The sequence below is a fragment of the Aquarana catesbeiana genome, linkage group LG08 (genome assembly GCF_042186555.1).
Source record: "Aquarana catesbeiana isolate 2022-GZ linkage group LG08, ASM4218655v1, whole genome shotgun sequence".
Lineage (NCBI taxonomy): Eukaryota > Metazoa > Chordata > Amphibia > Anura > Ranidae > Aquarana > Aquarana catesbeiana.
Window position 1 is genome coordinate 270,453,147 of NC_133331.1, and position 116,902 is coordinate 270,570,048.

The following is a 116,902-nucleotide window of genomic DNA, read 5'->3' on the forward strand; positions in this document are numbered from 1 at the left end:
ATATAGGGTTCCCTGATAGGGCCTGGGGTGGGGCCATGCTTAGAGGAGAGGTTACAAAAGCAGTCAGGTGAGGGTCAGCTGGTCTCTAGAGATGAACACATGGAGACAGGTATGCTGATCGACAAACTCTATTGCATAACCATGACATGTAGTTAATCCAATCTACATTCTTGTTGACAGTTGTTATGGGGATCAAAGACTCAAAACCAGCTTTTACCTGATCCCTGGCTTTAAACTCATCAGGGACCCCCCTTGTAACCCTTATGACATCTATGTATACATGAGGGTCAAAGCTTCTGGAGAGAGCTGCTCGCTTCCTCCTTAGCGAACGCTAAGTTTACCAGAATGAGCTGTCCCGTCTCGGAATTTCTTCTGAGCATGCGTGGCACTTTGTGCGTCGGAACAGGCCACACACACGGTCGGACTTGACGCGATCGGATTTTGTTGTCCAACTTTGTGTGTCAGAAAATCCGATGGAAAATGTCCGATGGAGCCCACACACGGTCAGAATTTACGACAACATGCTCCGATCGGACATTTTCCATCGGAAAATCCGACCGTGTGTACGGGGCATTACTCTTTATACTTTTACTTCATTCTGACTAACACTAATAAAAAAAATAAAATTTTCCATCCACCAAACCGCCATCAGTAACGCTCACTGGAATTTACATATAGTTACATAGTAGGTGAGGTTGAAAAAAGACACACGTCCATCAAGTCCAACCTATGTGTGTGATTATGTAAATTCATTGCAGCAATACCGATATTGCTATTCCCGTATAACATTAGTTGTATAGGAGTAAACAGTTTCTCTATTTTCAAAGTGCTATCATCCTCTGTCCATTAACCACCTCAATACTGAGCACTTTTACCCCTGACTCAGTTAAATTGATGATAGGCAACTCCTATCCTCATATTGATTAGTGGTTCCAAATTAATAATAACTACTGCAGTAGGGAACAGACACAAAAGATACGCTCAGCATCTTTCCAAATAACTGTTCTGCTTTATTATGACGCAATTGAAGGTTTTTATGCACATGATTACGTAGGTATCACATTTATATTACAATTGTACGTTTATGGCAACAAGGGGCGTTACATAGGCAGGCTAATTCTAATCAGGACTCGAAAGAATGTAAACATTTACTGAAAACATTATTAGTGCTGTGTGCACAGTGAGGGCAATGTGCAATACATACAAAATACAATACAATTATATACAGAACTTACAAATTTCCATTACAGTCTCCCCTCTTTTGATCAATATTTTGATCACTAACCATACCTGCTATAACCTTTAACCTGGAACCTCCATACGCTTAGTTGAAGGTAGTCCTGGCCAAAGAGGCAAAAAAAAACTCCATTGTGGAGAAAATAATAGCTGAGCAACTTTTTTCATTACCAAATGACTTTTCATTGTGAAAAACAAATGATTGATAAGACATATTTACAGAGTACTGGCTGTACACTCCTGTGGCCAGAATGGCCTTCTAGCTGAATTGTGGGCATGCTGACTTATCAGCATATATAAACACAGACAATTCTACATAAAATGGAAAACGTACAAAAGACAAAATATGACTTCAACATGGCTAAACTACTTTTCAAATATAAATATCCCTTACAATTAAAGTAATTGAATCAAAAAGTACCCTAGACTGTGATCACAAGAGGGAAACAAATCAAACACAGAGATTTCTTTAATTTTGTCATTTTTGCAGTGTCTGGTGTGGATCCAGGTGACTTTTCCTTCAAGTTTTGCAAAAACTGTACATGAAATAGATGCTGTATTGAGTCTCCAAACATTTCTTTATATATAAATGTCTCTTAACAATCCACAAGTCACCTGGCTTTAGTTTTAGATCCTTCCAAACTTTTAGGATCTGGAATTGGGGAGAAAACACATAACTGAGTTTGTCAAAAAACCTTAAAAGATCAGCAACGTTCTCTGTGAGATCCGAATGGAAGACTTCAGCTGCTGAGACAAAATATAAGCAAGTGAGTAACACACTCCCAAACCAAATCCCATAGGGAGAGAGTCCAACATCCCCCTTAGGGGCTTCATAAAATATAAGAAAACATTCAGGCAAAAGTTTTCTAGTTTCTTACTCTACTTTGTCCGCTACATTGTAGACAGTAAGGGGTGTAAAAATAAAACCTCAAAACTTCTATTAAGGACTCTCCTATAAAAAATGATTTCCTCTGTTACTCTCTGTACTTTCTGGCACTCTGTACTTACAAACTACTTCTGATAACACTTTTTACTGTGGCCTTTGCAGTAGCATTTGCCACTGGATATCCAAAAAACATGTCCATACAGACAAAATGCATACTTGTAAGATCCTGACTTGGGCATCTGGATATATCTTTTTTGTAATCTCTGGAAGGGATGTTCAGCTTTTGGTAACACCTTTGGTAACAGGTAAAACAAGAAGTGGTATGTTATAAAAACAACTGTGGAGAACCCTGGCTCTATCCCATGCTCATTTACTAAGGCAGCCATAACTTCTTGTGACTGATGACACGGTCCATGTGTCAAGCTGGAGGGAAAAGAGTGGCTGGCAGACATAAATGATCACCTTTTCCAAAGTCCTGTTTCATAAGAAGTTGCCCCCTGTGGACCACTTGTTCTTCTCGTTCTGGGGTCCTTAAAGTTGTATTATTAATTCCAGCTATACTGGGCCAGAACTAGGGTGGAATCTGTGAGTTGCACAGACCCATCAAGTGTCCGGGGCTGTAAATGACCTTAGTCACCTGGTCTGCTTCCATGTGTGAGTTTTAAAGTTAATATGGCTACCTCAGCAAGAACCTGGAAGGCTGAAAACAGCCAATCAAATTAACTTGGCATGCTTGGTTGGTTTACCTGCCGAAGTAAAAACAAACTTCTGGCCCTTTAAATGGAACCAAAAGCTCTCTATATCTCAACTATCTATATAAATATACACTCTTTTTATAGCTCACAGGCTTTGCTAAAACATGGAGCTCTGCTTCTTGAGCTGGGGAAAAAAAGATCCAATGACTTTGAATACAGCGTATCCTTCTGGGTGATAAACTGCATACTCAAATCTACAAAAAAAATAATATCTGGGTCTTCAGGGAGTGTGTCCTGCACTGGGCTCACAGCAGCTGATTCCTACGTCATCAATTTAACACATGTGTCTTCCTTTGTCTCCAGCCTCCTCCAATAGAGGCAATAAGGTGGCTGGATTCAAATGTACGCATTTTTCATTGTTAGATTTGTACATAAACAAACTCATATTTTAAACCATTCATTAGACAAACATTTAGTTAGCTGTATATTTGCTGTGCAGAATGTCGGACCATTAAAAATTAAATGTTTGACCAAAACAAATATCTAACTTTGTCTAATAGCACCTTTGCATAAAAGCTACAGCTCTGATATATTGGGGTGAACCATTTATTACTGGGTCCAGCTTGCATAAATATATTACAATGGCTTGTTTTCTATCACGCTATTTGTGTAAGAACTCCAGTTTCATGTTTCAAACGACAACTTTTTCCTGGCAATATTATAATAAATGATAACAATACCCTGCGGTCATGGAGAGATGTCCATAAATCCAAAATATTCTTCTGCTTATACCACTGCACTTACAAGGAAAAGGGGCACATCATTTCACAATCCACACATTCTGCTTTGGATTTCAAAAATAAAAATAAATAAAAACAAAAGGACCAAGAATCTGTATATGATGGACCAGAAAGCATCAAAAACTATAAAACAACTGGCTGCAGGTGGCATCTATCCTAACAGGGTGTGTGGACTTGATGTGATGGGTCTGTTATATTTAAATTTTATTTATTATTACTCTCACATCATGGACCGCACATCAAGTTATTATCAAGAACCTTGAAATTTCATTTTTGTAGAAAAACTTCTTATGTATCCCATCCATCTTGGCTTTGTTAAATATTATGGCAGCTTTATTCCAAATAACAACCTCATCTTAATCTTTTTTCTGTCAATAAGGGCTTATTGTATAAATGTAAAATTACAAAATTGTTATCTTAATCTAAACTAATCTCATTCATTACAAATTTCCCCATTAACCTGGATTTCATTTCCAACCAAAGGTTGTCTAAACCAGTTTCAATATATCTGTATTAATAAAATTGTTAAACTCATATTAGAAATGAATACTCATTATTACTTAATTTTACTTAATTTCCCTTTTTTAAATGCACTGTTTCCACTATCAAAGGATATTCAATTTGTGTAATACACGGTTAAATGTAACATTCATTTTACCATGTCTGGAAAACAGATTCAAAATAATTGTGATCACATTGTTTACCATTAGATTCGTTAACCCGGCACATTTTGTTATAAATGTTTTGTCTAAAAAACTGGAATTGGCATGGTGTCCTTCCAGCTTATCACTGACCTCTCAGGGACATTCTTTCAGGAGAGCACAAAGGAGGGGGTCACATCTGCGTACATGACACACACAAGTAATAGAACTAAAGGTCCCAGCATTCGCACACACACCAATATCTCTCTAAAATCGCTTACATTTTCCCATTTGTACACAACACATGCATATCATTCTCTCACTTTCTTTTAACTCTTTAATATTTCCCTGCCTTAAATTCTGCATTCCTTATTTTGTTCAGAAATCCTTTATAACTAGCTTCTATGATTCTATGATCAGACGGGCAGCCACAGTGCTCATCCCATCTTCCCTCTCTGACAACATATAAAGTATTCTGTTTTAATTCTCACTTCTCTGTTTCTGACTTTTACTAGTTGTAGTGCCTGACCCCAAATTCATCCCACAACTTAACATGAAAATGTCCCTTCCTGTCTAGTCTTAATGTCACCCTTGATCCATCCTGCTCACATAGATAGCTGTTTCTCTAGCTGTTTACTCTGCATGATTCTTAGTCCCTGTGGACCTTGGTAACCCAGTTACCCATTGTGGATCCATGTCCACTCCAACCATTAATCTAGGGGCTCAGTATAGGCGGAACCGCACCTTTGGTTCATATATAGCGCTCCTCTTGCGCTGGGCATTTTTGAGGGTCTCTTACCCTTCGTTCCCTTACTTAATTCAATGCCCATAATGACTGGCCGGTCTTCTCTCTTCTCTACATGTGTCTATACCCTCTTGCCTCTAAACTACTTTATCTAGCAGATTTACTACATATACCTGTGAACAGCACTATTCTTCCCTCTCTTATCTATAACACTCCGATGGACAATAGACAGGGACAACATAACATATAACCACCAATTTAATACAGTTCGATTAAGGGGAGTAAAATAGGTACCCTTTGTCCCGAAAATGCCTTACCGATCAAGGAAGTCTGATAACTCAAATGTAAGCAAAAGGCTTAACTCAGCCGGCTGATTATCAGAAATTCCCGGATCGTCTCAAGCTCCTTGTTTCGGATACTCAGGGTCACCTGGAATCCCCTCCTAAGGCAAAGCTCGCCATGCTGACTCGGTTAAATTGATGATAGGCATCTCCTATCCTCATATTGATTAGTGGTTCCAAATTAATAATAACTACTGCAGTAGGGAACAGACACAAAAGATACGCTCAGCATCTTTCCAAATAACTGTTCTGCTTTATTATGATGCAATTGAAGGTTTTTATGCACATGATTACGTAGGTATCACATTAATATTACAATTGTACGTTTATGGTAACAAGGGGCATTACATAGGCAGGCTAATTCTAATCAGGACTCAAAAGAATGTAAACATTTACTGAAAACATTATTAGTGCTCTGTGCACAGTGAGGGCAGTGTGCAATACATACAAAATACAATACAATTATATACAGAACTTACAAATTTCCATTACACCCCCTTCCTGCCCAGGCCAATTTTCAGCTTTCACTGCTGTCATACTTTGAATTACAATTCATTCAACACTGTACCCAAATTACATTTTTAATCACCAGCAGGATTTTTATTTGTTATTATACACACTAAATGAACAAAAAAAGATCAAAAATTTTGAAAAAAATGAGCTTTTATTAGTTTGTGCTAGTTTATTATATTTTGCAAACAAGTAATTTTTTTAAAATTCTTTATTTCTTATACATAGGAACAGAGAGTATATAGAACATCTCTTAACCACTTCGCTACCCGGCCATTGTCAAATGATGTCCACAGATGGGATCTCCCATCCTGGGTGGACGTCATATGAGGGCCTGGGCTTCCCGGCCGCCTAGGGGGCCCGCCGCGTTGCTCGGGACCCAGTGCGTGTGCCTGGCGGCCGCGATGTCCACCGGGCACCCGCGATTGCCCGTTAACCGGCAGATCCACGCAGTGGCGTAGCGTGGGGGGTGCGGGGGGTGCCGTGGCCCCGGGCGCGACATTTAGGGGGGCGCAATTTCGTGCCAGTAGTGTCACTACTGGCTGCCTCCTCCTAATTTAATTTCCTGTGTCCCCCGCGCTCCGCCGCCATGTCCAGTGTTTGGCGCCCTGTGATTGGGCGTATGGGGGTCATGTGCGGCGTGGGGCTGGCCTATCCGCGATCATGGTTGCTCCTGAAGTCCCGCCTCCACACATGACCCCCATACACCCAATCACAGTGCGCCGGGAAACAATGAATATGGCGGCCGGAGCGCAGGGGAGACGAGCACTGGAGAGTGTGAACCGCCGGGGCAGCTGTCTTCTCCTCCTCCTCCTCCTATCCTCCAGACCGATGCAAGACACCGATACAAGAAGGTGAGGAATGGATAAACACGGCAGGGGGGGCGGGGGGGGAGAAGAGACAGGCGCCGTATATGTAGTGTCAGCATATACTGCAGGACAGTATAGTGTACAGTGTAGTATAGTGGTCAGTATAGTGTAGTGGACAGTGTAGTATTGTGGTCAGTATAGTGTAGTGGTCAGTATAGTGTAGTGGACAGTGTAGTATCGTGGTCAGTGTAGTGTAGTGGTCAGTATAGTGTAGTGGACAGTGTAGTGGTCAGTGTAGTGTAGTGGGCAGTGTAGTGTAGTGGACAGTGTAGTATTGTGGTCAGTATAGTGTAGTGGTCAGTGTAGTATAGTGGTCAGTATAGTGTAGTGCACAGTGTAGTATAGTGGTCAGTGTAGTGTAGTGGACAGTGTAGTGTAGTGGACAGTGTAGTATTGTGGTCAGTGTAGTATAGTGGTCAGTGTAGTGTAGTGGACAGTGTAGTATAGTGGTCAGTATAGTGTAGTGCACAGTGTAGTATAGTGGTCAGTGTAGTGTAGTGGACAGTGTAGTATAGTGGTCAGTGTAGTGGACAGTGTAGTGTAGTGGACAGTGTAGTATAGTGGTCAGTGTAGTATAGTGGTCAGTATAGTGTAGTGGTCAGTGTAGTGTAGTTGACAGTGTAGTTTAGTGGACAGTGTAGTGGTCAGTGTAGTGTAGTGGGCAGTGTAGTATTGTGGTCAGTATAGTGTAGTGGACAGTGTAGTGTAGTGGACAGTGTAGTGGTCAGTGTAGTGTAGTGGACAGTGTAGTATTGTGGTCAGTATAGTGTAGTGGACAGTGTAGTGTAGTGGACAGTGTAGTATAGTGGTCAGTCTAGTGTAGTGGAGAGTGTAGTATAGTGGTCAGTATAGTGTAGTAGTGTAGTGTAGTGGTCAGTGTAGTGTAGTGGACAGTGTAGTGGACAGTGTAGTATAGTGGTCAGTGTAGTGTAGTGGTCAGTGTAGTGTAGTGGACAGTGTAGTGTAGTGTAGTGGTCAGTGTAGTGTAGTGGTCAGTGTAGTGTAGTGGACAGTTTAGTGTAGTGGACAGTGTAGTGTAGTATAGTGGAAGTGTAGTGTTGTAGTCTGTATAGTGTAGTGGACAGTGTAGTGTAGTGGTCAGTGTAGTATTGTGGTCTGTATAGTGTAGTGGTCAGTGTAGTGGTCAGTATAGTGTAGTGGACAGTGTAGTGGTCAGTGTAGTATTGTAGTCAGTATAGTGTAGTGGTCAGTGTAGTGTAGTGGACAGTGTAGTGTAGTGGACAGTGTAGTGGTCAGTGTAGTGTAGTGGACAGTGTAGTATTGTGGTCAGTATAGTGTAGTGGTCAGTATAATGTAGTGGTCAGTGTAGTATAGTGGACAGTGTAGTGTAGTGGTCAGTGTAGTGTAGTGGACAGTGTAGTATTGGGGTCTGTATAGTGGTCAGTGTAGTGTAGTGGTCAGTGTAGTGTAGTAGACAGTGCAGTATAGTGGTCAGTGTAGTGGACAGTATAGTGGTCAGTGTAGTGTAGTTCTCAGTGTAGTGGTCAGTATAGTGTAGTGGTCAGTATAGTGGACAGTATAGTGGTTAGTGTAGTAGTCAGTGTAGTATAGTGGTCAGTGTAGTGTAGTGGACAATGTAATGGTCACTGTAGTGTAGTTCTCAGTGTAGTATAGTGGTCAGTATAGTATAGTGTAGTGGACAGTGTAGTTCTCAGTATAGTGGTCAGTGTAGTATAGTGGTCAGTGTAGTGGACAGTATAGTGGTCAGTGTAGTTCTTAGTGTAGTGGATAGTATAGTAGTCAGTATAGTGGACGGTATAGTGGTCAGTGTAGTGTGTAATGGTCAGTATAGGAATCAGGTAGGTCAGTACTATTGTATTTGAAGGGACTCGGGGAGTGATAAAAGTCCGCAGGTTAGGGGGGGGTCGCAAATTACTTGCCTTGCCCCGGGTGCTGACAACCCACGCTACGCCACTGGATCCACGTCCTGTCAGTTGAGAGGAGAGCGATCTGTGTTCCCAGTACAGTGGAACACTGATCGGTCTCCTCCCCTTGTACGTCCCCGCCCCCTACAGTTAGAATCATTCCCTTAGGAAACATATTTAACCCCTTGTGTCCCCCTAGTGGTTAACCCCTTCACTGCCTGTCACATTTACACAGTAATCAATGCAATTTTATAGCACTGATCGCTGTATAAATGTGAATGGTCCCAAAAATGTGTCAAAAGTGTCTGATGTGTCCGCCATAATGTCGCAGTCACGAAAAAAAATTGCGATCGCCGCTATTACTAGTAAAAAAAAAAAAATAAATATATTTTTTTTTAAATGCCATAAATCTATCCCGTATTTTGTAGACATTATAACTTTTGCGCAATTCAATCAATATACGCTTATTGCAATTTTTTTTTACCAAAAATATGTAGAAGAATACGTATCGGCCGAAACTGAGGAAAAAATTTGTTTTTTTTTTTAAAATATGGGATATTTATTATAGCAAAAAGTAAAAAATATTGTGTTTTTTTCAAAATTGTCGCTCTTCTTTTGTTTATAGCACAAAAAATAAAAACCGCAGAGGTGATCAAATACCACCAAAAGAAAGCTCTATTTGTGGGGAAAAAAGGACGTCAATTTTTTTTGGGTACAACGTCGCATGACCGCACAATTGTCGTTTAAAGTGCGACAGCGCTGAAAACAAAAAATTGGCCTGGGAAGGAAGGGGGTGAAAATGCCCTGTATTGAACCGGTTAAAGTGGATGTAAACCCGAAAAAAAAAATTTATTTTTTTTTAGATCATACTGTAGAGTATAAGATTTGCTATCATTTGAGCCCAGTCTTGCCACAAAGAGTTAATCCAGCTCTGAGCAATCCTCTTTTATTGTTCAGTAAGACAATTCTTGACAAACTGAGAAAAACTTTGTCAAATCCTCCCCCTTGCTGTGAGTGACAGGTGATTTACATAAATCATGCACTAGACTAAGAGACATGCATTATTTTTAAATTCCCACCCCCACTCCTTTCTTCAGCAGCTCTGCAAGGATTGGCTGTTCCGCACCTCAGCATGATTTGGCATGCTGAAGTCATGTGGTTACTTTCCTGTCTTTTCACTGGATGTTAGAGATCATAGCAGAAGTTCAGTGTAAGAAATACACAGGAGAAAATGCATATTGACAAGGGGAGTGTAGAGGTGGGCGGGGAGTCTACTGACATCACGACTCCACCCACCGAGCTCCAGACAACAGACCCGCCCACAGAATTTGCAGTTTTTCAGCTCTCATAACAGACAGAGGGGAGACTTTTGACAGGTAAAGATACATGCAGGAGGTATGTATATCCTTATAGATAACCCCTATGGCAGTAGTTTAGAAAGGATGACATTGGGTTTACATCCACTTTAATTTCATCAATACATATAAGCTATACTAAAATAAATTCCAATGATTACATTGTTTCTACTCAAATATATCTCACTCTTATTTCAGTTCTCCTATTATTTTATTCTTATTATACATACAACCAAAAAAAAAAGACAAAATTATACATACAAAAGAAAAAGAAAAATCCAGTCCCCCCCCCCCCCCCCAAACAAACCCACCTATATAAGGCCCAACTAAATGACACAAAATAAAGAAAAAAAAGGGGGGGCCTCTCCCCGATCCAGGGGAAGGAGGGGCAGCCTCCCTACTCTCCCCATTTACTTCCCCAGGGACCTCACTCCCCCCCTACATCCCCCATTAATTTCTTCCCTTCTTCCAACTGTATAAATTCCTTCCATGGGAACCAGGTTTTAATAATTTGTTCCTTTCTAGTTAATGTCGAAGGCATAAGATTTTCCATTATCTCTACGCTCCTGACTTTATTAAGCCACATGGGGATGGAGGGGGGTCGTGGGTCCTTCCAACACCAGGCGATGCAGCTTTTTTTTTGCAGCATTTACCTGGTGGCTTAGGACTGAGTCCTTATAGTTCTTAAGTGGGATCTGTGAATACTGTAGTAGGAAGAAGGCTGGGTCATCCGGGATCTGATATTCTGTGAATCTTTGAGTAATCCTCTGTACTTCCTGCCAGAACTGTCTAATTATTGGACATAGCCAGAAAATATGAAGTAATGTCCCTTGTTCCTCGCAGCCTCTCGAGCAGCGGTCTGAAGCAGCTGGGAAGAAGTTATTGAGGATTTGAGGGGTATAATACGAGTGTGTTAGTAGTTTATAATTCAACTCCTGGATTTTCGTACACCTCGAGGATTTTAGAGCCAGATGTATGATGTTCTAACGTTGGGCTGGTATGAAAGTTTGGTCAAGATCTCTCTCCCATTTACTCAGGCATGGCATTATAAAGTCTTCTGGGGGTGCCGACAGTAGTGCGTACATCTTAGAGATAGTGCGGGATAGGGGTTCCTTTTCCTCACAGAATACCTCAAATTTTGTGAGTGGGCGATGATAGCCCTCTGTAGGTCCCAGTGTTTCCAAAAAATGGCATACCTGTCGTGCCTGCCAGAAAGGGATTTCAAACTGTCCTCCCTGTTGTGTCAGAGATTCTATAGTTGGCCAATTATCAGATGTTAAAAAATATGAGGCTTGGAAGCAGCCTTTCTCCCAAAGATTCCTGAACATTCTGGGCTCAAGGCCTGGCGGGAAGTCCGGGTTTCCCAATATGGGGAACGAGGGTGAGTGTTTACAAGAAAATCTAGGGTTCTGGCTGATCTTATATCCTATTCGTAATGTAGGGCCTATCATGGGATGTGTTTTCAGTGAGGTTGGTAAAGCTGTGTAGCACCACACCGCTTTATTTAGTGGGAACGGGCTTTCTTTCTGTTCAATAGTCGTCCAAAGTTTATGTTCTCCATGCCTACTTCAGTCATTTATTCTGCCGAGGTGGGCTGCTTGATAATATCTATATAGGTCTGGCGCTGATACTCCTCCTACTTCCTTAGGTAGTGTCAATAATGCTCTACTAATCCTTGGGCGCTTGCTAGCAAGTAATTTTTCTTCTTCACTGATGTGTGCTGATGAGGCTGCACTGATTGGCACTGATGGATAGTGATAAGGCTGCACTGATGGGCACTGATGGACAGTGATGAGGCTGCACTGGAGGTGGCATTGAAGGGCACTGATAGGCAGCAGTGATGGGTACTAATAGGTGGAATTAATGGGGCAGTACTGATAATCAGTGTAAATGTTGTACTCACGGTGTCCTGATAAATGGACTTTCCTTTCCTCGCACACCGTCTCTGTGTAAGGATAGGAGAGCCCATAACTGGCAAGTCTGTTTACATGTGACCAGCTGTGATTGGAAACATCTGATCACATGGTAAAGGGCTATGAAGTAGAATAGTAAAGTATCGAACCAGGCAGAAATTCAGCAATGCAGGTTTATTAACAGCTGATAACATACAGGTTTATGTTCAAAGTATTACAAGATACAGGTCTAATTTATACAGTTTCTTACAATGCAAGCATATTAGATATAACTATTCTTATCCTCTAACCAAATTGAAACAATTGTGAATTGTTCTCACCTTGAATAAGAATGGGTCTTTACTGCCAATTCTTGGGAACCTGTCACCTGATAGGGACCAGCCGGTCGACCAGTGGTCTGGTCCCCTCACAGAGTTCTGGGTTCCAGCTCGACCAAGTTTGTGAGGGAAATTCACCTGAGACCACATTCTGGAACAAGTCTAGAAGTCTTCTCTGACTCGTAAGAGGAGACAAGTTATGGACAGATACTTGCCCATTGGTTCTGACCTCTATGACCCGTGCAATAGGGCAGCATACACAGAGTTCAGCCTTATGAGCTCCTATCTGACTTGTCTGTCTAACAATTGTAGAGCTTGCATTTATATACCTTTTTACAATTCTTATCTCAACCATCTCTCTTACATATGATTGGTCACTAAGATCTACTCAATGTAACTAACCATAAATCTGACACCTGTTCTACAACCAGATAAACTTAATTATTCCCAAAATTCCTATATGTTCATTAAAGTGATTTATAACTGGTTTTGTCCAATTAAAAACACCTGTGTAGAGACAGTCTGGCACCCAGCTGTGTTATCAGACTCTTCTCATCTTGATAAGATTTAACTAAGTTCAAGAATTACAGATTTATGACATTTGGGAAAATGAACTTTCAATAACCCCACCAGATGTGTTATATGTTTCACTATATGTATGTATTTTAACAGTTTTAATGAGGGCACAAGCAGACCTTTGTTTGACCCTGTCAAACTTAATTTAATGTACTGTACATAACTTTAATTATTTCTAAACCATCTGTTTTCTTATCTTTATCTGTCTGATTTATATGCATTTCAGACTTGAGACAATTCTATATTACTTGTATCTATCCTAATGAACTTTCACCCAGTAGACTATCTTAATACATTTTCGAGAACACCTGTGTACAAGTAATTGTCATAAAGCAGAGGTCATTTAAAGTTCAACACTTAAAAATAAAGACTTTCTAAATCTGGAAAACACAATATACATTATTAAAGATTAATAATTGTTGCTTTACTTATTGAAAAATAATATTGATAAAACCACTACTATATAATAATATGAATAATAATAATAATCAATAAAATACATGCAAATCAATATGAATAATATGAAATACATTGGCTAATATGAGATTTTACAACATTTCCCCCCTGTTGAGGCATAAGCCTCACAGCAATTACAGTACAGATCACCCACCATGCCCTTCAGAGACCCCATGCACCCGACACTTATCATAAATTGTCCAAAAAATAAAAACAAATCAGTCCAAAAAATAAAAATAAATAAATAAACCATTGCAATCAAAAACACTGCATCTTCTTCTGTAGCTGCAAAGTCATTCTCCATATGTGGCACGGAAAACATATATGTCAGTCTCAGTGGCATTGTGATCATTCTTGCCACAAACTTCTTGCAACAGGCAACAGTTACTCAGCAACATCACAGCAAGGATAACAGGGAAGAGGAACAATCCCTTTGGCTAGTGAATGAAAGCTAAGTATGTGGTTCCAGGGAGCATTCAGCAGACTCAGTCCCATAAGGCTCTGCCTTTTCCTGCATAGGTCTTTTCAGCTTAGCCAAGTGCTTGATGTTTTTTGGAGAGATCTCCTTCTTCATCATTATTTGCTGGTCCAGTATCATAGCATAAGCTGCTTTGGATGCTGTAAGACACAAGTTCAGTGCATACCTGTTCTGCAAAGATACAAGTCTCAGATTTTCCAGTTCCTCCTTTTATGCATGAAATCCTTCCTTTGTGGCAATTAGAGATGAGCCGAACACCCCCCGGTTCAGTTCGCACCAGAACCTGCGAACGGACCGAAAGTTCGCACGAACGTTAGAACCCCATTGACGTCTATGGGACTCGAACGTTCAAAATCAAAAGTGCTCATTTTAAAGGCTAATTTGCATGGTATTGTCCTAAAAAGGGTTTGGGGACCCGGGTCCTACCCCAGGGGACATGTATCAATGCAAAAAAAACTTTTAAAAACGGCCGTTTTTTTCGGGAGCAGTGATTTTAATGATGCTTAAAGTAAAAAAAAAAAAAAGTGAAATATTCCTTTAAATATCGTACCTGAGGGGTGTCTATAGTATACCTGTAAAGTGACGCGTGTTTCCCGTGTTTAGAACAGTCCCTGCAACAAATGTAATTTTTAAAGGAAAAAATCTCATTTAAAACTGCTTGCGGGTTTAATGTAATGTCGGGTCCTGGCAATATGGATGAAAATCAGTGAGACAAACGGCATGGGTACCCCCCAGTCCATTACCAGGCCCTTTGGGTCTTGTATGGATATTAAGGGGAACCCCGCACCCAAATTAAAATAAGGAAAGGTGTGGGGCCACCAGGCCCTATATACTCTGAACAGCAGTATACAGGCGGTGCAAACAAGACATGGACTGTAGGTTTGTTGTTAAGTAGAATCTCTTTGTAATTTTTGAATGGGTACATTTTTAACGTGTTTAGCTCCAGCCAAAAAATCTTTTTTAAGCTTTTTGGAAAACATAGGGAAGGGTTATCACCCCTGTGACATTTGTTTTGCTGTCTTTCCTCCTCTTCAGAAGATTTCACCTCACTTTTTGTCCCAATGAAAAATGTTTTTTGAAAATTGGGGTTTTTTTGTGGAACAAGGATTGGAAAGCATCAGTGGAAAGGAGAAATGTTTTTCCCATATTAACTCTTACAGGAGAGAATTTCCCTTCCTAGGGGTAGATTTCATCTCACTTCCTGTTGTCTCCTTCCGTTTGCAAGTAGGAGTCGTTTGTAAGTTAGTTGTTTGAAAGTAGGGTCCTGCCCTATATACTCAGCAGAAATTTGGGCCTTAGGTGTTGCTGTGGCCACAACACTGTAAGCCCTCACAGGGCCCTGCTGTGAAATATTAGATCAAGAATTGTAATTACATGCCCCTGTTGAACAGGAGCTGAAAAATTAGGCCTTAGGCACTGGTGCTGGTGCCACAACACTGCAACCCCTCACAGACACTCTAGTTGGAACGCAGGAACGAGCCCTGCTGCAAAGTATTGCATCAAAAATTGTAATTACACGCCCCTGTTAAACAAGGGCTGAAAAATTGGGCCTTAGGCACTGGTGCTGGTGCCACAACACTGCAATCCCTCACAGACACTCTAGTTGGAACGCAGGAACGAGCCCTGCTGCAAAGTATTGCATCAAAAATTGTAATTACACGCCCCTGTTAAACAGTGGCAGAAAAAATGGGCCTTAGGCACTGGTGCTGGTGCCACAACACTGCAACCCCTCACAGACACTCTAGTTGGAACACAGGAACGAGCCCTGCTGCAAAGTATTGCATCAAAAATTGTAATTACACGCCCCTGTTAAACAGGGGCAGAAAAAATGGGCCTTAGGCACTGGTGCTGGTGCCACAACACTGCAACCCCTCACAGACACTCTAGTTGGAACGCAGGAACGAGCCCTGCTGCAAAGTATTGCATCAAAAATTGTAATTACACGCCCCTGTTAAACAGGGGCAGAAAAAATGGGCCTTAGGCACTGGTGCTGGTGCCACAACACTGCAACCCCTCACAGACACTCTAGTTGGAATGCAGGAACGAGCCCTGCTACAAAGTATTACATCAAAAATTGTAATTACACGCCCCTGTTAAACAGGGGCTGAAAAATTGTGCCTTAGGCACTGGTGGTGGCGCCCAGAACCAAAAATGTTCTTACAAGCTATCAGCGTGATGATTGAGGAGGAAGAGGATAATTACTCAGGGATAGTCACTCAGCATCAGCATAGGCAGTCTTTGAAGGGATCTGAGATTTCAAAAAAAATTATTCGGTTACATCAGCATCAGGTGCTTGGTAGCTGGTGGTGATCCAAGACTGATTCATTTTTATGAAGGTCAGTCGATCGACCGAGTCAGTGGACAGACGCACCCTGTGATCGGTTACCACGCCTCCAGCAGCACTGAATGTGCGTTCCAAAAGAACGCTGGATGCAGGACAGGCCAGTAGCTCAATTGCATACTGTGCAAGCTCTGGCCAGTGATCCATCCTCAAGACCCAGTAACCCAGAGGATTTTCGGTGGGAAAGGTGTCCAAGTCTGATCTTGCCCCTAGCTATTCCTGCACCATGTAAAACAGACGCTGGCGATGGTTGCTGGAACCGATCATACCTTGGGGCTGCGGACCAAAAAATTGTCTGAACGCATCGGTCAGACGGCCACCGCTCCTTCTTTGACTGACCGAAGCCTCAGCAACACGTTGTCCAGAAACAGGAGTTTGTAACCTCCCAGTCTCTGGGAACGCGTTGCACAGACCTTTCTGCAAGGCCTCCCGAAGATGTTTCATCCTCTGCTCCCTCTGCGATGGCAAGATAAGGTCCGCAACCTTACCCTTGTAACGTGGATCAAGGAGGGTTGCCAGCCAGTATTGGTCCTTCTCCTTGATACCACGAATACGAGGATCCTTACGCAGGCTTTGCAGGATCAGGGAGGCAGCGTAGGTTTGCTGAGGCATTCGGTCCGGAGTCCTCTGGGTCACTAAGGATGACATGGTCCGCAGCCACCTCCTCCCAGCCACGTACAAGTCCATGTGTTTCTTGGGACTGATCCCTTAAAGACTGCTGCTGATGCTGAGTGCCAGGCTCCACCTCCATACTGACACAATCTTCCTCCTCCTCCTCCTCGTCCTCTTCCTGTGTGATCGGCGGGCACGCAGGAACACTGTCTGGATAAAGGCGGCCTTGAGAGCTAAGGAAGTCCTCCTCTTCCTGCCTCTGTTCTGCCTCAAGTGCCCTGTCCATTATTCCACGCAGCGTGTGCTCCAACAGGTGGATAAGGGGGACAGTGTCACTGATGCATGCACTGTCACTGCTCACCATCCTCGTGGCCTCCTCAAATGGTGACAGGACAGTGCATGCATCCCTGATCATGGCCCACTGGCGTGGGGAAAAAAAAACAAGCTCCCCTGACCCTGTCCTGGTGCCATAGTCGCACAGGTACTCATTGATGGCCCTCTGCTGCGTGTGCAGCCACTGCAGCATGGCCAACGTTGAGTTCCACCTGGTGGGCATGTCACAGATTAGGCGGCTCTTGGGCAGGTTAAACTCCTTTTGGAGGTCCGTCAGCTGAGCACTGGCATTATATGACCGGCGGAAATGCACACAGACTTTCCTGGCCTGCCTCAGGACATCCTGTAAGCCCGGGTACCTGCCCAAGAACCGCTGCACCACCAAGTTAAGGACGTGAGCCAAACAGGGCACATGGGTCATTTGTCCCTGTCGGAGGGCAGAGAGGAGGTTGGTGCCATTGTCGCAAACCACCATTCCTGCCTTAAGTTGGCGTGGCGTCAACCACCTCTGAACCTGCCCCTGCAGAGCTGACAGAACCTCTGCCCCAGTGTGGCTCCTGTCCCCCAAGCACACCAGCTCAAGCACCGCATGGCATCTTTTGGCCTGCGTACTTGCGTAGCCCCTTGAACGACTACGGAGCACCGCTGGTTCCGAGGAAGAGGCCATGGAGGAAGAAGAAGAGGAGGGGGTGGAGGAGAGAGGTGTGTCACAATCATTAGCATTTTGGAGGCGTGGTGGCGGAACAACCTCCAACACTACTGCACCTTGTCCTGCATCCTTCCCAGCTGCCAGCAGAGTCACCCAATGCGCCGTGAAACTTAGGTAACGTCCCTGTCCATGCCTGCTGGACCATGAGTCAGCGGTAATATGCACCCTACCGCTGACCGCCCTGTCCAGCGAGGCATGGACATTGCCTTCCACATGCTGGTAGAGAGCCGGAATCGCCTTCCGTGAGAAAAAGTGGCGTTTGGGTACCTGCCACTGAGGAACCGCACATTCCACAAACTCACGGAAGGGGGCAGAGTCTACCAACTGAAAAGGCAGCAGTTGAAGTGCTAGCAATTTTGCCAAGCTAGCATTCAACCGCTGGGCATGTGGATGGCTGGGAGCAAACTTCTTTCGGCGGTGCAGCAGCTGGGGCAGGGAAATTTGCCTGGTACAATCTGACGTCGGTGTACCAAAAGCAGATTGCCCACAAGTACTTGGCTGTGACACACCTAATTCTACACCTTCATTCCTCTCACTGCAGGTCTCAGAGAGGACTGAAGGTCTAGTGGGGTTGGAAATCTCAGCTGATGAGGAGCAAGGAGAGGTCCTCTTTGTTCTTTGGTGTGGGTCTTTTAGATACGCTTGCCAACGAACTGCATGGCAGGTCAACATATGTCTGGTCAAGCATGTGTTACCCAAACGGGAGATGTTTTGGCCACGTGAGATACGCTTGAGACATATGTTGCAAATAACAGCGGTGCGATCTGATGCACTCGTCTCAAAAAAGGCCCACACCAAAGAACTTTTTGAATAACGCGCAGAGACTGCAGCGCCCTGCACATGTGGAGCTTTGGGGTGTGATGCAGTCAATGTGCTGCCCTTAGGCTGGCCCCTGGAGGGCATCCTGCCTCGTTGGTGATGTGCAGCCTCCTCCTCCTCCTCCTCTCTCCTATCAGGCACCCACGTTGAGTCAGTGACCTCATCATCCCCTCCCTCCTCATCACTGGGGCAAACCTGGCAGTATGCTGCAGCAGAGGGAGCATGACTGCCAGATTGCTGTCCTTCTTGGGCACCCCCTCTGTCCGTGCTCATGTTACTGCCTTCATCGAGCTCAGTATCATCATCAGAGCCTTCCAAACGCTGGGCATCCTCCTGGAGCATGTACCCAACACTGTGGTCAAACAGTTCGAGGGACTCCTCAGGAGGACATGGTGGGGCTAGGGAAGGAGTCACTGATGACATTGAGCCGAGGGAAGAGGCCGCTGCTTTGCCAGACAAAGTACCCTGGGCATGGGTAAGAGAGGATGAGGAGGATGAGGACGGCTTGGTCATCCACTCGACCAAGTCTTCCGCATGTTGCGGCTCAACATGGCCAGCTGCCGAAAAAAAGGCCAAGCGTGTCCCATGGCCACGTGCTGATGAGGATGCACCGTCTCCACGACCAGCACTAGACACAGAGCCTGCTTGCCCTCTCTTATTGGCTTGTGACTGTCTGCCTCTCCTTCTTGGCCTTCCAGACATACTAATGGCCTGTAGCTGCACTAAGCTGGGATATATATATATATATATGTACTGATACTGCAGCTAGCAAAATCAACTGCCTGCCTGTAGTATGAGAACACCACCAACCTTCTACAGGTAGCTTTAGCTGAACACTGTGAGGTGGATGCACCCCACTAACTTGTAGGTTTAGCTGAACACTGTGAGCAGGACGCACTGCACTAACTGTAAATAGTCTAGCTGCCTGACTGTGGTACTAATAGGATCAAAAGAACACCAGCAATTTTCTTCAGGTAGCTGTATTTACTGTAACAAGACAAGCCTGCCTGTCAGTAAGAAGATAACAGAAACGGATCTAGCTGAACACTGTGAGCAGGACGCACCCCACTAGCTTGTAGGTTTAGCTGAACACTGTGAGGTGGACGCACCCCACTAACTTGTAGGTTTAGCTGAACACTGTGAGCAGGACGCACCCCACTAACTTGTAGGTTTAGCAGAACACTGTGAGCAGGACGCACTGCACTAACTGTAAATAGTCTAGCTGCCTGACTGTGGTACTAATAGGATCAAAAGAACACCAGCAATTTTCTTCAGGTAGCTGTATTTACTGTAACAAGACAAGCCTGCCTGTCAGTAAGAAGATAACAGAAACAGATCTAGCTGAACACTGTGAGCAGGACGCACCCCACTAGCTTGTAGGTTTAGCTGAACACTGTGAGGTGGACGCACCCCACTAACTTGTAGGTTTAGCTGAACACTGTGAGCAGGACGCACCCCACTAACTTGTAGGTTTAGCAGAACACTGTGAGCAGGACACACTGCACTAAATGTAAATAGTCTAGCTGCCTGACTGTGGTACTAATAGGATCAAAAGAACACCAGTAATTTTCTTCAGGTAGCTTTATATACTGTAACAAGACAAGCCTGCCTGTCAGTAGGAAGATAACAGGAACGGATCTAGCTGAACACTGTGAGCAGGACGCACTGCACTAAATGTAAATAGTCTAGCCGCCTGACTGTGGTACTAATAGGATCAAAAGAACACCAGTAATTTTCTTCAAAATACTGTAACAAGACAAGCCTGCCTGTCAGTAAGAAGATAACAGGAACGGATCTAGCTGAACACTGTGAGCAGGACGCACTGCACTAAATGTAAATAGTCTAGCTGCCTGACTGTGGTACTAATAGGATCAAAAGAACACCAGTAATTTTCTTCAGGTAGCTTTATATACTGTAACAAGACAAGCCTGCCTGTCAGTAGGAAGATAACAGGAACGGATCTAGCTGAACACTGTGAGCAGGACGCACTGCACTAAATGTAAATAGTCTAGCTGCCTGACTGTGGTACTAATAGGATCAAAAGAACACCAGTAATTTTCTTCAAAATACTGTAACAAGACAAGCCTGCCTGTCAGTAGGAAGATAACAGGAACGGATCTAGCTGAACACTGTGAGCAGGACGCACTGCACTAAATGTAAATAGTCTAGAAGATAACAGGAACGGATCTAGCTAAACTGAATACAGTGTATATATATATATATATATATATATGCAACACCTGGGATGCATATATATACACAATACACTTTAAGTGCAGCTAACTGACTGACTGTCCTGCCTAATCTAACTAACTCAAATGAAATGACACTGTCTCTCTCTCTCTCTATTTCTCAGCACACCGGAACACACTGCACAGGGCCGCCGTGCAGGCTGCCTTATATAGTGTGGGGCGTGTACTAAATCCCCTGAGCCATAATTGGCCAAAGCCCCCTTGGCTCTCTGTTAAGGCGGCGCTGTGATTGGCCAAGCATGCGGGTCATAGTGCATGCTTGGCCAATCATCAGCAAGCAATGCACTGCGATGCCGCAGTGAATTATGGGCCGTGACCCGCCACACGAATTTGGCGCGAACGGCCCATATCGTTCGCAATTCGGCGAACGACCGAACAGCCGATGTTCGAGTCGAACATGGGTTCGACTCGAACACGAAGCTCATCCCTAGTGGCAATTAACATTTATAACAAGTTGCATCATGTCTTCTGCGATCACCCGATATTTGTCTGGATATAAAATACACTTCAAAATTATAGTTATAAAAATAAAAATAATAGTCATTGTCAGGATACAATAGGTCTCTGGCAAGCACTTCAGGACAACCTACAAAGCAATGGCTCCTACACTCTTGTTTTATTTAATAACTTAATTTAGTGTGTTCCTTTTACTTCTACAACACTCGCTAAAATAATATACATGTATCTATATAGTTTTATCATAATACAATACTCTTACAATATTAATAATAATTATTATTATAAGTCCCTTGAAGTACATGTTTTCACTACAAAGTATTTTATATAGACTATTCTTTTTACATTTCCCAACCTATACTATTTCCCATACAATAATTGTAAAATTTTTATCATTTCTTAACCTTGACTCCACCTATCAGTCACTATTACCCTGGTCATGTCATACTGTCAATATAGTCAGTCCAGATATTTCATTAGTTTTCATTTTGTAGTCTTCCCACAAAGTTTGCTAAACCCAAAACCATTTCACTTTTTGTTCATTTCTGCACATACTATACTGCAGAATATTATACAATAACAGTCAGCATGGGTCTCTTCTGTCAGTTACTGCTATACTGTCTAAGTTAGTAGCCTACCTCTCCTATGTCTTAAAACATAAATTATAAAACATCATATTAAATAACTCTGCAAATATCAAGATAAATAACATAACGTATCTTATAAAGCATCAATATTATACATTCTTATCGAAAATGTCATACTCATTACATTACACCTCCCCACTTTTTTTTTTTTTTCAAAAAATGATAAAACTATTTGTTTATAATGATTGAACATTTACTCAAAGTGGAACTCTACTCACAAAAATGTGATAAAATAAGGTTCATTACCAAGAAAAATACATTCCACATTAATTATTATGCTACTATTTTACTGAAGCCCAGAACCTTTGAGCAGCAGTAGAATTTCACGCTGTCAGCAGACTGGCCTCTAGATTCTATTCATTGCAAAAAAATAGAGCACAACTGAGCCTGTGTAGAGCAGGGTGGAACAGTGGATTTTAAACAGTATAGGCACTTATTTTTTACTGTGTTTCATAGCTACACCTGCAAAAGGGGTCAGCCTCAAGTGATCCAGCAGGAATTAAGTTTCTGATCAAAGTTCCACTTTAAGGTGTTCACAATAATAATACTTATAACATATATAACAAACAAAACAACAGTAAGTCTCTACATACAAAGTATCACATATAATTAATTAGCATTGTCCATTACTGAAATACTTCCAATGTCTTTGTCTGCAACAGTCTCTTGTATGTATTCCACTTGCACTTATGTGAATAACATTCATGCTAATCTCACTCAGACTTTGACTACTATAGAAACTGAAAATGTCACAAATGTGGATTTAAATGGACACTTGAATTGTGAATTCTTCCACTTCCTTTTATTATCTTTAATGTACTTGCAGTCATCAAAAGTTACTGACATACATTCCTTTAGTGGCTTTGACTGGAACAAGAGTTCACATCTAAAACAAGGATCTGTTTAGAAACAAAACTACACCAATTTGGTTAATTATTTTAAACACATGAACATTTTATCTCCCACTGTACAGCATGAAGTCTAAGCAACTATCATTTGCCTCTAGAACTCCTAAACTTAGTGACAAATCTATCCAAAGTTTCATATGGCCCAGCAAATTGTATTTAATTTGGTCTACAACAGCCCATACAACCTATCCACCAATGAATATGAGTGTGGACACAAGGTTCTATTGTCTATGCCAAGCATAGAGCAAAATGGAACTGATTTTTCATAAAAATGGGTACAATTAACTGATATCAGTGCTGTATACACTCCAATCCTGGGAAAAATTTCCCACATCAGACACTTAGCTGTTGTTTCATACATTTGCATGACCATATGAAAAACTGTGATTTACTTTAAAAAGGAGCAGACATTTATTAAAGTATATCTATATCTACAGCTTTGTTCTTTCATTGCAATAAAGTCTATATACAGGCATACAAAATAGACTTTGAACAACTACATTTTGTGAAACTACATTGTGATTGTTCATAATTAAAAAGAAATCAAAATAAAATTACATGGTCACTTGCACAGTCTGTTAAATCTAAAGAGGTTAAGAAAATGTGCATTACTATGTCCCTTCCTTAAGAATAATTATATACAAATTGTATTGTTAATTAGATCATATTAATGCAGAGTGACCCTATTTCAAAAACTGACTTTGCCACCTGTAGTAGCATAACTAGGAACTTGAATAAAAAAATCAAAAGGAGTGAAATTTTACAAAGTATAACTTTACATATGAAAACGTGCTGGCTGCTCCTGGAATAAAGAAACAAATTATTTCTTTAGGCAAACTAATAATCAGCCTGATGATTACTAAATATTGTAATCAGGTAGGACAAAATAAGTTATAGCCAATACCAATAAGGGACCTTGCTCACCAGAGCTCACAAGCTAAGATTAAAAATTAAGACTCTAATTATCTAATTCACCCCCCTGTATGTGCTAGATATAGCACATATAATAAGATGGTAGCACTGTTACCATGCGTCACTCTTCACTATTCTTTTTAGAAAATAATAAACAAATATAAATTTGGAGTTCCCTGTTACCAAATAAATAAATCCCATTGCTATCTTTGTGAATACTACTAAGTAGACAAATATATAAAGATGACAGTATATATAATACTGTACAATAAGATAGAGACATGACAAAATAAACAACAAAAGCTACAAGGGAGAATAAGCACCCTACTTACAAGAGTGATACACTAAAAATAAAATGCACCTTTCACTACTACAGTCCATAATATAAAAGACAAAATACCTATTATAATCTACAGTTTATATTCTAATAAAAAATCAACAAATGTTTAAGAATAAGAACAAATTCTGAGATTTTATTTATTTTCTGGTCAGCTCATCCAGTTTCTGTCTAAAGGCACCTATACGTGCCCCTTTCATCTCAGTACAGAGCACTGAGATGAGCTGTCACAAAAAGTGATTTAATGCTGTTGCACATAAGCTCCTAAACACATACTGAAAAAAAAAATACAGTATTTCGTCTAACATGTAAAACCTACAACTGTAAAATCTTTTAAGCATGACATTAATTACATTAGCGGCATTGAATTTATCTACAGATTTTTTCCTTTCAGAAGCAGTATGCTGGATACAAAAAAATATGGGTGAACTTTGTGTTGTAAATTACTTAAAACAAACAACTTTATTTTTTCTACAGTTTAAATAACTTCTAACTCCCTCAGCTCATTCATGGCGCTATCTAGCTGAGGTACATATTCAAAAGAATATAAAAAAGATTAATGAATCGTGCCTTCCACACACACACTCACTCACTGCCAATAACATTTAGAACTTTGACGCTAAAGTCAATCAGTTACCATAGATGTATTAATCCCTAGCCTCTCCACGAAAGACACATACAATCATTCACATAGGGATTCATTTTACACCTCATACAAAAAAAAAAAAAAACACACACACACACACACACACACACACATTTAACTCATATAAATATAAATCCTCCTATCAAATACTAATAACAAGTGTCACAAAATCAAAGGTATGACACAGAAAGTTCTAATTGTATTTGTATGAAAGATACATACCATTTCCACATGCATCATACACTATGCAGAATTCAGCATCAGTTGCATACTTCTTACAATTCACTCATAGAACTAACACACAGGGTCCTTCCACACCAACGTTTTTACAACCACTACAGACTTATTCTAACCTAATTTGGGAGATGATCAGTCTCCCTCACACATACAATATTCCCTTACAGTCTACAAAGATTAAAAAGAAATTAACTTACTGTGAACATTCATTAACAAAATGTCATTATCTTATGTTTTCTATATAGCAATACACAGTCACTCCACCTAGCAAAGTATGCATACACATGAACACAAATTCCTGACTATATATAAATATACAAATATTCATAGAATTATTAAAACTGACAGGTTAGTTAGTAATTACTTATGGACAGCAGTGCTCAGAGTAAAGCCAATAGGCACCGTACGCGCATACGTCTCCTTACCAAAACGCTTGTCTCAAGACACGAAAAAAACGCCAAGCCCTGCTTGCCACGGTGATCAGGAATGTCTCAACCTGATCTTAACTCAGTTAGTACACAGACCGTTATAACAGATACATATAAACACATACACTTATAGGACAAAGACGATACATACCTTTTAACTTTGTTAACAAATGGAGCTCCAAAACCTTTACCTCATTTACCTGTCAGGACTTACCTCTCCTGACATTTCTAAACTCGAGTATTATTTTACACCACAATTTTTATGTTCAATATTATACAAAACAAAGGTACCTTTTTCTACTAGTAGCTACATATCAGTATTGTTTTTGTTTTTAACTTATGCTTTCCAGGGGTCTGATAACCCCAAAGCCTCCTCCAGATTGATTGCCAATCCAGGATACCAACATGCATTTAAATTTAGGCAACTCAAGAACCTCTTCCAAACTGGACTTACCAGTCTAGGATACCATTTCTTCCAGAACTCTTGTAGGGCTAGGATACCAATCAAAAATAAACCTCTTCTAGACCGGTTTACTCAGTCTAGGATACCAACATGCATGTTAAAGGTAGGTTCTCCAGGGGTCAAAACATTTACCCCAGAACCTCATCCAGACCTCTTGTAGGTCTAGGATACCAATCAAAATAAACCTCTTCTAGACCGATTTACTCAGTCTAGGATACCAACATGCATGTTAAAGGTAGGTTCTCTAGGGGGTCAAAATATTTACCCCAAAACCTCGTCCAGACCTCTTGTAGGTCTAGGATACCAATCAAAATAAACCTCTTCTAGACTGATTTATTCAGTCTAGGATACCAACATGCATGTTAAAGGTAGGTTCTCCAGGGGTCAAAATATTTACCCCAAAACCTCGTCCAGACCTCTTGTAGGTCTAGGATACCAATCAAAATAAACCTCTTCTAGACCAATTTACTCAGTCTAGGATACCAACATGCATGTTAAAGGTAGGTTCTCCAGGGGTCAAAATATTTACCCCAAAACCTCGTCCAGACCTCTTGTAGGTCTAGGATACCAATCAAAATAAACCTCTTCTAGACCGATTTACTCAGTCTAGGATACCAACATGCATGTTAAAGGTAGGTTCTCCAGGGGTCAAAATATTTACCCCAAAACCTCATCCAGACCTCTTGTAGGTCTAGGATACCAATCAAAATAAACCTCTTCTAGACCGATTTATTCAGTCTAGGATACCAACATGCATGTTAAAGGTAGGTTCACACAGAGAGTAGCTAGCCTTCTACAGGGGTAGCCCTTTGGAAATTTTTTTTTTTTTTTTTAATTTTCTACCCAGTAGAATGCATTTTAAGGCATTCACAGTTGAGAAAACCCAACCTGCCATCACAAAGATCTGCCTGGTGGACAGCGATACCCCAACAACAACCACCTGCCCCTCCTAGCGCTAGCAAAACATGGCACAACACAATGCAGAACTAATAATAGTTGTCTGCTAACCTGATATATTGTGCAATATTGTGTTGAGCTCAGTGCCTCACCAGCATGGAGTTAGGCAAGATCGGAGTTGAGGTTATGCTGTCCCCGTATGGGCCACCAAATGAAGTAGAATAGTAAAGTATCGAACCAGGCAGAAATTCAGCAATGCAGGTTTATTAACAGCTGATAACATACAGGTTTATGTTAAAAGTATTACAAGATACAGGTCTAATTTATACAGTTTCTTACAATGCAAGCATATTAGATATAACTATTCTTATCCTCTAACCAATTTGAAACAATTGTGAATTGTTCTCACCTTGAACCAGAATGGGTCTTTACTGCCAATTCTTGGGAACCTGTCACCTGATAGGGACCAGCCGGTCGACCAGTGGTCTGGTCCCCTCACAGAGTTCTGGGTTCCAGCTCGACCAAGTTTGTGAGGGAAATTCACCACATTCTCGAACAAGTCAAGAAGTCTTTTCTGACTCGTACGAGGAGACAAGTTATGGACAGATACTTGCCCATTGGTTCTGACCTCTATGACCCGTGCAATAGGGCAGCATACACAGAGTTCAGCCTTATGAGCTCCTATCTGACTTGTCTGTCTAACAATTGTAGAGCTTGCATTTATATACCTTTTTACAAGTCTTATCTCAACCATCTCTCTTACATATGATTGGTCACTAAGATCTACGTCAATGTAACTAACCATAAATCTGACACCTGTTCTACAACCAGATAAACTTAATTATTCCCAAAATTCCTATATGTTCATTAAAGTGATTTATAACTGGTTTTGTCCACTTAAAAACACCTGTGTAGAGACAGTCTGGCACCCAGCTGTGTTATCAAACTCTTCTCATCTTGATAAGATTTAACTAAGTTCAAGAATTACAGATTTATGACATTTGGGAAAATGAACTTTCAATAACCCCACCAGATGTGTTATATGTTTCACTATATGTATGTATTTTAACAGTTTTAATGAGGGCACAAGCAGACCTTTGTTTGACCCTGTCAAACTTAATTTAATGTACTGTACATAACTTTAATTATTTCTAAACCACCTGTTTTCTTATCTGTATCTGTCTGATTTATATGCATTTCAGACTTGAGACAATTCTATATTACTTGAATCTATCCTAATGAACTTTCACCCAGTAGACTATCTTAATACATTTTCGAGAACACCTGTGTACAAGTATTTGTCATAAAGCAGAGGTCATTTAAAGTTCAACACTTAAAAATAAAGACTTTCTAAATCTGGAAAACACAATATACATTATTAAAGATTAATAACTGTTGCTCTACTTATTGAATAATAATATTGATAAAACCACTACTATATAATAATATAAATAATAATAATAATCAATAAAATACATGCAAATCAATATGAATAATATGAAATACATTGGCTAATATGAGATTCTACAACAGCTACTGTGATTGGCCCTTTACCCCAATCTGTGATCTGCTGTGTACAAGGGACACAGCAATCACAGACACCTCCCAATGTATGCCCCAGGGTGCATGCAGGAAGCTCGCTCTCCAGAGGATGTCCAGGAATGCCCTCCCAAAATTGTTGTAGCTGTATATCGGCTATAGCAAGGTAATAAAGTGGCTAAAGGGACACTGGTTAAAAAAAAAAATATTCAAGTGTTTATTCTTAAGATGGAACTTCAGTTCTCCTATTCCTGGCTCTGCCCCCTTCCCCCCACCAGATCCACCATATTTAAAAGTCAGAGGCATGTGCAGATGTGCTGGAGGGTTCTGCCTGGCTTTCAAGACCTGGCAGAGACCAGCAGTACATCTGCACATGTGCCCAGTTCCCTGACCATGCACAGATAACCAAAGGTCCAGTGCCTCCACAGTGGTGTTGTCTTTGCGCATGCACGTGGCAGCAGTTGTCGGATCTGCATTGGGACATTGTTTTGTTTATTTTTTTTTTAAATAAAGGAATTGTCAAAAACCTGTCTACTGTTTTTATTTTTGACACTTTTGTCATTGTACCCCATGCTCATTCACATGGAGGGTGGGGGCTGGGATCTGGTACCCCCTTGTTAAAGGGGGCTTCCAGATTCTGATAAGACCCCCACCAGCAGACCCCCACAACCACAGCCCAGGGTTGTTGGAAAGAGGCACTCGTCCCCATCAACATGGGGAGAAGGTGCTTTGGGGTGCCCCAAAGCACCCACCCCCCATGTTATGGGCATGTGGCCTGGAATGGTTAGGGAGGGGGGGCCTCACTTGCCCCCCCCTCTTTCCTGGTCTGCTAGGCTGCGTCCTCGGATAAGGGTCTGGTATGGATATTGGGGGGGGGGCCACAATGTTTTTGTTTTTTTCATTTTGGCGTGGGGTTTTCCCTAAAATTCATACCAGACCCTTTACCCAAAGGTATGTACTGGGGGGGACCATTTAAACAAAAAAAATTTTTGCATTGCCGGGTGCCAGCAATAACTTGAAGCTGCAAAGTACATTTAACCCTTTTGCTGCCAGGCCCTGTGCTCCATTTTGTACACTCAGGTGGCAAGACCATTTTTGCAATTTTTCCTTTGTTTTTTATTTTTCACTTATAGCTTTCAGAATTTGAGAAAGATCCCCCAAACCATATTTTCTGAAAGCACAAGATAAGTAGAATATAAAGAAGGTGCTGCTGATTTTTTAGACCCTGCGGTATTTGCACAAATGTTTATCAGACCAATATATTTGCAAAAAATACACTAAAACCATTATTAGCAGATAAAAACACAGCAAATTTTACAAAATTTCTACTAAATATAAAAGCTTAACCTGTATTGAGTGAATAAATAACAAATATTTGTAACTTTTACATTGCACCTTTTTGCAAAATGGTGAAAATTGAACGTACGCAAAAAATGTAAATATCCAAATTTCTCAAAAAATCTGAAGGTTTTCATTTTTCCTTTACAGCTTTCAGAATTTATGAAAGACCCCCAAAACCATATATTTTCTGGAAGCATATGACCTCTAGAATAAAAATAAGGTGCTACTGATTTTTTAGACCCCACTGCATTTGCGCAAATGTTTATCGAACCAATATATTGGCAAAAAATACACTAAAACCATTGTTAGCAGATAAAAACACATCTAATTTTACAAAATTCCTGCTAAATCTCTACTAAATATAAAAGCTTAACCTGTATGGAGTTAATAAATAACAAATATTTGTAAATTTTAAATTGCGCCTTTTTACAAAATGATGAAAATCAAACATACCCAAAAATTTCTCTAAAAATCTGGAGGTTTTCCTTTTTCACTTACAGCTTTCAGAATTTGAAAAGACCTCTCAAACTAGACATTTTCTAAAAGCACATGACCTGTAGAATAAAAAAAGTGCTACTGATTTTTTGGGCTCCGCAATAATTGTGCAAATGTTCATCACATCACTATTTTCACAAAAAATACACTAAAATCATTAATATTGCACATAAACACAACGCAACTTACAAAATTCTTGCTAATATAGTACTAAAGCCTCATTCACATGTGGCATACTAAAGTGTATGCCCATGGAGGGCCATTTTTACCCGCACAGGGATGCACAGGTGTACACGCAGTCTCATTTATGTCAGTTGGGATGCAACAGCTGCACAGGCATAGCTGATGTTCCCAATCTGACATCCATGTGGGTGTGGGTACATGACCCTGAACGCAGACAGTGTGAGCTCAGGGACATGCATGCGGACCTACATGGATGAAAAATTGGGAGCAACAGCTCTGTTGGTGCAGTTGCTACATCCCAAATGACATCAATGGGACTGCCTGTACAGAGATGCATGGAACACCTGTACATCCCTGTAAAGGTACGCTGTGTATGCCCTGTGTGAACAAGCCCTTAGGCCCCTTTTACACAAGCACACCGATCGGGTCTGCCTGTCCATTTTTTAGGCAGGCCCAATCGGACCACGCATTGTTCTCTATGGAGAGACTGATGTAAATGGACATGTGTCCTTTTACACCCGCCCGCATCTAATCCAGTCTGCTAAAAATAGACGGATGGGGAGTCCATCCCCCATCCATCTAGGAGATCTGATGGCATCCGATGGAAATGGACAGGTGGTCCGTTTCCATCCGACCATCCCATAGAGAATAGCGAGCTGTGGCCCTGTCCGCTCTGCATCAGCGGAGTGAACACGAACCTTTCATCTGCCTGCTCAGCGGGGTTCAGCAGACAGATCCCCCATTGAGCAGGCGGACCTGTTTTTTCAGAGTCCACTCCATGCGAAAGGAGTCTTACCAGAAGCGGCTGGTTCATTAGGGGCACTGGAGCGCAGCTCCCCTGCAGGGCGCCGGATTTATATGTTTATATGAGGTTTTTTTTTTTTTCAAGCCATATGATTACAGCCTGAGGCTCTAATTGGCTTGAAAAAGGTTGGGCTTGGGTGCATAGCATTGCACCTCGAACCCACCCACTTGTGAGTTATGACAATAGCGAATTAATATTCGCTATCGTCTTCCGGATTCTCCTCCTGGCCAATCAGGACATATTGGGTTGGCCGGGAGAGAAGCTGAGGTATCCGTGGGGGGGTGAGTGCAGGGGGAGGGACCGTCACCATGGAGGGGTAAGTGCAGGCGGCTCTGGGGGGTCTTACTATGTGTTTTGTTTTTTTTTATTTACTTTTTACATTTTTTTTTTACAGTCATTTAATTTTTATTTTAGGAGGGGACCGCCTGTAAAGCACCTGAAAAAAGCCTCCTCTGCAATCCCAGTGTGAAAGCCTGAGTGCTTTCATACTGGGGCGCTGCGCTCGCAGGACGTCAAAAAAAGTCTTGCAAGCGGCTTCTTTGAGGTGCTTTAGGAGCGGTGTATACACCGCTCCTAAAGCACCCCTGCCCATTGAAATCAATTGGCAGCACCGCTGTAAACACATGGAAGTGATGCAGAAAGGGAGCTCATGGAGCACATTACAAAGAGGCAGAAAACACAATAAGAAACCATTTATTAAAAAATAGATTTCAAGGCCATGAAGTAGTAGATGCCGAGAGATTATTTTTCTTGAATAAGGATATTGTTTAGTGTCACTTTAAATAAAGTAGCAAATGTAGGTGTCTACATATAAAACGTTCCCTGTACATAGAACAATAACTCACCATATTTTCTCTAATACATGTAGTTATTATATTGTCAGCACCATCTAGTGGCAGTAGTGTTTTTTTTTTCATGACTGAGTTATTGTGGGGGCAAAAAAGGACACTAGATGGTGCCAACGATATAGGAACTACATGTATTACAGAGAATATGGGGAGTTCTCTGACCTTGCAGATGCTTGTTCATACAGGGAATGTTTTATACATATACCCCTTAACACCTTCCCGTCCAGCCTTTAGTAAAATGATGGCCGGGCGGGAGTGTTATTGTTGTGAATGGGCGTCATATAATGTCCTTCACAATATGCAGCTCCTGCGCACCCCCATCGGTGGTGCAGTGCGTCGATCGGACACATCACGTCTCAGATCACGGTAAAGAGCCTATGACTTGTTGTAAATAAAATGTTGTAAATACGCGTTTTCCTTTACTAACGGGCACTGATGAGGCTGCACTGATGGGCACCGATGAGGTGGTACTGATGAGATGGCACTGATATGAAACACTGATAGATGGCACTGATGGGAGCTGATAGGTGGCACTGATGGGCACTAATAGGCGGCAATGATGGGCACCGATAGGTGGCACTGATGGGCACTGATGGCTGGCACTAATGGGCACTGATAGTTGACACTAATAGGCAGCAATGATGAGGAGGCACTGACAGGCATTGCTGATGGGCACTGATTGGCATCCCTGATGGGCACGGATTGGCATCCCTGATGGGCACAGTTTGGCATCCCGCTGAGCGGCTCTCCTCTACTCACACCCTGTCAGTGCGAATAGAGGAAAAAGCAAAAACCGGCACTTTCTGGTTACGATGTGATCAGCTGTGATTGGACACAGCTAATCACATGGTAAAGAGACTTCATCATATGCACTTTACCGAGATTGGAGATGCGGTGTGTCAGAGCGGCACACCGCACTACCAACCACCAGGCGCGAGCAGCTTATCCTGCTGGACGTCATATGATGCCCATTCAGGATAATGAAACCACTGCCCGATCGTCATTCTGCTATAGACCAAGTGGAATGTGGTTAAAGAGGAGTATATGTAACGCCTTTCCCAACTCTGGTAGGTTACAGTTTGTTGGAAAACGTCATTTTGAGGCTTCTGTTGGTCAAGAGAGGAGTGGGGGAGAAGGGGGCCACCTCAGTGATGCCATTCAAAAAATTTTTAGTCCTCAGTGCCCAGGGCTGTCAGCTTCCAAATCCCATCAGCAGCTTCTTCAACATATGGTATGAGATTATCTAGGGGCGAAACAGATATGGAAACTTTCCAGTTGACGATCCACTGGGTTACTGGGTCATGAGAATAGACCACTGGCCAGAACTTGCCCAGTATGCAATAGAGCTGTTGGGCTGCCCTGCATCCAGCGTGCTTTACGAAAGGGCATTCAGTGCTGCTGGAGGTTTTGTGACAGATAAGAAAGCGTATCTGAGGGACTATACTTTCAGGTATCATTTCTGTAGGATTCAAAGGGAGAAAAGGTTTGAGTGTCCAAACTCACCTTCCACAATGATGAATTTTAGGGTTCTTGTCTCAGTAGGACTCCTGTTGGCAGTGCTGCTCTATGCAGGTACTGCCACCAGTTGATGACGTTAAGTTAATGTAAGAGTCCACTTATTTGCAATAAATATCCCTTTATTCGAATTTGCTGCACTATGGAGGGCATTTTTTCTTTTTCTTTTTGATCCCTACTTCAACTGGAGCCTATAGAGATTTGGTAGCAGTTTAAAGTCTGGTGTTTTGGAGTCCGGATGCTGGTCTACCCTATGGGTTTCAGGAAGGCGTAAATATACCAAGGCTGGATACACCTTTATATTTTGAGGCTGGATATTCACTGGTTTAAGGTGAGAGTTCTGACAGCACATAACAGCTGTGTGAAGGCATGAAATTAATACATATTAGAGACACCTCTAGCATGAAGAAATATGTGGATTAGACGTTTTTGGTTCACCAATTTTGCACATTTATATTATATTATTATTTGTGATCATTTATTACTATGCAAGATCACTTGTTTATTATTATGGGATTGTGGCTTGCAGCCCAACCAGAAGTGACAGTTCTGTCGTGGTCAGAGGTAGAGGGGAAGCTGTCGCCAGTAAGCGACCATCCGCCTCATTACCAGGGACCACAGTGAGTAACTGAAGCAAGTACCGGGGTAGTATTCTCACCAACCGGGGATGGTGAAGAATTGGGAAACTTCAGTGGGTATCAAGCCAGCGACCCAGTGGAGCTTGCAGAGCAGCCTTATGTGTCAAGCCAGGGACCGAGCAGCTTGAGAAGTATCTTGAGTGGCAAGCTAGGGACCCAGCAGAGAGGTAGATACTACCATGAAGATTGGAGGAGCTCAAGGGATTCAGTGGCAGTGAATCATCTAGTCTAGTGAGAGACTGGGAGCTCAGTGGGCTGAAGATCTACAAGAAGTGATTGTAGTGAAAGCGAAAGAACTGTTACGCTTTGTGTTAGGAACTGTTAAAGACTGTTGTCATAAGAGACAGCATTCCTACAAATGTAGCGTCTTGCTGGATGGCTTTCCCTGCATGGCTGTCCTCCTGTTGAAGTCTATGAGTCTGCCAATTGATCTTGAAACTACCTAATGGTGCCCAGCCCTAACCCTGTCTCCCAAAGTTCTATTAAGAGAAATAAAATCTCTTTTGCATTCAAGAAGTGTCTGGCGCCCAATCAGTCTACCTTGCATTACACTCACTATGCCATGCAACCCACCTTATACAGAAGGATGTCAGCTATCTCTGGCCCTGGAGGTTTTCTTTAGATCTAAGGAGGCTTGGGACCTTGCTACACTTGCAAATAGACCTTCAAAATAGGCACTTTTGATTTTTCACATTCGGGTCCCATAGACTTTAATGGGGTTCTTTATTAGTTTCCAAACTTTTGTTCTAAAGTTCTGCAGCGAACTGAACAGGGGGTTGTTTGGCCCATCTCTAGAGTTCACTGATCCCCTATACATACCCTGCAGGGAGCATTGAAGTGTGTCCTGATCACTGTCCCTCTGTGTGTCTATGGATGGAGAGTAGTGTGGTAGTTCACTGATCCCCTATACATACCCTGCAGGGAGCATCGAACAGCAGCGAACTTAGGACTTTAAATGGGAGGCAAGGGAAAGTTTGCACCCCCATCCTTATTATCATGAAAAAGTGGGGGGAAGGTTGGGATTCCTACCGGGTCCGGCCCGATTTTTCCACCTTGCATCGGCGCCATGCCCCTGGCACTGTGCATGTGACCTCCTTGGTTGGCCGTCGCACACACAGACGTCCGGTATATCAGCTGGGCTGACATGTGGTGAGCTTCTCTGGCGTTCGCCGAGGTTTTGCTCCACTATGTCGTGCCTGCGTGACGCTGAGGGGGAGCTGACGTTCAATGCTGGGGCTGCATCTCACTCCCTGCTTCATGGTATTCAGAGATGGTACTGATACAACCCATGCAACCCTGATCCTCTCCCATCTATGTGGCTTCAAACATCACATGCATTTTTCAAGGTAATCTTCCAGGTGCTTTCTTCAATCACCTTGGTGATATCTGCAGCTTATATCATCTCGTTTTTTGTTACTTGTATCATCATAGATACATTTTATATATCTCCTACATTATAGAAGTCCCCTCCACTGCAGGGTGTTGGTGTGCGCAGTCCGGTGTTCCTCGTTGAGGTCCCCCTCTCAGCTCCTGGGCCAGGCTCCATGGCTCACCCCTGGCTTTGTTTTGTAGCAGTCCCAGTTTTGCCTATCATGTGAGTAACCCTTTTTGGCATGGCCCATTATGCCCAAATTTCCCCCTTTTCTGCTGATTTTGTTAGACCCTGAAACTATATTGCTTTTCATACATTTTTTTTTATAGAATTTAGATGCATCTGGCTCCTGAAGAGTGGATTGAAGTCCATGAAACGCAGCGTCGGGCCTACCTTCGATGCATCCAACACACATTGACCAATTTTCAGATGTTTTTTACTTCACATGACTTTTATCTTGCTTATGGGATTAAGATGCATAATTGTACCTACCCATGTCTTATGGTTGTATATACATAGATTTATTGTCTATATGCGTTTTTTTTATGTTTAATGTATGCAATGTGTTTTTATGCCATGTTGATCATTGGTCCTTAATAAACATACATATGTTTGCACCTCTGTGAGTGTGATTGGGCTGCATCATGCGCACCTCATTTAAAGTCCCAACCTTCCCCCCACTTTCTCCCTTTGTCTATAGGTGTGGAGTAAGTTGGTAGTTCCCTGACCCCCTATACTGTACATACCCTGAGGAGAACAACAAGGTTTATTCTTAGCATTGTTGTTCTGTGTGTCCATGGAAGTGGAGCAGGGTGCTAGATCACTGATCCTCTTTACATACACTGCATGAAGCAAGAAAGTGTGTCCTGTCACTGTCCCTCAGTGTATCCATGGATGCAAGGTACTGTGATAGTATACTGACCTCCTATACATATCCTGCAGGGAGAAATAAAGTGCGTCCTTATTACTGACCTTCTGTGTGTCCACAGATGGAGAGTAGGGTGGTAATTCACTGACTCCCTATACATACTCTGCAGGGAGGAATTAAGTGTGTCCTTATCACTGTCTCCTTGTGAGCACATTGCTGTCATGAGGGTTGCTTGTGCCGGTAACTCTAGGCCTGTATTGATCATCACTGTAGTCCAGCTTCATCCAGAAATCTCCATGAAGCATTTCTCATGGCATATAATCTCATATGATTGAAGTGCAGCCCTCTTCTCCACACATCACAGTGAACTCTTCCTCCTCCCGCTGCTATCTGATTTATCTCACCTGCTCCCAGCAGTTGGTGGATCTACTTATGTGCTGAAATCTCCAACTTCTCTGCTTTCCAATGTTGTCCTGCCTTGTTCCCTAGTAGAAGGCTGTCGGCTTTGGAGCTCCTCTGAGAACTAGCACGGCCTTCTTTTCCACCAGGCACTATGTGGTTGACGTTCCTGAGGTTCCTGAGGGTCTCTAACTGGCATCAGGAAGGCAGCACAGTATTTTTGATAGCAGAAAACAAATACTCCTGCGCACAATTGAGCCAACCAGGTGGGCTAAAGGTTCGTAGTGGACAAACCTATTGGCGGCCCATAGCGCTGACAACTAGCGCTTAGATGGGACAAGGGGATCGGGTACGTTTTAGATTCTTACTGTTGTCACTCCAAGATGGCTGTGAAATGATTACCCAATGTCTCTGTATAATTATTTATGGGACAAAATTCCAGATCACCATGTTTGCCCATTATGTGTGCCCACTTTTTGACTGTTTTTGTCCTTCGTCCTTTGACTACTTCTATTGTATATGTTTGGTCTATGCACTGACAGAGAGAGACAACTCACTGTGAGTACAGATGTTTGCAACATCATCCACATTGTTCTATGGGTACCTAGCTAATCAATCATATAGGTGTGTGTATGTCCACTTATATGAATTGGGCGTCACTCTTTTGCTGAGAACTGCCCACAATCTGTGGGTGGGACCTCTGAACCCATCTGGGAGGTGCCTCATCAGTGCACACTCTTGTATGTGTGTATATATAAGAAGCTGAAGGAGACAACACTGCTGGGCTCTGAGGAAGAAGGTATCCCTTTGAAACGCGTCAGCTGTCAGTAGCTCTTCTTCTCCTTTACCATCTGGAGTCTGTTGTCGTGAGGCCGTTGGCCATCATCTGAAGGCTATTGATATTGCGGTTTTCTTTCACATGTTTGTGAGTAGTTTTTAATTTACTTTTTTAATAAAATATATCCAAGGATAATGCACAAGGTTGGTGCGCCCTCTTTTTTCTATTTCTCTTTTAGGCAGCACAGTATGCATGACTCAGGTGACCAACGTCACACATGCATGTTTACAAGCATTCGCCAACAGGCCAGCTGGCTTGCCTGGGGGGTTTTGACAAGATCCAGGAATGGTCCGGCAATGTGAACAAAATTCCAACATTAAAGTGGTTGTAAACCTCAGACATTAAATTTGAACAAATCATATCCCTCTATAGTGTGTACTTGTCTCAATCCAGAGCACTAAGTGTCATTTCTGTCCATTGTCTCGTTCCTCTGCAATCTGCATGAGTCACTTCTGACGAGTTTTCCTGACACCAAGAGGAAAATGGTGAAGGGGAGGGCACAACCTGTGACTGACAGCCTCAGCTCTGTTCCTGCTTGCTATGTGAAAGGGGGGGGGGGGCAACCATCCCTCAATCAGCTCTCAGACCTCCCCTCACTGATGTAACTTCAGCTCACCACCCTATGAGTTTTCAGAGCTGGGAGATCCTGTATAAATTCTGCACTTTGAATGAATGCAGGGGACAGGCGGCTGCAGATAAACAGGTACAACTTATGTAGGAGGATTTGTTTCATCTCTGTGTATCACCTGAGGGCAGACCCTTCACTGGGTGTATGTATGTAAGGGTTTATTACACTTTTATAAATATTTGGCTTCCTGGGCTTATGGAAAGAATCTTTCTCTTTGTAAAAACAGCAGCTGAACAACAAACTACAGTCCCCAATGGGTAATAGTAATACAGACAAAGTAGAAAGAAGGGCTGCAGCACTCTAACACATTAAAGATATATAAAACCCTAAAAACCAAGCATTATAAAAAATGCAAATCATAAATATGTCCATTAGTAACAAAACATACAAATACATGTGTAATAATTAAACATATCTATGTGTGCTATAACACAGTGATCATTACAATATATGTTGAAGTTGATTCTTTAGTGCTCAAAAACAATAGGTGGAGGTGACAAGGGAGCTAGAGAGCAAAAGTTCATGGGAGGAGCAAAGATGATGGTTTGGGTGATGTCATGAGATGGAGTTGGGGCTGTAGCTCAGAGCAGTGTTCTGAATGGGGTAGAGAGTCCCAGAAGAAAAAAGAAGCTCTGGAGAAGTCCCGGGGCAAACATGGAAGGACATGATGAGAAAGCAGGAGGACTTCGAAGGAGTGAAGAAAACAGTTTGGGTGATGTTATGAGATGGAGTTGGAGATGTAGCTCAGAGCAGTGTTCTGGATGGGGTAGAGAGTTCCAGAAGAAGCTCTGGAGAAGTCCCAGGGCAAACATGGAAGGACATAATGAAAGAGCAGGAGGACTTTGAAGGAGTGAAGAAAACAGTTTGGGTGATGTTATAAGTGGAGGTTGGGATGTACCTTAGGGCAGAGTTGTGGGTGGGGGGAGGGAACTCCAGAGGATGGAAGAGGCTCTAGAGAAGTCCTGTAGGTGAGCATGGGAGGAGGTAACAAGGTAGTTGTAGATAAGGAGGCTTTGGGAAGAGAGAAGAGGATAGTTTTAGTGAAATATTGAGATGAGGTTGGAGATATAGCTCAGGACAAAGTCGTGAATGGTGTATGTACAGTATCTCACAAAAGTGAGTACACCCCTCACATTTTTGTAAATATTTTTTTATATCTTTTTATGTGACTCATTTGTGTGTCTCAAAAAAACTTTTACTGTATTTCTTTCTTAAACCATGAAAAGTTGTGCAAATATTTTGTGACACATAAAATTGCAGCTGCTGCCATTTTATTCTTCAGTGTCTCTGCTTTTGGAAAATATATATATTGTTTGGGGTGTTCACGTGGTTTTGTAGTAAAAAAAATAAAAAACGTCCGAGAAACTAAAAAGGAAATTGTCCCTTAGACAAGTGGTTAACAGAACATGTCTACTGCAGGAGCTGGCTGTCCATTCGCTCCGCTGGGCGTCACTATGGTAACCAGGAAAACAGCTGGGCGGTCGTGGAACGCACAGAGCGGAAGTGCAGAGCCACAGGGCGGAAACTATTGTTCCAGAGCTGCCTAGTAACAAGGTCCCGCCTACTGATTTATAGTCACAGCTAACGCTAGAGGGCGATGGTTAGAACAAAGCATTTCTTCCTGAAGCGGAGTGACGGCCATTTTCCCTTAGCTCGGTCTCCATTCTTTTTCATGACATTGGCCGGGGGCGGCCATTTTTGTGTAGCTCACTAGGAAAACACCTAAAAGTTACAACGGCCTCCCTCTGCCTGCAGCAGCTGATGGCAGGGGGTGTGATGCTGGAGAGTGTGTGCTCTATGAGAAGAAGAGGTAATAATGTTTGGTGATTGTGAGGCCAGGGGGTCCCCTTACTGGATATGGACTTGTGGGAGTTATGGGAGATTGTGTGGTCTTGTGAGGCAAGGGTGGGACCGGGTACTTCACCCAGGTTGGGCTGTACATGACATATATACAAAGTGGGAGCCAGAGCAGAGTTGACTGACCCTTACAGTTATAGATCAGGTTCCCAGCTCCGCCCATCCGTCACCAGGGGGTGTCTCCAGTCTGTCCCCGCCCCCTTCTTTCTCTATTCCCCCTCCCATACTTCCCTTCTTCTGTCTATACCTCCTTCCTCCCTCTCTGCCCCCCTCTCCCATTCCTCTGTCGCCCCCTCCTTCTCTGCCCCCCTTCCTCTGTCTATCCCTCCTTCCTCTGTCTATCCCTCCTTCCTCTCTCTCTGCCCCCCTGGTCTCCCCCTCCTTCTCTGCGCCCCCCCAGGTCTCCCCTTCCTCTGTTTCCCCCTCCTTCCTCCCAGCCCCCCCTGGTCTCCCCTTCCTCTGCCCCCCCGGTCTCCCCTTCCTCTGTCTATCCCTCCTTCCTCCCTCTCTGCCCCCCCTCTCCCCTTCCTCTGTCTACCCCTCCTGTCTCCCCTTCCCCCTCCTCTGTCTCCCCCCTCCTCTGTCTCCCCCCTCCCTGTCTGCCCCCCCTCTCCCCTTCCTCTGTCTACCCCTCCTGTCTTCCCTTCCTGGGGTCTCCCCCTCCTCTGTCTCCCCCCTCCCTCTCTGCCCCCCCGGTCTCACCTTCCTCTGTCCACCCCTCCTTCTTCCCAGCCTCCCCTTCCCCTGGTCTCCCCCTTTTTCTCTGCCCCCTCCAGTCTCCCCTTCCTCTGTCTATCCCTCCTTCCTCCCTCTCTGCCCCCCCCCTTTCCCTTCCCCTTCCTCTGTCTCCCCCTCTTTCCTCTGTCTACCCCTCCTTCCTCACAGCCCACCCTGGTCTCCCCTTCCTGTGGTCTCCCACTCCTCTGTCTCCCCCCTTCCTCTGTGCCCCTCCCCCGTCTCCCCTTCCTCTGTCTATCCCTCCCTCCTTCCTCCCTGCCCCCCCTGGTCTCCCCTTCCTCTGTGTACCCCTCCTTCCTCCCTGCCCCCCCCTGGTCTCCCCTTCCTCTGTCTACCCCTCCTTCCTCCCTGCCCCCCCCCTGGTCTCCCCTTCCTCTGGTCTCCCCCTCCTTCTCTGCCCCCCTGGTCTCCCCTTCCTCTGTCTATCCCTCCTCTGCCCCCCCTGGTCTCCCCTTCCTCTGTCTATCCCTCCTCTGCCCCCCCGGTCTCCCCTTCCTCTGTCTACCCCTCCTCTGCCCCCCCGGTCTCCCCTTCCTCTGTCTACCCCTCCTCTGCCCCCCCCCCCCCCCGGTCTCCCCTTCCTCTGTCTAACCCACCTCTGCCCCCCCCCCGGTCTCCCCTTCCTCTGTCTAACCCACCTCTGCCCCCCCCCGGTCTCCCCTTCCTCTGTCTACCCCTCCTCTGCCCCCCCCCGGTCTCCCCTTCCTCTGTCTACCCCTCCTCTGCCCCCCCCCCCGGTCTCCCCTACCTCTGTCTCCCCCTCCTTCTCTGACCCCCTGGTCTCCCCTTCTTCTGTCTACCCCTCCTTCCTCCCAGCTCCCCCCTGGTCTCCCCTTCCTCTGGTCTCCCCCTCCTTCTCTGCCCCCCCCTGGTCTCCCCTTCCTCTGTCTATCCCTCCTTCCTCCCTCTCTGTCTCCCCTACCTCTGTCTATCCCTCCTTCCTCCCTCTCTGCCCCCCCCCCCCCCGGTCTCCCCTTCCTCTGTCTATCCATCCTTTCTGCCTCTCTGCCGCCCCCCCCCTGTCTCCCCTTAGTCTGTCTATCCATCCTTCCTCCCTCTCTGCCCCCCCTGGTCTCCCCTTCCTCTGTCTATCCCTCCTTCCTCCCTCTCTGCCCCCCCCATACTCCTCTTCTCCTTTTGTCTCCTCTTCTTCCTCCCTCTTCCTTTTTTTTTTTTTTTTGTGCTGCCCGGCCTCACTTGGATTTTCCCGTTTCTCTGTCCCCCCCCATCCTCTGCCCCCCCCCGGTCTCCCCTTCCTCTGTCTAACCCACCTCTGCCCCCCCCGGTCTCCCCTTCCTCTGTCTACCCCTCCTCTTCCCCCCCCCCCTGGTCTCCCCTACCTCTGTCTACCCCTCCTCTGCCCCCCCGGTCTCCCCTACCTCTGTCTACCCCTCCTTCTCTGACCCCCTGGTCTCCCCTTCTTCTGTCTACCCCTCCTTCCTCCCAGCCCCCCCCCGGTCTCCCCTTCCTCTGTCTATCCCTCCTTCCTTCCTCTCTGCCCCCCCCCCCCCCCCGGTCTCCCCTTCCTCTGTCTATCCATCCTTTCTGCCTCTCTGCCGCACCCCCCCCCCCCTGGCTCCCCTTAGTCTGTCTATCCATCCTTCCTCGCTCTCTGCCCCCCCTGGTCTCCCCTTCCTCTGTCTATCCCTCCTTCCTCCCTCTCTGCCCCCCCCCCATACTCCTCCTTTTGTCTGCTCTTCTTCCTCCCTCTTCCTTTTTTTTTTTTTTTGTGCTGCCCGGCCTCACTTGGATTTTCCCGTTTCTCTGTCCATTCCCCCCTCCCATACTCCTCTTTTTCTGCTTTCATGTCCCCCTTCTTCCTCTCTATATCCCCCTATTTCTTCACCCTCTCTGTCTCTATCTCTCCCTTATTCCGCTCTCTGCCCCGACCTCACCCCCATTCTCCCATTTCTCTGTCTCTCCTTCCTCCCATACTTCTTTTCCTCTTTCTCTGTCCCCCCTTCTCTTCTTTCTCTGTCTCCATATCCCCCTTCTTCCTCTCTCTAACTCCCCCCTATTCACCTCTGTCTCTTTTTTTTTTCTCCGCCTTATTCCTCTCTCTGCCCCGACCTCAACACAATTCTCCCGTGTCTCCTTTCTTACTTCCTCTCACCATCTCCTCTTCCCCTCTATTGTCTTAAACTGGCCATAGACTAGTAGATTTTTAACGATTCGTATAGAAATTCTCAGAACATTCCATCAGTTCATGAATTCCATTCTAAAGTTCTTCAAAAGTACGTTTGCTTTTAACATTTGATTATGGAACATAGGGACTTCAGACGAAAACCACATACACTATTAGAAATTTGTTGGAGAAAAATTTCCCATCTTGCTCCTTTGAATTTCCTCATTGCTGTGGTTGAATATGAATGTCACTTTTACCCCAATAATGATTAGAAAGTCAAATGGTTTGAACCAGTGTATAGTAGTGCTGCACGATTCTGGATAAAATGAGAATCACAATTTTTTTTGTTTAGAATAAAGATCACGATTCTCTCACATAACATCATCTTTCACAATATACAAAAAATTGGGCTAACTTTACTGTTTAGTTTTTTTTTTTTAATTCATTAAAGTGTATTTTTTCCCAAAAATATTGCATTTGAAAGACGGCTGCGCAAATACAGTGTGACATAAAATATTGCAACGACCGCCATTTTATTTTCTAGGGTCTCTGCTAAAAATTATATATAATGTTTGGTGGTTCTAAGTAATTTTCTAGCAAAAAATACTGATTTTAACTTGTAGGCAACAAGTGTCAGAAAATGGCTTAGTCTTTAAGTGGTTAAACTGCCCTCATCTATAGACAGAAGTTCATTCCTGATCTGAGTCTTGATCTGAAAGAAGGAAATGTTACAATGTTTCTCTTTATCTCTGCCCAAACATGTTGTGATAAACTTGGCAGGCTGCCTGTTTTTTATTTTATTTTTATTTATTTTTTTGACAGCTGTTGGCTTGAGCAGAGAGCTCTTTGCACTGAATCGAGGAAATGCTGTGTAAAGATGGTGGGGGGGGGGGGTTGAATCGCAATCTTGATTCTTTAACAATTAATTGTGCAGCTCTAGTGTATGGCCAGCATTACTTTATTCCCCCCTTTCTTCTTCCGTTCTCTACCATTTCAGACCTTTCTTAACCTATTTGAGCGTTTGTTTTTTGTTCCATTTATTGGAAGTTAAACTGAAAGATCATAAATTATGGGCGCTTTACATACTGTATTTATATCCTTTTTATTTATTCCACCTATTGCAGCCATATCGTTACAGATCTGTGTTTTTTCTAAGTATGAGCTTTCATGTACCAAGAAGTGGGAGTATATAGAAGGACACAAGGATCTCTACAAGGACGTCATGATGGAGAACCGGCTGCCCCTTACATCACCGGGTAAGAGGAGGCTCTCATTTCTTGTAAAGGAGAGAAGAGATACACACATCCTCTGATATAAAGACATAGAAACAATGTATTCAGTCATTGTGTGTGTTTCCTACAGATGGATCCAGTAACAGAAATCCCCCAGAGAGATGTCCCCGTCCTCTGTATTCCCGGGACTCCACACAGGAACATCAAGAGATTCCTCAGGAGGATCAGGTAGGAGGAACTGGGGATCTGAATTTTAGAATGATTGAGTTATTAAAAAAATGCTGACTGCCTAATTCATTTTGCCAAGGGTAAAAGCCTATATCATGTTAAAGATGAAGCAGAAGAGACGGATATTGAGGGTGATGAGCCATGTAAGGAAGATGAAATCTCTCCAAAGATCCGCACAGGTGACTAATAAGGAAGACCAGTCTCCCCCCACACACACTCTCTGGGGGTCTCTCATACATCTCAGTACAGGGGGCTTCACTCTCATCTTTATTCACAGACCCCGAAAACACCAAACACACTCAGAGAGACATCAAAAGCGAAGAGGAGGAACTACATATAATAATTAAGGAGGAAGAAGAGGAGAAAGTTCCTCCAGAAATCAGCACAGGTGAGTAATAAACATTAAATCCAGAGAAGAGTCCCAGATTCTCCTTGTTCAGTCAGTACAATAATCTCTTCTTCTCCCCCCTCCTCTGTCAGTAGACAGTAATGAGGAGACAGTATGTGCCCAGTGGGGGGAGTCAGGAGTCATCAGCCTCTATTAGACTCCGGCTCGCCTCCTCACATCATGTCATTGTGTGTTACCAGCCAAGAGATGTGACCAGTCTCCCCCCCACACACACTCTCTGGGGTCTCTCATACATCTCAGTACAGGGGGCTTCACTCTCATCTTTATTCACAGACCCCGGAGACACCAGAGACACTCGGAGAGACATCAAAATTGAAGAGGAGGAATTACATATAATAATTAAAGAGGAAGAAGAGGAGAAAGTTTCTCCAGAGATCAGCACAGGTGAGTAATAAATATAAATCCAGAGACGAGTCCCAGATTCTCCTTGTTCAGTCACTACAACAATCCTGCAAAAACGCACTTGGCTCAGTGTCAAAAAAGGTACACAACCTACTTAGGTGCCAAACGCGTTGCGTCCCTCAGGTGTGAATTCAGTCTCTATTCAGAGAAGAGTCCCAGATTCTCCTTGTTTAGTTACTACAACAATCTCTTCTCCTCATCACATCATCTCATTGTGTGTTACCAGCCAAGAGACATGACCAGTCTTCCCCCACACACACTCCCTGGGGTCTCTCATACACCTCAGTACAGGGGGCTTCACTCTAATCTTTATTCACAGACCCTGGAGGCACCAGAGAGATGCCAAGAGATATTGATGAGGAGGAAGAAAAGGAAGATGAGGAAAAAGAGGACGAAGTAGCACCTGTAAAAATCGAAGAGGATGACATGTTTCCAGAGATCGGTACAGGTGAGTAATGAACATTAAACAGATAAAGGAGCCTCCTCTTCCCCCTCATTTCATTAGAGGGCATCCAAACCCAAGATTAAAATGTAATACACTATATTACCAAAAGTATTGGGACGCCTGCCTTTACACGCACATGAACTTTAATGGCATCTCAGTCTTAGTTTGTAGAGTTCAATATTGAGTTGGCCCAACCTTTGCAGCTATAACAGCTTCAACTCTTCTGGGAAGGCTGTCCACAAGGTTTAGGAGTGTGTCTATGGGAATGTTTGACCATTCCTCCAGAAGCACATTTGTGAGGTTAGGCACTGATGTGGACGAGAAGACCTGGCTCACAGTCTCCGCTCTAATTCATCCCAAAGGTGTTCTATTGGGTTAAGGTCAGGACTCTGTGCAGGCCAGTACAGTTCCACCACCCCAAACTCGCTCATCCATGTCTTTTGTGTGTGATTGGCTGCAGCCAAACAGCAGGTTTCAGTAGAAATCATTGGCTGAAATCTGCTGCCAAACTCGTGCTGTGTCCAATCACAGCACAGGTCGGCAGGGGGCACGCATTTGCCAAACCCAAATCTAAAAGAAGGTCAGTCAAGAACATGTACGTGGGTTGTGCCTGTACCTGCCTCCCATTCACAGTATATTTACTGTGATCGGTCGACAGGTGGTTAAACATGCCCATAACAGTGCCTGCCACTGCTGTGACCACCATATAAAAATTCCAACTGCTTTGCTGTTATGCCAGTCCCTGGGCTTCATTACTTTGCAAACCCAGAACAAATGTGGAGATAAGGAAAAAGATGCAGCATGGTTTGGTGTTGAAACTGGCAGTGTACAGTGATGCCTGGAAGGTCAACCCAGGAGGTGTATGCTGGTCACATAAAGTCCTCTTATGTGTGGTTTCTCCCACCATTGGCCTTGGTAAATTTCTACCAGAGCTCCTCCAAGTGGTACTAATCTTTAATTGGATTAGATTATATTTATCCTTGTAAATTGTTGTATTATCGCCTCATTCACTTTTGATAGAGCTACAGAACAAAGTTGGTCAGCTACCAAACTGCAGTATGGTAGGTTTGGCTCTTCCATAATGTTTGAAAGCACCATTGGTACAAACTGGAAGAGGGAAGGATTAGAGCCTCCATCAGGTTCCTATTACCATCTATGTCCTTGTTGAGTAGATTCCCCCTTACTTCCTGTCAGGACAGGAACTGATGGGGAAGCTCTCCGATGAAGGCAAAATTATATTTTTAGTAGGTTGGGGAAAGGTTAAAGCTTCTGGCCCTGTTTTTACTGCCGACAAGGCCTTCCTTTACAAAATTGGCTGGAGTTCAGCTTTAATGCACTGTATGTCCCCTCCACTTTTTATTTTCTCCAGATGGACAGTACACCAAGATCCCGGATCTGGATCCTGATCCTCCCAGTGTGGATCCATTACTCCGTCCAACGGCCACAAGGTGTTCTAAAAACTTCCCTTGCTCTGAGTGTGCAGAACGTTTTTCTAAGCGATCAGAACTTCTTGCCCATGAGCGAATCCATGTAAGGGAACGCCTTTCCTCCTGTTCTAAATGCGGCAAAGTCTTTACCCAAAAAGCCCACCTGGTAAAACATGAAAAGGTTCACTCTGATGAGAGGCCATACTCGTGTTCTCAGTGTGGAAAGTCCTTCTCAGATACAGTCATCCTGGCCCAGCACCAGAAGTTCCACTCAGGGGAGAAGCCATACCTATGCTCGGAATGTGACAAATGTTTCACGCAGAAAGGCGATCTTGTTAAACATCTCAGAATCCACACGGGGGAGAAACCATTTTCCTGCTCGGAGTGCGGGAAATGTTTTACGCAAAAAGGAGACCTCGTCAAACATCTCAGGATCCACACAGGATTGAAACCATACATTTGCTCTTATTGCAGCAAACCCTTCCCGGTCAAAGCCCGTCGGGATCGGCACGAGTTAATCCACACGGGGGAGAAACCATATTCATGCTCCATCTGTGGTAAACTTTTTGCCCTGAAAGATTTCTTGGTTACGCATGAAAGGACCCACACCGATGAGAAGCCGTATTCTTGTTCTGTATGCGGGAAACGGTTCACTCAAAAGTCAAACCTGGCCACACATGAAAGGACTCACACAGGGGAAAAGCCTTTTTCCTGCTCGGTTTGCAGCAAGAGTTTTAAAAGGAAAACCTCTCTGATCGCCCATCAGTATTTGCACCAGTGAAGGTGTGACAAGAGACCAAGGACACTTATGACTTTTGGGACAAGCTGGTAGTACTTGGTCTCAATTGCACTTGATCTGTAACGCTGAAGACGTTTGTAGCTTACCAAAGCCATGTCTTCATACCCAAGCATTTCCATCCACATGGTTAGCATTGACACCTTAAAGTACTTGTAAATGCTGAAGGTTTTTTACCTACATGCATCCCAAGAAGAGGAGGATTGGGGCTGCTCTGTGCAAAAACCATTGCGCAGAGCAGGTAAGTATGACATGTTGTTTATTATTATTAAAAAAACAAAACATGAGCCTTTAATTTCACATTAATCCAATCACCATGGAATGTGTCAAGGAGATGTTGGCTGGAGTGTCAGTAAAAGTCTGAACGATCTTTAACCACATGAGGACCGGTGTTCTGTCAAAATAGCCAATTCATCAATATCTCCAATTACGTCACTTCTGGTTATTGTAAACTGTCAGTAATTGGACATTCCGACGACTTGCTGTTTTGACACAACACCGGCAACTGTATACACTCCGGTACGTGATAATATGAGCGGAAATTGTTAGTCCGCTCCAATACTAACCAACAAAATGGCCGCCTCCATGGTGGCGATAACTTTTTCCTCATTACCCGCTGTTGTGTCAAAACAGCAAAGTCTTCATGTACCGAAGTGTACCCGCTTGCCGGTGTTGTGTCAAAACAGAAAATCATCAAAATCTCCAATTACTGACGGTTTACAGTAACCGGAAGTGACGTAATTGGAGATCTTGATGAATTGTCTATTTTGACAGAACACCGGTGTTCTATCGAATAGTGCGTCCCTGTCAGATGATGCCTTTGATGATCTACGCATGCGCAGTACACAACGTCACTTCTGCTGATATGTTGATCAGCTGGCATGACATCAACACTGGGCATGTGTAGATCGTCAGAGGCATTATCCGACGATCTGCAAAGGAAGAATGTAATCGTCAGATACTGCCTGGCTGTCTGCTTATGTGAGAGAATTGACCAATCACGTGACAGGCGAATTTGGGTGTGTTGCAGGGCGGGCCAACGTCCTGCAACACAGCATATGGCACCGTCCTTCAACACACCAAAACCCCCCTGCAACACAGCGAGAATGTAAACGACAATTCTCCCGCATGAGCAGAGAGGCAGGCAGAATTTGACAATTACATTTTTCCTTTGCAGATCGTCGGATAATGCCTCAGACGATCTGCGCATGTGCAGTGTTGACGTCACAGCAGCTGATCAACATATCAGCTGGAGTGACGTTGCAGACTAGGTTCATCGGAGGCATTATCCGACGGGATGCACTATTCAATAGAGCACCGGCATGTTAAACCCTCTTCCTGTCCAGGCCATTTTTCATGTTTTAGCATTGTGACATTGACTGATAATTACACTGTCATGCAAAACTGTACTCAAATTTTATATCTTATTTTTATTTATTTTTTTAAGCAGATAGAGCTTTCTTTTTGTGGTATTTAACCACTAAAGGTTTTATTCCCTTCATGACCAGACAATTTTTTGCTATTCAGAACTGCGCTACTTTAACTGGCGATTGGTCAGTCATGCAACACTGTACGCAAATTACATTTATCCTTTTTTTTTTTTGCACACAAATAGAGCTTTCTTTGGTATTTTTTTATATAAATGAAAAAATACTGAAATATTAGAAAACAAAAAAAAAACTATTTTTTACTTTCTGCAATAAAACATGTTGAATAAAAAATGTAATTTTTTCATAAATTTAGGCCAAAATGTATTCTGCCAAATGTCTTTGGTAAAAACCAAACTGCGTTTTTGGGGACACTAGTATAGTTCTGATTGTGATCAAGATACTAATCCATACAGACACTATACTAGTAATGGCGGTGATCAGTGAGTGTGATCTGTGATAGTGGGACTGTGATAGGGTGGCGAGCAATCTGGCATTAACAGACACTAGCTGGGAGGGACAACTAGCTGACACTGATTTCACTAGTGACACTGATACAGTGACCAGTGATAGATTGAAAAAAGACACAAGTCAATCTAGTTCATTGATTCAATAAATTGCACTCACATTGTAGTGCACATACATGCACTAGATGGCATACACAGGACCCTAAAAGGCATCTTAAAGTGGTTGTAAAACCAAAATGTTTTTTAGCCTTAATGCATTCCCTTCATTAAAGTAAAAAAAAACTTTTTATAGCTTTCTGTCCTCCCCCTTCCCTGTGTGGGGGAGAAGAGATCCAGGACTGTTCAAGGCTACCTCTCCTCAACTTTCTTTTTATTCACACAGGGATTCAGGTCATAGGTTCCTGCTGCTATCAAACGTAGTGAGAACGAAAGAACGAACAGGGAGCATGTCAAAACTAGGTACCTGCCCCCCCCCCCCCCCCCAAAAAAAAAAAATGTGTGCCCAAAGGCGCTAGAGGAGGCAGAAAAGCTGAACATTCTTTCAAGGACAGGAAGGTGTACATCTTGGACAGAGAGCAGCAATGTTTCTCAACTCAACTTCATACTGGAACTTCCATACATAATGCTATTATAACATGTCTACCCAGACAATTTGACATCAATTCACACTTTCACCTCCATATGAATCGAAAGATCAACACCGATGCATAGTTCCTGACACCAGGGATGGAAATATGTACTGTAACTAGAACAAGGTGCTTCAACAACTTTTACACCTCCCACCGTATTCTTGGACAACCAACAACTACACATTCCATGGTGCTTGGATTAAGGTGCTACTTGGGGTATCTGATACTCACTAGAACTGAAGAAGTTGCTAAAATTATCTACAAAATGTCTCCAACATTACAGAACAATTCCAATTAAATTAAATTCCAATTAAATGTGACCAACTACTACTAAATATACCATGACCTGGATAAATGAGAACATTCACAGACTTTGCAACAACTTCAAATACGAGTTCTCGAAGAGCCACACAGCTCAGTAGGGTAAAGTCTCAGTAAATGTAAAACAGTTTGTAAATGGCATGGACATGACCATCTTTATCAAGGCTGGCCACTTTCTGAGAATGAGAAACCAACACAAAATGGGGTTAGGAACTCTCGAGGGAAGGTTGGGGTAAGCGAGAGTTGCAGGTCCACAAGGAGATCACCAATAGGGAGCAAAATATGCTGTATTATGGGGCAATCATTTTTGGATCCTTAAAGGTTAAACCTTTTTGGCAGGCGGTTGGCCGCCTTCTTCCATTCTGATAGAATACAAGGTACCCCGATGTACTGTAGACTCAATTGATTATGTAAACCACGGCTCAGTCATTGTTTCTATTGTCGCTGTAAAAAAAGATTTAAGAGTTCACCCGGTTTTCATGGACAGTGGTTTGGCATGCAGTGGGGCAAGCAGCTTTAGAAGAATTCCTGCCATGAAAGAGTCCCACTGATCCTCCAAGAGCGACATTAGGGCCATCGGCCGCCCACATAGGAGCATAGGGAGCTTACGTGGTGATTATGATGTGAGTTTGCTGTCTAAAGTCAGTGGACAGCTTCTTATGTATTGCTAAAGGTTGAGGGGTTCTGTGGACTCGTCCCCTAACATTACCCAGCCATGAAGGAATACATTTAAGTCTCCAAGGGCATACATCTTGCTTTGACTTTTGTTTTAAAGTACCCCCCCTAATAGTACCCCCAGCTCATTAGTGCCACCATTTAGCAGATCCACAGACTATTGGAAACTCCATTCAGCAGATCCCCAGCTAATTAGTACCCTTGTTCAGCAAATCCCTGGCTCTGTAGTACCCCAGCTCTTCTGATTCTTTTTTTGAAGCTTTAATGAGCCTTGGTAAATGCCCTGTGTGTGAGTGTTGATTTTCTATTTGTTTTAAAGGGGCCCAGTAGAACCCCAGCTCAGTAGTACCCCTAATCAGGAGATCCCCAGCTCATTCGTACCCCTGTTCAGCAGATCCACAGCTTATTGGTACCCTCATTCAGCAGATCCGAAGCTTATTAGTACCCTCGTTTAACAGATCCCCCTGCTCAGTAGTACTCCCAGCTCTGCTGATCCCCCCACTCAGTAGTAACCCCCAGCTCTGCTGATCCTCCTCTCTCCGATCCCCGCTCACCTCCTGCTATATTGCTGCAAAGCGAACACTGAATAAAAGCCCTTCAAAAGTTGCAGGTGCTGTTAGCGAGCTTTGTGATAGACTTCTATGCAGGTTTTGGAGAGGCTTTGAAGCACATGCGACATGTTTTAAGCAAAGCAAACGTGTGAACAGGACTGTGAGGTAGCCATTATGTCCAATGCCACATTAGGCAAGCGTAAATGAGCCCTAAGTGCTGAGTCTTTGCTTAGTGATCTCAGGGAAGTCAATTGGTTTCTCCACATCTGTGTAATGATGACAGGACCCTTTAAGATATTAAAGTCCATAAGAGATTGTAAACTTGACCACCGTGTTTTTATCATTTAGTAAATCTTTTATTAAACATTTTTTCTGAGGAGCAAGTTCTAGTATATCACAGATGGTTCACTCAGGCTACAGGTATTCTGCATTCCAGGCATATGTCCCCGAACACTTAGGGCCCTAAACACGAGTTACACACATATTTCAGCCTGTCATAGATTCTGGATGCTGCATCTGTGCCTCCTGGGATTGGATTCACAGAAGCTACACTCTGTGTGCGAGTATTCTTAAAAGGTTCTTTTCCCCCAGAATGGATATTTCAGCGTTCGTGGATGTTGTAGTGTTAAAACCACCCGACAGTCTTTTATCTCCTTGGGACTCTGGGTAAGATCTCTGCATTGAGTTCCTGGCTCTCTATACCTACTCGCGGCTGTAATGTATTGCTGGATCCCGGATATATATAGATGAAAAATCTATGAAAAAAAAAGGCGTCCGGATTGTCAATCGTCAATCACGTCACCCGACTAACCTGAAAAATAGAAAAAACGGGAGAGCCTGGTATGTATTTTTGTTTTTTTTTATTAATTCTGTCATAGGGTTTCCCTTAACCACTTCAATACAGGGCACGTTCACCCCTTCCTGCCCAGACCAATTTTCATCTTTCAGTGCTCTCACACTTTGAATGACAATTACTCAGTCATGTAACACTGTACCCAAACAAAATTTTTATAATTTTTTTTCACATAAATAGAGTTTTCTTTTGGTGGTATTTAATCACCACTGTGGTTTTTTTTTTTTTTTTTTTTGCGATATAAGTCAAAAAAGAGCAAAAATGTAGAAAAAAACACAAACACTTTTTTTTATCTTATATTATAAAATTTTGCAAATAATTAATTTTTGTTCATAAATTTGGGCCAAACTTTATACTGCTTTATATCTTTAGTAAAAATAACCCAAATTAGTGGATATTATTTAGTCTGTGTGAAAGTTTAGAGTCTACAAGCTATGGTGCAAATCATAAAAATTTGATCACACCTGATATACTGACGGCCTATCTCATTTCTCGAGGCCCTGAAATGTCAGAGTACAAATACCCCCCCAAATGACCCATTTTGGAAAGAAAACAACCCCAACGTATATTCTATGAGGCAGGGGCTGCAGATAGGTACTCGGGTACTCTGATGGGCTGCAGGAGGGAGGGAGTGTTCCTGCTGGCATCATTTTGCAATGCACCAGTGGGGAAGTGGTTAAAAACCATGCCAGACCCAAAGGATGCCCCCCACACCGTTTTTTCCCCCCAATTTTTTAAAATTTACATTCTTTTTTGATTATAATTTTTTTTAAATTTAGCTCTCAGCGGGGAAGCCTTAACAACCTATTGACTGCGCTCGGCGGGTGAGCATCCCACTAAGTGCCCAGAAAGTTTGGGTGTTATGCGAGTACCTGAATGGGCGATGTTCAGGCCAAACTTATGCTTGACCCAAACAGTTTGCCCATGGCAAGTGGTACCTGAACACTGTAACTCCTCATAGTTACTCTTGTTGGGCACAGGAACGTCACCCTGCTGTTAAAAATTAGTAAAAAAATTGATATTACATGCCCCTGTCAAACAGGTGCAGAAAAATTGGGCCTTGGATGTTGGTGGTGCCTGAGCACTGTAACCTCTCACACTTATTCTTGTTGGGCGCAGGAACAGGCCCTGCTGTTAAAAATTAGTAAAAAAAAAAATTGAAATTACATGCCCCTGACAAACAGGTGCAGACAAATTGGGTCTTAGGTGTTGGTGGTGCCCTAAACCAAAAATATTGTTGGAAGCTAGCATAATCAAGATTCAGGAATAGGATAGGCAAGGGATCCAAGATCCCTAGCAAATTAAATCAGTTACATCAGCGTCAGGGGCTTGATAGCTTGTGATCCAGGACTGATTCGTTTTGATAAATGTCAGCCTGTCAACGAAGTCTGTGGACAGGCGCACTCTGATCCATCACAAACCCTCCAGCAGCACTGAATGTCCGTTCAGAAAGCACGCTGGATGCAGGACAGGCCAGTAACTTGATTGCATATTGAGCAAGTTCTGGCCAGTGGTCCATCCTCAAGACCCAGTAACCCAGTGGATGCGCAGTTGGAAAGTTTTCCAAGTCTGTTCTTGCTCCTAGATACTCTTGCACCATATAATGCAGACACTGCCGATGGTTGCTTAACCCTAACAGCCCTGAGCTAAAGATTTGTTTAAAGGCATCTGTCAGCCGGCCATGTTCTCTACCGCTCTTTCTCTGACCAAACGAAGCCTCAGAAACACGTCCAGGAAATGGTAACCTCCCAGGGTCTGGAAAGGCGTCACACAAAATTTTCTTCAAGGCGACCTGAAGATGTTTCATCCTCTGCTCCCTCTGCGAAGGCAGGATGAGATGCAACTTTACCCTTGTAACATGGATCAAGAAGGGTTGCCAGCCAGTAATGATCCCTCTCCTTGATACCACAAATCCTCGGGTCCTTTCACAGTCTTTGCAGAATCAGGGAGCCCATGCAGTGTAAGTTTGAAGAGGCATGATATTCTGAGTCCTCTGGGTCACAAAGGATGACATTGTCAGGAACTACCTCCTCCCAGCCACGTACAACTCCTTGGGTTTCTGGGGACTGAAAATCATCCCTTGAAGACTGCTGTATGTTATCCTCCACATCCATGCTGACACGATCCTCCTCCTCTTCCTCCTGTGTGTTTGGTTGCCTCGCAGGAATGGTATCTGCATAAAGGGGGCCTTGATAGGGAAAGGAAGTCCTCCTCTTCCTCCTGCTGTTCTGCTTCAAGTGCCCTGTCCATGATGCCACAAAGCGTGTGCTGCAGCAGGAAGGCTAGAGGGACAGTGTCACTGATGCATGCTTTGTTGCTGCTCACCATCCTTGTGGCCTCCTCAAACGGTGACAGGACAGGCATGCATCCTTTATCAGCAGCCACTGGCGTGGTGAAAATAAGTCAAGCTCCTCTCAGCCTGTCCTTGTGCCATACTCACACAGGTACTCATTGATGGCCCTCTGCTGCATGTGCAGCCGCTGCAGCATTGCCAATGTTCAGTTTCACCTGGTAGGCATGTCACAAATGAAGCGGTTGGTGGGCAGGTTGAATTCCCATTGAATGTTAGCCAGCCAAGAATTGGCATTGCATGACTGTCGGAAATGGTCACAGACTTTTCTGGTCTGCCTCAGAAGATTTTGTAAGCCTGGGTATCTGTTCAAGAAACGCTGCACCACCAAATTCAGGACACGTGCCAAGCATGGAACATGTGTCAAGTGCCCCTGTTGGAGGGCGGAGAGAAGGTTGGTGCCATTGTCGCATACAACCATTCCTGGCTCAAGCTGCTGTGGCGTCAACCACCTCTGAGCCTGCCCCTGCAGAGCTGACAGAATCTCTGCCCCAGTGTGGCTCCTGGCCCCTAGACAGACCAACTTTAGCCTGACTGCTTGCGTAGCCCCTTAAACGCTTTAGGAGCACTGGTGGTTCAGAGGACAATTCAGCAGAAGAGGTCATATAGGAAGAAGAGGGGGGGTGGAGCAGACAGATGTGTCAGAATCCCCACCAGCTTTTTGGAGGCATCGTGGCGGAACAAGCTCACACTGAACCCTGTCCTGCATTCTTCCCAGCTGCCAGCAGAGTTACCCAGTGCGCCATGAAGGAAATGTAACGTCCCTGACCATGCCTGCTGGACCATGAGTCAGTGGTAATGTGAACCTTGATGCTGACTGCCCTGTCCAACAAGACCAAAATATTGCCTTCCACATGACGGTACAGTGCTGGAATGGTCTTACCTGAAAAGAAATGTATTTTTGGAACCTGCCGCTGTGCTACAGCACATTCCACAAATTCACGAAAAGGGGCAGCGTCTACCACATGAAAAGGCAGCAGTTGTAGTGCTAGCAATTTGGCCAAGCTAGCATTTAGACGCTGAGCATGTGGATGGCTGGGACAGTATTTTTTTTTTTAACAGTTCAGCAACTGGGGTAGCAAAATTTGCCTGGTGAAATCAACAGGTGGTGTACTGCTAGCAGATTGGGTGCAAGTACTTGTGGCACCTATTTCTGTACCTTCATTCCTCTCAGTGCAGGTTTTTGAGAGGACTTGAGGTATAATAGGGTTTGAGATCCCAGATGAGGAGCAAGGAGAAGTCTGCATTTTCACAAGAAGTAATTCCTCTTTAAGAGTATCCATCTTGAAAGCCACGGCAGCCATTCTAAAAACTCTGGTAACCAGCAATTCATCCTGCACTGACTGAATATAGAGTCTACACTGAATATCTAGTCTACACTAAATGCAGAGTATACACACACACACACACACACACACACACACTAGACTGTGTGTGTATATATGTATATATATATATAATCCTAATCTAGCTCAATCTATCTTTGTCCACACGCTATACAAGGCCACTATGTAAGCAGCCTTATATAGTGTGGGGCATGTACTTAGTCCCCCTGAGCCATGGTTGGCCAAAGGCACCCTGCCTTTGGCCAATTATGGCTCTCACAGCAGAGTGCGCTGTGATTGGCCAAAGCATGCAGGTCAGGCGCATGTTTTGCCATGTAACCTTATGACCTCTTTGATGAATGAGGTCGTATAACAGTCTCCACATTAACACACTACATACGGCCGCCGTGTAAGCAGCCTTATATAGTGTGGGGTGTGAACTTAGTCCAAGTAATGATTGGCCAAAGGCACCCTGCCTTTGGCCATTCATGGCTCTGACAGTACATTGCGCTGTAATTGGCCAAAGCATGCAGGTCAGGTGCATGCTCAGGCTAATCAGTAGCCATCAATGCACCATGATCACGCAGTGCATTATGGGGCACTCATCAGCGCACGAACGTCCCCCGAGCACCCCATATGTTCTTTTGTTCTACGAACAAGCGAACACCCAATGTTCAAGTCGAATTTATGTTCGACTCGAACATGGGGACCACCCCTAATTATGAAAGGTTCCTACCATCCCTGTGCTGAGTTACTTGGTCTGCAAATTTGATGTGTGTACTATGAGGGGTTCCCACCATCCCTGCGCTTAGTTCCCAGATTCACATTACTGCAGTGTCCTTGTGAGGGCTTCCCACCATCCCTTTTTTGAATTCCCAGGTCTGCACATCTGTTGTGCCCAGTATGAGAGGTTTTCACCATCCCTGTGCTGAGTTCCAAGGTCTGCAAACATGATGTGCCCATTATGAGGGGTTCCCACCATACAGGGTCTACACTACTGCTTTGTCATGATGAGGGATTCCCAACAGCACTGTGCTGAGTTCCTACGTCTGAACACATGCTGTGCCAATTATGAGGGGTTTCCACCATCCCTGCACTGAGCTCCCAGGTCTGAACACCTGCTGTGCCCATTATGAGGGGTTCCCACCATCCCTATAATGAATTATCAGGCCTACACACCTGCTTTGTCCATTATGAGGAGTTCCCACCATCCCTATGATGAATTCTCAGGCATGCACACCTGCTTTGTCCATTATGAGGAGTTCCCACCATCCCTGCACTGATTTGCCAAGTCTGGGTCTGCACACCAGATATTTCCATTATGAGGGGCTCTCACCATCGCTCCTGGATTTTATTAAAATGACTATGAATGTAACATGAAGAGGGGGACCACACACACAGGTGGGAAGGAACATTCGAACCTCCAAGGTGGACTGGAACGCATCAAGTTTGAGGCCTATAGGAAGTCTGAGGCGGACTCTGGCCCCTCAGGCCCCCCAGCCTCCACCAATAAATGAGCTATCACTGTTGGGTGGACTGGTCTTTCTTTAGGTGTGTCGTTGCACATTTTACATAAATATTTTTGGCTGATAAATAAATGATTTTTAAAGAACAGCAGCATTCATTGTCAATAGTGTAAGATAGAAAATGGCAGAATGTTACAAGCCAGTGTACGCCGATCGGTGGTGGTGAACTCTCTTAGTATAGCAGGCCCCTGTCATGTCACATTCGGCTACCCATCACATTTTGCTACCTGCTGGAGTGCGCATGCGCGACGCCGCCATATGTGTTTCAACACTGTTGTAAGACCACTTTGCCACAGGGCCCCTCACGGGCTCGCTTTGCTTGCCACGCTTCGGGCACGGCCTCGCTTCCCCCGGCATAATTATAATCAAACTCTATGTCCACTTGGATGGTGGAGCTTGAACCTGGAGTCAGGGGTGTGGCCACAAAATTCTGCGCAAGCGCAGATCGCCGCAGTGTTGAAACGCATATGGCGGCATCGTGCATGCGCGGTCCAGCGGGTAGCCAAATGTGATGGGTCGCCATATGTGATGCTACACCCCAAGTGTGGCCCATGAGATCTCTTCAGGAAAAGCCAACCTTTCAGTACAGGGAACAACAGAGGAAAATGAGGTCTTCTCCCCTTACAGGCAGAGCAGTGTACATTTTTAAGAGTGGATGGACAGTAGTAGAAATCCTTTGTTTTTTTATATAGTGGTTTGCCTAGAGTTGTACCCATTGATTTCCCAGCTAAAGGTCTGAGATGGGACTTATGACATTGTTCTGACCCCACACGTTATATAAAGATTTTTATTCATGTTTCTCAGATTGAGCCCTGCGCATGTGCCAAGCCAGCCCGGAAGTCGCTGGGCGGCCGTGGAACGCACACAACGAAAGCTCAAAAAAAACGGAAATCGCTGCTCAGCGTGCTGCTTGGCAACCGGGTCCCGCCTCCTGACCCTGAGCGCTTCCCCGCAGCAGACGCTAGAGGGCGCGCACAAAACGAAACGTTTTCCTACTGGAGAGCGGCCGCCATTTTTCGTTAGTCCGTGAATCCATCGGATCCTGCATAGCTGCAGGCGACGGCCATTTTCTTGTAGCCGGAGATGGAATCTCTCACAAAGTTGCAGTAACTTTTCTCTTTTGCCAGTGGCTGCTGGTGCTTTGTAGCTGGAGAGTGTTCTCAGTGATAAGGTAATGATGTCCTTGTGTTATATGCAGCAGAGAAAGGGGGTAGGGGGCATGGCTATAGGAAGAAGGGGAGGGGACATGGATTGCTGAGCCAGTGCTGGACAGATATGCTAATTAGCTTGGAGGTGGTGTTGTAACTCTAAAAATAGGGCAGCCTGGGTGACCAATTGGGGTTCCCAGCTCCGCCCACCTTTCCTGGCCATTACACAAAGTGTCTTTCCTGCCGTTGCATTATCGCCTTCCTTTGAAAAGCTGCGATCATTTTAAAATATAAAGAGCAGCTCCGGTCTCGGCCCTTATCTGAGCCGCATGTGCTTCCTGCAGCCATAATTCCAGACGTCACCTCACAGGGTCTGCGCAACTTCCTACCCGGGCCACCAATCACATTTATTGGCAGTTCTGCATCAAATTGGTGGATCAAAACCAGATTTTCTCTATGTGAGGGACAGCGAGAAGCCGTAGAGGGCATGTTTGGGAACTCCCCTCCTGTACCTTGAACTGGGGTTCCCGGATCACCAGATCTCCCACCAATGGGAGTGGGTGGAACCAGTGCCCTACAGCAAGCATGGTCCTACCGTCCACAAAGTGCTTGGGAATACAAAGGGACGGATTAATGGAATAACCAAATGCCTTTTTGGTATATTTACCTTTTCCAGAAGTCTTTAGGTCGGTCATGTGACGCACAGGATCCTCTTCTTTCTTGGATCTTCTCCAGCAGAGGGCAGGCTTTGATGATGCTGCTCTCTGCACACTGGGATGTCTTGGTGACGCCCACTCAGGGGGGCGGGTCAATGACACCCAACACTCACTGTATATCCTCAGTCTTTCAACCCTGGAAGACTGAGGACATCTAATGGTGGAAAGTAGAAACTGCAAGGGACAGGTGAGAATCGCAGACCGAGCTGTGTTTTTTTTTTTTTTTTTTTTTTTAAAGGATAGTCCACCTTTACAAAAAAACTGACTATGCAGGTAAGGGATGTTTGTGGATTAAAACAAACTGTGCAGCTGTGACTAAAAATGAATAACACCCTTGCTATAGGTGTAGGCCATTTACATACCTTATGAAGCCTGGCAGAAAATATTCCCAAGACGTTTATTTTCCACTTGTTGACTCTATTGTGCAAAAGCACATACCTGTACGTCATTTTGTGCAATAGCCACTGGGGGGCACACGTTGCCGGAGGTGCGATCGCATGCTGATTAAACACAGGGGATGCTAATTAGCGGGTCCGGTAGACCCGATGTCTGCGGTAATTTAACTGACAATTGGTTCGGACTTGCAACGCTGATGTTCTTTTTTCACCACAAATAGAGCATTCTTTTGGTGGTATTTGATCACTTATGTGGTTATTATTTTTTGCACTATAAACAAAAAAAGAACAACCATTTTGAAAAAAAAAAAAAAACAATATTTTTTACTTTCTACTATAAAACACATCTAATAAAAAAATGTAAAAAATGTAATTCATCAGTTTAGGCCAATATGTATTCTGCTACATTTTTTGGTAAAAAAATCCCAATAAGCGTATATTGATGGGTTTGCGCAAAAGTTCTAGCGTCTACAAAATAGGGGATATTTTTTTTTTTTATTTTTTACTAGTAATGGCGGCGATTAGCGACTTATAGCAGGACTGAGATATTGCGGCAGACAAATCGGACACCTTTGACACTTTTTGGGAACCAGCGACACTAATACAGTGATCAGTGTGAAAAAATATGCACTGTCACTGTACTAATGACACTGGCAGGGAAGAGGGCGATCAAAGGGTAAAAATGTGTGTCTAGCCTGTGCTTACTTACTGTGGGGGAGGTGCTTTGACTAGGGAAAGGCAAAGATCCATGTTCCTGCTTTGCAGAAACACAGGATCAATGCCTTCCTTACTGAGAGAACGACAATCTGCCTTGTTAACATAGGCAGATTGTCATTCTGCATGTGTCCTGTGTTCCCACTGTGTGTGTGATCATGGCGGGAGCATGTCGCTGGCTACGTGTGTACGTGCCCCAGACCCTGAAGTGTCAAAGCATGTACTAGGAATGTGATCTGGCACAAAGTGGCCGCCCTGCCGCAGTGAATGTATAGTGGGCGGTCCACAACTGGTTAACCACCGCCCACCCGGCCACTGGACATATAAGGCTGGGTGGGCGCTTCCTCCTTCTGAGTGGACATTCAGGAATGTCCCTTAGGAGGAGGGGGATCGTGCGCGCACGCGTGCCCGTGCAGCGGCGCGATCCTGATGCACTCGTGTCACCCGGACACGGCGCATCTACGATCGGCAGGAGGGCTCTGTGATTGGCCCTGCTGATCACATGACGGCTGTGTGATGTAAATAGAGAGCCGGTTGCTAGGCGATCGGCTCTCCTCTCCTCTCCTCACATGGAAGTTGTCATTGAGGAGAGGAGAGCTGATCGCTGAAGCTAGCCGGTGATCAGTTAGTATGAGCTGTTTTTTATAGTTTTTTACACACTGATCACCAGCCCGGTGTCCCCACACAATGTCCCCAAAACACTGTCCCCACACACTAAAAACACATGTCCCCCACATATGTAACAGTAAAATCATATGTCCCAATGATCATCTGCACACATCTGTCCGTGATCACACAAACCAATTATTATACACTTAACGGGATTTTTTTTTTACCAAAGACATGTAGCAGAATACATTTTGGCTTAAATTTATGACAAAATTCGATTTGATTGGATTTCTTTTAAAACAGAAAGTAGAAAATATTGTTTTTTTTTTTAAATTTCCGGTCTTTTTTTCGCTTATTTCGCAAAAAATAAAAAAACGATTTGTGAATAAATACCACCAAAAGAAAGCTCTATTTGTGTGAACAAAATGATAAAAATTTGGGTACAGTGTTTCATGACCGCGCAATTCTTATTGAAAGTGCGAGAGCGCTGAAAGCTGAAAATTGGCCTGAGAAGGAAAGGGGGGAAAGTGCCCGGTATTGAAGTGGTTAAAAAAGAAAATTAGCCCAAGGCTGGACTTTTGAAAGAAAAATGACCCACATTTTCCACGTGTACTGTGGCGCAATGAAAAGCCGCCCATAGGTCGCACATAGGCCTATGTCCGATTCCCCATCTGTCCATCACTGGCTGGATTTTTGTACTTATTTTTTATTTATTTCAGGTACTTATATAGCGCCGTCAATTTACGCAGCGCTTTACATATACATTGTACATTCACATCAGTCCCTACCCTCAAGGGGCTTACAATCTAAGGTCCCTAACTCACATTCATACATACTAGGGACAATTTAGACAGGATCCAATTAACCTACCAGCATGTCTTTGGAGGGTGGGAGGAAACCGGAGTACCCGGAGGAAACCCACGCAGGCACAGGGAGAACATGCAAACTCCAAGCAGGTAGTGTCGTGGTTGGGATTTGAACCAGTGACCCTTCTTACTGCTAGGCGAGAGTGCTACCACTGCACCACTGTGCCGCCCATAGATTTTTGTACTTGTAGTCATTTTTTTATACATATATAAATTTGTATAGGTTTACATTTTTATGTACATTTGTGTTTTGAAAAGGGATAGTTTACAACTACCTATGCGGATATGGGGCGTGTATAGATAAAAACAAACTGTGCAGCTTTGGCCAAAGTTGAGAATTTCCCTTGCTATGGGTGTAGGCTACTTCCTTACCTCCTGAAGCCTGACCTGAGAACTCCCAGAACGTTACTAAGAGAAGCCCCGGTCATTACTGCTCACCTCCACCATCACAGGAGTCAGCTCTTTTTCTGATTCAACCCACTCACATGCTCTTTCTCTCCCCTGATGCAGTAGCTCTGAGCTCACTCCTGTGATGGTGGAGGTGAAAAGAAATGACTAATGCCGTGTACACACAGGGGGAACTTTCAGCATCAAACATCCGACGGACTTTCGACGAACTTTCGAACGACCGGACTTGCCCACACACGAACGGACTAAAGTCCGTTCGTTTGAACGTGATTACGTACGAAGGGACTAGAATAAGGAAGTTCATAGCCAGTAGCTGCCCTTGCGTCGTTTTTTTGTCCGTCGGACTAGCATACAGATGAGCGGATTCTTCGATCGGACTCGAGTCCGTCGGAAAGATTTGAAACCTGTTCTAAATCTAAAGTCCGTCTGATTTTCCACAGAAAAAGTCAGCTGAAGGTCCGATGAAGCCCACACACGATCGGATTGTCCGACGGATTCGTTCTGTCGGACCAGTCCGGTCGAAAAGTCCGGTCGTGTGTACACGGCATAAGCCTCACTTAGCAACATCCTGGGAATATTCCAGTCAGGCTTCAGGAGGCACATAAAAGGCCTACACCTATAACAAGGGCATTATTCAACTGTAGTCAAAGCCGCAAAGTTTGTTTTTTATCTATAGACGCCCCTTATCTGCATAGGCAGTTTTTTGGTAAAGGTGAACTAACCCTTTAAATATTTATGAACCTCTTGTCTTGATCTTTACAAAGCTGTGTTTTTTCCCCAAAGATGAGCTCAGGTAGACCAAGAGGTGGGAGAATATAGAAGGATCTCTACAAGGACGTCATGATGGAGAACCGGCCACCCCTCACATCACTGGGTAAGAGGAGACTTTCATTTCTTGTATTGAGGATCCCCCTAGATACACACATCCTCTGATATATGGAGATAGTATGTCAGGTTCCTATACGGTGTCAGGATGTCACTGTGTATTTCTCGATGGAGGAGTAGGAGTATATAGAAGGACATAAGGATCTGTACGAGGACATCATGATGGAGAACCAGTATTGAGGATCCATCTAGATACACACATCCTCTGATATAAGGACATAGAAACAATGTATTCAGTCAGTGTGTGTGTTTCCTACAGATGGATCCAGTAACAGAAATCCCCCAGAGAGATGTCCCCGTCCTCTGTATTCCCGGGACTCCACACAGGAACATCAGAAGATCCCTCAGGAGGATCAGGTAAGTGGAACAGAGGGTCTTAAGAAGAAAAGATGGAGATTCCTCTAAATCATAAATTCTGTATTTTTTTGTGTGTTTAGAATGACAGTCTGATTGTGGTTAAAGTTGAAGATAAAGAAGATCCATATGTGATGGATGATGATCTGTGTAAAAAGGAGGAAGATCCTCCAGAGATCAGCACAGGTGAGTAATAAACACTAAATCCAGAGAAGAGTCCCACATTCTCCATGTTCAGTCACTACAACAATCTCTTCTTCTCCCCTCTCCTCTGTCAGTAGACAGTAACGGCTTGTTTACACTTGCTTCGATGAGCATTTGATGAGGCTTCGGTGAGGCTTCAGTGGGGCCTTGAGCGAGCTTTGCCATAGACTTCTATGGAGGCTTTGAAGACGCTTTGAAGCACCACTTAAGCTCTCATGGGGTATAATTTTTCAAGTGAAACCGAAGCAAAGCAAAGCAATAGCAGGTGTAAACAGGACTGTAAGCTAACCATTTTATTTAGTGACAGGTTTTCACAAAGCCTGTCTGAAGCCTTGTTTTGAAGCAAGTATAAACTAGCCGTTAATGTGTGTTGAAGCCGCAGCAAGTGTAAATAATCCCTTACACTTTCTTCAAAACAAGGCTTCGGACAGGCTTTGTTAAAGCTCTCTGAACGCCAGTTAAAGCTCCTATCACTAAATAAAATGGTTAGCTTACAGTCCTGTTTACACCTTGATTTTGCTTAGTGCTTCGGTGGGGCTTCAATGAGGCTTTGGTGGGGCTTCATGGGGCTTCGATGAGGCTTCAGTGGGGCTTAAAGTGAGCTTTGCCATAGACTTCTGTGGAGGCTTTGAAGACGCTTTGAAGCACAACTAAAGCGACATGGGGTATAATTTTTGAAGCAAAGCCAAAGCAAAGCAAGGTGTAAACAGGACTGTAAGCTAACCATTTTATTTAGTGACAGGGCTTTGACTAGCATTTAGGGAGCTTTAACAAAGCGTGTCTGAAGCCTTGTTTTGAAGCAAGTGTAAGGGCTTTTTTACACTTGCTTCGGCTTCAAAACACATTAATGGCTAGTTTACACTTGCTTCAAAACAAGGCTTCGGACAGGCTTTGTTAAAGCTCTCTGAAAGCCAGTCAAAGCCCCTGTCACTAAATAAAATGGTTAGCTTACAGTCCTGTTTACACCTTGCTTTTGCTTTGCTTTGCTTCGGCTTTGCTTCAAAAATTATACCCCATGTAGCTTTAGTGGTGCTTCAAAGTGTCTTCAAAGCCTCCATAGAAGTCTATGGCAAAGCTCGCTCAAGGCCCCACTGAAGCCTCATCGAAGCACCAAGCAAAAGCAGGTGTAAACAGGACTGTAAGCTAACCATTTTATTTAGTGACAGGAGCTTTGACTGGCATTCAGAAAGCTTTAACAAAGCCTGTCCGAAGCCTTGTTTTGAAGCAAGTGTAAACTAGCCCTTAATGTGTGTTGAAGCCGAAGCAAATGTAAATAAGCCCTAATGGGGAGACAGTATGTGCCCAGTGGGGGAGTCAGGAGCCATCAGACTCTATTAGACTCCGGCTTTCCTCATCACATCATGTCATTGTGTGTTACCAGCCAAGAGACGTGACCAGTCTCCCCCCACACACACTCTCTGGGGTCTCTCATACATCTCAGTACAGGGGGCTTCACTCTCATCTTTATTCACAGACACCAGAGCCACTCAGACAAAGGTCAAAAGTGAAGAGGAGGATCTACAAGTGATAATTAAAAAGGATGAAATTCCTCCAGAGATCAGTACAGGTGAGGAATAAACACTAAATCCAGAGAAGAGTCCCAGATTCCTCTTGTTCAGAAAACCCTTTTCATTCGATATTTTTTTCTCTGATCATCTCATTATATGACACTGAAGTGAAATCTGAAGCTTGCAGCACTTGTTTTCTATAATGCAGCTAATGCATAGCAAGGGTGTCATCATTACAGAAGCCTGGCCTCTTCCAGAGGGGTCACTGTAACGAGCCCCTTGCTCGCTCAATTCCACTCTCCCGACACTCCTCTGCGGCTATTGAATCAGATTGCAGATCGCAACATCTGATGGTTCAGTCATCCGATGCTCCGGGACTAGAACTACAGCTATGTGCCGTTCTAATCCAGTTGTGTAGCTCAGAACAAACACCAGGCAGGCTGTATGTAAGTTCAACCAGGAATCTCTTTTATTGAAAGGAATACAGGCTCTTTTATACAGTAAAAAAGGAGATGCAGACCTCCTGCTCATATTACTCTGAACATACACCTGTGACCAGAAACCTAATTAACATGGGCGAATTAACTAATCCCTTTAGACAGCCTAGATGACCTTTAGGCCAGACTGGCCATCTTGTAGCTCAGAAAACCCAATCAACATTATCACAATCAACAGAGACTCTTCTTCACACAATAGCAGAGTTAATTAACACAAACAACAATGGGGATCTAATGACTCTTAGATCAAATACTAGACTTATTTACAATACACATTCTAGCAGGCAACAGACAGACAGGTGGCGGGAATTGACATCAGCATCTCCTAACAGTATTTGTCCCAGCATTATGAATCAGAGGAGAAATACTTCAGTATTCCAAGCTTCGTGACAATCCAGTATTCCAAAGTTCATGACAGTCACCATAGCAAGAGGCAGAGGTGGTGTCATTATTTTAGAGGTCTAACCTCTTCCAGACACATCACCATAGCATCAGGGAGTAGCAGTGTCACTGTGTAGAGATGCCTGGCCTGTTCTAGAGGGGTCACAATAGCAACAGGCAGCATTAGTAGGATTATTAGAGAGGCCCGACCTCTCCTAGAACTGTCTCTATAGTAACAGGGAGTAGCAGTGTCACTATGTACAGAGGCCTGACCTCTTCTGGAGGGGTCACCATAGCAGCAGGAGTGTCTTCACTACAAAGGTCTGGCCTCTTCTAGAGGGGATACCATAACAGCAAACAGCGAGACTGAGCAACAGACAGCAACAGTGTCATCATTATAGAGGCCCGACCTCTTCTAGATACATCACCATAGTAACAGGGAGTAGCACTGTGATCACTACAGAGGCCTGACCTCTTCTACAGGGGTCACCATAACAACAGGTAGCAGCAGTGTCATCACTACATAGAGGTCTGACCTCCTCAAAAGGGGTCATCATAGTAAGAGGCAGCAGCAGTGTCATCACTTGAGAGGCCTGGCCTCTTCTAGACATGACACAATAGAAGAAAAAAGTAGGCTTGGCCTCTTTTAAAAGGGGTCATCATAACAACAATGAGAACTGGTTTCATTACAGCAAGTTAACTAGATTTGTGTTTCCTACAGATGGATCCAGTAACAGAAATCCCCCAGAGAGATGTCCCCGTCCTCTGTATTCTCGGGACTCCACACAGGAAGATCAGGAGATCCCTCAGGAGGATCAGGTAGGCGGAAGTGGGGTTCTTACCTTGAAGGGTAACAATAGTAGTTTTTGTGGGTTTTAGTTTATAAACTAATATTTTATATCAATCTATTATAAAAAAATTCCTATATCTTGTTGGCAAGTGTGAATCATACCAGAAATTCTCAGAGCTTTTTATCCCGCGAGACTGGGTACACATTCATTCTGTGCAAATGGGGGCAAAATTGAATGTTACTAGTGTATTTATTCTTCTGGTCAAATATACAGGTGCATCTCAAAAAATTTGCATATCATATAAAAAAGGATTTTTAATACAGAAATGGCTTACTGAAAAGTATGTCCATGTACAGCATAGTATACACTCAATACTTGATCGGGACTCCTTTTTGCATGAATTACTTCATCAATGCGGTGTGGCATGGAGGCGATCAATCTGTGGCACTGCTGAGGTGTTATGGAAGCCAGGGCTTTTTTGATAGCGGCCTTTAGCTTGTCTAAATTGTTGGGTCTGGTGTCTCTCATCTTCCTCTGGACAATACCCCACAGATTCTCTATGGGGTTTAGGTCAGGCAAGTTTGCTGGCCAATCGAGCACAGTGATACCATGATCAATAAACCAGGTATTGATACTTTTGGCAGTGTGGGCAGGTGCCAAGTCCTGCTGGAAAATAAAATCAGCATCTCTATAAAGCTGTGCAGCAGAGGGAAGCATGAAGTGCTCTAGAATTTCCTGGCAGAGGCCTTCGCTGACTTCTGACTTGATAAAACACAGTGGACCAACACCAGCAGATGACATGGCTCCCCAAATCATCACTGACTGTGGAAACTTCACACTGGACCTCATGGATCTTCCTCCAGACTCTGGGACCTTGATTTCCAAATTAAATGCAAAATTTACTTTCATCCGAAAAGAGGACTGGATATGTCGGTGGCTCTTGAAGCACTGACATCAGTCATAGTCCACTCCTTGCGAATCGACCCAGAATTCTTGAATGGCCTTTGCTTCACAATCCTCTCAAAGCTGCGGTTATCCCTGTTGCTTGTGCCACTTTTTCTACTACACTTTTTCTATCTGCTCAACTTTCCAGGGAGATACACATCTTGTTTCCCCTTGCCCCTACATTGTTTCTTACGATCTGGGCAAAACATTAGATCCTATTTGGTACCTTTTTTCATTTTTTTCAGATGTGCTATGCATTTGCTCTTGATAAGTGGCGACTGGCCACAAAACGCATCAAGCCTATCAATGTCATCATGTTCCCAACACATAGCTTGACCTCAACTGTGATTCATTTGTATCTTATAACTCATTTGTATCCATTACTCAATAAGCATTTGGCTTTTTATACTAATTACTTCCATGGGATACTTTGTGATTTCAGATGCTTGTGTGTGTGTGTGTGTGTATATATATATATATATATATATATATATATATATATATATATAAATTTTTCTTTTCTTGTATGCTATCGCTTTGTACAAAAGAGAAAAAATACTCATGTTCAATCATGTATCATATGCTTATGAGGTATGCTTTGTTTATATGCCAATTAAACAATTTTACAATTTCTCCTACCACGTGTCTTGTGCCTCACTAAAGTCCCACAAATTTCCTTTCTTTTTTCTGATTTAGGGATGGAGGTGCATGTTATCAAAAGTCCCAAAACCCCTTTTGCCAACTTTCCATTAATATGCTTGGATACAGCACTCTGTGAACAGCCAGCTTCTTTAGCAATGACCTTTTGTGACTTAACCACCTTGCGGAGGGAGTCAGTGACTGTCTTCTGGACAATTGTCAAGTCAGCAGTCTTCCCCATGATTATGTAACTTACTGAACCAGACTGAGGAACCATTTAAAGGCTCAGGAAACCTTTACAGGTGTTTTGAGTTAATTGGCTGATTAGAGTGTGACACCACGAGTCTACAATATTCAACTTTTTCACAATATTCAAATTTCCTGAAATAATGAATTTTGGGTTTTCACAAGGTGTAAGCCATAATCATCGAAATTACAAGAAAGAAATGCTTGAAATATAACACCCTGTGTGTAACAAATCTATATTATATATGATTTTCACTTTTTGAATTGAATTACTGAAATAAATGAACTTTTTGATGATATTCTAATTTTTTGAGATGCACCTGTAAGCTATTCCTACAGAATAGAGCGAATCAGGAAAATACTGCATTATAGCCACTAGTTGGGGCTGATGATCATAGTAAAATATTTTTATTTCCTATGATCATCAGCTCCATCCAGTGGCCATAATGGAGTCTTTTCCCGATTCACTTTTTTTCAGTTTGAACAATTAACATTTGACCTGGAGAGAGATGAGCCCAATAACATTTGATTTTGTCCCCATTTGCACAGAACGAATGTACACGCTGATCTGGCCAGTAACACACCACCTATATTAGTGAGACTCCATTCTGGAGGAGTGAGAACAGGAGGCACAGCAGGCAGCAGCATTGCCAGTCTTGCGGAGGGGGGAGGGTAGTGATAAATGTGTTCGCAGATTTAATTACACTAACAAATTGAAGACAAAACTCCAGCACACACTTTATAATCAGAGCAAAAAAAAAAATTTTTATTTTTTTATAGAAGGATAAAGGATTTACAGGAATAAATAAAAGTTAATCGTTTTAATCACCCCTGTCAGTGGTAATTGGTTTGTCTCATCCATGTAAACTGATTCATTCTGCTAGAGAGCTTGTGAAAATACCTCATGACAATTTATTTAAAAAATACTTCCCAAAGTGTATCTGAACCCAAGAACAAAAATGTAATATATTATATTGCAGCTTACCGCTACTTAGATGGTGGCTGCATTCGTTTTTTTTTTCAGGAGTTTTTTTTTCCTGGTGGTGGGCGGTCCTTAATGACGCAGACAGCAGCACTAACTTGAGGATGTAATTGCTAACCTCTGCAACTGTAAGTGCAGTACTCCGTTTTGACACCCTCTCGGGAGGTGATTCCATGACCCCTGTACTCACAGTGACTCTTTCTGGAAGGTGGAGGACATCTTGTGGTGGAGAAGAGGTACTGCAGGGGACAGCGCTGGAGAGAAGATGAGTATTGCACTCAGAGCTGTTTTTTATTTCTTTTTGAAGTTCACAGGGCAGCTTTTAAATGGACCTGATATCATCTAAACTCTAATTCCATTACTATAATGGTCTTACACTGTGTGGTTTGTTAGGACGGTAGGTGGGTTTATCATTTTCCATTAATGAAATGTTTTCTGATTTCTGTTATGCAGGATTCAGATGTGATTGACATTAAAGTTGAAGCTGTAGGTGAAGAAGATCAATATGTGGCGGGTGATGAGCCGTATAAGGGGGACGTTCCTCTAGAGATCAACAAAGGTAAATAATAAACACTAAATCCAGAGAAGACGCCCAGATTCTGCTTGTTCAGTCACTACAACAATCTCTTCTTCTCCCCCCTCCTCTGTCAGTAGACAGTAATGGGGAGACAGTATGTGCCCAGTGGGGGAGTCAGGAGACATCAGACCCTTTTACATCACTGCTGTTATAGGGGTCCTCCCAGGAAGGAGACACAGTACAAGGCGGCTGACACAGGCATCTGACACTCCCAGAAGTGTCAAATGTTGTAGAATCTGACAGAGGTTACAGCACTGGTATGGAGGAAAAGTGGAAGACACAAGCCCCTGGAGAGGTGAATATAAGAGCTCTTCTACTGCAGGGCAACTTCATGTAGAATTTTTCCCTGCTTTTTAATAGTATGGCTGCTATTTTGGCACTGTATAGTCATCAAACATGGTTCATGGCTCACCCAAGTTTGTTAAATGATACATCACATAATTGTAGTGTTCTAGGAGGTATAAATGAGGGTGCTGGATCCTAATTTTCGGAAAATGGTTGTGTTATGGAACATGCCAGTCAGGCATCGTCTAACAATGGAATGGGGCTCTAGGAGGAGCCTTTGGTGTAGACTAGGGGTAGGCAACCTTTCAAAGGACAACATGGATCCCAATAAAAAGACAGCATCACAGTAGTGTTCTCTGTCCCCTTCACATCACCCCTCCACTCTAGTGTTCTCTGCTCCACAACGCGGTCTCCTCTGACCCACCCACAGTAGTGTTCTGCCCCCCCAAAGCAGTGCCCTCTGCCCCCTGCACATCACCCCCCCCCCCCCCCCCCCCCGTAGTATCCTCTGCCCCCTTCCCCCTACAGAAGTGTTCTGTAGCCCCTGATGCTGTAATCTCTGCCCCTTCACATCACCCCCCTGTTGTAGTGTCCTCTGCCCCCTTCCCCCCACAGTAGTGTTTTGTACCCCCCAATGCTGTGACCTCTGCACCCCTTACATCACCCCCCCTCCCCTGTCGTGTCCTCTGCCCTCTTCCCCCTACAGAAGTGTTCTGTACCCCCGATGCTGTAACCTCTGCCCCTTCACATCACCCCCCCCCCCCCCCCCCCGTTGTAGTGTCCTCTGCCCCCTTCCCCCCACAGTAGTGTTCTGTATCCCCCAATGCTGTGAACTCTGCCCCCCTCACATCACCCCCCCCTTCTGCTGTCGTGTCCTCTGCCCTCTTTCCCCTACAGAAGTGTTCTGTACCCCCCGATGCTGTAACCTCTGCCCCTTCACATCACCCCCCCCCTCCATTGTAGTGTCCTCTGCCCCCTTCCCTCCACAGTAGTGTTCTGTATCCCCCAATGCTGTGACCTCTGCCCCCCTCACATCACCCCCCCCTTCCGCTGTCGTGTCCTCTGCCCTCTTTCCCCTACAGAAGTGTTCTGTACCCCCCGATGCTGTAACCTCTGCCCCATCACATCACCCACGCCCAGCTGAAGTGTCATCTGCCCCCTTCCCCCCCACAGTAGTGTTCTGTACCCCCCAATAATGCTGTGACCTCTGCCCCCCTCGCATCACCCCCCCTTCCCCCGCTGTCATGTCCTCTTCCCCCTTTGGTCACACAGACCAAATAATATACTCTGATTAGGGTTATTGTTAGCAAAGAAGTGTAGAAGAATACATTTTTGGCGTAAATTTATGAAGAAATATTATTTATTTGCATAATTTTATAAAAGAAACTAAGAAATTTTTTTTGTATTTTTTTATTTATATAACAAAACTAAAAAACCCAGTGGTGATTAAATACCACCAAAAGAAAGCTCTATCTGTCTTTAAAAAAAATGATAAAAATTAAATTTGGGTCCAGTGTGGCATGAATGAGTATTTGTCATTCAAACTGTGACAGCGCTGAAAGATGAAAATTGGCCTGGACAGGAAGGGGGTAAAAGTGTCCAGTAATGAGGTGGTTAAAGGTTACCTGGTACCATCTGGAATTCCCCTATTATCCTACTACTCCTCTGTTTCTTATCTCCACCAGATGGACAGTACACCAGGATAGCAGACCTTCATCCTGGACTTCCAAATACAGATCCGCCACCCGATCCCTGCCATCCCGCTGCCGGCAGACGTCCTAAGAAGTTCTTGTGTTCCGAATGCGGAAAGAGTTTCTCCCAGAGGACTAAGCTTTTTGCCCATGAGCGGATTCACACCGGGGAGCGGCCTTTCTCATGCTCCGAATGCGGGAAGGTCTTTACCCAAAAGGCCCACCTCGTGACACATGAAAAAATTCACTCGGGGGAGAAGCCCCATTCCTGTTCACTGTGCGGGAAGTGCTTCACTGACAAGGCCGTCCTGGCTCGCCACCAAAAGTTCCACTCAGGGGAGAAGCCGTTTTCCTGCTCTGAGTGCGGGAAATGTTTCACTCTGAAAGGAGACCTCGTCAAACATCTCCGGATTCACACGGGGGAGAAGCCATATTCCTGTTCTTACTGTGGTAAACCCTTCCCAGACAAAGCGCGTCTAGACCGGCATGAGCTGATTCACACAGGGGAGAAGCCATTCTCCTGTTCCATGTGTGGGAAAGTATTTGCCCTAAAAGCTTTTTTAGTCACGCATGAACGAACTCACACTGACGAGAAGCCATACTCGTGTTCTGTGTGTGCAAAGTGTTTTACCCAGAAGTCTAATTTGGCCACGCATGAAAGGACTCACACCGGAGAAAAGCCGTTTTCCTGTTCGGCTTGCGGGAAGAGTTTTACTAGAAAAGCAACTTTGATCTCTCATCAGCATTCTCACAAGTGAAAGCACTTTATGGTTTCAGGGACAGAGCGACATTGCCAAATTTCCTTAACGTCTGTCCTCCCCAGTTGCTCATACACTCACCTTGCTCTGCTGCCCTGTAACTCTGTTTGGTATGGGGATCATGTGACTGTCAGGACCTAGATCCCCTGCTGGTGGCACTGTGGTTACCTGAGCGGAGGATTGTAATTCCAGTGCCCACCTTGGGGGTCTCCCAACAGCCAGCAGATCCCAGTAATCAGTTTCCACCTGATTCTGACTCCATGTGCTCTGATGACACTGGTTTTAATATAAACTTAAAGTGGTTGTTAACCCACTTTCGGTCATTTACATACTTAGTTCTGTATCCTAATACAGTGCCCCCCTGTCTCTGTGTTTCATTAAAAAAATACCTCCTTCACCGTATTTCACGGTGGCTCACGGCTCTCATGTAACCAGCTGTTTCTCCTCTCTGCCCGTCTTGCAGAAGCAGCGGGCGGGGCCGAGGTTTCCCCGCTGACGTCAGTGGGACGTGAGGAGGAGACAGGAGACACAGCCGGTAACGTGATCGCCGGGAGCCGCTGTGAGATACAGCGAAGAATGTATTTTTTTAATGAAACACAGAGATAGGGGCACTCTATTAGGATACAGAACTGAGTATTTAGACCCTTGTCCCGGTCTGTCCGTGTCCCGGGAAAAATCACAGGAAACTGGCTTTGTCCCGGTGTTCGGTAGGCAACCCGTCACCGGCCACAGCTTCTGTCTATGAAGACATGGCCGTCGGATCTCCCTCAGGCTAGCAGGTCTCTTCCCTGTGTACAATGGGAGGGGAGGGGCCTCCGACCCGGGCAGCTAACCAGCTTCAGTGTACAAGCAAATTGGTCTACTTGTACACTGAACAGAGAAGCCGATTAGCTGCCCGGGTCGGAGACCCCTCCCAGTGATGGGTTGCCTACTGAATACCAGGAGATCCCGCGGGCATCGCCCCCTACTCTCAATTCTTAGCTGACAGTCAGAGGTTCAGGGGGAGATGCTGCAGCACCAAAGTTGCAGGTAAGTGGCCATGGGGTGATCTAGTGGATGTTCTGTGTGTTAGGAGGGGGGTACAGAGCTGGGTTGGAGGTGCACATCAAGACCTGTACCATGTCCGCACACTCTCTGACAGTCTCCTGTACCATGTCCGCGCCCTCTTTGACAGTCTCCTGTACCATGTCCGCACCCTCTTTGACAGTCTCCTGTACCATGTCCGCACCCTCTCTGTCTCCTGTACCATGTCTGCACCCTCTCTGACTGTCTCCTGTACCTTGTCCGCTCCCTCTCTGACAGTCTCCTGTACCATGTCTGCACCCTCTCTGACTGTCTCCTGTACCTTGTCTGCTCCCTCTCTGACAGTCTCCTGTACCACGTCTGCACCCTCTCTAACAGTCTCCTGTACCACGTCTGCACCCTCTCTAACAGTCTCCTGTACCATGTCTGCAACCTCTCTGATAGTCTCCTGTACCATGTCTTCACAGTCTCTGACCATCTCTTCTATCTGTTAGATGGGATCTGCCTGGGGGGATGGTGTTTGGAGTATCTTTATCTGCTGATTGTTAAACTTTCTGGAATACACATATTGCTATTGTAGTGTAGGATCTGGGCCTGCTGTCCCTCCATCCCTCTCTCTTTCCTTCTTTTTTTCCTTCCTTCTCTCCATATCTCTTTCTTTCTCCTTTTCTCGCTTTTTCTCTCTCCCTCTTTCTTTCTTTCTTTCTTTCTTTCTTTCTTTCTTTCTTTTTCTTTCTTTCTTTCTTTCTTTCTTTTTCTTTTTCTTTTCTTTTCTTTTCTTTTCTTTTCTTTTCTTTCTTTCTCTCTCCCTCTCTTTCTCCCTTCCTTCTCTCTCTATCCCTCTCTTTCTTCTCCCTCCATCCCTCTTTCACCTCAGACTTTAACCACACCCCCTTTAGGCCACGCCCAATATTTAGTTTAAACCCTGCCCACTTTTCGCACCACATTCTTTCTCACCGCTAAGCCACACCTGCAAATGTCCCACCCCTAATTAAAATAAGACTCCACCTACATACAAAAAAAGTGTCCCTATTAATTTTTTCAGAATGTAGGCAACTATGCACATGGCATCTCCTCCTACCCGTGCTGGCCCATCTCAAGCACTGTTGTGTTAGATGAAGTGTAGTGAGACTGTCAGGACCTGGATCACCTGTCAGTGGCACTGTTGTTCCCTGGGCAGAAAGTTGTAATTCCATTGTCAACCAGCCGGTGTCTCCCAGCAGATCCCAGTAATCAGTTTCTACCTGATGCCGACTCTCTGCATGCACTTCGGGTTGAGTGACACAGGTTTAATGTAAACATGAGAGTTACCTCCATTCTCAAACTGCTCCTTGCTCTCCAACAGCTCCATTCAGCCTCCAAGTAAGCACTGCTTGGAGATGACACGTGGCTGAGGACTCTCCTTCTACCCATACTGGCCAATCATCAGCACTGTTGGACAGAGGGTTGTAATTTCAGTGTCCACCAGCGGTTGTCTCCCAGCAGCCAGCAGATCTCAGCAATCAGTTTCCACCTAATGCTGGGAGACACCTGCTGGTGGACACTGGAATTACAACCCTTTGCCCAGGGAACCACAGTGCCACTAGCAGGCGATCCAGGTCCTGACTGTCTCATTCCACTTCTTCCAGTGCTGGTAATTGGCCAGTATGGGTAGGTGGAGATAGTCCTCAGCTATGTGTCATCTCCAAGCAGTGACATAAAGCTTGCACTGCTTTCCTGGTGGCTGAATGGAGTGGCAGGGAGCAGCTTGGGAATGGAGGTAACTCTTAAGTGTGCATTAAAACCAGTGTCACTCAACCCACAGTGCATCCAGAGATTCATGGCCACACCCCCTGTAGTTATCAGCCAATATGGCAGCATACACACATCACTGGATAAAAAACCCTTTGGAGGTCACCTTTACACAGTGTAGTGGTGGGGGAGGCAGTATGTCCTGAGATATGTAAAGGGCAGAAGGACAGGTAAGTAAAAGGTCACTAAAAAAACGTACTATTGCGTGTCCGTATAATTATGGAGGGAACATTGTAAGCTCCTGTGGGGTCAGCATTTTTGTAAAATGATGCAGAATATATCAGCATTATGTGAAGGAGTAAAATAAATTATTTAACCGAAGTGTTCTGTATTAATATATTATGGAGGTTATCAATGTTGGATCTACAACAATCTGACTTAGAAATAAGTGGTGGCTTATATAGGGAAATGATAAAAGGTTTGGGACCTTTTTATATATTTGTTTTTGCCGTTTTAAATTTATGTTTTTTACAATTTTTATAAAATCTATTTTCACAAAAATGAACATTTCAGACATACGTGGTACAGCTGGGATTTCCATTGTACTGTAGGTTTTCTACAAAGGAGCTGATCCTTTTCAGATGCACTGTCTCTGGAAACCTCAGACAAAGCACAAAAATTCCAGCTTGAGCTATTGAGTTCTGTTAACGTCAGGCATGTCCGCTAGTCATGTCAAGTTCTCTTTGGATGAGTTATGTTGACTTGAGGCTTCACAGAGCATGTCAGGTGGCTTTTCTCTCAGGGGTCAGAGAGGAAACTGAGGATACACGCAACATTGGTAAGGAACTGGGTCCAAGTAAGCCTGGCTATAGGCTGGATAGGCCTGACATTGCCACCCCTATCTAGATAAGCTGTTTGAATCAAAGAAGCGGAACACTCAACCAGATGGATGGGTTGCAGTGATGTAATAAGGTGCCTTGAGACGGAGACGCCAGAATTCATTCTTTGGGTGTACTGATCCTGAGGAGATGATTGTTGGTAAATGGCCACAGCAAGCAACCCAAACTTCACTCAATAACATATTCTCATGTATAATAAAAGTTACTATACAGTCTACCATTGGTGGGCAACTGAGGCCCTCTACCTGTTGTGGAACTAAATGTCCCATGAGGCATTGAAGAAGTGACAGTTACAAGGCTGACTCCCAGAGGCATGATGGGACTTCTGCAACTGCTGAAGGGCAAAAGTTGCCCACCGTTGGTCTATGCTATCCAGGCTGGTCCTTTTTGCTGCCTTCTTTGCACAGCCCATGAACCTTTGTTAGTGGAATTGAGTCATCAAAGATCTCCATACCTCTTTCATGCTTTCAACTGCAAAGGGAGGCAGTGCAAGACATTTGGTGTAGTTGGACAAATGGCACAAATCCAGCTTTGTCCATGGTAGCAATGGCTGGGTGTGAAGAATTTGGTCTTTTTTAACAGGTTATTCAAGTTCTGATCCATCAAATCCCAACCGGAGACCTGAGTTGAGAAAAATGTGCAGAGTGCCATTATCTGAACACACTTTTTGCCTGACCACCTTGAAGGTCCTTATGTTTACATTGAGTTAGTGGTGAAGCCATTAGATCAGCAGTCATGGTTGGTACATAGGACTTCCATAAAGTCAAAGAGGAAAGGGGGGTTCATAAATGCAAGGGGCACTATTATTAGAGAGAAAAGGGGGGGCATGACTGCAGGGGGCACTGTGATAAGAGAGGAAAGGGGGGCATGACTGCAAGGAGCACTATGATTAGAGAGAAAAGGGGGGGATATGACTGCAAGGGGCACTGTGATTAGAGAGAAAAGGGGGGGGGGGGGCATGACTGCAAGGAGCACTATGATTAGAGAGAAAAGGGGGGGGGGATATGACTGCAAGGGGCACTGTGATTAGAGAGAAAAGGGGGGGGGGGGGGCATGACTGCAAGGAGCACTATGATTAGAGAGAAAAGGGGGGGGGGATATGACTGCAAGGGGCACTGTGATTAGAGAGAATAGGGGGGTGACTGCAAGGGGCACTGTGATTAGAGAGAAAAGGGGGGGGGGGGGGCATGACTGCAAGGAGCACTATGATTAGAGAGAAAAGGGGGGGGGATATGACTGCAAGGGGCACTGTGATTAGAGAGAATAGGGGGGTGACTGCAAGGGGCACTGTGATGGGGGCTTTGATTGAAAGGGGCACTGTAATGTAAAGGGGCACTGTATTGTAAAGGGTCACTGTGATTTAAAGGGGAATGCACTGTGAAGGGGCGCTATAATCTTTACAGTGCAGTCCCCTTTATATCACAGTGCCCCTTTACATTACAGTGCGGAGGACCAACTCCATGAATATCCTGTCACCAACAGCCCCCACAAACACCCGCCAGCTGGTCTCTGGAACATTGGCTGCTCAGTCTAAAATGCCCTGAGTCTATTTTTTGTCCCAGTCTGGGACTGGTCACAGTGATATCTTGACATGTGTGGCGGGAATTATATCTACATACACGTTATCAGAACACAATAGTTTAGCCGGATCGCTGTACTAATATTGTATAGTTAGTACAGAGATCTTGTTTTTTTGTTTTGTTTAGCCATCTGGGCTTACCATGTGTACCAGGTATAAGACCCCCAATGTCTCCCATTGCCCTCCACTGCAGCTAATCAAGCACAGGTGATGCTTGATTAGCTGCTTTCTTGGCTACGGTAGCCGGAATATGACAGCTGGAAACCCAGAAGTGATGTATTGCTCATAGCTTCTGGGTTCATTAGACATAAAGGATTAAGGAATTGCAGCTCTAGCAGCTTACTAGATCCCCCTAGAGGAACAGGAGAGCCTGGAAACTAGTGTGGGCACAGCTTCAGAGCCCCATAAAAGTGACTGAGTAGCTCTAAAGCCACTGGCAGTAAAAGGGTTAAAGCATAACTAAAGGAAAACTTTAGTTCGTGTTTTGGATGGAGAAGAGAGGAATTAGAACCCCTGACAGCTGTCTGTGCCTCTAATAGGGAGACTCACCCTTTCTATTTGTTCTGTTTACCATTATCATCAGAAGTGAAAATCAAAGAAAATCCCACATTTTTGGTTGTCATCAGAACAGGAACAGAGGAGAAATCTTCCAATGGGGACACTAGTTCTGGTGACAGCAAGTGATTTCTGTCACAAATTTCTTTTTACTGCCTGTTATGGCTTTGGGACAGGAAGTGAAGGGAAATCTCCCCAATCTGCAAAAGATGCTCATTGGTGAACAGATGGCAAAAAAAAAAAAAAAAATGATCCGTGTCCCTTACTGTATCCAAAATGAAGGAATAATATATACATTGGAACCTGATCCCTCTTAAAAACCGAACTGCTACTTGACAGTGCAAGAAACAGACACTGGGCAGAGCAAGGGGTGCTGGGTAATAATTTGTCACTTTTATACATTTATATTTTTAGGCCACGACAAAATGGCGGATGGTCTGCCCCTTGCTCTCACTTTCATTCTATTCCCACTACCGTATAACCGCTTTTATTGCTTGGATTGAATTACAATAAATGAACTAAGTGAAGATGTTTGTCTATGCTAGGTAAAAGGAAACAGTAGTAGAGACCGCCGGAAATGTGGGATTGTACTTCTATGTCTGCAGAACGTGCGCTACGACAAAATGGCCGCGGCCGCTGATTATAGTAGGTGGAGAGTAGTGGGCGACGGCCAGCAGGGGGCGCGGGTCAGCGCTCTCGGTGTTTTGACCAGCCCTTCCATAGAAGTGGTACAGAGGCTGAACCCGGAAGTGTCAGGGAGGGGAAGGACAGGCACTTCCGGTCAAGTTGATCTGAGGCTTCTGGTGAGTTTTGGGGTGATGGGGGCCCTTTGGAGGGCAGTGAGGAGTCATTGCTATAGAGAAAGGATGGAGAGAGGCATTGTGGGAAATGTGCTCTGCCTATAAACCCAAAATTTATAAGCTGACTATGCAATACGACGACTATACACTGTACAATTTGATTGTACAATGCCCATTTACTATACAGTCTGTGCAATCTCCTTTGCAATTACCATATACTATACAATACAATCTGATTGTGCATTCTCCTTTACAATGACCACCCACTATGCCATGCCTGACATAAAGGGGAACTCCAATGGGAATCCTGTAAGAAGGTACTTTGAAAAGGGTCCTGATGTAAGGGGGGACTCTGATGAGAATCTTGATATAAAGGGGGATTCTGATGGTGACCCTGATGGAAAGTGGGACTCTGATATCTGATAAGGATTCTGATGGAAGGTGATGTAAGGGGGGGGGCCTCTGATGGAGACCCTGATGTAAGGGGGGGGCGTCTGATGGAGACCCTGATGTAAGGGGAGACTTCCATGGGAACCCTGATGTAAGGGGGGCTCTGATGAGGATTCTGATGGAGGGGGGCGGGCGACTCTGGACATCCTGATGTAAAGAGAGACTCCAATGTGAGGGGAGACTGATGTAAGGGGGGGGGGGCTCTGATAGAGACCCTGATGTAAGGGGGGGGGGCTCTGATAGAGACCCTGATGTAAGGGGGGGCTCTGATAGAGACCCTGATGTAAGGGGGGCAGCTCTGATGGAGACCCTGATGTAAGGGAGGCGGCTCTGATGGAGACCCTGATGTAAGGGGGGGGGCTCTGATGAAGACCCTGGTGGGGGGGGGGCTCTGATGAAGACCCTGATGGGGGGGGCTCTGATGGAGACCCTGATGTAAGGGGGGGGGCCTCTGATGGAGACCCTGATGTAAGGGGGGGGCTCTGATGGAGACCCTGATGTAAGGGGGGGGGGCTCTGATGGAGACCCTGATGTAAGGGGGGGGCTCTGATGGAGACCCTGATGTAAGGGGGGGGGGGCTCTGATGGAGACCCTGATGTAAGGGGGGGGGCTCTGATGGAGACCCTGATGTAAGGGAGGGGGGGCTCTGATGGAGACCCTGATGTAAGGGGGGGGGGCTCTGATGGAGACCCTGATGTAAGGGGGGGGCTCTGATGGAGACCCTGATGTAAGGGGGGGGCTCTGATGGAGACCCTGATGTAAGGGGGGGGGCTCTGATGGAGACCCTGATGTAAGGGGGGGGGCTCTGATGGAGACCCTGATGTAAGTGGGGGGGGCTCTGATGGAGACCCTGATGTAAGTGGGGGGGGCTCTGATGGAGACCCTGATGTAAGTGGGGGGGGGCTCTGATGGAGACCCTGATGTAAGGGGGGGGCTCTGATGGAGACCCTGATGTAAGGGGGGGGCTCTGATGGAGACCCTGATGTAAGGGGGGGGCTCTGATGGAGACCCTGATGTAAGGGGGGGCCTCTGATGGAGACCCTGATGTAAGGGGGGGGGCTCTGATGGAGACCCTGATGTAAGGGGGGGGCTCTGATGGAGACCCTGATGTAAGGGGGGGGCTCTGATGGAGACCCTGATGTAAGGGGGGGGGGCTCTGATGGAGACCCTGATGTAAGGGGGGGGCTCTGATGGAGACCCTGATGTAAGGGGGGGGCTCTGATGGAGACCCTGATGTAAGGGGGGGGGGCTCTGATGGAGACCCTGATGTAAGGGGGGGGCTCTGATGGAGACCCTGATGTAAGGGGGGGGGGGGCTCTGATGGAGACCCTGATGTAAGGGGGGGGCTCTGATGGAGACCCTGATGTAAGGGGGGGGGGCTCTGATGGGGACCCTGATGTAAGGGGGGGGGCCTCTGATGGAGACCCTGATGTAAGGGGGGGGGCTCTGATGGAGACCCTGATGTAAGGGGGGGGCTCTGATGGAGACCCTGATGTAAGGGGGGGCTCTGATGGAGACCCTGATGTAAGGGGGGGGGGCTCTGATGGAGACCCTGATGTAAGGGGGGGGGCTCTGATGGAGACCCTGATGTAAGGGGGGGGGCTCTGATGGAGACCCTGATGTAAGGGGGGGGCTCTGATGGAGACCCTGATGTAAGGGGGGGCTCTGATGGAGACCCTGATGTAAGGGGGGGGGGCTCTGATGGAGACCCTGATGTAAGGGGGGGGGCTCTGATGGAGACCCTGATGTAAGGGGGGGGGGGGCTCTGATGGAGACCCTGATGTAAGGGGGGGGCTCTGATGGAGACCCTGATGTAAGGGGGGGGCTCTGATGGAGACCCTGATGTAAGGGGGGGGGCTCTGATGGAGACCCTGATGTAAGGGGGGGGGCTCTGATGGAGACCCTGATGTAAGTGGGGGGGGCCTCTGATGGAGACCCTGATGTAAGGGGAGACTTCCATGGGAACCCTGATGTAAGGGGGGCTCTGATGAGGATTCTGATGGAGGGGGGCGGGCGACTCTGGACATCCTGATGTAAAGAGAGACTCCGATGTGAGGGGAGACTGATGGAGACTCTGATGTAAAGGGGGGGGGGCTCTGATAGAGACCCTGATGTAAAGGGGGGGGGGCTCTGATAGAGACCCTGATGTAAGGGGGGGGGGCTCTGATAGAGACCCTGATGTAAGGGGGGGGGCTCTGATAGAGACCCTGATGTAAGGGGGGCGGCTCTGATGGAGACCCTGATGTAAGGGGGGGGGGGGGCTCTGATGAAGACCCTGGTGGGGGGGGGCTCTGATGAAGACCCTGATGGGGGGGGGCCTCTGATGGAGACCCTGATGTAAGGGGGGGGGCTCTGATGGAGACCCTGATGTAAGGGGGGGGGCCTCTGATGGAGACCCTGATGTAAGGGAGGGGGGCTCTGATGGAGACCCTGATGTAAGGGGGGGGCTCTGATGGAGACCCTGATGTAAGGGGGGGGGCTCTGATGGAGACCCTGATGTAAGGGAGGGGGGGCTCTGATGGAGACCCTGATGTAAGGGAGGGGGGGCTCTGATGGAGACCCTGATGTAAGGGGGGGGGCTCTGATGGAGACCCTGATGTAAGGGGGGGGGCTCTGATGGAGACCCTGATGTAAGGGGGGGGCTCTGATGGAGGCCCTGATGTAAGGGGGGGGGGGGACTCTGATGGAGACCCTGATGTTAAAATTAGTTTTTTTTGGCCCCCAAATATTTGTTAAATATATGAAGTGGCCCCTGTACTGAAAAGTCCTTTTAATCTACCATCACCTTTGTCATGCTAGGGCCCCCCTGATTTGCCACTAATTGAATGGGTTGTACAATCAGATTGTATAGTGTATGACCAGTTTAAGATTTACCAAGATTATGTAATATGAGGACAAACCTAAACAACCCCTTCAATGGGTATTCAATCAGGCAGGCTCTTGCACTGCATTGTTAATGGTAGATCTAAAGGAGATTGTACACTCATGTTGTACAGTGTATGGTCAGCTATAGACTGGCAGGAAATGGACAATTTGTGATGTCCGATCATCTGGGGCCACAAGTGAGTGAGTCCTGGTCATTTCAGATCAGGAGATGACTTCTCCATTCCTATTGACCTTGATGAAAGAGAAGACATCTTCTCCTCCATTTCCCTCCAGTATGGTCATCTGACCTGCTCCGTCTACAGGGGACATTTGGACAGTCCAGGCCTCCCTACAGGCACCTCTGTGGAAGAAGATGATGGAGAGGAGTTCAGTTCTTCATGTTGGTCGGCCAATGGACCTCAGCGTTGGATTGTTCCAATCTCCAGTGAGATCTCCCCACCAAAATTCCCAGTTCCTGCCACAGTCAATACAAACCCAAGTGATGGTGTTACCCTCCCCGATGTGTTCTCCTATATGTAGCGTACGCTAATAAGGGGGAGTTGTCCCCTATAGCGCAGTGGGAGGGGTTGATAAGAAGATGATTGCAGGGACCTCTCACCTTCCTTCAGAGATCTACAAAGCCGATTCCACTCACCAGAACCGAAATCTCATCAATTTTATGAATATAAATAATGAGTTTTTTGGTTTCGAAGCCCAAAAGGCATTTGCAGGTGAAGTTGTCCTTGAAGCCACTCTTATTTATTTTTTACAGAGAACACCAAATTTTTATGAATATGTTGATCTTTTTGATTTTCTGTTCAGAGCTGACAACACTGGCAAAATAACGGGAAAGCCTCAAAAATACATCTCATGACGGAGAATGGAGGAGGAGCGCAGTCACATGACTGAGAGGATATTACACCTCACCCTGGAGATCATCTACCTGCTGACCGGAGAGGTGAGGAGGATTCTGGGAGGTCACATGACATCACTCTTATCTCTATTAATAAAACACAGATCTGACCGGAGAGGTGAGGAGGATTCTGGGAGGTCACATGACATCACTCTTATCTCTATTAATAAAACACAAACCTGACCGGAGAGGTGAGGAGGATTCTGGGAGGTCACATGACATCACTCTTATCTCTATTAATAAAACACAAACCTGACCGGAGAGGTGAGGAGGATTCTGGGAGGTCACATGACATCACTCATATCTCTATTAAAGTGATTGTTATTTTTAAGGAAAAAAAAAAAGCGACTTTACAAACATGTTATACTTACCTGCCCTGTTGCTGTGGATTTGCACAGAGCAACCCGGATCTGCCTCTTCTCGGGTCCCTCTTCAGTGATCCTGGCCCCTCCCTCCTGTCGAGTGCCCCCACAGCAAGCAGCTTGCTATGGGGCACCAGAGCCGAGACGCAGCTCGCAGTATCCATTCAGATATGGAGCTGCGGCCTGGCCCCGCCCCCTTTCTCTTCAGATTGGCTGGCTGACTTTAATTGACAGCAGCAGGAGCCAATGGTGCTGCTGTCCTAGCCATTGAGGAGGGGAATCCCAGCCAGCTGAGTGTCTGGTGCAACATCGCTGGAGAGAGATGGGCTCAGGTAAGTATTAGTGGGCTGAGAGGCTGCTACACACAGAAGGCTTTTTATCCTAATGCATAGAATGCATTAAGATAAACCATCTGACTTTACAATCACTTTAACCACTTAAGGCCTGGAAGGATTTGCCCCATTAATGACCAGGCTATTTTTTGAGATACGGCACTGCGTTATTTTAATTGATAATTGCGCGGTCGTGCGACGCTGTACCCAAACAAATTTGACGTCTTTTTTTTCTTTTTTTCCCACAAATAGAGCTTTCTTTTGGTGAAATGTGATCACCTCTGCGTTTTTGTTTTCTTTTTGCATATAAACAAAGAGCAACATTTTTGAAAAAAAAAAAAAAACATTTTTTACATTTTGCTATAATAAATATCCCCCCAAAAAATGTAAAAAAAAAAAATTCTTCTACATATTTTGGTAAAAAAAAAATCGCAATAAGCATATATTGATTGGTTTGTGCAAAAGTTATAGCATCTACAAACTAGGGGATAGATTTATGGCATTTTTATTATTTTTTTTTTACTCGTAACGGCGGCGATCATCGATTTTTAGCGGGATTGCGGCAGACAGATCGGACACGTTTGACACTTTTTTGGGACCATTGACATTTATACAGCGATCAGAGCTAAAAATAACCACTGATTATTGTATAAATGTCACTGGCAGGGAAGGGGTTAACACTAGGGGGCGATCGAGGGGTTAAATGTGTTCTCCTTAATGTGTGTTCTAACTGGGGGGGGCGGGGTGGGACTGCCTGGAGGAGGAGACCGATCACTGTTCCTAATCTTTAGGAGCAGCAGATCTCTCTCCTCCCCTGACAGAATGGAGATCTGTCTGTTTACATTGACAGATCTCCGTTCTGTCTCTGACAGGAGCGACCACGGGTGGCCGGCAGGCATTGCAAATGCCAACCATGCGCATCGGCTCCAGCGTCGCACACGCCCCGTAGAGCTCTTAAAGCGGCAGACGTACCATGACAGTGATTAGCTCAGGGGAGCCAAACTGCGGCGGCTGGTCCTTAAAACACAGGCCTGACCGGAGAGGTGAGGAGGATTCTGGGAGTGTTAAAATGGCACTGTTATTTCATCCTTCAGAAGAGGGACATGTAAAGCATTGAAGGTCCTTCAGTCATATAACTGTCCAGTATTTACTAAAAATTTAGATTTTTTTTTTTAGATTTATGGGCCTTTAAAGGAGCCAAGAGGATGCGTAACACCCAGATATCACTCCCATATCACAGGATGGTGGAATAGAAATAAGAGCCCCACTATGGAGCCTCCATCTCCCTCCCTGACATCAGAGAGAAATGACAAGAAGATCCTAGAGGTCACCCAGAAGATCATTGAGCTGCTGATGGGAGAGGTGAGCGTAGCTAGGAATTCTGGGATATTATCCAGTAACAGACAAGGAATGTGTCTGGATGGTGACTCTATCATTTTGTGTGTCAGGTTCCTATAAGGTGTCAGGATGTCACTGTCTATTTCTCCATGGAGGAGTGGGAGTATATAGAAGGACACAAGGATCTCTACAAGGACGTCATGATGGAGAACCGGCTGTCCCTCACATCACAGGGTAAGAGGAGACTTTCATCTCTTGTAAAGGAGAGAAGAGTATTGAGGATCCACCTAGATACACACATCCTCTGATATAAAGACATAGAAACAATGTATTCAGTCAGTGTGTGTGTTTCCTACAGATGAATCCAGTAACAGAAATCCCCCAGAGAGATGTCCCCGTCCTCTGTATTCCCGGGACTCCACACAGGAAGATCAGGAGGATCAGGTAAGCAGAACTATAAAGCATCATTCCCAAAGTGATTGTGCTGATCTTGTTATCTCATATTCATTTAAAACGTTTCTAAATTGTGCTTTGTGTAGAATGATGACCTGATTATTATTGAAGTTGAGGCCATAGATAAAGATGACACAGACGAAAGGGGTGACGAGTGGGGTAACGAGGAGGAACTTCCTCCAGAGATCAGCACAGGTGACGAATGAACACTAAATCCAGAAATGAGTCCCAGATCCTACCATGTGCCCCCAATTTGAAGAACATGCCCAGCAATCATCATAACTATTTCTGTAATTTTATCTCCCCTAGACGGACTATACAAGAAGTGTGAACTGGGGATCCATCACCTTAATCCTCCAAATGATGGACTTGAGGAAGATGATGACGTTACAAAAGAGTCTGCGAGAGAAAACCCTATCACCCCAAACCATGCAGGACTTCACCGAGCACATCTATTATCTGGTCCTCCCATACACAGGCCATTGCTTTCCCATGACGTGCACCCAATTGACCATTACACAGGTCATAGACGGGGCGAGGTGTTCATGCCTTTTGAATATTCCAATTGTTTTACCCAACGTGTCGTCTTTCATCCACACCTCACCGCCCGTGGAGGTGAAAGCCTGCTATCGTGTTCGGATTGCGGAAGGCAATTTACAAAACATTCACATTTACTCGTCCATGAACGAATTCACACAGGGGAAAAGCCGTATTCGTGTTCTCAATGTGGAAAAGCCTTCACAAAGAAGTCCCATCTTGTAACCCATCAACGTATTCACACAGGTGAGAAGCCCTACTCCTGTTCCTTGTGTGGCAAAAGCTTTACCGACAAATCCAACCTCGTGAAACACGAAATCATCCACACAGGTGACTACCCATTCTCGTGCTCCATCTGTGGGAAAGGCTTTGTACAAAAGTCCTTTCTGGACCTCCACGAAAGGGTGCACACCACTGACAAGCCCTACACCTGTATGGACTGCGGCAAAAGCTTTGCCAGGAACTCCCATTTCGTCATGCACCAGAGAACTCATTCAGAGGAGAAGCCCTACTCTTGCCCCGAATGCGGGAAGAACTTCACCAAGAGGTCCCATTTCATCGCACACGAGCTCATTCACCGAGACGAAAAGCCATTCTCCTGTTCCATCTGTGGGAAAGGCTTTGCCCAGAAGTCCAACTTGGTCACTCACGAGAGGATCCACACTGGGGACCACCCATTTTCCTGCTCCATGTGCGGGAAATGCTTTACCCACAGGTCAAACCTAGTGAGGCACGAGCGGGTTCACACTGGCGGACTGGCCTACTCTTGTTCTTGGTGTGGGAAATGGTTTGCACAGAAGGCCCAGCTTGTGGCACACAAGAATAGCCACAAGGAGGGAGATTCTAGCCACAGCACTGATTTGGGAATATGTTTATAGGGAATTAACCCCTTAATGCCTAAGCACAATTTAGCATTTTTGACATGTGTTAGTAAAACTGTACATATCATCACAATTATTTTGTGCATCCAGGTGGATTATACCTTTTTTTTCAGGACTAATTGGGCTTTCATTTGGTGGTAAATGGTAATGGATATCTCCTGATTTATTTATTCATTTATTTTATTATTATCATAGGAAAACTCCCAAAATAGTAAAAAAATATTTTTTTTTATATTTAGCTATATATTTTTTGTTACTACCATAACCTACCACCAAAAAACAACTCAAAATAAATTCTCCCGCTCCGGGCGATCACATTGATACCACATATGTGTATGTTAGTTGTATGTACCCGTACAACATACCTAAAACAATAGTGCACATTTTCCTTTTGTTTTATCCTACCTAAAACACATTGATACTGATACTAATTTTAAAAAAATTCTTGCCAAAATATACTGACCCTGAAGTGTGACCTTGACCTTTGAACCTTACTTGACCCAAACACTAACCCAGGCACTGACCTAGATCACACCTTGATCAAGCTATTTTTTTATTTATTTATTATTATTTTTTATTTATTTTTTTTACACATTTTTTTTTCCTTTCTGCAAGGAGAGAGAAAGATACAATGTATCTCTCTCCTCCATTCACAGAGAGAAACACAGGAGCAGGCTTCACAGTGACTGATCACCGTGATAGCCAATCAGAGGCTATCACAGCAATCAGGTGACCCGGATTTAGGAGTTCCGGGTCACAGGCTGCGGGGCTCCCTCTGAGACAGATATGCATATATGCATCCACGCAAAAAAGCCCAGTCCAGTGGGCCGCATATATGCATACTGTTGGCGTGAAGGGGTTAATCAAATAAAGTGGTGGGGGTCCCTGGAGTAAAGTTTATTTATTGTGATTTCTTTGATCTTTTATTGTAATATTCCAAGCAGGTTATCAAATTTACTAGCTCAAGATTTTTTTTTCGGTGTTTTATGAGCAGCATTGAGCTGACCCATTTTTAAGGAGTGCTCAGTTATGTATTTTTCCTGTTACAGTGCTAGACTGCATTACACTTCTAATTATTCTCCACCCCTGAGGAGCTCTGACCATATCCTCTACTACAGTTACACACAATGAACTTTTTGCATCTAATCCACCTCTGAGGAGCGCAGTCTCAGCCAATTGCAAACTCTATTATATGAAAGAGTGTTAAAACAAGTAAACTAGTTCATATCATGCCCCACCCCTGAGGAGCTCACATTATAATGTCTCCACTACAGTCACACACATTGGACTATTTGCATCTGGCCCGCCTTTAAAGAGTTTACAATCTCTGCTATACATATTGTCAATTTTAAATTAGAAAGCTAGGTCATATTCTAGTGTTTACAAAGTCTTTTGAAATATTCACATCCGTCGCTGTTCAGTGTTTACAGTCCTCATCATTGTTACATATAGTATTATTGGTTATCTATATGACATATTCTGCAGTGTTGTACAGAGGACACTGAGCCAATTACATCAGTCTCTACACCCAGGGGATCTCTAGGCACATACTATTATTATTAATAATAAACCTTTTATATAGCTTTGCCATATACCGCAGTGCTGTGCAGGGGACACTATGAAAATCATATCAGTCTCTGCACCAGAGGAACTTTCACTCTACTTTCCTACCAGCTGTAGGGTGTTGGGGACCATTTTACATGACAGTGTTATTGCTGCTTTCCAGAACCTACTAATAGGTTCCTTGGCCAAAATTGTACAGCGGTGGTAGGTAAAAGCAGACTGTGCTCTCCTTGGGGGCGAGGACTGAGGGGATTGGCCTGTGTACTTTTATATATACAGTATTTTGGTGCTACATCTATTCATAAAATAAAAAGGTAATAATCACCTAGCTACACTTGTACCCTTTCCAGTACCTACTGTCTCTCAGGGGGTAGGGAAAATCAAACTGTGCTCTCCTCAGGGGCAGGGCCAAAGAGCATTGGTCTATGTACTTCTCTATACAGTATTTTGGTGTTACATCTCTTCATAAAATAAAAACGTATGCAGCCGGCTACACTTGTACTCTTTCTCCCTTCCAGTATCTGCTGTCTCCCAGGTCAAACTGTGCTCTCCTCTGGGGATGGGCCTAAGAGGATTGGCTTATTTACCTCAACGTATAGTATTTTGGTGGTACATTTATTCGTAAAATAAAAATGTGATATGCACCCGGCTACACTTTTACCCCTTCCAGTACCTGCTCTCTCCCAGCGGGTAGGAAAATCAAACTGTGTGGGGTGGGGCCTAAGAGGATTGGCCTATGTTCTTCTTTGTACAGTATTTTGGTGTTACGTCTGTTCATAAAAAAAAAAACATAAGCATCCAGCTACACTTGCGCCCCTTCCACTACATGCCACCTCCTAGATGTTCGATATATCCCAGAAGTCCATGGGGCAGACAGATGAAGCAGCAGATAGGGAATGATGTCATCCACATGCCAATCTCCAGGAAACCTCTTTGGCTGCTGCTAGGACCAGGGTGTAGATTAGTTGGCCGGCTGGTTCCTCCCCGGCCTCAGTTGCTTGCTTGAAAGCAATGACTTTTGTGGACCAGGGGGATTTACTAAGACTGGTGCACAGAATCTGGTGCAGTTGTGCATAGTAACCAAATAGCTTCTAACTTCAGCTTGTACAATTAACCCTTGACAATAAAACTTGGAAGCTGATTGGTTACTATGCACAGCTGCACCAGATTTAGTAAACATTCCTCTCTGTGTCAAACGGTAGCCAAAGTGAGTAGGCCAGGAGTTCCGATTTCTTCCGTTTGGGGGTCATTGACCCAGCTTTGAAGCCAGAGGATATGAATGATAGCCAGGAAGCCAGAACCTTATGGAAAGACAGGCTACCAGACATGCAGGTATGAGAGGGTCACACAGTTTCCTGTGTGGAGGGATGGGCAGTCCTCTGACTCTAGGGCAGTCTATGTAATTTACCTGGCTGCATCTCATATGGGTGCCAGGGAGGTGACCTGACCGACCCCGGGAAAGTCACCCCGGAGCTCATGGGATAAAGCGAGAAACAATTCAACCTGATTAGACTAAACAGGGGGAGCCATTGTTTTGCTCCTTCTGAGAATGCAAATTCCTTGGCTGACATGTCTATCCTACTTGCACCAGAATTCCAGATGAAAGAGAAAGCTAAAATAGGAAGCTAATATTTGTTCTTGTTTAGTGGCTCAGAGTATAGTGCAGTGGTTCTCAACCTCAGTCTTTAAGTACCCCCAACGGGCCATGATTTGGGAACTTCCTTTAGATAAAATAGCTCTTATCAATATCATGTCATTGATATTGATTTAGAGCAAAGTAAAGGGAAAATCTGAAAACATGGCCCGTTGGGGGTACTTGAGGACTGAGGTTGAGAACCACTGGTATAGAGGATCAGCATGGCAGCCAGAAAACTGGCATTTTACCCACTTGCCGACCAGCTGCCGTCATACTGCGGGTTGTTCCCACAAATTGCTGTAGTTGTATGTCAGTCCATTTTACAGCTATAGCAGGCGCAAGCGCGTGGCCTGGCGGCCGCGATGTCCGCCCGCGATCGCTCCTCAGAGCGCCAGAACAGGGATCTGTTAATGTAAACAAACAGATCCCCGTTCTGTCAGGGGAGTAGAGAGTGATTGTTCCTAGTGATCAGAAACAGTGATCTCTCTGTACTCCTAGTCAGTCCACTCCCCCCACAGTTAGAAACACCTTCCAGGGAACACCTTAAATCCCTTGATCACCACTAGTGTTAACCCCTTCCCTGCCAATTTCATTTATACAGTGATCAGTGCATTTTTATAGCTCTGATCGCTGTATAAATGTCACTGGTCCCAAAAAAGTGTCCGATCTGTCAGCCGCAATGTTGCAATCCCGCTTAACAAATCACTAATCACTGCCATTACTATTAAAAAAAAAATTAATAAAAATGCCACAAATTTATCCCCTATTTTGTAGATGTTATAACTTTTGCGCAAACCAATCAATATACACTTTTTTTTTAACCAAAAACATGTAGAAGAGTACATATTGGCCTAAACTGATGAATGTGGTTTTTTTTTTGGATGTTTATTATAGCAAAAAGTTAAAAATATTGTTTTTTTTTTTCAAAATTGTCGCTCTTTTTTTGTTTATAGCGCAAAAAAATAAAACCTCAGAGGTGATCAAATACCACCAAAAGAAAGCTCTATTTTTGGGAAAAAAAGGACATACATTTTGTTTGGGTACAACGTTGCACGACCGCGCAATTGTCAGTTAAAGTGCCGCAGTGCCGTAACGCAAAAATTGGCCTGGTCATTAAGGGGGCACATCTTACGCTCCTTAAGTGGTTAACAAGAAGAGTTCATCAGCAGCAATGATTTTTTCTCCTCCGTGCACTTCCCCTTTAAATATCTCTTCCCACCGGAAACATTTCTCTCACTTCCATCCTTTGTGTCCACAGCCGCCTAGCTTCTTCCTGGTCGCCATAGTGACGTTAAGCGACGTGACCATGACTGGGAGCCGTTTATTCCAGAGCCGCCACTAGAGGGTGGCCATGTGAGAAAAGGAAGTGTCTTCAGTGCAGGAAGTTGGTGGCCATTTTGTCGTAGACCAAAAGTGGAAAAAGGAGGGGGAATTTTAGCTCAAGAATCCTCCTGAAGGAGGTGTGGAGAGTGTGTGCCCAGTGAGGAGGAGGTAATAATGTCTTCTTAATATGAGAGAAGGGGGTCCCAGCACTCTGTGAACTGGATAGGGAGGTCAGCCAGGAAAAGGCTACATACACCCCTCAATCTCTCAGTATTATCTTAGAACCTTCCCTTTTAAAGAGTACCTGTCAGGTGTCAACATAAATCAAAATCATGCAACCCTTGTTCCTGCGGCATGCAACACTGCTCCTAAATCAACAGGCTGTGTGCAAATGAGACTAAACCAGGTGCTGGTCCAGAGCTTCATTGCTGGTTGTGTTCATCCCCCGCCACCAGCAATGTCGCTGAATGAGCCCCCCGCATCCAAAGACGATCTCTGCCGGCACACAGCCCCCAGACAATGGACGGCAGGAAAACTGCTATTGCCATAAGGCACAAGTACTGCATGACCCCCTCTACTAATGTAGGCGTTGCACCCCAGTAGTCCTCCTTCACCGTTATACAGAACTCATATTTGTTTCCTATTACAGGCTCTCGGGGAATGGTGATCGTCACCAAGGACAAAAAAGATGGAGATTCAGCGACCCCTCACATCAACGGGTAAGAGGAGACTTTCATTTCTGGTCCATGCTGGACATTCCATCCTCAGTGCTGGTTCATCCCCTGCCGGCCGCAAAGCACCATTGATGCTAAGGCATTGTCAACTGTGCAGCTGACAGCATCATAGTAACCTAGGAAATGCTTGTCCTTGTCCAAAAATAGCCATAATTGATAATGACATCAGCAGCGTCCCCCACCCCTTTGTTATCAGGGGGTAATCTCCTAGCTGGTAGCTGAATGGAGCCAGGGATATATCATTGGTTGCTAGGATCCCATCGGCCACTGGCATCAAGCAGCCCACAAACCCTGAGAGGTAAGCTGTCACATTGATGACAGCTTCCCAACACAGAAATGTCCCCCTCTGAACACTGGCGTGCTTCTGTACCGCAACTCAGCATTGGTCTTAAAGAGGGGTTTCAGTCTGTAAAAAAAAAAAATTAAAAGTCAGCAGCTGCAAATCCTATAAGTGCTGACTTTTAATTAATGGACACTTACCTGTCCAGGAATCCAGCCCCGGCCTCACCCAGGCTAGTTCACTAGTTTTTGGGTTCCTGGTGCCGGCACCCTAACTGTGGGCAGCTGGCTGTGTGCCTTTTGGCTTCACAGCCGGCTGCCCACTGCGCATGCATGAGCCGCGCTGCGCTTTGTGAATGGTTCCGCAGTCTTCTGGGACCTGTGACGTGTACCAGAAGACTGCGGGGAGGCAGAAGTGGGAGCGGGTACCTGGCAAAAAAAGGTACCCGCTTCCCCCCCTCCAAAATTAGATGCCAAGTTAGGCAGAGAATGTGGGAGGATGTCTTAAAGCAGAACTTCCCCTTTTGAACTTCATTTCCTCGGCTTGTCGTAGTGTTGTACGTCACCGCGTTCTTGAAAAGTCCAGAGAACTTTTGTGTGACCGTGTGTATGCAAGGCAAGCTTGAGCGGAATTCCGTCGGAAAAAACATCCAAGTTTTTTCTGACGGGATTTCTGATCGTGTGTATGGGGCATTAAACTTTGTTCACATGTGCAGCAGCCCCTAATGCCCCTCTGAAAAGCATTCAGCGGTGGTTCACTTTTTAGAGGGCTGTTTAACCCTGTAAGTCCTGCACCACTGCATGTTTTGGCATGACCCAGTAGACTTTCCTGGGTCACGTTTGGTGGCAGTAATGCCCACTGAATGTGACATGCTGTTTAATTTTTGCATGCCCTGGCTCAGGTGGTGGTTTGGGGGTGGGGGAATAAAACTGTGGCTCAAATACCTGGTTTACCGCCCATAAGCTGCATGGGTGAACAAACCCTTACACTTGCCCCTGTATGATTTTTTTTTTTAATACCTAATTTTTGGTCTATGGAGTCCTGCACTGATAAAATTCACTGCTCTTCTCCAGTGCCCCATCTTGAATTGAGAATTGGCACAGACGGGACATGCTGTTTCATTTTTGCATGCCCTGGTTCAGGTGGACGGGAAACCAGGTGGTGGAGCTGCGGTTTTACTCTGCCCACCTGAACCAGTGCATGCAAAAATGAAACAGCATGTCACATCAGTGCCAGATCTCAATTCAAGATGGCGGCACTGGAGAAGAGCCATGAACTTTGGCAATGCCGCATGATTAGCCGCAAGTGTGAACAAACCCTTATACTTGTTGCTGTATACAAAAAAAGTGATATTCCTAATTATTTGTCCATGGGGTCCAGCACTGCCAAAGTTCACGGCTCTTCTCCAGTGCTGGCATCTTGAATTGAGATCTGGTGCATGTGCTGACTAGCCTTAGGGTGACCTGGCAGTGCCCTGTACATACACATGTGCGGACACACCTTGCGGCCCTTCCAGTAAACATACACAAACCCCACAGTGTCTCTGCACATTCACAAGATCTCGGAAGCTCGGATGCATGACATAGACATACCAGGAGGCAGTTCGCAAGATCTTGCGTATGTGAAGAGAGGCCATGAGGGCTCTCAGAATCTAAATACATCATCCTCCCCTAGGGATTTGCTTTTCTTTAACAAAAATGTTTTGCAGATGCGTCAAAAGGATATTGGAGGGGACAGGAGAGACTGTCGCAAGGCTTTCCTGAATTAGGCGCACACCATTTTAAAGGGGATATACCATCAGAAGTGTTGTAAATATTTACTGAATTCCCCTAATGTATTCAGTCAGTGTGTGTGCTTCCTACAGATGGATCCAGTAACAGAAATCCCCCAGAGAGATGTCCCCGTCCTCTGTATTCCCGGGACTCCACACAGGAACATCAGGAGATCCCTCAGGAGGATCAGGTAGGGGGGTCTTTGGAAACCCAGCCAGGATGGGTTGCCCCTAGTGTTGTATATAAGAAGATCATCACATTCTTATTGTCACTTTTCCATGGACATAATCTCATTGGTTGGTCTTCCTCAAACTGCTTTGTGTCTCTTCTAGTTCAAAGACCTGGTTGTCATCAAACTTGAACCAACATATGACGAGGAGGAGGACAAGTCAAGTGAGGATGAGGAAGAAGTTCCTCCAGAGATCAGCACAGGTGAGGAATAAATACTAAGCGTCCCAGATTCTCCTTGTTCCTTTTCATTGGCTTTTTGGGTCTGTATGTTCGTTCTACCGTAATTCGATGACCCAGTCTCCTAAAATGACTTCTTTTTCCAAGTTGCTTGTTGCATCTTAAAGCTGTTATGCAGTCCTTTCCAAGATCTTCACAGCCAGCCTCAGCTGAGCCTAAAAAGACACTTGAATTACACCACAGATCCAAATACAGTCTGACATGGCACAATGTAGCCCCCTTGTCCTAAACAGGGGCTACTGTGTTCATTTCGTTTTTTGCTTGGCTGTAGTTAGCTCGCATTGATTTGTATAGTTTTTCACCTGGTTATTCCCTAAGCTTAAAGTGTTTGTAAAGGCTGAAGATTTTTTAACTTCATGCATTCTATGCATGAAGATAAAAAACCCTTTTGTGTGCAGCAGCCCCCCTCATACTCATCAGAGCCTCCTCTCAATCCAGTGATATGCACAGGAGCCTCCGCTGTCCCAGGTCTCTCTTTCCTCATTGGCTGAGGCACAGCAGTGGGATCATTGGCTCCAACTGCTGTCAATCAGAGCCGGTGAGCTAATGAGGAGAGAGTGGGAGGCAGGACCGAGCCACAGCTCTACGTGTCTTATGGACACATAGAGTGGGGCTCGGAAGGGAGCACACACCAGTGCCCCAATAGCAAGTGGCTTGCTATTGGGGGCACTGGTCAAGGGGGAGGAGCCAGGAGGACCATCAGGGGATCCGAGAAGGAGAAGATGGGGGCTTCTCTGTGCAAAACTATTGCACAGAACAGGTAGATATGACATGTTTACAAAAAAATGAACCTTTAATAACAAAACTAAGCCATGAATATTTATATTTTCTTCAGCCAATCCAGTGGGAGATTTAGGCCACTGGTGTGTGCTGGGGGAGGATATAAATATTTGGGACAGGCCATGTGCTCGCTCTCTTCTCCTGGGCTGAGGCCTAGGGAGGTGCTGCTGAATGGAGCTCTGCTCTTAGACCCCTTTTAAACTGGGGCCGTGGCCAAGGTGAAGCACCACTAGTTTTAGGGATACTTTACTGCTGTTTAAGCGGTGCTTTTCGGCAGCTAGCAGGGCACTTTTAACCCCAAAGAAGGGGTTGAAAACTCCTTTGTTGCGGCACTTCAGAAGCGCTTTTTTCAGGCACCTGGGAAGCGCTACCCATTCATTCCAATGGGCAGGGCGTTTTGGGAGCGCTAAATACATTGCTCCCAACCCGCCCCAAAGATGCTGCTTGCAGGACTTTTCAGAACGTCCCGCAAGCGCACTGCCCAAGTGCACTGGAATGAATGGGAGGTGGTCTGGTCTGCAAGAAGCCAAGGAGGAGATCCAGGGAAGGCCCCTCACTGGAGAGGGCCAGGAAGAAGTCTGCTTTCTCAGAAGGTCCTGATGATTCACTTGGAGAATACACTGAAATTGGGGAACGTGCTTACAGTATTGCCAGTTTGGCTTAAGGGTTCTGACAATGGAGCTGGACATTGATCTGGATCTGGAGAGTCTGTAAGTGATCTGCTATGGTATCTGGGACCCCAACCCTCCCTCCCTTAACACTTCTGTAATAAAACTTTCTGAGCCGCTATCTCCATCCATGGTGAAGCTGAACAATACCTAAACAAAGATGGCTCTGTGCTTCTGGAGAAAAAAAAGCAGGTGAAGGTAGGGAATAAATACATGACACTTTACTTAGCATGCCAAACTTAACATGACCAAATATATCTGATGTCAGGTCCACTTTATTAGTTTGCTGTGTATCAAATCTTCTCTTTTAACTTTCAAATGTGAGTACAGTTTTACAGATCAGAATCGAGGAGCTGGTGTCAATACATTTTGGTGACTATGTGTTTCCTACAGATGGATCTACAGATGGATCTAGTATGGATTTGTATTCCCAGGACTCCACACAGGAGGATCAGGAGATCCCTCAGGAGGATCAGGTAGGTCCACCATCAGCTTTTATAGAAGTGTATGCTATTCTTTTCATCCCCATCTATCAAAGATTGAAAAAACTGACCTCCAGCCTTACTTTAAGTCCTGCACAGTTGTACCCCTCTCCTGGACTGAAATGACTTCCTCTGATTTCACTGCACACTGTGAGCTTCTCACAATGTGCATCAGAAGCTGCTACAAGCCAGACAGAGCCTGCCTCATTTCCAGGCTGGAGGACAGCATCATCTAGGCTCACCCCTTTCATTCACTGGATTTCAGGTCTTTCAATCATGAAGGCTTAGCATCACATGCGGGCGGTCTTCATGCAAAGACCCCTTGCCTAGGAACACCCACTCCTCCAGACCACAAATGTATTTTGATATTTGCAAGAGTTGGCCCACTGGTTGCATCAGGGCTGAGAGGAGTACTGAGGCAGGGTTCTCTGATGTCTTCAGTAGGGTTGCACCAATACCGTTTTTTTATCGATGAGTATCGATACTTTCGCTCAAGTACTCGCCGATACATACTGAGTACCGATACTTTGCGGTGCGATTTGTGTCAGCGCAAAATAAATGGGTGCAAATTGCACTGCAAAGAATCTCATGCGATTTCCCCCACCACGTGTGTGTGTAGATAGCGAAAAGCGCCATTTAGCAGACAGCGCATTAACCACTTCCAGCCCAAGAACGACATATGATGTGGGGATTTCTGAATGATGCCTGCAGGCATCATTCAGATATCCTCTTTTAGAGCCGACAATTCTGTGCACTGTAAGAACAATCATAGCAGTTCAGCCGCTTGATCGTTCTTACAGGCGGCGGGAGAGGACATTCCCTCGCCCGTGCGATCGGCGACCCGGAGAAAGAATCTGCAGCCGCAGTAAGATGATCATCTCTATGACCGTCGGAGGCCCGGATGCGATGTTATGACGTCACGTCCGGCCGGCGGAAGTAAACAAAGCTGAGCTCTCGGCTGGAAAGAAAGAGATCAGTCATTTTTTTTTTTGTCTCAATCTTTCCACCCTGGAGGAGAGATGTGGGGTCTGTAAGAGGACCTCCCATGCACCATTCCTATTACAAGGGATGTTTACATTCCTTGTAATAGGAATAAAAGTGATTACAAAATTTTTTTTTAAAGAGAAAGTGTAAAAATAAGAAAATGAAAGTAAAATAAACGGTGTTCAAATCACACATGTGAGGTATTGCCGTGTGGGTTAGAGCGAGAGCAACAATTCTAGCACTAGACCTCCTCTGTAACTCTAAACTAGTAACCTGTAAAAAAATTGAAAGTGTCACCTATGGAGATTTTTAAGTACCAAAGCTTGGCGCCATTCCACAAATGTGCGCAAAAGCGTGACATGTGAGGTGTCTATTTACTCAGCAGGAAGAAATCGCATGCGATTCAGACTACATTCCTGTTTAAATCGCAGTGCGATTTGCTCCCATTCATTTTGTATTGACACAAATCACACAGCAAAGTATCAGTTTCGGTATCGGGAGCATTTTTACGAATATGAGTACTTGTAAAAATGCTCAGTATCGGCACCGATATTGGTATCGGTGCATCCCTAGTTTTCAGGTAGCTATGTACAGCATCTTAGCGGCCCCTCCCACCAGCCATGTTTGAAACAAGAGAATCTGGGTGTCACACACTGGATAAAGTTGAAAATTCTTCTTTATTGTAAAATTAGGATCATCAAAAATACAGGACAATCAGGCAGATGGTACAAACACAGCTGACGCGTTTCGCACTCTAGTTTGAGTGCTTACTCATAGGATCTACTTAACACACACCTGGGAGCAAGTCTACCTGAGCGGTGAATCACCTTCCCTGTTTTGTCTGCATCAAAGGATATATCCTCCCACCAGCCATGATGTGACTACGTTGTATAAAAAACACAGAGACCCATTTATATTATCATGTTCAACCAAAAAAGGAGGGAGGAACCCCTAGGGAAGGCAAAATGTAAGCAGATTAACCACTTCAGCCCCAGTGACAAACCGGTACGTCGGGGGGGTGGGTTGAGGTGATTATCCTGGGATGATGCCTGCAGCTGCAAGCATCCTCCCAGTATATTTTTATCAGCCAACGATGGACTTTTGTGTAAAAGCGATCCTATAGGCTAATTAGCTACTGGAATCGCTTTTACAGGTGGAGGAAGGGAGTCCCTGGCTAACCATAGAGAGGACTGAAACATCTCCGATCATCTCTGTGGTCTAAGAAGCCAGAAGCGAGTATTTCGTCACTTGTAAAGAAGCCATTACTGGCTTGGGAAAGCATCAGATTAAACTGATCTCAGTTTCATTAGATGCTTTTAAGGGCAGAAGAGAGATCTGGGGTCTAATAAACCCCAGATGTCTCAGTAAAGAGGGCCTATTATTGCCCATGCTGTCTCAGGGGACATTGTTCATCCCTTGCGATAGCAGTAAAGTTGATATAAAAAAAAAATTAAAAGCGAGTGTAAAAATAAAAATGGAATACAATTGAATCAAAAATAAAAAATTTTAAGCGCCTCCATCATCCTATGCTCGTGCACAAAGGGGAGCGCACAGGCTGGTCGCGCATGTATACGTAAACCGTGATCCCACCACACATGTGAGGTATCACCGAGAACACCAGATCAAAAGCAATAATTCTAGCAGCAGACCCCCTGTGTAAATCTAAAGTTGTAACCTGTAAAGGCTTTTAAAGGGTCGCCTATGGATAATTTAATGTACCGTAGTTTTTCATCATTCCATGGGCATGTGCAGTTTTAAAGCGTGACATACTTGGTATCCATTTCCTCGGCATAACATCATCTTCTATAGTTTACCAAAAAATTGGGTATGATATTGTGTTTGGAAAACTGCTGCGCAAATATCACGTGATGTAAAAAAAAAATGCAACGCCCACCATTTTATTCTCTAGGGCCTCTGCTTAAAAATATATATATAATGTTTGGGGATTCTAAGTAATTTTCTAGCTAAAAAATGCAGATTTTTCCATGTATATGAGAAGTGTCAGAATAGACCTGGTCTTAAAATGATTAATCTTTAGCTTTAAAATATTTTGTGTCTGTTGTAGGCCGAAAATGTGATTATTAAGGTTGAAGTGAAGGATGAAGCAGAGGAGCCGTATGTGAGAGGTGAAGAACCGATTGAGGAGGAGGAAATCCCTCCAGAGATCAGCACAGGTGAGTAATAAACACTAAATCCAGAGAAGAGTCCCAGATTCTCCTTGTTCAGTCACTACAACAATCTCTTCTTCTCCCCCCTCCTCTGTCAGTAGACAGTAATGGGGAGACAGTACGGGCCCAGTGGGGGAGTCAGGAGCTTCGAGCTTTGCTGTTGAATTAACAAAAAAAAAAAAAAACCCTGATTGCCGCATACCTTGCAAAGCCATATGTTGTGTGAATGATAGACACCTCAGCCAGGTCCATCTGAGCCACACTCCCTACGCATTTCGTCCCACTGGGGCGCGGCAAAATGCGTTGGGGGCATGGTTCATACAAAGCTGGCTGAGGCTGCTATTATTTACACAACGGACAGCTTTGCATCGTGTACGGCGATCAGGTTTTTTCATAGTTGGCATTGAGTTAAGACAAATGTTTAGCAAGCCTGCACCCACAGCGAACCTACCAGATAGAACTAGAGAGACCCGAGTAGGACCTAAAGCTTTATTTAAAAGGAGCTCCAGGCTCCTTAAAAAGAAAAAAAAAAAAAAAGTCTTTTAATATAATATAATATAAGGACACTCACTTGTCCAGGGATCCAGCGTTGTCCTTACCCGAGCCAATTCTTCAATCAGCTTTGGGTGCAGGCGCCAGCATCTCTAGTAAGGGAAACAGGAAGTGAAGTTTCCTACTGCACAAGTCACGCTGCGCATGGGAAGGGTGGGGGGGTTGGGGGAGAATTTCTGGCTCAGTTCACCATGGCGATTTGAGTCAGAAGTGGGAGTGGGTACCTGTCAAAACCAGGTACCTGCTCCCCCCAAAAAAGTGCCAAATGTGGAAGGTGGGGGGGTTGCAAACAAGCAGAGCTTCCCCTTTTGGGTGGAGCTCTACTTTCAGGTCAACTTTGCTAATAAATGTTGCGTACAGATTAAACGGCTTCAGTTCCTCTCCACGCCTTATTTTCTCCAGATGGCCAACACAGAAGGATCATCACGGAGAACAGATCCACTACATCTCCAGAAGGCAAAACGGAAGATGGTAATATAACAGCAGATTCCTCCAGAGAGAACCCCGCTCCCCCAAACAAACAGCCGGTATGTTTCTCCACCATAGTTCCCACATGTGTTCTTGTGTGCATTATTGGCTGCCCAATACTAGAGGGGGCACGCTGATTTACATCATGTAGATCAGTGGTTTTTAAGCATATAGAGACCAGGGCCTGAAAAAGTCTTCCAAAACCTTACATGCCCTAACAGTAAAAGAAAAAGCTTATACTCAATCAATAAAGTATGCAAATATAAAACATGTTCTAAAATTCTGTAATGCCGCATACACACGGTCGGATTTTCCGACGGGAAATGTTGGATGTGAGCTTGTTGTCAGAAAGTCCGACCGTGTGCATGCTCCATCGAACATTTGCTGTTGGACTTTCCGCCAACAAATGTTTCTTAGCAGGTTCTCAAATTTTCCACCAACAAAACTGTTGTCGGAAAGTCCGATCGTGTGTACACAAGTCCGTCGCACAAAAGTTCACGCATGCTCTGAATCAAGCAGAAGGAGCTGCACTGGCTATTGAACTTCCTTTTCATCGTACAAGATTGTACATCACTGCATTCCCACGTTCAAATGTTGGCCAACAATTGTGTGACCGTGTGTATGCAAGACAAGTTTGAGCCAACAACCTTCAAACAAAAATCCACGGTTTTGTTGGCGGAAAGTCAGATCGTGTGTACGCGGCATAAGGCTTTGGATGAGGCTGGGTATCACTGGGGGGGGGGTGAAGGTTCTGGAGGGAGTTAGGGGACTCTGCAGCAGACTTAGTGGCCATGTGGAGGATGGGGTCTCTGGAGTAGGTTGGGGGTCTCTCCGGAAGGCTGAGAGTTTTTCAAGGGCAATGTGGGAGACGGGGGGGCTGTAGGACACTGTTTGGGGTACTGTGGCAGGCTAAAGGCTCTGCAATAAACTTAGGGGGCACTGTGGGAGGTTGGCAGGGACTGAGGGCCCTTAGGGGGGACAGTGACAGATGTTAAGAGGCCCTGAGGCCCCTATGGGAGGTTGGATGGCACTGTGGGAGGTTATGAGATCTGCAGGACAATGTTTGGGGCATTATGGGCTCTGCAGTAAGCTAGGAGGCACTTTTGGAGGTTGGCAAGGACTGAGGGCTCCTAGGGGGCCAGGGGGCACAATGAGTGGTTTAAGGGGCACAGGGGCCACTATGGAAAGTTGGGTGGCACTGTAGGAGGTCACAGGATCTGCAGCTTGCTGGAGACCCAGAACTACCAACCTGGTAGTGTGCCATGGCCCAGTGATTGATAACCCCTGATGTAGAGTTTATATCTGCTTCTATAGTCTGGCTTTTGATTCCTTAAGACGCCACCTTCATCCACAACTAATTATACAACTCCCCCACTAATTAATTTAATTTAGATTAGAGGTGTCTACAGATAATTTTGACTGGACCACTGGACTGTGCGTGATTTGGAGGTTAGATTGTGAATGTTCCAATGAGCTTCATACAAACGTGTTCCCATGGGGCAAATATGCATGTATGCTTCTATGGTGGGGGGAGCATTCTGTTGATCCCTCTGGTGCCTGTCAAAATTCCATCCCATCTAATGCTCTACCCACCCAAGAAGGTCAGGTTGTTGATAAAAGGTTCTCTAACATCGGCAGGTATCTTAAATTTGTTTCATTCATGAAGTGCAAAGCAACAGGTTTTTAATGGAATTAATGGTGGCCCCACCAGTTGCATATCTCTTCCTTTTATTCCTCGCTGTTTTGATCACCTAGGTGAGTAGTTCTGTGTATGAAGAAGCATGTAACTCTCTCCCCTTATATCCATGTGCTTGGTGATTGGCTGCTTAGGCACACAGTGCAAAAACATGGAGTCAGTGGATGGTCTTCAGCCACTGTAAGCTCCAAGTCATGAACTGGAACTTACAGAGGGATTCCTGTCTTTGCTACCGGTGATTGAATGGAGCATAGGAGATTGAACAGAAAGGTAGAGGCCGCTGAATAGACTGGCAATAAAACAAACCAATTGCTTTGCCTTATTGGTTTGCTTCAAAATGGCAGCTTGTGTAGAGTAAAAGGCTGCACAGCAAAGCTACATATAGATGCATTGTAAAGCTCTTTTATGTGTACCAATGCCAAACTACAGGTGCTGCTTGAGGCTCCAATGGGGTGTCTTCTATAGTGAATCTCTGGTAGGGCAGGTGAGGACGGAGCTCATCCCTGCTCTGTGGATACCAATACAAGGAGAAAAGAGTCCTATAAGCCGCACATTAATACAAGACCCTGTATGTGAAAAGTGAAAACAGTCTAAGTGTGGACTCTATCCAGGCCACCAATGCGCCCCCCCCCCAATGCTCTTCACCCCGCCCACAGGGCTTAATCATGATGATCCCCATGAATAAGCCACGTGGGTGGGGTAAAACAAGTTGGAGGAGTGGCCTGGATGGCGCTAGGGCTGAGGCTGTATTCACTTTTCACATAGAGGGTCTTGTAATGATGTGTGGCTTATAGGACTCTTCTCTATTTGTATTGACATTCAAAACCTAGTCAAAGTAAGGCAGTAGATTTGAGTATTGCTTATGAGCCCAAGTGAGGTAAACTGACAAATAGTATGAGCACTTCCAAGCATCAGAAGAGTTTCCACAGTGCCTTTGCAGCCTTGTTGGAAGACGATGGCCTTCCTGTGTTTCAATAATTTTTTTTGTACTTTCTCAGGGGAAATGGAAAAACAGGAAGCCTATTTTGTGCTCCGAGTGCGGAAAGAGTTTCAAGCGCAATTCTCAGCTAGTCCATCACCAGCGCTGGCATGCAGGAGAGAAGCCTTATTCCTGTTCAGAGTGCGGTAAAGGTTACAGACAGAAAGACCATCTCATCCGGCACCAGAGATCCCACTCGGGAGTGAAGCCCTATTCATGCTCGGAGTGTGGGAAACAATTCACTCTTAAACTCTCTCTGGACAGACACCAAGTGGTTCACTCGGGGAAGAAGCCGTATTCTTGCCTCGAGTGTGGGAAACATTTCACCCAGAAGGCTTCTCTCAGCAGACACCAAGCTCTACATTCAGGGGAGAAGCCCTATTCTTGTTCAGACTGTGGAAAGTGCTTCCGGCAGAAGTCAACGCTTATTCAGCACCAGCAGATCTCCTCAAAGGAGAAGCCCTTCTCCTGCCCTGACTGCGGCAAATCCTTTGAGAAGAAGTCCATCCTGATTGGTCATCAGAGAACACACACAGGTGAGAAGCCATTTTCCTGTCCCGATTGTGGAAAAAGCTTCGCTCTTCGGTCAACTCTTCTTGTCCACCAAACAATCCATACAGGCAACAAGCCACTGACATGTTCCCTCTGTGGTAAGGGCTTCCTGCACAAGTCCCGTCTTATCCTCCATCTGAGGGTCCACACTGGGGAGAAGCCTTTCTCCTGCTCAGAATGTGGCAAATGCTTTCTGTTGAGGTCACGTCTAGTGGACCATCAAAGGCGCCATACAGGAGAGAAGCCATATTCATGCTCCGCCTGTGGGGATAGTTTCACAGAGAAGCAGCTGCTTGTCATACACCAGAGGAAGCATGCCGACAAGAGCCAGAACTCCTGCAACATCTGTGGAAGATGCTTCACGCACAAGTCCTACCTGGTCAAACACTGGAAGATCCACACCAGGGAGAAGCCATATCCCTGCCCTGAATGCGGAAAGAGCTTTGCGGAAAAGTCACAGTTGGATCGCCACCAGAACATCCACACAGGCGAGAAGCCTTTCTCCTGCCCAGTGTGTGGGGAGAGCTTTCGGTGGAAGACCACCTTCATTGACCACCAAGCCTCACACACGGGAGAAAAGCCTTTCTCCTGTGCTGAGTGTGGAAAATGCTTCACGCAAAAGACACAGCTTGTCAGGCATCGAAGGGTCCACACTGGGGAAAAACCTTTTTCTTGCTCGGAGTGCAGCAAGTCTTTCCGATGGAAGGCTGACATGGTCTCCCACCAAGCGACACACAGAGGAGAGAAACCTTATCCGTGTTTAAAGTGCGGCAAGTGTTTCACCCAAAGATCGTCTCTAAATAGGCATCTAAGCAAGAAGCTGTGTGCCGAGTCATTCTAAACTCTGTTCAGGACATTATCTGATTGTATACTACCAAAGTACATGAGTAATTCAACTGTATGTAGACTGCAGGGATTACAAGACGCACTTACTTCTGTTCTGGTCATATCTGAGATTTCTCATCTGGTGCATTTACTAAAATACTTCAAGACAAGGGAGATTCTTCCATTAGTAATGTTCTCATAAGGGACGGTCCCTTTAAACATGACCAAACAAGGATGAAGCCCCCAGTTCAGTAAACTAAAGAACACTGTCGGGAATGCCATACAGGCAACACGCTGCCTATAAGTTGATGTCAAACTCTGTACCTACTTATCAGGGGGTAAAGATCCTGAGAAATCCTGTTTACAAACTGGTGCCATGGTTTACAAGAAAGACAAATGTAACTTTTTGTCCATTATTGAAAGTCATGAACAAAGACCAAAATTGTGATGGAGGTTGTAGTAGCATTAAAGGCTGGCTCCTCACTATTTAGGTTTTACACAGTTGCTATCTGGTTAAACCATATGCTGGGTTCCATGGGGTCCATTAGCACATCCAGTGATAAGATTCCTCATCCATAGCTCACAGCTCCAACCAACTGCAGCTGCCAATCCAAAGCCAAGAAATTGTGTCATGCTTTACCCCTTGGAAAGGTGTGCCTGGTGTCCAAAAAGATATAAGTTGGAAGGTTGCATTCAATGATGCCTTTGCAAGCACAGCCGGCACTCTTAACAGTTATCACAGTTATTTTGTCCATTAAAATACCTGTTTGGGAACCGTTCCCATTTATCAGCATGCAGCAACAGCCATGAAGAAGGGAGAGTCCCCAGTCCCCCAAAATTTGTTGGCTCAATGTACTTGTTGCTATTTTCAATAAACGCCTTCTAATTCACCTTTCAACTTGAATTTTATTGGACACCAGGCACTCCTTTCTACTCACCTTTCCAAGTCTACATACAGAACAACTCTAAGGCTACACTTGAAGGAAGTAGCCCAAGTCCTAGGAGGGCTTACCATCACCATCCTTAAATTGGGCACCAACCACTGGAAGGGATTTCTTCCTACTCGCGCCAACGTTATCACCTACTCATGACTAGTGACTGATCAAGTCAGTCCAGTGTGATCTCCAATCCTAACAAGTATGCTTTATCACTGGAATCTTAGAAACCTATAAAAGGGCCATCCAGCCATAGAAAGCTATCTGGTTATTGTTCTTTTTGGGCAGGGCAGAGACACAAACTTCTCTGGAAAATCTCTACACTGGTCTCCACCAGCACTCCTCTTTGAAGATGCAAATTTAGGGCAAAGTGACACATTCTCAATTTCCCCAGCCTTTGATATCTTCTCTGCTGCGCCGCCTCCATCTGAGTTGGGATTCCTAACCCTGCATGATCTTTTTGTCATATGGTGTATGAGCTTACACAGGGATAACCTTTTCCTCTATCAGATAACAGTATTTTTGTACAAATGCTGCATTCTGGGAGGAGGCCCAGGGTATTCCTAGGGCTAGAATGGAGCACCAGAGCAATGAGGGAGTGCACTGGAGGTATCAGCAGGTGGGAATTGTTCTCTTTAAATTACAAAATATTGTGTGTGCTAATTACATCTGTTATATGAACCATTTACAAAGAATGTTAAAAGGAAAGGCAGGAGGATAACAATTGACCCAACATGAAGGGTAAGGCCTGACTCAGTCTATATCTTCCAGGCCTCTCCTAAAATGTCAATCCAAAGTTCATATATAACTGTATTTTTTCTGGTAGCTCTGGTGAGAAAATAAAGACATCCAATTGGGGGGCATTACATCAAAAGCCCCTACTCTCCTCTTGGCTTTAAAGATGATAGGTACTTCCAGCCTTGGCAAGATACAGCTTTTGGTGGCCTGGGTTCTTCATTCCAACTTAGCTCCTTTTTTGCCTGGCCACACAAGTAAGGCCGACTTTGGGAGAGTTGGCCTTTTGTCTGCTCTCAAAGGGTTTATCACACTTGCAGCAGAAGAGAGGGCATTTAACTATAAAGCCTTGGAACCGGCATGAGGATAAGTCATAGGTTGATGTATACACAGCCTGGGCTTTTTAGCCCTGGTCCTGGGGTGGAGCGAGACAAAAACACACAGTATTTCACCGCTATGTATTTGGTAAATTGTAAATCTAAGTTGTAGACAGAAACAGAAGAACAATCCTCAACTGTCTTTATTTCTGTAACCAGTGATCTCCAAACTGCATTCCAAGGGCCAGATTTTGCCCTTTGCTAGTCTTTTTCCAGGCCTTGGGGCACTATTCCTCTCACTGACACCAATCATTGGACACTATTCCTCCCACTGATACAAATAATGGTGCACTATTCTTCTTACTAATGCCAACAATGGGGCACTATTCCTCCCACTGACACCAATGATGCTGCACTATTCCTCTCACTAATGCCAAAGATGGGACACTATTCCTCCCACTGATACAAATGATGGGACACTATTCCTTCCACTGACGTCAATGGTGGGTAACTATTCCTCCCACTGACATCAATGGTGGGGCACTATTCCTCCCATTGATACAAATGATGGGGCTCTATTTCTCCTAATAATACCAATGATGGGACACTATTCCTCCCACTGACACCAAGGATGGGGCACTATTCTTCCTCCTACTGACCACAGGCACTATGTAATTTATCTACCCCCACTGATCACCTACCCTGAGGCATTGTTTACTCCCAAATAAAAGAGGAAACCACCGCGCTATATGATCTATACAAAAAAGAACAATCAAGCAAATAAATAATTGACAGGCAATTAAAAAAAGAGCAGCCGCTTATATGTGAGATACACACACTATACAGTAAATAAACAAAAAGAAGCAGCGCTATGATTTAAATAATATAAGTAGAATCTCAAGTGGTGAATAGTGATTAGTAAAACTCATAAACAATCAAGTGACAAAATAAAGTCCAATAAATGGAAGAAAATCTTCAAAGGTGCAATGGATAAACCGGACAACTAAGTCCCTTATAGGCAAACACAGATGGGGCTGGATGGACCTTCACCACACCACAGTGTTACGAATAAAATGGGCGCTTACCAAATGGCAAGCTTAAAAAGCTTGTGACCTTAACCCGGTCGGGGCCTTTAGTGAGATGGGAACACCGTTTAGACACTTCCTCAGACCGTAGATAGCTCACTATCTTCCACAAAAAGAGCCCAGGATGCAGAGAGGGCTATGCCCATAACCTAGAGTTGTTCTCACAAACAATGCCCCAAAAAAGAAGGAAGAGCAACATAGCGTAATCCTGGATGGATATTTATTTAAAAGACATTAAAAGTACACTTACAGTGTGTAGAGTAAAAAACAGCATGGAAAGCCGGCCGGCTAGCACGAACACCCGTCCTACAGACGGTGGATACGGCACGTCAGCACGTCAGCACGCCCGACGTACGTTTCGTCACACTTCTGACGTCGTCTGGGGCACGGGCGACGCACTGACGTGTCGCTCATATATAGCAAACAGATACAACCAAGCCTCGAAATCGACAAAGGCCGGAAATCACCTTGCGCTCCGCCGAGTAAGGGCGGAAGGTATAGGAACGCCATCTTAACTAAGGGATCCCATATTATTATTACAGATACCGATTTTGTTAGTGTGGTAAACATTGTAAATTGATGGGAATGGAAAGGGGAAAAGGGAAGAGACAAAGAAAAACTAAATAAACTCACCCATATCACATATGGAAACGGATGCCAATTTAAATTAAATCAAACTTAAATTAAGATTAAATTCATTGAATTGGTTTTACGAGGGCCCAACTCACTACCGGTGAGGGGCACATCAGAACCCAGCCAAAACGCCAGGATCAATGGATATGATAATTGATCCAATTTTTGTTGGCATAATCAGGGGGCACCACAAAGGGACAAAATTCTAGATAGCACAGCCGGAGGGAAAGATGATTTCTCAGCCTCATATACCAAACAATTCAGAAATAATAAACAGTAACTCATTTATTATTAAATAAATACATATGAAAAGCAAAAAAAATAAAAATACAAAAATGTATTATAAACATGGTGGATGGCATAGAACTCCCATCCCATAGAAACGTGGAATTGGGGACGGGGCTTATGGTAAATGCACAAACACCAGAACAAGCCCCATTGGGATGTGAACCAACCCAAAGAGAGCTTGAATCGAACAAGTGAGATATAAGGGGTCAGGGTATAAGGAAAGTACATAAACACCAGAACCAGCCTCATTGGGATATATAACAACCCAAAAAAAATCTCTAAAGGGAGGTATAAGCCAATAGTGATATATACAACAGTGGTTATTAGTCAATAGTAAAACCAATGGACTAAACCAGGGGGTTTTTTTTATGAGTTGTCAATAAAGGCATTGGTATCGGTATCAACATTAAGTCCATGTGGGACGTAACACCTGATTTTATGTATCCACAGCATCTCAAGTTTAGAAATGCTCCTAGTCAGGGAACTCCCCCTCCAGTGAGGCCGATACCTATCGATCCCTAAAAACAAAGTTTTAGAGGGATCTTTGTTATGGGAAACCAAATAATGCTTTGAAACAGAGTGTTTAGGAAAGCCATTAATAATGTTGGTAATATGTTCATTCAAACGAACAGAAAGGGGTCGTCTAGTCCTACCCACATATTGTAGGCCACACGGGCACTGTAGTAGGTAGACGACCCCCTCTGTGGTACAGGTGATAAAAGGTTTTATGTCATGCTCCTCTTGTGTACTGGAGGAGGTAAATTTAAGGGTACGTCTAGATGGCACAGAATTTAGCCTACAAACCCGACACCTCCCACATTTGTAGTACCCTTTCAGGTTATCAAAAAGGCCTTGAATACCCCTAACGGGGGGATCAAGAGCATTCGGGGCTAATCTATTCCTAAGGGATGGTGCTCCCTTAAAAATCACTTGTGGCTTGTCTGGGATAACCCCTTTTAGGATGGGGTCATTGCCCAATAAATGCCAGTGTTTATTGAACAGGCTTTTAATGTTATCATGTTGAATAGAATAAGTGGTAATAAAGGGCAAAGTAACAGAATTCTCTCTGGGAACCACCCTCTCGCTCAGAAGTTGTCTCCTATCTATAGCTTTTACCCCCTCCAAAGCATGAGTCAGAGATTCTCTGGTGTACCCCTTTTCCACAAACCTATTGATCAAAATTCCGGCCTGTTGTAAAAACTGGGAGTCGTCGGAACAATTGCGTTTAAGTCGCATAAATTGACTTTTAGGTATAGACCGAAGCCAAGACCTATGGTGGCAACTACTTAGAGGGATATAGGAGTTACGATCCGAGCAAAAAAGAAAAAAGCTCTAGCAGGGACAGGAATTTTTAATCTAAGCACCGTGGTTCTCAGTCAGGAAGAGAAACTGGTGCTAGATAAAGGTTTAAAGTTTGCATTACCTAGGAAGTTAAACAAATTCGAGACCTATATGGATATCCACAAATTTGTTCGGAAAATTAATATCAAGAGATATATGCTATCTAATCCAGTTCAAGAGAGAAATACATTTCCCAGTGACTACCAGGATTCAGGATTGGCTAATGCCTCCCTTTTTAATCCCCCAGGAGCCCTGGCACCTTCCATTAAAGTTTTTAAGGAGGTGGTGTTGAGGGATTTAGAGAAGATGCCCATTAAAAGAGCTAAAATAGATCGTGAACTTCTTACTGGCCTGGATTCCCTTTGCAATAACAAGGATTTGGTTATTAGACCTGCGGATAAAGGGGGTGGCATTGTGGTCCTTAACAGAGAAGATTATTTTCAGGAGATGTATAGGATTCTCGGAGATAGAGAGACATACACCCCCCTTGGATCAGACCCCAAAATTCCATATCTTAAAGAACTTAAAAAGGTGGTTGAGTATGGTTATAGCCAAGGGATTCTTAATAAAAAAGAAAAGACCTATTTAGTTCCCAAGGCCCCCCGTACTCCCCTTATATACTACCTACCGAAAGTACATAAACACCCCACCTGCCCCCCGGGACGTCCCATTGTAAGTGGAATCGATTCCCTTACGTCCCGGGTGGGCAGGTATATCGATTTTTTCCTACAACCCCTGGTGGGAAAGATGCCTTCCTATGTTAGAGATTCCAAACACATTATCAATTTACTTACCAAATATACTCCCACCCCTACCATGTGGATAGTTACAGCGGATGTAACGTCCCTATACACGATCATTCCCCACGAGTTAGGCCTATATGCAGTTGAATACTATTTAAGAAGGGACTCAGGTTTATATGATGAACAAATTAATTTCATCATGATACTTTTAAGATATGCTGCGTCCCACAATTATTTTTGGTTCAATCAATGTTTCTACCGACAGGACCGTGGAGTCGCGATGGGGGCTAAATATGCCCCCAGTCTTGCGAACCTGTTTATGGCCCTGTGGGAGGAGGATGTCGTCCATGTTTGCCAGAGGCCCCAGCTCAAGCTGTGGGCTAGGTACATTGACGACATCCTCCTCCTTTGGGATGGGAACCGCAATGATCTCGACCTCTTTATGGAGGAACTTAACCAGAATAATAGGGGCATTGTACTTAATTTCGAGGCTAGTCAATCTAATGTTCAATTTTTAGACCTCAATATTACCATACAGGACGACCAGTTTATGACCTCCACGTTTTTTAAGAAAACGGATCGTAACTCCTATATCCCTCTAAGTAGTTGCCACCATAGGTCTTGGCTTCGGTCTATACCTAAAAGTCAATTTATGCGACTTAAACGCAATTGTTCCGACGACTCCCAGTTTTTACAACAGGCCGGAATTTTGATCAATAGGTTTGTGGAAAAGGGGTACACCAGAGAATCTCTGACTCATGCTTTGGAGGGGGTAAAAGCTATAGATAGGAGACAACTTCTGAGCGAGAGGGTGGTTCCCAGAGAGAATTCTGTTACTTTGCCCTTTATTACCACTTATTCTATTCAACATGATAACATTAAAAGCCTGTTCAATAAACACTGGCATTTATTGGGCAATGACCCCATCCTAAAAGGGGTTATCCCAGACAAGCCACAAGTGATTTTTAAGGGAGCACCATCCCTTAGGAATAGATTAGCCCCGAATGCTCTTGATCCCCCCGTTAGGGGTATTCAAGGCCTTTTTGATAACCTGAAAGGGTACTACAAATGTGGGAGGTGTCGGGTTTGTAGGCTAAATTCTGTGCCATCTAGACGTACCCTTAAATTTACCTCCTCCAGTACACAAGAGGAGCATGACATAAAACCTTTTATCACCTGTACCACAGAGGGGGTCGTCTACCTACTACAGTGCCCGTGTGGCCTACAATATGTGGGTAGGACTAGACGACCCCTTTCTGTTCGTTTGAATGAACATATTACCAACATTATTAATGGCTTTCCTAAACACTCTGTTTCAAAGCATTATTTGGTTTCCCATAACAAAGATCCCTCTAAAACTTTGTTTTTAGGGATCGATAGGTATCGGCCTCACTGGAGGGGGAGTTCCCTGACTAGGAGCATTTCTAAACTTGAGATGCTGTGGATACATAAAATCAGGTGTTACGTCCCACATGGACTTAATGTTGATACCGATACCAATGCCTTTATTGACAACTCATAAAAAAAAACCCCTGGTTTAGTCCATTGGTTTTACTATTGACTAATAACCACTGTTGTATATATCACTATTGGCTTATACCTCCCTTTAGAGATTTTTTTTGGGTTGTTATATATCCCAATGAGGCTGGTTCTGGTGTTTATGTACTTTCCTTATACCCTGACCCCTTATATCTCACTTGTTCGATTCAAGCTCTCTTTGGGTTGGTTCACATCCCAATGGGGCTTGTTCTGGTGTTTGTGCATTTACCATAAGCCCCGTCCCCAATTCCACGTTTCTATGGGATGGGAGTTCTATGCCATCCACCATGTTTATAATACATTTTTGTATTTTTATTTTTTTTGCTTTTCATATGTATTTATTTAATAATAAATGAGTTACTGTTTATTATTTCTGAATTGTTTGGTATATGAGGCTGAGAAATCATCTTTCCCTCCGGCTGTGCTATCTAGAATTTTGTCCCTTTGTGGTGCCCCCTGATTATGCCAACAAAAATTGGATCAATTATCATATCCATTGATCCTGGCGTTTTGGCTGGGTTCTGATGTGCCCCTCACCGGTAGTGAGTTGGGCCCTCGTAAAACCAATTCAATGAATTTAATCTTAATTTAAGTTTGATTTAATTTAAATTGGCATCCGTTTCCATATGTGATATGGGTGAGTTTATTTAGTTTTTCTTTGTCTCTTCCCTTTTCCCCTTTCCATTCCCATCAATTTACAATGTTTACCACACTAACAAAATCGGTATCTGTAATAATAATATGGGATCCCTTAGTTAAGATGGCGTTCCTATACCTTCCGCCCTTACTCGGCGGAGCGCAAGGTGATTTCCGGCCTTTGTCGATTTCGAGGCTTGGTTGTATCTGTTTGCTATATATGAGCGACACGTCAGTGCGTCGCCCGTGCCCCAGACGACGTCAGAAGTGTGACGAAACGTACGTCGGGCGTGCTGACGTGCTGACGTGCCGTATCCACCGTCTGTAGGACGGGTGTTCGTGCTAGCCGGCCGGCTTTCCATGCTGTTTTTTACTCTACACACTGTAAGTGTACTTTTAATGTCTTTTAAATAAATATCCATCCAGGATTACGCTATGTTGCTCTTCCTTCTTTTTTGGGGCATTGTTTGTGAGAACAACTCTAGGTTATGGGCATAGCCCTCTCTGCATCCTGGGCTCTTTTTGTGGAAGATAGTGAGCTATCTACGGTCTGAGGAAGTGTCTAAACGGTGTTCCCATCTCACTAAAGGCCCCGACCGGGTTAAGGTCACAAGCTTTTTAAGCTTGCCATTTGGTAAGCGCCCATTTTATTCGTAACACTGTGGTGTGGTGAAGGTCCATCCAGCCCCATCTGTGTTTGCCTATAAGGGACTTAGTTGTCCGGTTTATCCATTGCACCTTTGAAGATTTTCTTCCATTTATTGGACTTTATTTTGTCACTTGATTGTTTATGAGTTTTACTAATCACTATTCACCACTTGAGATTCTACTTATATTATTTAAATCATAGCGCTGCTTCTTTTTGTTTATTTATTGTTTACTCCCAGTTTGTATTCCCACTGGCCACAGTGAAGTAAAGTCTGAAGGACAGCAGACTGGCCCTTTGTTTAGAAAGAAAGACCCCTGCTATAAACTATAAAGGATAACGCTAATGTAATATAGACTTCCATACTGTATTGATGGCATTAATGGTTGAAACCTTGGTAATTGTTTAATTCTTTGCTCTGGAATTGAATTGGAATTTTGGTTTTGGTTAAGGGCAGTACAAGCAAGAAGACATTGGTTCCTTCCTTCCCACCTCTTTATCCAAAACTAAACATTTCACTTAGAATCATATTTAAAGGGTTACTTGGTTACGTCATGTTGATCTTTTTATTTTCTGTGTGTTTTTTTATTTTTTATTTTTTATTTTTTGCACATGTATGTTATATGATATTGTTGGGTTTGTTTTGTACACATATAAAGAAAATACGTTTTATCAAATTTTTGTTTTTGTATTCACAGCTGTAATTGTATTATTATTAAATTATTATTTTTGCTTTTGGGGGGAAAAAGGTTTACAACAGGATCCCAAGAGAATAAAAGGCAAATTATCAGTTACATGTAATAAATGGCATTATGACTGAGTGTAAGTGATTTTTATTTGTCTTTGACATTTTGTTTTAATTTATATCAGTGGTCTTCAACCTGCAGGCCAGATGTGGCCCTTTGCTTGCCTTTATCCAGCTCTTGGGGCACTGTTCTTCCCACTGACACCAATGATGGAGACTATTCCACCCACTGACACCGATGGGGTACTATTCCTCCCACTGACACCATGATGAGGTACTATTCCTCCCACTGACACCAACAATGGGGCATTATTTCTACCACTGACACCAACAATAGGGCACTATTCCTCTCACACCAATGATGGAGCACTATTCCTCCCACTGACACCAATGGTCGGACAGTCTGGCCCCTCCAAAGTCTGAAGAGCAGTAAACTGATCATAAATAGAAACCTAATTTAATTCACCCTAATGAGGCTGTCTTGCGATTTCCCATACTGTCACTAAAAGTATGTCATCGTTACACTTTGATACATCCTACAACATCTAAGCTGGCTAGAATTGCCTCCAATCTTTTCAAAGGAGCGTGCTCCGCCTCTGAGGAACGTACTTTTCAATATCTCCTGTTCTAAGCCTACAGAGCCTCACTGTGGAAACAAGGCACTTATTAATTGTACCCTAACATGTCAAGGAACAAGTGTGGAAAACGGGGATTATGAATTTACTTTACTTTCACCTTTTCATTCTTCTGGGTCTGTGACTGACTGTACCGGTACCGGTCAGTAACCTAGCAGAAGATCAGAAATGGCAACCCCTGTGGTAGGTACATTGTAAAGGGGATCTTCACCCAAAAGGCCATTGCCTGCAGCCTTCTGGGACACGTCACAGGAGGCTGTGGGGCCATTCACATTTCAAGCTGCAAGGAGTCACAGCCAGCTTCCCAAAGTAAACATGCCGACGCCAGGGACCAAAGACCGGCAAAGAACCAGCCCGGCTGAGGACGACACTGGATCCCTAAATGAGAGTGTCCTTTAATTAAAAGTCAGCAGCTACAGTATTT

The 116,902-nt window shown here is 44.6% G+C and overlaps 3 protein-coding genes and 1 pseudogene across 3 annotated transcripts; all 4 read left to right on the top strand.

Annotated features, from left to right (window-relative positions):
- The first annotated feature begins 33,346 nt into the window (after nucleotides 1-33,346).
- LOC141106976 (small nucleolar RNA U3) lies at nucleotides 33,347-33,531 on the top strand (annotated as a pseudogene).
- A 6,343-nt stretch (nucleotides 33,532-39,874) lies between these two features.
- On the top strand, nucleotides 39,875-48,681 carry LOC141106460 (uncharacterized). The gene is made up of 8 exons (XM_073597251.1): nucleotides 39,875-39,980; nucleotides 44,015-44,146; nucleotides 44,253-44,350; nucleotides 44,430-44,529; nucleotides 44,628-44,738; nucleotides 45,033-45,143; nucleotides 45,481-45,609; nucleotides 46,976-48,681. Exons 1-8 carry the CDS (start codon nucleotides 39,932-39,934, stop codon nucleotides 47,812-47,814), a joined length of 1,569 nt encoding a protein of 522 aa, XP_073453352.1. The 5' UTR covers nucleotides 39,875-39,931; the 3' UTR covers nucleotides 47,815-48,681.
- Nucleotides 48,682-59,011: 10,330 nt separating this feature from the next.
- LOC141106739 (uncharacterized) lies at nucleotides 59,012-110,399 on the top strand. The gene is made up of 15 exons (XM_073597668.1): nucleotides 59,012-59,124; nucleotides 63,593-63,683; nucleotides 63,954-64,051; nucleotides 64,132-64,234; nucleotides 65,727-65,819; nucleotides 67,360-67,457; nucleotides 70,695-70,800; nucleotides 72,789-73,551; nucleotides 93,471-93,511; nucleotides 95,671-95,768; nucleotides 95,911-96,010; nucleotides 97,888-97,970; nucleotides 101,026-101,134; nucleotides 102,083-102,207; nucleotides 104,843-110,399. Exons 2-15 carry the CDS (start codon nucleotides 63,650-63,652, stop codon nucleotides 106,214-106,216), a joined length of 3,225 nt encoding a protein of 1,074 aa, XP_073453769.1. The 5' UTR covers nucleotides 59,012-59,124; nucleotides 63,593-63,649; the 3' UTR covers nucleotides 106,217-110,399.
- Nucleotides 79,997-90,323, top strand: LOC141106457 (uncharacterized). Its single transcript, XM_073597248.1, has 7 exons — nucleotides 79,997-80,142; nucleotides 84,277-84,412; nucleotides 86,238-86,423; nucleotides 86,510-86,633; nucleotides 86,758-86,843; nucleotides 86,939-87,047; nucleotides 87,162-90,323. The coding sequence occupies exons 2-7, from the start codon at nucleotides 84,335-84,337 to the stop codon at nucleotides 88,265-88,267; spliced, it is 1,689 nt and encodes a 562-aa protein (XP_073453349.1). The 5' UTR covers nucleotides 79,997-80,142; nucleotides 84,277-84,334; the 3' UTR covers nucleotides 88,268-90,323.
- Nucleotides 110,400-116,902: the final 6,503 nt, after the last annotated feature.

Bases quoted from the DNA above. Each gene is read 5' to 3' on its own strand.
- LOC141106739 (XM_073597668.1), top strand. From the start codon at position 63,650: ATGATGGAGAACCGGCCACCCCTCACATCACTGG. The intron at 101,135-102,082 runs GTGAGTAATAAA...TATTTTCTCCAG, and splicing joins CCCTCCAGAGATCAGCACAG to ATGGCCAACACAGAAGGATC. The intron at 102,208-104,842 runs GTATGTTTCTCC...GTACTTTCTCAG, and splicing joins CTCCCCCAAACAAACAGCCG to GGGAAATGGAAAAACAGGAA.
- LOC141106457 (XM_073597248.1), top strand. From the start codon at position 84,335: ATGGAGGAGGAGCGCAGTCACATGACTGAGAGGATATTACACCTCACC. The intron at 84,413-86,237 runs GTGAGGAGGATT...TTTTTTTTTTAG, and splicing joins TCTACCTGCTGACCGGAGAG to ATTTATGGGCCTTTAAAGGA. The intron at 86,844-86,938 runs GTAAGCAGAACT...TGCTTTGTGTAG, and splicing joins AGGAAGATCAGGAGGATCAG to AATGATGACCTGATTATTAT.
- LOC141106460 (XM_073597251.1), top strand. From the start codon at position 39,932: ATGGCAGGGGGTGTGATGCTGGAGAGTGTGTGCTCTATGAGAAGAAGA. The intron at 44,739-45,032 runs GTGAGTAATAAA...CTTTATTCACAG, and splicing joins TCCTCCAGAAATCAGCACAG to ACCCCGGAGACACCAGAGAC. The intron at 45,144-45,480 runs GTGAGTAATAAA...CTTTATTCACAG, and splicing joins TTCTCCAGAGATCAGCACAG to ACCCTGGAGGCACCAGAGAG.